This window comes from Dermacentor albipictus, chromosome 3 (genome assembly GCF_038994185.2).
Source record: "Dermacentor albipictus isolate Rhodes 1998 colony chromosome 3, USDA_Dalb.pri_finalv2, whole genome shotgun sequence".
Taxonomy (NCBI): Eukaryota; Metazoa; Arthropoda; class Arachnida; order Ixodida; family Ixodidae; genus Dermacentor; species Dermacentor albipictus.
Window position 1 is genome coordinate 109,442,629 of NC_091823.1, and position 144,179 is coordinate 109,586,807.

The 144,179-nt window shown below is 45.2% G+C and overlaps 3 protein-coding genes and 1 long non-coding RNA gene across 7 annotated transcripts in view; 2 read left to right on the forward strand and 2 right to left on the reverse strand.

Annotated features, from left to right (window-relative positions):
• Positions 1-14,232: 14,232 nt before the first annotated feature.
• LOC135907560 (DNA damage-regulated autophagy modulator protein 1-like) lies at positions 14,233-34,698 on the reverse strand. 2 transcript variants are annotated; one of them, XM_065439239.1, is made up of 7 exons: positions 34,343-34,698; positions 29,041-29,108; positions 19,996-20,138; positions 19,386-19,563; positions 19,123-19,208; positions 14,937-15,089; positions 14,233-14,575 (listed from the first exon to the last, which is right to left on the reverse strand). In XM_065439239.1, the coding sequence occupies exons 1-7, from the start codon at positions 34,477-34,479 to the stop codon at positions 14,552-14,554; spliced, it is 789 nt and encodes a 262-aa protein (XP_065295311.1). In that variant the 5' UTR covers positions 34,480-34,698; the 3' UTR covers positions 14,233-14,551. The 2 variants fall into 2 exon arrangements, with proteins under 2 accessions (XP_065295311.1, XP_065295310.1); XM_065439238.1 differs by lacking the exon at positions 14,233-14,575 and having other exon boundaries at positions 14,669-15,089; positions 34,343-34,695.
• Positions 34,699-52,193: 17,495 nt separating this feature from the next.
• Positions 52,194-71,498, reverse strand: LOC135908498 (uncharacterized). The gene is made up of 5 exons (XR_010566348.2): positions 71,360-71,498; positions 60,002-60,079; positions 57,582-57,718; positions 55,605-55,767; positions 52,194-52,254 (listed from the first exon to the last, which is right to left on the reverse strand). It is a non-coding gene; the product is annotated as an uncharacterized lncRNA (long non-coding RNA).
• Positions 71,499-72,232: 734 nt separating this feature from the next.
• Positions 72,233-98,388, forward strand: SkpA (SKP1-related A). 3 transcript variants are annotated; one of them, XM_065440221.2, is made up of 6 exons: positions 72,233-72,392; positions 73,209-73,305; positions 80,561-80,775; positions 89,162-89,302; positions 96,021-96,075; positions 97,851-98,388. In XM_065440221.2, the coding sequence occupies exons 2-6, from the start codon at positions 73,209-73,211 to the stop codon at positions 97,874-97,876; spliced, it is 534 nt and encodes a 177-aa protein (XP_065296293.1). In that variant the 5' UTR covers positions 72,233-72,392; the 3' UTR covers positions 97,877-98,388. The 3 variants fall into 3 exon arrangements, with proteins under 3 accessions (XP_065296293.1, XP_065296294.1, XP_065296295.1); XM_065440222.2 differs by lacking the exon at positions 96,021-96,075; XM_065440223.1 differs by lacking the exons at positions 96,021-96,075; positions 97,851-98,388 and adding an exon at positions 91,032-91,161.
• A 28,596-nt stretch (positions 98,389-126,984) lies between these two features.
• Positions 126,985-144,179, forward strand: part of LOC135908458 (CD151 antigen-like) — a 138,361-nt gene continuing 121,166 nt past the window's right edge. The window contains exon 1 of the mRNA XM_065440225.2: positions 126,985-127,430. The gene's annotated coding sequence lies outside the window, so the exon portion shown is untranslated. The remainder of the gene's footprint in view (positions 127,431-144,179) is intronic.

Below are 144,179 nucleotides of genomic sequence, written 5' to 3' on the forward strand. Positions count from 1 at the left end.
TATCAAACACTTGTGCACAAATTTCCGTTTACAATGTATAAGGTATACACTGTGCACACACTGTAAATGGTAATTCGTGCACAAGTGATGGATACGCGCAATTTTTCGTGCGACCGCAAGCGTGCGGTGCGGCTTGCGGCGATGGGCGGCTCCAGCGTAAATCGGCCCTTAGTGACCCAAGTTGGCGAGAGGTTCATTAAAAGCGGCACAGTGCATCCAGTGCATTTGTGGCGCAGCCCGCTAATGCGTGGGTTGCTGTCCATGAGGGATTCTTGTGATGTAGGCTCGATTCCGCTCAACATCGGATAAATTTACGGGGTATTTTTCGTCATTGTAGAGCGACACATTTCTAGTGGCACACTGAATCACCAATCGGACACTTAATCAGGTTAACCTTTCTGCCTTCCACCTTTCGTTCTCCCTCCTACTCCTCCTTCAGTGGCACACACCTAGTTACCCAAGTTGGCGTCAAATACATTTGTTTACGAGCGGCACGCACCTACTGGCACATACCCAGTGACCAAAGCAAGCGTCAAAGAGGTTCATTGAAGACCAGCACGGGCTGAGTGGCACATTCCCACTGCTCCAAGTCGGCGTCAGAGCTTCTTCGAACAGCGGTGCCTACCCAGTCCTGCTTCTACAGTAGCCCATGTCGCTGACAAAGAGGTTCGTTGAAGAGCGGCACGTATCTACACATTGTCACGCACATACACATATACCCAAGTTGGTCCGATGGTTTGTTTCGAAACCTGTTGCCTAAGCACAGCAGCCTTATGCACTAGTCATTCGACCACAGATTACCCAATGACCAAGGTAAGTGGGAAAACGGTTACATACATATGTGGAACGCGAAAGAAAGAACGACCGATACGTAAGCTGAAGAACTAATCGCTGGACCTTATGCCCCACTACCATCTTTATTTCCTTTGTTTTTCTACCTGCCGGGCCAACCCTTCCTACTCTCGAGACGCCCGGCCTGCGTCAGCGGAGGCAGAGACCATACCCATCACGTACTCAGGGATCCTTCAACATCACAGGCTGATACACAGGGTGTACGTACCCACCACCTAACCCAAAGCTCAATAAATAAGAAAGCACTACACTCAGAAAACTGCAAAGTAATACTTACATTCACGGAATCATCATGCATAGACTGTACCCAACGCTACAACGATACCACTGCCCAATGTGCGGCGTACCAGACACCTTAGCGCACCTGATCATCGAATGTCCATGGCATCTAGACAAAGACGCATTGCCTTCACCGAGAGACTGTTACAACGTCAGACAAAGCGAAGACCTCATAGAAACGTGGGAGGCCAAGGTCGTCTCCGAGGACCTGGAACAACAACGACGCGTCGTCGCCAGGGCCAAGGAGGCAGCGAAGGCCAGAAGGTTCCTGGAATGAGGAGACCTCCCACCGAGAGTAGAACCGGGGCTTACTCCGGAATACTGTTTCCAAAATAAAAGTTTATTCCTCCTCCTCCTTTCTAGCTGTGGGCAGCATGTGGCATCGTAGCAGATGCGGGTGCTACAGTGACCCGCGGCTAGACCACAAGCGGGAAATGGAAGCGAATTGACGTTGTGGAGGTTGTAAGGGAAGGTAATGGTTTGGGGAATCCGTGCTCTGGAGATGCAGGTGGGTAATTGCTGTGTCCGCGTACACCGGCTTGAAGCGGTCTGCCCAGGTCCGTGCTGCGCAATGACAAAACTATTGATGGAATGGCACAGGACCGGAAATGACCCGTCGTAGGCCAGCGTAATAGGCGTCCGGATACGGTCTCGCCTAAGAAAAACATGTGTGGCAGTCGCGAGGTCAGGGTATATTCGAATATCTGTTACGTGGCTCACCTAGGTTGGACGGGCTGGAGGTCGCGGAAGCAGTCGTGAAGGCGTTGAAGATAGAATTGAGGTTGACGAGCTGTCTTTTCTGTGGCGAGAAGGTCGCCGGGAAGACGTGCAGAGGCGCCATAAACCTGTCCGGCTGTAGAACACCGAAGGTCGCGGCGGAGGACAGCCCGGCCAAGCATCAAATGCAAGTGGTGGATCCAGTGCTCGCGATCACGGCATGCTGCAAGGGCCGTCGTGAGCTGCCGATGAAGACGCTCGGCCATGCCGTTAAGGCGGATGGATGTTAAGCAGTAGTGTGGCAGTGCTTCGCACCCACAATGCTGCGGGCTGGTGCAGCAAATAATGCATATTCAAACTGCCGTCCACGGTCAGTCGTTACAATGGAGGGACAGCCGAAGCGCGAAACCCAAGAAGCAACGAAAGCGCGTGCCACTATTTCTGCGGTGATGTCGACGATAGGGGCCGCCTTGGGCCACCGCGTGTGAAAAGGTCCACTATAGTCAAAATGTGACGGTAGCTGCGCGAAAGAGAAAACGAACCAGCGATGTTGATATTGACATGGTCGAAGCGCTAGTCGGGAGGCAGGAACCGCTGGTGTGCCGCAATAGTGTGACGGATCACCTTGGTTGCTTGACACGCATTACAGGAACGGGACCATGCGCGAACATCTGCATTGACAGGAAGCCAGACGTAGCGCTGCGTGACGAGGTGTGGAGTGTCCCGATCACCCTGTAATACTGCGCCGTCTGCGAAGTGATCCGGTGCAGGTGGAATTGCGCTTCGGCCTGTAGAAACCACACCTGGAGATTCTGCGTCCAATGGGATAGCAGCTGAAATCGCACCTCGGCGATATCGGGGAGGTGAGGGCTTGACTCGGTTGAATGGCTTGACGCAGCGAGGGTTTGATGTGCAGCATTGTTGCTAGATTCGGTCATGTTTCAGCCTTAGGTCAACACTGTGGAGCGTGAAAGAAAGAAAGAACGACCGACGCGTAAACCAAAGAGCTGATCACCGGAGCCACGTCCCCACTATCATCTTTACTTCCTTCGTTGTTTTAGCTGTGGGCGCCACCTGGCATCGTAGCAGATGCGGACGCTATACATACATACATACATACATACATACATACATACATACATACATACATACATACATACATACATACATACATACATACATACATACATACATACATACATACATACATACATACATACATACATACATACATACATACATACATACATACATACATACATACATACATACATACATACATACATACATACATACATACATACATACATACATACATACATACATAGCGTCCGGAAAGAGCCTGAAGTACCCTAAGAATGCTGACGTATTAAAAACTACAAACAATTTCGCCTATGCTTTGCGTGGCTTCATTATGTTTACTTCATATGCTTGTGGTTAACAAAAATCATACTTCTCAGTTCCCCTTCTTCTCGTTCTTTGTATGGGCACATTGGACCATAGCGTGGAGATCTTCAACTTACATACCCCGTGGATCTGTCGTGAAGCACCTATGCTCACCCTCTGTGGCATAACACCGATCGATACTCAGTGTAAGTTGTGAATATCTGGTGGAGCCGTGATAATCCCTTTATATAGTAGCTCTGTGGCGGCAAAGTGATAACGTGGATCTTTAGCAGATCAGGCTATGAATAAATGTTAAAACAATGGCACTCGCAGCGTGATACAAGAACAATATCCCTGTTTGCATTTCTCAAGCGTCCTGTACGTTTTTTTTTCTTCATTTTATTACACAAGTAAATTATGAATCGTGACACTGGCGACCAGTTAGCCTATAGCTATCTCGCTTATTTATGCTGCACTTAGCTTGTCGAAAACATATGAAGTCCATCGTGCACCGAGAAAAGGCTGAACGTTGCCATAGTTCCAAAACTAAAACGCATTTCTAAGCCACGTGCGCTATCATACAAGAACGACAACTCAACAACGATGTGCTAATATCGTGGCTCAGGATGGCACGATACATAGCTAGAGTGTAGGAATACTTTAACGTGAAAGCGTCAGCTAATAAGTTTGCAGGTTGGTCGACTCTGAGTATCCGCCGACACGCCACTTACTTAAGTCGCGCAGTGGACGGTGAGGGAAAACGGACGCAGAAAATCTACTGAGCCCGGAAAGGAGAAAGCGATCAGTGAAAAAATATCAGTAGGATTATGCAAAATTCCAGTGCAGATACGTACCTTACTTTCACATGTTTTCACATAATCTGAGGAGAATAGGCCAGCGTCTAAATGTTTCGTGAACGTGGCCATTCCTTTGACATGTGGAAAAGTGTATGGTCGGTCAAGCAGGCTGATGTTTAAACGAGAGTCATCGCGAACACCATTACAAGGGGATCAAAGCAGTGAGTGGCCAAGTGGGTGCGTATCTTGTGAGCAGTGTGGTTGGCAGCCTGAATTTTACAAGTGGCAAGTGTCTACAAAAAAAGCAGAAAAAGAACAGCGACTGTGTATACATGCGACCGACCCCCGTCTCTCGGGCTCCAAGTTTTTAAATGTCTATATCATTTTTACGATGCGTTCCACCATGTTCAAATGTTGTTCTGTCGCAATAACAAATCAGTTGCCTATGAGCGCGACATGTCGCTTTCTACGTGCCTTAACCTTTGTCCGTGCACATAGCCCTATTCCGAAGGCTGTGTAGGAATCTTGCCAACGATCGGCCGGTATCTTCTCCGAAGCAGCCACTGCTGTGCCGTAAGAGACAGAGCTGCTCCGCACGCCTGATCGATAACGTCGGCTGCAGGCACAACATGATAGAACAATGAGATAGGCATAGGGGTTACTATAGTATAACTGTGAGTCACGCAACAAAGACGTTGCGCGGCAAAAGTGGCATCTTCGTGTTCGTGTTCGTCGCGGTATACAGTTTTGCGTGGCGTACGTGGACCGAAAGCACAGCTCTCTGGAAAGTTATTGTCGCCGAGACTGGTATTTTTTATCAAAGAATGCTCAAGGCTTTCTAGTAAAATTATCTACTACGCATCACAAAATGAAAGAGCAAGAAACAACTAAAAAAGAACCTCTTGTGGTAGGCATCCTGTATACCCTCACTAAGCCTGTTTTTTTGTTGTTTTTTTAACCGGGAGATTTAGAAGAACAAGGGAAGATGAGCCCACAGGTGATGACACGATGCTATAATCATCATATATCTTCATTCTTTAGAAAAGCGACGATGTAATAAAGGCTGTCTTTTTATGAAAACGTGTACCGGCCCCACACCCCCCAGTTTCTTAGCGTCCCCGCGTCATTCTGCTGTGTCTCCGATGGCTCCAACATCGCCGTCTTATTGTTCTTTTCTACCTTTTACGCAACCGTTTGCAACCAATTCTGAGTACAGGAATAATAACCTGTAATCTGCAGACAATACCGTTTCCTGTCGCCCAGTGCTGATTATACGCTGCGAGCGCTATCGTAACTAAACGAAAAGCCTCGAAAGCTCCCCGATATCACGCGAGTGGTTCGAGCAGTCGCACTCAACCCACCCGTTGTATACCGTCACCAGCCGCGCCCCCAACGCTTCGAACCTGGAGAGCGTGTACTTATGTCAAACTAACCAAAAAACTTTAGTTTCTCCTTCGTCAGTGACAAATTCTTGCCAGATCGCAACTCTATCTACAGCATCAGAAGACTGGCGCTTGCAACTGGTCGATTGCCGTGCGGTCACTATGCAGTAAACCAGCTGCTTAGAGGATAAGTAACAAGCGAGTGTTCAAGGAAAGAAAAAGCTGTAGTGGTCCTTTATAATCCGGCACAAAATGAAGTCCCTCAAGCTTGAACTGTCGTGTCTCATTGGTACGACCTGGTCAGTGCTACGAAAATAAATATAGTTTGCGAAAGTGTGTTAAGTTTCGGGGGAAGCTCACGTATCTGTTGCAATGCTGTATTTTAATTAACTTAGCGAGAGAGAGAGAGAGAGAGAGAGATAAAGACGAAAGGCAGGGAGGTTAACCAGATATCAGTGTCCGGTTTGCTACCCTACACTGGGGATGGGAGATAGGGGTTAGAAAGACGACAGGGAAGAAAACGTTAAAAAGAAAACACGCACACACGGACGCACACACACACAACAGGCGTTCCAGTTAAAGACGTTCACAAAGGCCGGTAGACCGCAAAAAGCGCAATAGTGCTTGCACGCCCTTATAAAAATGAACGTTAACATTCTTTAGAACTCCTACCAACTTTCTATTTACTTTATTGACAGTCTATTTACATTTACATTCTAGTAACATTTGTTCATACACAGTCAAAAGACATCCTTCTTACTTTTGTATAAAGAATATTTTCAATACACTGTTAACAGACTTCCTTCTTACTTTTGTATAAAGAATATTTTCAATACACCGTTAACAGACTTTCTTCTTACTTTTGTATAAAGAATATTTTCAATACACTGTACACAGACTTTCTTCTTACTTTTGTATAAAGAATGTTTTAAATACACCATTAAAAGGCTTCCTTCTTACTTTTGTATAAATAATATTTTCAATAGACTGTTAACAGATTTCTTCTTACATTTGTATAAAGAATGTTTTAAATACACCGTTAAAAGACTTCCTTCTTACTTTTGTATAAAGAATATTTTCAATACACTGTTAACAGACTTTCTTCTTACTTTTGTATAGAGAAGGTTTTAAATACACCGTTAATAGACTTCCTTCTTATTTTTCTATAAAGAATATTTCTAATACACCGTAAAAGACTTCCTTCTTACTTTTGCACATAGAATATTTTAAGGTCCCCATCAACATGTATTTTTCTAGCTTTTGTCTCTATAACCACTTTAGTAGTGCGTCACAAGGCTCGTTACTTTTGTGTAATGAATGTTTTACTATACGTCATCGAACTATATTTTTTGTTTGAAGGACATGTATCCTCAGTAGGTCCACAGCTCGTACTGTTTGCCGAAAAATATTTAGAATGCGAAGTAACTTGAGAGTTTTTGATAAATTTTTCTAACACACATTAATGCCTACATATGACATACTCAGGAGTCAAGCTCTTTGTTTTAAATCATAGTCCCAATCCAAGTCGGTAGCGAATTGTTGACGGAGTGCTACTAAAATGTTTAAAGAAATATCTTCGTAAACTGTTAGAACTAATCTTTCTATACGTTCTACTGGACTACGTGAGCGTGCGGTGACGTCAGCAGACTCCGAGAAAATTTGCTTGCGCTACACCACCTGACCGGTGTGATAGCGGACTACTGTGCAGGCCGCGCACCAGTTGCAGAGCTTTATCCCGACCTTCGGGCTGGTTAAATAAAGGCCGATTTACGCTTGAGCCGTGACACGTGCGGTCGTGCAGAAAAGTGTACATTTCGCCCACTGGTTCACAAATTTTGGCATACACTGGGCTCGCACATGCAGTGTAAACCGAAATGTCTGTACCAGTCTACGAAATGTGAAAATTTTCACCCGACCACACGCGTGCGGGCAGGCGGGTGGTGTGGCGTGGGGCTGGAGCGCAAATTTGCCCTTACCACACACTGCTATTGCAACGCCACCAATTAGCTTTGCAACGAGATAATCTGGTCAGTGCATTCTGCGATATAAATAGTACGCCCTAAGCTCGAACGTGTAAGCATAGTAGTGTCAAGATATTAGTTAAAAAGAATAAAAAGAGCCGAAACTCAGGGTAACACGGCGCTGGAACGTTGCCGCTCAAATGTCCAAAAGGCTGCAAAATACAGCTGCTGCTGAGTGAGAGCGAGTATTGACCTGAGAAGCGCACAGTTCGAATAGAAAGAAAAGCTGAACTCTGTGCAAGTAACACCTTTCTGTGAAAAAGTAATTAAATTACCCTTACTGTATAAAAAATGTAGCTTTCTACGCGTTGCTATTCGCACGCTTTCGTCCCTGCCTCCTACTGACGGCTGCTGCACATTAAAGGAAATGGACATTGCATCAAAGTGAAGGCAAAGTAACTATGTCAACTGATGTGCTTTATGGCGATGGTAGCTTGCTGTGTATGAAAACAGATAGAAAAGAAATAATTATGCTCCACAACACGGCGACAAAATTTTGAGTTCCGACAACGGGTCATCATAACATCCGTAATAATGGCATTCCTTATACCAAGAGCCAGAATATCAAAGGCCATGCTTTTGCCGTGCTTCGGGCGTCTGAAAACTGCTAACGTCATAGCCGCCACGCTTTGGACATGTATTTGACTACAAAAATAGTACTACAATGTGCTTCACCACTGGGCGCTAGGGAGCAAAGCTTTCTCTTTGAAAGCAGCAAGTGCTAAAGGATGCTCTTGCGCAAAATAGAATAACCACATAATTTACCGAATATGATATTTTTTATGTTTATTACATTTCGAGAAAAAAGTCGGTTTTCAGAACAATAATTGTCTAGAAAGATAAAACTATACAGCCTCTAAATGCCCAACAAATTGAGCCGGCAGTTTTTTTTTTCTTTGTCAACGCCGCGTTGGCCATGAGGTACATTCCTCCCTCTAAGTGCAGTTCCGAGAAAGGGGTGCGTACAAAAGGCCGGCCACAACTTTCACTGAGAGGCGACGAATGTCTAGGTGTGAGTCAACCATCGCAAAGTAGTGGGGAAGGGGTGGGGGGGGCATGTTTCGGCTTAAAGAGGGGCTTTAGTTCCGCGGCGGTCAAGGCGAAGCAGGTGGGTGGAAAGAATGTAGCATGCCTCTCCCGCGCATGCGCAAAAATTTGACAGTTGGCCGAGTCGAGGCAAAGAGGGTGACTATCGCAATCGCCATCAGTTCTTTTGCGACGCCGGCATGGTACGGTCGAGCGACGTAGGTGTTTCGTGGCGTATTGTAGCAGCAATCTAGCTGTTTTTGCTGCTTTTTATTCTTATGATGTGTTGTGGCTAATTCATCAATGCAAGCCAACCAGCAAGGTGTTTGCGAAGCCCACGGTGCTTTCTTCGTTCCGTGATGTGAGCGTTTCTGGAACTTCTCTGCCAGCTGCGATGCAGTGTCGTGTGAAGTGATTCAATATTGGCACTGTCCATGTTTTAAACTGCACAAGTAGCGAATAGCTGTTCCTCAAGACTGCTATGCGCCGAAGTTTTCTCTATCTCCAAACTATAATAAAAGGTACGTTCTTTTCCATCATTTTTCATAAACATTTTATTTTGATGTTATTTTATTTCTTCCTACGCCGCATTCTGGCAGGTTATTATAGCGCGAACTGTAACGACGTGAAATGTTTTAAGAATGATTGTCTTACATTTGTGAGCTGCCCCGCGTCATGCGGTTCGCTTGAAGTTGCTATAAACAAGAAGCGCACAAATACTTCGTTTTCACAGTGTTCGCATTGACTTAATGTGTGTTAAATATTGTCTGATCATGAAATCATTCTTTGCTCTTTCGTACTCTGGCTGCACAGGATGAGAGATAGCAAAATATTGAGCGTATAGTTTCATGGTTCACAATTACATATGTTTCAGCGAAACGGTTCACAATGACGTAGGTTGCACTGGTTAGACAAGTGCGAATGTGAAAGAAAATCATTCGCGCTTGTTAACCATTGCAACCAATGTCATTGTGAACCGGTATATTTTGACACTGATATTTTGTTTTCGAGTAAAAATAAACCATTACGTCAAATTACAGAAGCGTTCCATATAATAAGACGTGCTTAAAAATGCGTCAGTCAGCCATTGGTTGCTATCACTGACAAAGCATTTGTATTCTTGAATACTGCTTGAAGCTCTGTAATCTGTTTATATAAAAATGGATGACACGTTTTGCACATGCTCGGTGCAGCTAGCTGGCGCTGTTACGTTCAGTCCTTCCAAAAATAACCAGCTGTGAGTAAGCGCTCGCGTGTCCACCGTCTCTGCGTCCGTGTCTATTGTGCGCGCTACAAGTTTCACCATGAATAAACCATTTAATTACCTTTTTGAGTGAGTAACTCATTTATACAGATAATTGGTAGAGAAAGCATTCTGGACACTTTCCTAATTTTAATAACATGTAGTAAATACAACGCAGCAAATGATATGCATTGCAAAATGTTCCCAATCCTTGCCAACTCCTCTGCAAGTAAACAGAGATGACGGTTACAATTTTAGGATTCATCTGAACCTTGTTAAAAAGCTGTTCTGTGTATGTGATATGCTAACCTGAACATGATGTTAACACTGACCATCTTGTTTCTGTGCAGGGTTGGTTCATTCTGCAAACATTCTGGACATCAGCTCTGAATGTAAAGAATACATTATAATCGATGCTTCCTAGAGATTATGCGACAGCTGCCATGCCGTAATCAACTAAGTCATCATTAATTTAATATTTTTATTGATTTCTCTACTACTTCTTTCACAATTCTGTGTGAATATTTTTTGTGTGAATAAACTTCTTTCAGTGCAAACTTGCATTTGTTTTCCATGTACATGCACCTTCTGGGTTTCATACTGCCTTTTACCAACATGTTCACGCATACTGACACATTTTTACACTATGCTACTAGGTCGTATGTGGGACAAATGTTACTAGGGGGATAGTAAGACGTCAGTAGCAAGTACATAAGCACATGGAAGTAAAATACTGCCAGAGTGTTACTAAAGAGCCAAAAGACTTGTGTTGGTTGGCGGTTAGTAGAATGTTTACAGACCATCTATGAACATGCTTCAATTGAAGTACGGTAGCCAATTCTTGATAGGGTCCAATTCTTGATAGAATCCAATTCTTGATAAGATGTTACTAGGGTGTATAAAGACATGTTAATAGGTGATTGGTAGGAAGTTGGCAGAACGTTTACAAACATTGTTCAATTGGAAGAATGTTAATACGGCGTATAAAGAAAGCTTGCTAATAGGGGATCGGTAGGAAGTCAACAGAAAATATATGAACATTTTTCTTTTGAAAGAATGTTAATATGGTGTATAAAGAAAGTTTCTTAATAGGGGTTTGGTAGGAAGTTAACAGAAAATGTATTAACATTTTTCTTTTGAAAGAATGTTAATATGGTGTATAAAGAAAGTTTGTTAATAGGGGATTGGTAGGAATTTAACAGAAAATATATGAACATTTCTCTTTTGAAAGAATGTTACTAGGGTGTATAAAGACAAATGTTCATAGGAAATTGGTAGGAAGTTTAAAGACATCCTATGAACATGTTTCTATTGGGAGTTGGTGGCCAATTGTTTCTAGGATGTTACTAGAGGGTTGGTAGGATTGTATAAAGACATTTAGTAGAATTTCAATTGACTGTTGGTAGGTTCTAGTAACAAAAGTCTATTGACTGTCTAAAAAATGTTGCTAGAAATTTTTATAAGGGCGCGGCGGTTGCATGTGACGGTACGTCCTTTAGATGGTGTAAAATTCTTTTTTCCGATAGCGGTTGGTCGTCCAGTTGGTCAAGTGCGTGGCGAAGGCATTCCCTCTGTGAACTGTTCTGCGGGCAGGCGCACAAAATATGTTTAATCGATTCTTCATGGCCGCAGTGGTCACAGGTTGCGGTGTCGGTCATCCCTATGCGGAATGCATAGGCTTTGGTAAAGGCAACGCCCAACCACAGTCGATATAAAAGCATGGCGTCTCTACGGCGAAGCTGTGATGGCACTCGAAGACAGTGTGGGATCAAGTCAGTACAGTCACGTATTTCTTAAATGTGGCTCATTCCACTGCGACGCGGTGCACTGCCGAGCAAGTAGGCGGAGCTTCCGTGCTGCGTCAGTTCTAGAAAGTAGAATTTGGACGTGGTGCTCTTCAGTATATGGGCTGAGCGGGCAGCTTGATCCGCCCGTTTATCGCCGATAATCCCGCAGTGACTTGGAAGCCACTGGAAGGTTATTTCATGGCCTGCATCACTTATATGGTGTAACGTCTCTGTAATATGAAATATTAGTTGTTCGTGCGGTCCGCGTCGTAAAGGTGACAGTAGAGACTGCAGTGGCCGCCTTCGAATCGCAGAACACCGTCCACTTGTGTGGCGGTTCATCACCAATGTGATGAAGGGCAGTAAAGAGCGCTGCGAGCTCTGCTGCCGTCGATGTTGTCACGTGGGTCGTCTTAAAGTTGATTTTTGTAGCTTTCGCTTGTATGACGATTGCCGCCGCGGAGCTATTTGGAAGGACAGATCCATCAGTGCAAATATGCGTTGAGTCACGGTAGTTCTCGTACAAATATAGTAGCGTGAGCTGTTTAAGGGCTGGTGATGATAGATCAGCTTTTTTTCGAGATGCCAGGTATTGTGAGGTTGATTTTTGGATGAGCGAGGCACCGTGGAGGAATCGAAGGTCTCGCAGCCGGAGTAAAACATAACTTAGAATTTTTACAACCCATTCCCCTCGGCCGTTAAACCAGAACAGAGGCGCAAATAACAATCAATCAATTGTATGTTTATTATAATTTCCAGGAACACCTACGGAGCCTTCGTACTGGTGCACTTCTGAAGTAATACGCGAAACAAAACGTACAGAGAAGACAAATGTGGTATAGACAAAACAATGTGATACAGAGAAACAAATAGGGGAAACAGAAAACGAGGAGGCGGGCGTAAAGGCTAGTTAATCTTGCTGGGTTTGTCAGCCCCGGACGCTCCTAAAACGTACGTAGTACGGAGCCTCATAATTCTACCGCTGTGTGGTTACAGTACAGACCACCAGTGAGTGCCCCGTACTGCGGTTATAAAGGCAACGGGAGAAAAAAAAAAGGTATCGAATCCACGCTGTGAAGGCGGTTGGAGAGCAAAGCTGTAAACGACAACTAGAACGATTACCCATTGCAACGTAGCTTGAAATTATTCACATGACGACGTTCACATCCACTTTACCTAATCATTGGCCTAAGACGCTTCAACGGCCTGCGACTTGGCTTGCGGCGCTACTTCGTGCATCTACAAAGAGTGGACCAGAGACAAAGTGAAATGCACTTAACCACACTTTCGCCGAGCCTCACACGCACGCTGCTCTTCATTAGTCCTCACTATGCGTGGCCTTCACATAGCACTGTCACAACACAGACCAGCTGCTAGGCGGGTTCTATGTTCTATGTTCTATGTTCTACCGCTCTGTAGTGTACGCGCTTTGTTCGTGCTTGTCTCTCTTTCCTTCTATCTCCCCCTTCCACTCTGTTTCTCTTTTTATCCCCCTTAACCCTTCCCCCTGCGCATGGTAGCCAACCGGCACTACCTCTGGTTAATCTCCCTGCCTTTCTCTGCATTATCTTATATATATATATATATATATATATATATATATATATATATATATATATATATATATATATATATATATATATATATATATATATATATATATATATATATAAGCCCCAAAGGGTGGGAACATTTTTGAAGCGTGTTACAACAGTTGCACCCTTCGGGGTGTATATTTGTCCCACAACAACAATCGTCGTCTGCCTTGCTTGAGTTTCCTTTCTTGAAAACGGTGCGCTCGCTACTTTCCTGCCGAGAATGCTATGTCACGCTGACAACGCGCATGCCGTTCGTGACTTGGAAGTACCGCGGATTCGCAGCGTTAAGTAAAGGAAACGCAGGCAATACAGATGACGATTATCATTGTGGGACAAGATACTGCCCAAAGAATGCAAACTTTTTAAAGAGTGTAGGTGACGCGGCATTTACTCACATCTGGGATTATTTCTGTTTAGCGTGTACGTGCATTTTATAACGCATGAATATGGGGTCCAAATTCAGTAATTATTTCCAGGGTCGCTAACTAACCTACACATTTTTCCTACGTAACCCCTAAAATAGTCCCCTTTGCTCCAAATTTAATAACGCTACCACTTTTGGTACTCCCATGGTAGCAGGGAAGCTTTGTAAGCGTTTTATGTAACGCCTCATAACAGGCAGAGAGAGAAAGAGAAAGAGAGAAATAGCGTGCACAGGCACACAGCTGAGCTAGCGATCCCATAGAGGCCATAGTTATACGAACGACTTCAGTGTAAAAAATTGCGGTGGACATCGTATGAGCGTCAGAACCGGCGTCACAGTCCTAGCAACGCTTGGCGTTGCGCTGCTAAGTCCGATGGCGCGGGATCGAATCCCGGCCACGGCGCTCACCTTTCGATGTGGGCGAGGTTCAAAAACGTCCGTGTATACCACGTGCATTGCGTGCCCGTTGAAGAAGCCCAGGTGGTCAAAATTAATCCAGAGTCTCTCAACACGCCGTGCCTCATAATCATATGTATGGTGGTTCTGACACGTAAAATCCCAGAATAAAAATGTTTAAAGGCATGCACGCTGAGTGGACGTCAGGTGGGCAACGTCATCGTGTCCGTGTCAGGGGGCCCGGGACGCTATCTTCAAACGTGTGGTGCATCTTTTTATTTCCTCTAAGCCTGCTTATAAATGCGAAGAGAACACATCCGCAAGAAAAGTGATAAAAATGGTTTATTATTATCTCAGCGCATGTGTAGACGTCGCCGATGCCATTGTCAACCGCTACCGTGAACGAAGTAATGGTATGCGTATGTCAAAGGGTAGTCAGGGTGGGGCAACCTTCGTCTCGGTGAAGAGATAAGCGCCTCTTCTTCTAAGAGCCACTTGCCGCTGTTGAGGCGAACTACCGCGCCGTTCGTATGCCGTAAATTTCGAGCGCACGCCGACGTATAGCATATACAACGAGAGTTTGAAGGTGCTATAAGTTACAGGCGACGAGATTCACGGCTTCAAGTCGGCGCCGCCAGATTCGTCAACATCTTTCTTTGCTCGAGCCCTAGAAAAGAAGAGACGAGAAAGACTTATGGATCGAAAGCATATTTAGCGCCAGCAAGCAAGGACGGAAGGGAGACGACAACACAATGCGCGAGATGACAGATGTCGTCTCCCTTCCGTCCTTGTTTGCTGGCGCTAAATATGCTTTCAGTTTACCAACGCGCCCAACAAATGGCAATGCTACAACTTATGGATCACCGCATATATCACGACTCCGAAGGCGTTACCGCGCTGTTCCATAAGAATCAGCGCTGGCCCCGTCACTCTCTTTGTACATAGTCCTTGAGTGCGCGCACGTGGAAAAGTCACAGGGAGGCCGAAGAAAACAACGAGTAGGAGTCGTGCGGACGAAGCCGGGTCACCTCGATGTGTTCGTCCATGTGGCACACCAGGGGAAACAGATCCACGGTGACAATCACGCGCCGGAACTCGTAGGCAAACGTCAGGAAGAATGCGAGGAACACGGTCACCAAGAACCACTCCCCCATAGCGCTGATCAGCAACTCCCGGAAGCCCTGCAGCGAGAAGAAGAGCGAAACAAAAAAGAAGTGGATTGTGAGACTTTTTATTGAAGTTCACTACAGTTCTTATAGATAGCGCAGGAGGAGGACAGTCAGATCCGTCAGAAGAATGAGGATATGGTACATGGCAGTAAACAATCCTCAGGATTGTAAGTAGTTGCGAATCTATTGGTCATCCTGGTTCCGCAATATCGTTCCCCTATCTGAGCCCTGAAGCAAGGAGTTCTGTAGAAGCTGCAGTTTCTCCGCCTCCTCTACTCTACGACGTCCAAAAAAATAAAGGTACGATTTACGTATTCGCTCTCGAAAAAGTTGTTTGACTATCACGTAGCTTAGGGCGCTCTTAACTAAGCACGATAACTAAGGGCAATTTAATCTATAACGAAACTCCTAAATTGAGAGTAAGCGCAACGTACCAGGCGTTGATATCATGTCGTTTCCTCTGCTTCGTTATTTTCATAGATAGGATCATTTCGCCTTAGCATACCGTTATTGCACACATTGTCACTCACGATCCGCGAGGCTGGGTGCGAAAAGTCAGGGCACAAGTTCAGAGTTTATGTCCGCGACTGTCAGCCTATGTAATAGCGCACGAAAGAAATTCTGTTCGCGTCATGAAGACTTTTGCCAGACCGCATGCGCGGTGCATTTCGCAATACCAGAGACATGGACACGTGTACAGCAGCAGCACAGCTGCAGCGCTAGTAGCGACATGTTGTGGCGGCTTGCTCAACCACAAAGCGTCCAAACCTACTTTCTTTCTCTTTTCCATGTTCTTGTTGAGGAAGGAAAATAAAAGCTACGACATTCATGATTATGATGTTACCGACGATTTCACATCATCAAGCAAGCAGAGTCACTTGATGATGTAATAGCCATTCATTTAAACAATATTTTCCACAGTCTGGTCGAACTAAGCCTCACGAGATGTCAATACCAGCCCTGCTGCTCAAGTCTACGTCTTCGATGCTCCTATTACTGTACTCTAGTGTGTTCCGTAAATGGCAGAACGTACACACACAAGCTGGAAACTCTCCGTGATGACACGAATGCTAAATTTTTACAGAGGGAAGAAGTATCGTCCATTTCGAGAAAAGTGCAGGCCACACAACCCTGGAAAGCCAAGTGCAAGGCCTCGTCGCCAAGGCTGTAGGTGCAGGTGCTCACCTATGCTTAGAAAAGTTAGGTAATTTTATGTAGTGTCAAAGCTTGTCCTCCAAGACCCGGTTGCATAGTCAAAGCCACAGTTTCGGATTCCAGCGCTAATTTCAATGAACACCAGTAAGGGGTGGGAGGACCGCGATGGGAGAAAGCGGCTGCGACCCCACTCTCACAAAACGTTTTCGATTGCGTCATGTCGCGGTCGCTATGCGAACAAAGGGGCGCAAGAAGTTCGACGCTTTTGGAGAAAATTAGGTGCACAAGTGCATATGGGCGATCGAAATATTTGCGGCGTGAGCTCGGCGATAGTTTTGGCGGACATATACCATTCATGATGCCGGTGGTGGACGACGACTGGCGTGGAGATTTACGGCCATCAAAGGTTCCTGCGTCACTTGTGTTGGTCGCTACGGACAGTTTCCTGCTCTATTAGTAACGCTATGCTAAGCTCTTCCATCACCCAGCCAAACTGATGAATGGTGACAACTTCTTTTCTACAAGTTAGCGTCTGAGAGTACTTTCGTGGGAAAATAGTTTTCTCGTGCAAGCACAAAATATTTTTGGAAGTGGTCCACTGAGTTGCATGAATACTGGGAAGGCAAAAAAAAAATAGTAAACGCTGCTGCGGCAGTGCACCCCCAACCGAGTGGCGGTTAGCCGCTGCGGCAGTCTATTGTAGACATGAAAGTATCGCTTCGCCTTGATTGAGTGCACTACTCCCGAAGCCCAATTAGCCAGATGAACACGAGTGCAAAACGAGCAGCCCCGGGAGTCCGGATAACACCGGCTGCCTCGTGAGCACGTGGCTGAAGCTGCCGCTCTCATTGGTCTTTTCTGTCTGCGGCGCGGCATGCGGCGAAAAATAAGCTCCGCGACCCATCCCTCGTGTGGAATGAATCTGCCGCGCGGCAGCTTCCACGGCGTGCGTTTTTCCTCAAGTACGGCCAAGCCTTTACAAGACACGTCCAGTATACTGAGCGGCAGAAGTTCGGAAGCAGCTTTCAGGAGACAGAAAACTTTCATATCTCTCGGAGCTGCGAGCGCTTATGCACCTGCGAACTACGGAGGCGAGCACGATAACGCCGTCGGATGACGTAGTTTTCGCAGAGGCGTCTTTTAGCATAGAAAGTAACCCTTCTTGGGTTCGCCGGCGCCATCGGTTCTCGAGTATGATCGGTTAACAATAGGTGTCACTTGGTGTCTACAGAGAGTACTGACCGACCACAAAGCCGTGATTTAGAGTTCCATTCAATCACCTCTTGAGTGAATAAAGATGCCAAGTCGATCAGCGGCTCATCGAAGGGTAGTGAAATTTGCCATTTATTATACTATCGAAGTTATGGTGCAAAGTTTCACTACAGTATATTAAATTGAAAAGTAACATATAGCGTGTGCTCGACGCTCAGGAAGCGCGACTGACTAATTATGCGAGGGATACGAATGATCGGAGCTACAATGGCTTAAGTTGTTCACAATGGGTTCGTAAAGCCGCGGCTTATTTGAATGCGTCAAGTTGTAAATAATGTTCTGTCATCTTTCTTTCTTTCTTTCTTTTTGCTGAAGAAAGAATTTTCGCTTTCTCTGCCCCCACACAGTCACCCCCTCCCATCAAAAAAATTTAAAAAGCTGCCTGGGATCGCCAGCGCGTCCTTCTATTCTTTCTTTCTTTCGCCTTCTTATTTATCCAAAGAAAAAAATTACCGACGATTACGTTACTTCCTAATGCGAAATTTGAGCGCAGCAAATAAGCTGTTTCACCTTTTCGGTAGATTGAGCCAAAGAAATCGAGCAACACATGTATGCGCTATCACAGAATTTTTTTTATTTTTCACACGTATTCCTTTAACAAAGACTCCACTAACAGTTCTTGACAGTCATGAAGGAAGCTTTGTGGTCGGAGAAATAGACTGATATATGTTCGACTTGGTACACCAATGCTTGATTCTCAAAGACGAGATCTATACAAGTGCCTCGCGAGGTTGTCAAAGCCGTGGGACGCGTTACGAGCGAGAGGAACGGGATGTTCTCCCGCATAAGTGTTAGGAAATTGCTGTTTTGTCTTTATGTCAACATTAAAGTCCCCCACTACTAACATCGGTGTGGATCGATGGACGGTTAATGCGAGTTGCAGGAAGTGCACGACGTCTTTCGTGAGTGCGGTAGGGGCGAAGTAGGCAGCTACTACCAGCAAGCCGTTGGGCAACTTTGCGGCGCACAGTTCGCCAACTTCAAAGTTCGAGCCGGCGCTTTGACAACCGGAGACTCGCAGGAAGAGGTGGGAGGGGGGCGGCGTGTACACCCAGCGGCAAACGATGGGGGCAGAAGCGCGTGCAGCAAGCGGACAACACGATAAAGGGAGGAGGGAAGAGATAGCAGCGACTGACTGATGCCGCTGACGCCGATAGTGAGTCAACCCCAGCTGCGGAGTTGGTTTCAGGGACAACGCCGCCGATGCCGACACAAACAATATGATACCCTCGCTTCCGCAGCGCTAAGAACCAGGGGGGGGGGGGGACCCTTTCCTCCTCTTTCTGCATGGCGGCGACGGTGTTCTATGCAGTCACGTTATCTTGACTCTCTAGCGGCGTCAGCGGCATCCAGCGGTATCAGTCGGTCGCTGCTAGCGCTGGGGGGATGAAAGGGGGGCGGAGCTGGTTACGAGGCCGACGACGACGCGAAACCCAGGAACGGACGCCAAAGAGCTGCGCTCTAAAATTGCAGCTTCTCTTCGCCCGGTTATGTTGCTCTCGCAAACCATTCCCCTCCTCCCCCCCAAAAAAAAGAAAAGGATGCTTTCTCTGGCACCGCCACTGCGGCATACTAAACGTTTTTGAGACAAACGGTACACAGAAGGTACACAACATACCGGGTCTCCGGGCTCCCGTAAATGTTTCGGCTTGTCACTAAGTCCTTCAGACCATAGATTGTCCCCGACGTACTGGTAACATGCAGCTGGAGTGGGAAAAGAAACGCTGCTAAGGAATATGCGTCCTCCATGTTGTTAGAACATCTATAGCTTTATCGTCCCTTCTCCGGCAATGCACAAGCGCAGTTACTGCAAAAGGAGGAGGGAACGAAAATGTGGGAGACCAGAAGCGTACGCCGGACTCAATCTATCAAAAAGGATACTGAATATAACGCCGACGACAGACATCGCGGTGAGCGAGAACCTCAGCCACACCATTCTCTTGGCGTAGTACTCTGGACAGAGGCAGCAGGTGAGTCCGGTTTCCAGCGTCATGTAGAGCACAGCCGCAAGAAACATGGTGTACGCGCCAGCGTTGTGGATCGCCCGGCTAGTCAAGACCTGCGTTAAAAATAAAACAAAAAAAAGAAAAGCGCCAAGTGATACGGCTTCCTTGTGCGGCACCACAAACACATTCACGACAAATATCTCTTACGACGTTCAACTCGTTAACGCCATAGGATTTAGAGAGAGAGAGAGAGAGAGAGAGAGAGAGAGAGATGCAAATGAGAGATAGACAGGGAGGTTAAACAGAGTTAAAACCTCCGGTTTGCTACCCTGCACTAGGGGAAGAGAAAGGTGAAGTAAAGACGGAAAGAAGAGCGTGACAAAAATGAAGGCGTGAGAAAAGAAAAGTATGAAAAGGGACGGAATGGGGTCATTATAGTCTTTCTAATTTAGAAAGTATAGTACCATAGTAACTAGCATTACAGTACACTACGCTGCAGACACACTACGATAAACCGTCGTGATGATGCAAGTCAACGTCCTTACGGGATATGCCGACACGATGAGGTTCCCGAAGACCGCTACGAGTCCCACCGTGAGCGAGGCCACGTTGAGAACGTCGACCATTCTCTGACAGCAACGGTTCAGGTTGCGGACGACCACGTACCGGACCAGCATTGTCGCACATGCTGAAGGAAATGTCGGGAGAGAGATTAGTGTCGGCTCCTCGATCGTGCTCATTCGTTGGGCGCAAAACGAAGGTCTTGAGGATAAAAAAAAATGTTCTGGCGTTTTACGTGCCAAATCCACTATCTCTTTATGAAGTACGCCCCAGTGGTGTTTCATAACGAGATCATGGATTTGATGAAGGTCTAAGGAGAATTACGATGAGTATAACGAGAAGTCGAATTAGTTCATGTTCGTTCATTTTCTATAATGCGCAGAGTACAACTGAGTACAATAACCAAATTACAGGACCCACCAAGCAACGACCTCGTCCTCGTCGGTGTCCTTATCGTGGTTACTAGTAACAGTCAGTTATACTGCACGAATTGTACCTTCATCCTTGTTGGCGTGTTCTGTCGTGGTTATTAGTCATACTCAGTCGTACTTGGTGCATAACATGATAGAGGCGACGATAAGCAAGGTTTCCGCCACAAATATGCCCGCCGCGACATAGGGGTGGTGGTTGACGGTGTGCTTTGGCGAGGCTTTCTTATCTGATAACCGGTGAAATCATGTATGTATGACCCTTTTTCTTTCTTTTCTTTATCGATGGTTACACGTAGCAGGCGACTATATTCTTGCGGCACACGTGCCACTTTTACGAATGCAGTCGCAACGTTTCTACACGGAGCATTGTTTCTCCTGCGTTCACGCTGTCCGCAAACGGGCGACATGATGCCCAAAGAATAGACGTACTGCGGTAGTTCAGAGCGGCATGACGTTGAACACTGAATACTGCTGTCAAACAGTATCCTTTTTCTTTTCTGTGCTCAATATAGGCAGACCTCGCTGCCTCAGAGAACATGTGCACATGTCGGACGGGTGCCATATTATCACTAATTCCTGCCATCTTTCCTATGGAATTATGTCAAAGTATAACCTATAGTTCGCTACTGTGTCAACCTGCATTGTGCGTTTTGGCATTAGCTGATTAATTTTCTGGTAGAGTGAAGGGAGAGAGGGTGGGCCGGTGACGTATTTGACAGCGCGCTCTTTTCTTTATTTTAACCTCGCTCCTGACGTACAATAACCTGCGCCTTCATGACACGTCAGTTTTTTTCAACGGAAAGAAAAAAAAACGTTCGCACCTAAATACAAATCTATGAATTTGCAACTTTAATGAAGTTACTTACCATGGTTGCCTTATCAGACTGAGTGCCACTCATGATTGTTGTTCAGTCTAGTAAGAGATAACAAGCACCCAATCTGGCAACGTGGTAGTGTTGCCAACCCTCTGGGGGCGTATTTTTGTCACACAGCGATAACCTTTCTTTAAAGGGACCCTGAAACGCTTTTGACGATTTTCTACAAACGTACTGAGTCGTTAGAGTAGGTCCTTCTGATCATTAATTGACACATCTAAGTGCTCTGCGTAAAGCGCGTAATTTATTATAATGTTTTAAAAATGCACATCGCTGCCGATCGCAGCGCACTGCTCGGCGGAATTTTAAGCCGCCCCTACCCATAAGACCGAAATCACCCATATGACGTCAGTGGGGCGAGCTATCCGATTGGCTGACCAGGGCGCGTGATCGATAATTTTTCCAACTTTATGGTAAACAAATGATCTTCGTAATAGTTGGAATGTTAGTTAATTTGTTTTTATAAAAAGAAAGTAGCATAAAGAGAATGCACAAGAACAATTTTTCAGTACACTTAAGCACTTCCGGCACACAGCAAGTGTCGTCTGCTTGTGTTACAACGTACTCCATTTTGACGAGAGCTCCGCGGTCAGAGTTGGTCTCAGTCTTTTCGCGAGCACTATGATTCGAATTTGTTGCCTTGTGGACTGCAAACGTAGCGACTGGCAATATGTCAAGCTGCGACATCGTGTCCCTCTGCAAGGCAGCGTACGAGCGAACTGGCTGCTGCGCATCGGACTGCCGCTATCCGATCGGCGCCAGGATTTGCGCGTTTGTGGCCGTCACTTTACACCGGAAGATTACTAACGCAATAGCGTTTCGCGAGTCCCCTCCCCTATTAGAGCAAACGTAAGCGCAAGGGGACAGGGTCTGGCCGCTTGACAGTGCCGTAACGGGACGAGCCGAGATGAGCAGAAGGGCAAATGTGAATGGTCTGCACGGTGCAGCCACCTGGTGGCATAGAGCTCAACCATACACAGTAGCAGCAACGAAGCGTATTCTTCCTTGCTGCTGGTGCGTATTTTTCGCAGGAGTGTAATCATCAACATGTTGTTTTTATAAATGTTTAAAATGTTTTACACTTAGTTAGAGCAATAGTAGCGCTTTGTTTGGCTGGTAAAGCGCTGCGCCAACAAGTGTCTGGACCGTGCAGACCGATCAGGCCGCTCACGTACGTCTACGCCAAAGTTCCTTCATCAGCTTGAGTTTATGCCTCCAGTCATTTGCCGAAATGACCAGCTTGCCTGTGGTTAACGGAATACCAGACACGTTCGGTGCTACGACAGAATGCTCGCAACGCACGCTGCTTCGATAGCTCTCGCTTGGGGTCGACAGCCAAGCGGCTAGCGGAGAGGTTTCGCGCGGGCGGGGGTGGGCTCCAAAACCACCGGAAGTGGACGATGTGACGTCGCATCGTGACGCAGGACCAGTGAAGGCGGAGCTTAGCCCCGCTGGCTCGGCGAACGAGTTGAGGAGGAAAAGCATGGCTGGGGAGGAGGGTAAAGTCTAATCGCTTGTAGCTCCATTAATACGTAACGCTTCACTTAAATTGTGGTGCAAATGTTCTACTTAAGCTGTACCCTACGCGTCTACAAAATTTGTCCGAACCGTTTCAGGGGCCCTTTAACGCTGCGCGCCCGGTAGACTGCGCCTCAGGAACGGCACGCGTGTTATCAACGTGACATGGCGTTCTTGACCAGAAAGTAGAAAGCGGCAGTGTTTTTTTTTTCAGGAAATGAAATGAAATTAAGACAGATGACGATTACTGTAGCGTGCCAAGAATACGCGACGAAGGGTGGGAAACTATTTTAGAGTGAGCGGCGTACGCAAGCCCTATACAGTGGTTGAACTCTAACAGATTAACCTTAAATATTAAAAAAACTAAATATATTATTTTTAAACCTCTCAACAAACAAAGCGATTCCGAACTCACCCTAAACTTTCAAGGAATGGCCCTACAACGCGTTGCATCTGAAAAGTTTTTGGGGGTTTGGTTCGAAGAAACAATGTCTTGGAACATGCACGTTACTAAGCTCACGAGTGAATTAGGCAAAGCAGTTGGTTGCCTCTACAGACTGAGGGAACTAATTCCAATTAGACTAAAGAATGCAATATATTATGCTAATTTTTACTCACGTCTTTCATATTGCACTTTAGTTTGGGGCACTACAACAACCACCAACTATAACAAATTGGAGCGGCTCCAAAAGAAGGTATTAAGAATCTTTGAGAACTTTAATGAACACCCCAGCCTATTACCCACTGATCCCCTGTTCATTAAACACAATATGCTTAAAGCGTCTAAGTTATATGACTATAAACTATCTCTCTATATGTATAAAAATAAACTCCCACACTATACAGAACATTCCCCGTATGACTACAGCATACGTAACAGGCTAATACCAGTGCCGCGTACACGTACAAATTACGGTAGATCTAGGCTGGATTACTGCATACCAGCACTATACAACCTCTTAAAAAATCACATTAATTTCAGTGCCCCATTCGACACATTTAAAGCGGAGGTGCGCGATTACCTGATGAAGCAATGAACTTTTTCTCTTTTCCCCTGGCTGCTACATTTCCTGCACTGTTTATGCATTGTGTGATGGTGTTCACCTTGTATGCTGCATCTGTATTAAATAAGTTCATTTCTTCTTCTTCATAATGTCTGTATCTGTATGCTGCATCTGTATGCTGCAATGTCATAATCTGTATTCTGCATCTGTATGAAACAAGTTTATTTCTTCTTCATAATGTCTGTATGTATTTACAATTGTTAGAATTTGTGAAATCCACTGCCTGCTGCTCTCTGTAGGCCCCCAGGTCCCGTCAAGCTGTCTGCGACAGCTTTTTGCCTGGGGGCCCCCAACTAGTGTGTTGGAAATAAAGTGGATTCTGATTCTGATTCTGATTCTGATATCCCCCACAGATGTTCAGGGTAACAAGCCGGAAACTCGCCTCTGGTTAGCCTCTCTCTCTCTCTCTCTCTCTCTCTCTCTCTCTCTCTCTCTCTCTCTCTCAGAGCGAGAGAGAGAGAGAGACTATTTACTAATAGAGAGAAATTTACTATTGCCTGGCTGCCAGGCCAGGCAATAGTAAATTTATAGTATAGTATAGTAAATTAGTATAGTATAGTATAGTGTAGTATAGTAAATTTATAGTATAGTATAGTAAATAAATAGTAGTAAAATAGTTTAAACCCGGTCACTGGTCACAGGACTATTCAGCGAGGCGAACGCAGAAGGAATCAAGAGAGAAATAGCATAGTTAGTAAGGTCAACCAGCCGCTCGTTCAATCTGGTATCTTGCGCAGGATGAAGGAGCGAGGATAATGAAAGGATATTAAAAAAATAACGGCTACCCATGCCTCCCGTCCAAGTGTCACGTACCGAGCTTTGCCGAACTGAAGCTCGGGAATGTTCGTGCATCTAATCTCGATCGCAAGCATGCAGAGTCAGGCTTGGCCTCACGCTTGGGCATTTTCACATCTCGGACACCCTTGCCTCGTCCCTGCCGTTTTTCCTTCCACCGCTCGCTAAGCCGTGCGTTTTGACGGTGCTACCATATATATAGGAAACTTCAACGCAAGATGCTTGCAGTTGCAAGCATCTTACTTACTTACATCGTGCTTACTGCAAGATGCTTGCAGTACGCACTGAGTGCGTGCGGGAGGGACACTATATACAGGGACACTATAAACGGTCTCTTAAGCTGGTGCACTAGTGCACGAAATTTTCTATGTGACCTGGTAAGGGGCCCTTTATATGAGACTCTACCCGTCACTGAAAGCGGATGTAGTCGCTGTGGCGGGGTCTGGTGGTTGAAAGCCAACGACCGTAGCCCTGAAACCTGCCAAATAGCGCTTTTTCTTGGGTGCCCTCAAACGGGTTGTAGAACTTAGCGTCTTTCCTTCCCCTTACGATCACCATACATTTTCTTGGGAACGCAGGCGTGGGTTGGGGGTAAGGGGGTTGGGCCCTCTCTCCTCGTGTTCAGTCGAGTTCTGAATGGAGTCAACTCTTGGCAGCACGACCATATAATGTGTGTGTACGCATCAGTAGTATCGGGTACCACGAGACGACCACAACAGCTAGTTTCGCTGGTCAGATTGACTGGTCTCTTTTTGCCACGTCCTAAACCGCGCTGCGCTTGGCACGCATATTGAACTGGTCGCATTAATAGACAACGTATTTAATTATTTGTTGCGCTCTTGGGGAGTTGAGTCTGTACAGCGCAATAGCTGGGTCGGCGAGTATCAAATAAAGTAATAAAAGCAAGACAAAAGATGTTTTGTTAGTACCCTGAAGTCTCGAGAGTGCTACATGCACAGCAGTAAATGGATAAATGCTGCTTGCTCGACTCCCCCCCCCCCCCCCCTCCCGTACAATTTCCTGCAAAAATTACTAGAGGGTACTCTGAAACTACAAGCATGGCAGTTCCGCAAGCATCGGAATGATAGACAGTACACATGAATTTGTTTAAAGTTCGTCCTTTTCGCTTCAAACAGTTTTGCAACTTAATCCTTTTCAACAAGGTATTGCATTATAAATGTCACAATACGCCATGATTACGCATGTGGACAGGGACTGAATCTCTTGCCGTGTGCGAAAAAACAACTACGAGTGCTTGGAAATTTAGACAGATAAGCTTCCTGATTGCCTGTCCAAGTTGGATCCCTGTACAGCCCTTAAAGAATTTTAAAATAACAAACTCAACAAAGGTCTGGCAGATCACATGTAATTTGTGCTCTTCGTGTATTTGTGGATAGCAAAAGTGAGGTTGTGTTTGTTGTAACGTCGAGATCCGGGAAATAAAGAGAAAGATGAGATAACCAAAAATAAAGCGTAACGAATAACGCCACACCGAACGACCGAAGCCACACCCACGAAGATTAGACAAATTTATATTTTCCATATTAGCCGAAGGATCGCGGTGCCAGGGTTTTTTCTAGTATCTTTTGTAAGAAACTCTGTGGTCCCCCTTACGTAGAGACAACAGCCAACGATCCTTTATGCCCCGTTTTTAGCCTTCGTATCTTCAGCAAACACTTACGCCCGTCAGTAGCAGCGCCAAGCAAGCCTTGAGAAGAAGGGCGACTGTGAGACAGGGCATGAAGGTCAAATGTAATTGAGCTTTCAGTTAAGTTTCGCTGCATGCGTTGTTGCAACAAACAAGCCGTGAACCAACTTATCGGTAGTGTTGTTGACGACCGCCTTCTAGTTGTTATATCACACGTCGTCAAGCTTTCACTGTGCGTGCTTTGTACATTGCGTTCAGGCTAAGTAACACTCAAAAGAAAAATGTACCTTCAGCTGTATTAGTAAAGTACCATTTCACAATGCCCCAAAAAGCCAATCTTAGCCTTCTCACAAGCCAGAGAAGACGCAAGAGACAGATGGCGGCGACGCCGTCTCGAAGCTTCCGCACCAGTTCGCGGTGACGTCACGAATTTTGACGGTGTCTGCTCTCCTTCTTTTACTCTTTCTATTCCCCCTTTACCTTACCCCCATCACAGTCTAGGGTAGCAAACCGGGCGCTCGTCTAGTTCACCTCCCTGCCTTTCCCCCCCCCCCTCCTCTCTCTCTTTGTTGACGGCGTCTGCTCGGCCTTCGTTAACTTATTATCGAGATGGACTTCATTGTATTCTAATAGAACCAAAGCCTGAACTTAGCGTGTCTCGAGAACTATGAATGGGTAACAATGGCTCAAATACAAGAATATACCTTAAACTCCGTGACGTCACATTGACGTGCCGACGCTCTGCTATCGGCGCGAAGTTTAAAAAAGAAGAATGCGAATTTGGCTTCCATTTTCTCTAGTTAGCGATTTCCCCAAAAAAAAACGAAGTTAACGGAAATATAGTTTTGGAGGAATGCCTGATTAGCTTTAATGTCCCTTTCAGAACTTATCCATGTTATAACGCCCAAAATTCGATATCTTCTCCGCGTTATCGGCGTTGAAATAGGAAGAAAATGATACGGAGTCCGCACGGTTTCCGTACCAATGAAACTGAAAACACGGCGAATTACGAGATTGCAAGCATAGAATGTTTCTGCAGAGATCAATAATGATTTAGAAGCCTGAATTCCAAAATGTTATATAGGGATCAAGTGCGGCTTACTTATCCCTGTTATATATATATATATATATATATATATATATATATATATATATATATATATATATGTAATATATATATATATATATATATATATATATATATATATTACATATATATATATATATATATATATATATATATATATATATATATATATATATATATATATATAGGAGGAAGCCTATATATATATAGGCTGGAGGAAGTCATGCTTCTAAGAGTGTCCTCAAAGGCTTTGACATGACATTGATGGCACCCGTGCAAGCGCACCTGGCAGTCACAAGCAATCACCACAAGCCGAATAACCGCACGGTGGCTATGGCATTTTTCTAACGAAAACAATGTCGTGGGTTCAGTCCCCAAAACACCGCGGTCGCCATCAGATGGCAGCGCAATTTAAAACCAATGGTGTGCACCACATTGGGTGCACATTAGGGAATTCCGGGGAGCCACAATTAATCCGGGCAACACACAACAATTATGAAATTAACGTTACAGCGCAAACACCTAAGACGAACCACAAAAAGAAAGACACGACACACACTGGCGCTGACTAACAACTTTTTTATTTCTTCGTCGTCGATGCATATATATACCGCGCAGGCGCAGAGAATACATTACTGACATCTGCCAACTTATCGCATACGCAAACGTAGGAATTCAAATTCTGATGGGTGCAGGGACAAAAGTGTATCACTGATGCAATTATTGCCTTGTCTTTTAATGTGGTAGGCCTCTAAGGCAGTGTGTGTCGTGTCTTCCTTTCGTGGTTCGTCTTAGGTGTTTGCGCTGTAACGTTAAGTTCAGAATTATGTACCAACTAGGCCCAACTTAGGTTTTACTGAACACACAACAAGCTTTCGCACTTTTCATGCATTACAGCGAACTGTCAAGCGCTGAGCAGAAATGGCACGCGGATGACTGGAAGCAATGACCGCACGTTTAGCGTCATAACATAAGCAGCCTATTGTGTTAGAAAATGAGGTCGACTAGTGCTCTGCTCCAGCATTGCCAAAGACAACAGCGTTTATCATCACAAAGACAAGGAGACCTACTAGTGTGTTAGTAAACGGGCCAAACCTTCACTGTCGTTCTCGTCCATAATGTACGTAAATGTATTTATACCTCCCTATATCAACTGGTTTACAAATACCTTTTTTTAAAGACCATAACACATTCACTGATTATGTGTTACTGCATTCACAAACGAACAACAAGAAAACTGCAGTAAAACATAATTGAAATATGACAAAAGAAGACTGATACGTAGCCGTTTCCTTCCTATCTATCTATCTATCTATCTATCTATCTATCTATCTATCTATCTATCTATCTATCTATCTATCTATCTATCTATCTATCTATCTATCTATCTATCTATCTATCTATCTATCTATCTATCTATCCTTCTTTCTTTTTTCCTGGAGAATGAATTGCTTTGTAACGCTTCTTGACATTTGTTTACACATGATTGCTGCTCGTTGTTGAGCGCGTTGCATTATTTACTCAACATGGTTGCACTAAACGAACTTGCGCCAGAAGCGTGCGTGATAAGCCATTTGTCGAAGCTTTGTGAAGATGTGAATATATACGTACCCAAGAGAGATCCGAAGTAAAGGAGCAAGCTGAACACGCCGCTTTGTGGCGGTGAGGCACCGGCTTCGCTGAAACAAACCCGAACAGGTCTTACACACACCGCGGAAACAGCACCTGTGTCCACAATGCCACGGAAGCGTTGCAAAAATCTTTCATCATGGCTGAATCCCTGTTGACGATGCGCTTCTCAAAGCATCAAGTGGCCAAAAAAGTAGTAATAATAATAATAATAATAATAATAATAATAATAATAATAATAATAATAATAATAATAATAAAAGAATCTTGCTACACCTCCATATGCCTTGCGCAGCAAGAAAATATTGTTGTTACACTTGAGTTAATCATCCTAATACATTTCTGAAAGCCACGTGACTATTCAGCGATCCGCCTAAATAGGTTCGGGTGCCTTTAACCCCAAAAAGCAACTTATCCACACTTATTTCTGGCCATCGAGAATACATTCGTAGAATAACAATACAAATAATAATTCAGTCAAATCTACTTAGTGTGATAATTAATCAATTAGTAAGTGGTTTACTCAACTATCCACAACTGAAAACTCGCACCTTCGTATCAACAATGCTGATATGGGGATTGCGTCAAGTTTAGAACGCTCAAATCTAGAGTTTTGAGGTATCAGGTTCAGCGTATTGGAAATGATACGTTGGGCTATGTAGATTTTATATCACCATCATCAGCAAGCGGTCGCTACTGGTTCGAAAAGTTAAAAGTTAAAACGAAAGAATACGCGCGAAATATTTGGAACTCTGTCTTGCTTCGATGTCAGAAAGGGAAAGCAATGAAACTGGAAATGAAAATAATAGTCCGCTCTGCACGAGCAAAATTAATATGAAATGTTGCATTTAAAATAAAATATTTCGTTGAAGAGAAAGAGAGAGAGAGAGAGATAAAAGAGATGGGAAAGACAAGGAAGGTAACCGGAAAATAGATATCCAGTTTGCTAAATGATAAAGGCCACAAGGCCGTTCGAATGCATAAGGACGAAGTCATAAGACATATCCATGTACTGTCCACCATTATCATGGTTATGTCATGGTGGTTGAACCGTCATGATTACAGCTCTCGTAGACACTAGTGCCTCTGGTCATTTTTGTAGGAAACGCTATGGTTAGATCTCAGAGGTCATGTTTCGATGACAACGCAAGGTCGTTGATCCTATATTTGTAGAACCCTAACTGAAGTCCTTCATGTATGCGAACTTGATGATGTTTATGTGACGATGACCCTTCAAGACACGATGCGTACTCACAGTGCGCGACGAACCAGGAATCTGGGCGTTTGAGCATGCTGATAATTACAGAAACGAATTGATAACTGGAAAAGTTAAAATATGGGAACAAATGACTATTTCCTGGAAAATTTGGACCAGATGAATATATGATTTCATTTGAAGAAGAAGAAGTTAGACTGGAAGGAAATTAGGATACCGCGAAGTTTGGGGACCGTTAACATCATCGTCTTCGTGTCGTTTATACACTAATTAATTGTTTTGCTACGTCATCAGTTAAGAAACGCCATTTGCTGAGTCTGCCTGTCTTTACAATTACATCGTCATAATCAGGACACCTCCTTATCCTCAGGTTGACACTCACAATACGGTAAAAAAGAAAACCTTGCGTCTATCACTACCTCTGGGGATCGAACAGATGTCCTTGAGGAAGGGTACTGTCTGCAGCCGGATCCGCTGAGCACTAAGCTATCGCGCAGCCTTCGCGATTGGCAGTTTGTGCGGAGTTGTGTGCGCCGTGAATACGCCTTGATTGATGGTGTCTGCGCGTATTTCGTAGGCCGCAGCAGGAAATACTGTAGCTGACGATGACGACTTTGTGCGCGTTGTAAATGAGTTATTTCTGAGAATATATATGACAGTAGTGTTCTCTGTGAAAGCACTCCGCCATCGTAAAGTAAGCGAGTTCGGATGTGGAGGAATAATTGAATCCTGCTTATTTCTTTTTGCAAGATACGCCTTGTGACTGGTCCACCATCGTGCACGTGTGGTTAGGCAGATGAAGATAATAGCTAAGTGTTGGTCCGTTCAGCTAACGCCCACAATAGGCAGCAGACACGCGACAAAGCGAGACTTCTTGGCCACTACCATTTGTCTTTTCGTGCTATACAATTCATTCATTCATTCATTGGGTTTAACATCTCCAAGCAACACTGCGGTTATGCGAGACACCGTAGTGGAGGACTCTGGATCAATTTTGACCACCTGGGTCTCTTCAACGTGCGTCTAAATCGAAGCACACGAGTGCTTTTGGCATTTCGCCATATGACTTTCTTTCTTTCTTTCTTTCTTTCTTTCTTTCTTTCTTTCTTTCTTTCTTTCTTTCTTTCTTTCCGTCCGTCCGTCCGTCCGTCCGTCCGTCCGTCCGTCCGTCCGTCCGTCCGTCCGTCCGTCCGTCCGTCCGTCCGTCCGTCCGTCCGTCCGTCCGTCCGTCCGTCCGTCCGTCCGTCCGTCCGTCCGTCCGTCCGTCCGTCCGTCCGTCCGTCCGTCCGTCCGTCCGTCCGTCCGTCCGTCCGTCTGTCTGTCTGTCTGTCTGTCTGTCTGTCTGTCTGTCTGTCTGTCTGTCTGTCTGTCTGTCTGTCTGTCTGTCTGTCTGTCTGTCTGTCTGTCTGTCTGTCTGTCTGTCTGTCTGTCTGTCTGTCTGTCTGTCTGTCTGTCTGTCTGTCTGTCTGTCTGTCTGTCTGTCTGTCTGTCTGTCTGTCTGTCTGTCTGTCTGTCTGTCTGTCTGTCTGTCTGTCTGTCTGTCTGTCTGTCTGTCTGTCTGTCTGTCTGTCTGTCTGTCTGTCTGTCTGTCTGTCTATCTATCTATCTATCTATCTATCTATCTATCTATCTATCTATCTATCTATCTATCTATCTATCTATCTATCTATCTATGTCTCCCTCTCTCGCCCCCATCAAAATGAAGCCACCGCGACCTCGTGCACAAGCTATACACTACGGCGGCGAGTTTTCATACCATATTTGTATCGTGTCCTCTTTCAGGTTGGAAAAGCCGTTCTTAAAACAGTCAAATATATGTGTATGACGAAGAGCTGGCGAGGTTGTAAAAAAAAAAAAACATTACGCATGAACAGCTTAGAAGCAGATGTAAGTTTTCTCGTTGTCAACTGCCGTAGCATTAAGAACAATATATATAGAACATTTCCACAGCCTACTATGCAAGACCAAACCAAGCGTTGTGCTTCGGGCGAAATCGTAGGTCGATGGCGATATAGCAGATTACGAGGCTTTTCCGAATAATTTCACATGCTTCAGAAAAAATAGAAACTGCCATGGAGTAGGGGTCTTAATAGTTGTCGACAGACAGCCTGCTTGTTCAACCCTTGAAATCGGTTAAAGGAACTTGCGAGGACATATGCTGCGAAATTAGGCTGCCAAATGAACAAATAATATCAGTATGTTCATTTTACAAGCCCCCTACGAGCTCTATCACTGTTATGGCTTATTTTGCAAAGACAAGCGAGACAGTTAACACGGATTATCTTGTTATAGGCGGTGATTTTAACATCCCAGGGCTTCCTTGGAATCAGCAACCTTCTCATACTAGTGCTAGTCTGCAGCAGCAAAATACGTAAATTTTAAGCATCATGAACAATTTTGCCCTAACTCAGATGGTGACAAAGGACACGCCACAAAATAACGTCATAGGTGTATTTTTAACTAATCAGTCAAATAGCGTTAGGTCGATTTTAGTAGTGACTAGTATTTACGGCCATGAAGGCGTGTCTATGAAATGAAATTGACGTACGAAAACACGCAAAGCTCGACGGCCAGAAATATGTATAATTACATCCACGCGAACACGAATCAAATCGGCCTTGCATTACAAGAGCTTTTAACAGAATTCGAACTTCTTTCCGAAACAAGCAGCATTTGTGATTCATGGTTTCAGTTCAAAACGATAACGCTTGAGCTTCAAGAAGCAACATGTGCCTTCATGGGTGCAGACCATCCGACGTTCTAAATCTAAGCAATGACTTAATGATGAGTTACGGCGCCTTACAAGTAAAAGAAAAACAGGATATGAAGTAAATTAAAAAAATCCCCAGCCCCCGAAATTCGCGAGCAGCTGGTAGCCATAACCCAAATTTTGCAAGCAAAAATTGGTGACAAAAAAAAAGGCATTCTTTAGCTTTCTTTCTTCTCGGTTAGGACAACACAGAATCTATTCTGTAAGTTTAATAAATGGAGCAAAAAAGAGAGGGTATGTGTTCCTTCACTTCAGCATAACGAAGAGGAAATAGAAAATACCTTAGATAAAGCGAACTGCTTGAACAAGTATTTTGCCTCCATTTTCACATCAAATAAGTCTAGCGAAATTCCGCCTCTGCAACCCAACGGCAGTTTCGACGACATACAAGATATAATTATTGATGAGACTGGTATCAAGTCTTTTAAGAGTTTAGAGCCCAGTAAAGTTGGAGGGCCGGATGGATTTACAGGTGGTTTTCTTAAATTATGCGCACCATTCATACCACCTTTAGTCAACTGTACTCGAAGTCATGGAGCACGGGGAGGCTTCCAAACGGATGGGACATGGCATACGTTGTACCAGTGCACAAGTCAGGACCCCAGAAACTAGACGGAAATTACAGACCGGTATCTTTAACAATTCTTGTCTACAAAATATTAGAGCACGTTTCGTATCGCAACATTCTGGCACACATTATTATTTAAAACCTCCTTAATGCAAAACAGCACGGTTTCAACAAGGAGTTTCCTGTACAACCCAATTGACAGAGTTCATTAAGTTTGTAATACACTGGACAGGGGTTCTTGCGTTGACTCAGTGTTCGTAGATTTCAGAAAGGCGTTTGTCGTAGTAGATCACAAGTTGCTCATACGCAAACTACATTGGTTCAATACCTGCGAACAAGTAATCACGTCGATTTGGGAATACCTTCACTTCTGGTCTGTGTTGAGGTAAATGCTGCAAAAGCTGATGTCGTTCACGTAACGTCCGGGGTCGCTCAGGGTTCGGCATTAATTAGGCCCGTTGCTTTCTTTATTAGTTATAAATAACCCTTCAGATAGCGTCACTTCTTGCACGATGTTGTTTGCTGGTGATCCAACAAAATATGTATATATATAGAAGGTACCACCTAGCTATATCAATACAGTTACCTCACAATATGATTGCATACGTGTCACCGGTCTTTCCACTGTGACTGATAGGTTTCAGTGTCTGGCCTTTCACATCTTTCACCGCAACAGTTCACCGGTTGCGCGCCATTGCAAGCGCGGTTCACCTGACCAAACGCGGCTCACCTGATGTACGGCGCGTACACGGTCACTGCTCCCGTGAGCGCCGCCCAGACGTACGCGATCAAGGCGGCACCGATCAGGCTGACCGCCACCATCGACGGCACCCAGCCGACGCCCGCACAGATCACCGTCACCTCCATATTGACCGCCGCCGCCGCCGGGCCCAGCCAGACTCGCTAAGCCTAACGGTTGAATCAGCCAGGCGCCGCCGCTGGAGCCGTTCAACAAACGCGCTTTCTCCCGGCGCCCGACGTGGAGTTAGGCGACCATGTACAGCGGCAGCTTTCTCTCGACGCTTCGACGGGAAATGAGCCCAAGCGTAGTCGGGGTGCTCATCGGAGGTGCGCCGCCGCTATCTCCTCACCGAACGCGCCACAGAGAGAGCGAGAGCATAATCGAAAGGGCAGATGTGCGAGTAGAGATATGGGGCCGCCAACCGGAGCGGATCACCTTTACACGCATGTATCTATGGGTAGATTACGCGTAGCGCTCCGTTTTCCATTGTCCGGCGGCACTAGTCAGCCTGTAACTACGTTTGAGTGGACGGATTAGACATAGAATCTTCAAATGACGGTTGAGTTAAGCCTAAACTAGTTTAACCGTCTAGCTCGCTCTATACCTTGCCCGTCGTGAGAAGAGACGCCGATAGTTCCCGAGATTTACGTTACGTCAACGCAAACGTATTATACTTTCAGATCCAACTTGATTTGATTGTCGTATGTGCGACGGTGAATTCGCCAAGCAGGATATTTTACTTCAGTGTTGATGCCAATCCTTGTTGGTGCCAATCCCTCAGAGCGGGTATGTGCCACTAACGTCTAGGCTCTGCATGTACAGCTGCAGCCACGAAGGCCGATAGAACTAGCCGATAGCGAGCTTCGTGGAACGAATCCCCGAGAGTACTACCCAGGTGAACCCATGGGCAGCCTAGTGACGGGTCGCAAGCTATCGAGCCAAGGTCCTGCCCGTGTCCTGTGCCTGGCCGGTTCCTGAGCTCTTCGTGCTCCTGCGCTCTTCGAGTTCCGGCACTACCAGGGACCCTGAGCCACCACCCAAGCGGCTTGCTGCCGCGTCACCGCCGCTGCTTATACCCAAGACGCTTCCGCCGCGTACGGCGTGCCTACGAAGGTTGCTACCACACGTCAGCGAACTCAGTTAGGCCGTATGCCACCACGCCCGGACCTCGCACGTCAGTGGGCGAGTGACTGGAGCTGTGCAGTGTGCCGCGTCATAAGATCTCGGACAATAGAAGATAGTCCTAATTTGCGCTAGGGAACCTTGTTCGCGGCTGTGTAAGAGTGCAGTTGTAATTATACGTCCGCCTATGCAACCTGTCCGATTATCGCCTTCGAGTCTTTCCTCACCACACCGCTCGTCAACAACATTGCCTAAACGTGAAAGTGCTGGAGCATAGCCAGAAAGTGTAAAAATGGAGAGAGGCTTTTCTTATAATACATTGGCCCCGGGTGCCAGGTGGGGGGGGAGGGGGGGGTCATATGTGTCTGAAGAACCCCCTCTTTCCGCCGGCTTGAGTGGGGGTAAATGATAAAGAATGCTCCCCTAACCAGCAGCTCAAGCTCATGTACCCGATGTACCAGATGTGCAGTGCCGCAGAATTGTCGGCTGCAGCTTTATCAACATCCTACGCAATGATCGCACGAATGTGCGCGCTGAAAAACTTTATTCGCCAAGTGGTCACTAAACTATTCGCCTTAGCGGAACATTTCATGAGCGCTGTACATGTGCTGTGCGCTCATGTCCCACCATGGTTCGTGTGTCGTCAGTATGTACAGAATGTTCCATTTATCAGTTTTGTATCAGTTTCGCGGTGTTGAATAAAAACACTGTTTCCGAGTCATAGCTAACTGTCTGTTTGTCATTTTGTTGTTGTCACGGTGGCCCCACAGGGCGGGGTATTGCCTCAGTGACCAATTATAGACGTGAAGCTATGAACAACCACACATATTCACAATAATAGTACCTTCTTCACTCTCTCCCCTTTCTTTTTTTCCCTTAAACCCCTTCCCTTGTGTAAGGTAGCAAACTGGACGTGCGTCTGGTTGACCTTGCTAGCATTCCTTCCTTATTTTCCCCCTTCCCCTCCTCATCCTCATGTTGTTCTTCTGTGACTTCATGTCACAAACACAGTGTCTTGTTTCAGCTGTACGAAATATAATAAAAAAGTTAATTTTGTAAGGATATTTCCCGATATTCTATCAGGTTATGTGTCATTGTGACCGCTATAGGGACTCGGTATCGTGCAAATATGGCAGATAATTAATAAGGATATCTTAAATAACTGCTTAATTAGCAATTATAGAGGAAACATTGTAGTTCGGGAATTCAGGACCCAAAGTCATATTATTAACTCAACAAAATCGCCTTGGGTGCTATAGAGCCTGCAGTACTTTGGCACTGCGGGCGGCTCAGTATGGCAGTACCGAAAGAAAAAGTACCGAAGATTTTGCTCAGATTGTTTAAACACTTGGAATTGGCACCCCTGGTAACGACGTTATCTTGCTTGAATGGCTTATAACCTTGACGAACTTGAAGACTTATATCGTAAGCAAGATCATTTTTCACTTTTGCACTGTAACTTATGCAGTATTGGAAAAAATTTTGAAAGCCTATCAGCATACTTATCACAGCATACATTCACTTATGCCATTATAGCTATAACAGAAACATGGCTATAAACAGGTGAAGCACAGCTGCCGGAATATGTTACAGTGTCGCAACCACGACTGGGGACAACCCGAGATGGAGGAGTGGCACTATTTATTAAAAGCGATATTAAGTATGGTACTCTTCCTGAAAGCTCAATCTTTCACTCACATGCTGAAATTTTATTTGTTCATTGAAATGCGGTGTCACAGTAGGAGTCGTGTACCGGCCTCTTTCTTCAAACATGAACGATTTTATTGCAAGCATGGAAAAAATAATCGTACTCCTTATTTTCTCAGAGACTATAGTCGTTTGCGGAGATTTCAATAATGAACTTTTGAAACAGAATTGTCATGATTACGCGTTCTTACTTGAATCACTCAATTTGAAAAATGTCATTTCTTCTCTGACGCGTATTACAAACCACCCCGAAACTCTTTTGACCACATCTTGTGTAATTCTGAATTTCATGTGTTTACGATGTCACCATTGCAGATCACAACCCTACGTTTCCCATCTTACCTCGTAAATACATGTCCTCCTTGTGTAATACACGCGATAGAAGACGTGCTTGTATAAATCATGCAGAAGTACGACGATTGCTACAAGACGTAGACTTTAAGAAAGTACTTGATTTGTGTGATGTTCATACTAAATGTGAAACACTTATTGAATGTATCTGCAATGCCATTAAGCGATCTACAGGGTATATGTGCGCCACAATTAGGAGCGACCAGTGTGTTCTTGGATAACCAATACTATACTTGGAACATTAAAACAGAAAAACTCTTTTTACCGTAAATGGAAACGCAATAAATCAGATTCATATTACAGGGAGAGCTTTAAATACTTTAGAAATAGCTCAGTTAGCTTGATTAGAAAATAGAAATAGCGATACTATACTAACCTTATTAAAAATGAGGGCGGTAATTACGAAAAGGATATGGGAAATCATAAAAGAAGTTATAGGCAAAAGCAAAATACAGCGCTTTCAACCTGATCAACCATCGACAAAAGTAGCTAATAATTTTGATTATTATTTTGCTAACATAGGAACGACTTTGGCTAACCAGATTTTATCCTGTAAGCCCGCACTTGCCCTACCTAGAATAGTTGACAACGACTTTCACTTAGAAGAAGTAACTCATGACGAACTTATATCAACGGTAAATCAAATGCCGCTAAAGAAAGCGACTGGTCATGATGCTATACGCACTACGATTTTAAAAGACAATATAGACATTCTGTGCAGTCCCCACTGCAATGTATTCTATGTAGCGTTTGCTTCCAGCTCGTATCCACATATATTAAAAATAGTTAAAGTCGTTCCCGTATACAAGTCCGGAGATTCGAACCAACCAGAGAATTACAGGCCAATTGCTGTTCTGAGTGTCATAAACACAGTTTTTGAAAAAGTAATTTCCAAGAGATTGAAGCGATTTCTAAACGAAAACAACGTAATTTTTCCGCAGCAGCATGGTTTTATTCTTTCCAGATCGACATCAACTGTACTAACACTTTCGCACTGAGTAAATTATGCTCTTCATCATAATAAACTAACTATAGGAATATATTTGGATATATAGAAGGCATTTGATATCGTTTCTCACTCTATACTATTGCAAAAAAACTTGAAAGTTGTGGTGTTACAAAGGACTCCCTAGAACTTTTTCCAGCTGTTTATCCTAACGGAAACAAATGGTAGTAATGGGTGATTATTACTCTACATACAGCCCAGTCACCAGCGGAGTCCCATAAGGTTCTGTGCTCGGTCCCGTGTTATTCTCACTGTACATTAATGACCTCCCAGATGCTCTTCAGAACTCAAACGTTCTAATATATGCAGATGACACAGCTTTATTATTCACAGGAGACTCACACTCTGCAATGCAAACACATTTGATGGCCGAGTTATCAAGAATTTCCTCATGGTTTTTAGAAAACAAATTAACTTTAAATAGCAATAAGACACAATGGATAGTTTTTAGATCGAGGAGAAAAGATGTTGAGAGAGAGAGAGAGAAATGGTTATTGTGGGAAAGGAGGAAAGGATGGCACTATCTTCTGCAACCCATGCGGGAGCACGGCTCAGCGCCAGCAGGGTGAGGGAGATGGGATTAAAAGAAAGAGAGGGTAGGAGGGAGAAAGGTAGAGGGTCGTCCCAGCAGCATCAGAGCAGCCCGGCCGTGCGGGCCCAGTGGCTTCGACCGGAGGAGTAGAGTGAAGTAGTGGCGGATCAGGAAGCCCGAGGTGGTGGGTTAGGCCATCCGTCTTTGTAGAAATTTCCCATATTCTCGCCGAGAGCCCCGACGAGTCGAGGTACTGGACGACACTTAGGAAGGCTGGTAGCTGATTACGACAGGGGAAGAGGATATATCTTCCTCTCGTGAACATGGGAGCCCCAGGCGGTGGAACTCCTGCAGAAGTCGGCCGCGGTGCTGCAGGTGAGCAGGGCAGGCGAGCAGGAGGTGCTCCAGAGTCTCTGGTTCACCACAAGAGGCACATGCTGGCGAGGTGGCTTTCCCAAGGCGGTGCCGGCGGGCTGCCGTCCAGTGGCAGCCAATTCGCAGTCGGAGCAGCAACGAGGCATCCCTTCGTAGGAGGCGGTGTTGTGAAAGAGGCCGTTGACTGGTTCACACCAGTCAAATAAATATTACGTTAATAAAAGCCCCATCCAAGAAGTTCATTCGTTTAAATATCTGGGCGTCATATTTGACCAGCATATACATTGGTAAACACATATTCATAATGTATGCAAGAAGGTCGCATGCGGCTGCTACTCCCTAATTAAGTCAAAGCAATATTTCCCTTGCGAAGTACTCAAATCCCTTTATTATGCCTTTTGCCATAGCCATATTAGTTATTGTTTAGAATCATAGGGCGTGACTTACATGACATACCCGCCGTGGTTGCTCAGTGGCTATGGTGTTGGGCTGCTGAGCACGAGGTCGCAGGATCGAATCCCGACCGCGGCGGCCGCATTTCGATGGGGGCGAAATGCGAAAACACCCGTGTGCTTAGATTTAGGTGCACGTTAAAGAACCCCAGGTGGTCGAAATTTCCGGAGTCCTCCACTACGGCGTGCCTCATAATCAGAAAGTGGTTTTGGCACGTTAAACCCCATAATTTAATTTTGACTTACATGACATACTTACAACCTTTACAAAAACTACAGGGAAGGGCCCTGAAAATAATTACCGCTTCAAATTATAACAGTTATACATTTAATGATATTTTCCAAACACAACAGGTGTTATCGTTTAATGCACTATGTAATCATAAGATCTCAGTTTCAGCTAATAATATTTTGTGCACTAACTTTCCTATTCCTCGAAACCCCTTTTCTTTTCCCACTCGCAGTACTACACATGCTTTAAAAGGTAACTTCAACTTACCAAAGTGTTACAATGTATACGGCGAAAGGTTAATCGAATTCAGTGGCACAAAAAATCTGGAATATTTTACCCTTAAACGTTAAAAACGCACGTAATTTCAAGCCCTGTAGCAAATTATTTTTCTTGATAACCAGAATCTCTAACTTACTTGAATTGATTATATAGGAGTAATTTCAGAATGTCGGCTGTTATAACTGATGACGTGTTCTGGAATACTCTGCTGTGAAGGGGAAGCTTAAGTTCGGGCCCAGTTTCGATGCGGTCTATTGAAATACATGTAAAACGCAAAAAAAGGTTTTCTGAGATAACCCCTGGACTGATTTTAGTGAAATGTGTTGCATTTGAAAGAGAAAGTCACCAGAGAGAACTCTAGTGACTGTTGGAAGCGGAATTTCGATTCAGGTTCTGAATTTTGTGAAAAGGATTTTCAAAAATTCAAAAGTTCGAAGAAAATAGGCACACGAAGTTTATAAATTAATAGCTCTTCATCAAAAACAGATATTTAGGTTCTGTAAACAGCACCCATTAGATCGTTCAAAGCGGACAAATTCGATATGTCAATTTATATATTACGTGAATTTGTTACGTTGTGTGCAAGGGTTCTGCAAAAGCTGTATTTCCGTATTACTGAATTTTTTTTTTAGATTCATGTGTCACATATCAGTTTTGCCCGCTTTAGATGTACTATTAGATGCAATTCACAGAACTGTGATATCATTATTCCCTGCTGCGTGAGAGAGTTGTAATGTTGATAGTTTCGTTTTCATAAAATTTTCGATTTTTGTCCATTCTTATTAAGAAATTGACGATCTAAATCAAGAAGTGGAAACCAACAGTCACTACATTTTAAGTTTTTTCTTTTAAATGCAACAAACCTAGTCAAATTTGGTGCAGTGGTTGCTGAGATAAACGAGTTCTCCTTTTACATGTGTTCAGATAGGTGCACCCGAGCTAAAGCTTCCTCTTAAAATCTGTCCCTGACCTGTCTGTTAAAATTTGACACTGGACCGTATACTAGCCTTCCCTGCCTATCCGTCCAGATATCTGTATAACCTTGATTATATGAAAAAAATATAAACACTTGCACTTGCAAAAAAAAAAAAGCACGCACTCAGACGCTCGCCCGCGCGTGCTGCTCGGCCATTGTCGTGAAGCTTCGATCTATGAACTTGTTGATGCTAGATGCTGGCAAGTTCACCGGAACGAAAAGAGAATGGTAAGAAGCACATTAAAACAAAAGGCATGGCATATGTTCAGGTTTGTGTTAGCACCAAACAATCAATATACTGGATTAAGAAAAAGAATCAGCGGGAAATTGCTCGCTGAGAAGGCCGATAAACATGCAGTGCAACTTGAGCAACTTGATGGAAGTTGAGAAATAATATTGCAACGTCCAAGAATGCAGAAAAAATTACCGACGATTACGTTACTTCCTAATGCGAAATTTGAGCGCAGCAAATAAGCACGGCACGTATCCGGAAGCGGTTTCACGTCATTTTGGAACCAGAGCCGATCACACACTGAACACACACTTCCAAACGGATTGTCTGTAAACTGTCGCCGGAAAGCATTTGTTGCACCCTGACTGTTTGCGAGCCTTTGTTTGCGTTTGGCCTCGGCCTCGGCCGCGCGAACGGTAGAGTCTTCTCTGCGACGGCGATGAGCTTCTGCTTCAGCCTCGCTTACTGCTGGTTGCTCTCGACGGCGGCGATGAGCCTCCGCTTCGGCGGCGCGAACGGCAGGGTCTTCTCGGCGGCGGCGATGAGCTTCTGCGTCAGCCTCGCTTACTGCTGGTTGCTCTCGACGGCGGCGATGAGCCTCCGCTTCGGCGGCGCGAACGGCAGGGTCTTCTCGGCGGCGGCGCTTAGCCTCTGCTTCGGCGACGCGTACTCCTGGATCATCTCGACGGCGGCGACGGTAAGCTTCTGCTTCGGCGGCACGCACCTCTGGATTCTGACGGCGACGGCGCTGGGCCTCTGCTCTGGCAGCTCGTTTAGCAGCAGCAGCAGCAGTAGCAGCAGCAGACGGAGGACTTCCATCGGTCGTCTCGCTCATGGCTCAGAAAGAACTGGCAGATAATTTCGCAGTGGCGAACGGCAGCGGCAATTTCGGCTCGGGCGGTGCACATATACAGATCCGCCGCCACTGATCTGGCTCTCTGATTGTCACCGCACAGGGCGAACGGCAGCGGCAATTTCGGCTCGGGCGGTGCACATATACAGATCCGCCGCCACCGATCTGGCTCTCTGATTGCCACCGCACAGGGGTTGCATTGGAGGAGGAGCGAAGAAAGGAATTAAGTTCGAGCCGGCGCTTTGACAACCGGAGACTCGCAGGAAGAGGGGGAGGGGGGCGGCGTGTACACCCAGCGGCAAACGATGGGGGCAGAAGCGCGCGCAGCAAGCGGACAACACGATAAAGGGAGGAGGGAAGAGATAGCAGCGACTGACTGATGCCGCTGACGCCGATAGTGAGTCAACCCCAGCTGCGGAGTTGGTTTCAGGGACAACGCCGCCGATGCCGACACAAACAATATGATACCCTCGCTTCCGCAGCGCTAAGAACCAGGTCTAGCCGTGGGAAGGTGGTCACGTATTCGTCGACGTGCCGGGGCCTACGTGAAATAACCGGCGCGTCGGCAACTAATGAGCACCCTATCCGCCACACAAGAACAGGGGGGGGGGGGGACCCTTTCCTCCTCTTTCTGCATGGCGGCGACGGTGTTCTATGCAGTCACGTTATCTTGACTCTCTAGCGGCGTCAGCGGCATCCAGCGGTATCAGTCGGTCGCTGCTGGCGGTGGGGGGATGAAAGGGGGGCGGAGCTGGTTACGAGGCCGACGACGCGAAACCCAGGAACGGACGCCAAAGAACTGCGCTCTAAAAAAGGTTGAATAGTCCCCACGGCATATCAAAAGTCGCCGTAGGCGTCGAAGTCCCTAGTTATAAGGAAATTATTTTTGAACAGCTCTGATAGCGTTCCCGCAACAGTGATTGCTTGTGTACGGTAAAATGCTCATATGCTGCGGCGTGAAGCTCACAGCACGGTGCGAAAGCCTGCTTTCAGCGAAAGCAAAACATTGTGCGCGGACATGCATGCAGACGTGCAGTGAACTGCCACAAACCCGTGCGATCGCTGCATTGAGGTTTCACATATTCTGTTATGCTCCGTTTTGTGACACAGACAGCCCACTACAAGAACATATTTCACATAGTTTGCTCTCAGCCGATTGCCTACCTTTCCCGCAATAAATCGGTTCGGGGAACTCCATCGCGGCGACCGCGCGCAGCGGGCATTCACCGTGTACCTATTCGGGAAAGATATAGCGTTTGTAAACCATTCTCTGCTTTCTGTTTGCCCAAGATTATTATTTTGACAGTAAAAACTTCTGTCGTTTAGAGAATACTTACAGAAATGTCCAAGAGAGCTCCCGCGTGGTGTTTTTATTGAGTGCCAACAGCCAAACCTATGAGGAGCACGTCGCGTTATCCCTCATACTACACAAGCGAGGCGCTTCCGACATATGGCGACTCCGTAAACCCTCGCCGAGATATAAGAAGGAAGTAAAGCGAGATATAAGAAGAAAGAAGGAGCATGTGCTTGCTGCGGTAAGGCTAGGGTAACGATGGAGCATATGTTGTATTAGAATGTGAAGATATCTGCCCGGCGGTCGATTTAGGCATCTCTGGCCTCCTTGAAACCCTTGAGTTCAGCGAGAGCAGTGTAAAAGTAAACATGCCCGCAGTGGAGGTTAGTAAGCGGCGATTGGAAGATTGGTGGAAGTAGGTAAATGACAAATAATGGAGGCGTGCAATAACACAGTTCACAATAGGGGTTCAAACAGTTTTGTTATGGGAATTCATCGCAGGGTTGTTTTTTTTTCCTCCTTCTCACTTTTTTTTTTGAGATGGTAAGACATTAGGCAATATAATAACAAGAGCTTGGTGGGGCAACCCACCGCCCTGTTCCAAAGAGGACGCTCATAGCATCCATCCATCCATCCAGCCACCAATTCTACACCATGTACAGCCGTCGTTAAACTTGTTCGTGCGTTTTACGAAACACATATTTATGCCCTTTGTATTTTACCTGCTCATTCCTTCTCTGCACGGTGGTGCAAATCTTACCTAGCTTCTTGGCAGCCGTAAAAACATTGCATCTACTTGTCACTTCTTTAACCTGTGCGTTACATGGCGTGGCATATAATTGTCCTCTCAGCTGTGGCCATTTCTACGTAGAGCAGGCGAGCTGTTGTGTTAATCATGCAGAGATTAATAGAGCATAAAAGGTTGTTAACCACAGGATCGCCATCTAATCTTTCTTTGCAATGTCAAGATTGTAAATGCATGCCAAAATTCGATTAATGCAGTTTTATATATGCACAAGAATGAAGAAACACATCTAGTGGTCAAGGCCTGGCATATCAATAGTAGTAGAAGCGCATGTGTGAGCCAGCCTTCGATTAACTTGCATACAGAAGAAATGAAATGCCTAAATGGTTATGTCTTGCATAGCCCCCATGGCACTACCTGATTGACAGGTGGCGCTACCTTACCTGAGCATGTGCAGATAAGTTCTGAATCTACTTTCTTTTCTGCCCTGGTGCACCCTTCCATAGAGTTTTCTACAATATACTAGAGGGAAATTGGACGCTGCAATTGTTGAGACACCATGGAAATGATGGGAAGTACATGGATTTGTCTGATCTTCGTGCTTGTGGGTTCTGACGTTCTTGTGAATTCATTTATTACACTTTGTGTGCCTTCCCTGTCGTAAATTTCAGGGCAACCTACACACTTCTAAGTGTGGAAGACGCTGCGAACACGCACAGTCGCTACTAATTGCAACGATGGAGCTTGTCGAGGTGGTCAAATCGAAACGTGCCAAGTGTCTCAAGGCATGGCTTGCCCGCGTTAAATTCATAAGGACATTATATGTCGCTTGTTGATGCATGTGTCCGTGGGGTAATGATTTATATGGGGTGTCTGTGCTAGATGACCCGTGTTCGAATCCTACCACGGCACAATTTCAGTAATGTTTATTTCACTACTTATTACACAGTACATTGTTGAAAATGACAAGTTTACAAAGTCACAAGGCTGTTTGAAGCCAGGACGAAGTTTCGGCAAATCCATGTAGTACTTATCTCATAATTCCCACACTGGCTAAACCGCTGTTATTGCAGCTCCTGTAGACACTAGCACCATAGTTCTCTCTAGTAATTATTGTATGAAACTCTATGCGCCCTTCAGTTGATAGCATTTGTGCTGTCTGGTTCTCTCCTCCTGTGTCCCTGTCTGCACACCTTGCCTTCTCTCACAATGAATCCATACCAACTAGCTCAACTTTCTTTAGTTCTAAGCTTGTAATTATATACTGTATTTATATTTGCTTTCTTGTTCGCAACTCCTGCCATTGTACTTGCCCTTCTCGTTATAACCCCATGACGGATTGACAGTGTGCAAAATAAATTGTCATTAGTGCAGCAACATACTAATTTGGGGGATGCTGAAGAGAAACATTCAACCTATTTATAGACCAATAAAGTATTCGTTCAAAACTGTGTTTTTCTAATTTTACACTAACAGGTTGATTAATAGAAGAGAAAATGAAAGCCACACACAAATTTTATGCAAGAACCCCAGTGCTGGTGTACATGAATGCGACACCACAGATTTCAAAGTATTTTCTCGTATTATGGCCACTGTGGCAAAGTAATCCTCTCAAAGTTTGTGAGCTTAGGTCTTGGACTCTTTTCGAATGCATTATAATACATCTTTACCAAGGAAGAAATGACTAGAGCTGAGCAGATGTTGACAAAATCGATGGCATCATGGCAAGCTGGTGTTCAAGCATCGAAGAGGCATTGCCACACATCTTTCATTCTTGCATTTTTTTCTGCATTATACCTTCTATCAAGGTAAGAGTTGATTTTTTTTAGTATTCTACAAAAGTAATTTACTAACATGTACTTTTTACTAACTTTTTTTCTGTGTTTTTTAGTGTCCAATATCCTTTGCCATTCTTGGCAAACATCGTTGAAATCTTTAAGTTGCCAGTTAAGGTTATTATTCCACAGAAAAGAAAGGTGCATGTGCTCCCACCTGGCGACTTTGATGACAAAAGAGAGAATACGGTCGAAGCATGTCATCCGCGGCACATTTAGAGCATGTCAATTATACATGTAGTGCTTTGGAAACAAATAGGACATCAGGTGGACATCCAAGTTTAGATATACCTCATACCATTTTCAGCCCACTTGTGTGAATTGTTGTCCTTGAAGAAGCTGTCTTTCAGTTTCCTTGTGACAGAATGACATTTTCTCGTGGGATGAAATTACAAGTTGAGGCTAGATGTATACAGACCACGTGTACATCATGCTTTGTGCATTTTCTTCAGTATAGTTTCATATACCATTTGGGCCTGACGGGCAGCCTAGAAGAATGAGGAGTATACTGTGCTTCAGCATGTGAGCATGTATGCATACGTGTACATGTGATATATCTGATCTTGCTCTGTGAGCATTCTGCCTATTGCATCTGTCACATACAGCACCTACTGCAAACGGAATATTCATTATTGCAAACACTGTGCAAAAATCCCCGTGCAATGTCCCCATGATGTCCATCGAGTACATGCAAGGGATGTCTATGAGACGCAGAAAGTGCGACCAAACGGTCATGTGTAGGATGTTCAGTGGATGTATTTGATACAACCCTGGGATATCCTTGTCCTCTCAGTGGATGTCCATAAGAAATCCATTGCATGTCATTGCAGTCACTGGGAAGTGGTCCTCTAGGTTGTGCGTAGGCAAAGTAGGACACACAAAGCAACATGGTAGAGCAAACAAAATTTAACTGCATAACAGTCTAATTGAAAGTTGGGAGGCTACTTGAAAGAGTGTTAGCGACAAGGCATGCCCTCTCGGAAAACATGGTTTATGTACATGGCAAACAAAATAGCTAACACAGGATATGAAGGCATTGCTGTTAGAAGCCACAGAGAAGTAAGGCTAGTCTTTGACTACGGTAATTACTAAATAAAATTACTTGCATATCATGAGCCTATGAGATGCAGTCAGCTGTCAATGACCTGATGCTGGTAAATCTTCTAAGTAATGCTAACCTTTGTACAGTGCTATAGAAAAGTGTTTGCATACATAGACAGAAGGTTTTCATTTTTCTGGGGGGAAGGACCAGTTTTCCGAATCCCATAATATATATATAACATTTTAAAATAACATTTACCAGTTGCACTCGAGACTTTGCGTGACATCAAAGAATTGTTCACTCAAGTAGTGGCCTTATAGGAGTATTTAGAAGACCTCGTAGGAGAAGACAGTTCAATTTCCCAGCCCGAGTCCTCTCGCACCACCAAGGATCTGGAGTCTCTCAGAGGTGTAATCTTCCTTTGTGTAATTGTTGTAGACTTCGCTATCACTAATAGTGCTTCGCCTTTCCAGAGAAACTGCAGGTTCTCTCTCTTTCTCTCCTCCCCCTCTTTTCTTTTTCTGTGAGTCAGAGTATAAGCACTACTGCGCATGACTGCCGTTTTGATTCTGATTTCGAGTGAATCAGGCTTGGCCTCATTTCGGTTAAATGGTGTCCCAACGATCATGCAACAAGCCTTCTAAAGAAAGAGCAATTGCGTTACTCAAAGAAAACCTAGTGCATACTGTTTTCAGAACAGTGGAGTAGCTGCCATTAATTATTTCTTTACTAAGATTTAATTAGGTAATTGCAATTAGTTATCTAAATCAAGAAGTAATGTCGTTATTATCACAGTGTCAATGACAGATTTGTAGACGCCCCCTAATGACATCTAACTGCGGTGCTTTCAGCGACGTATTAATTGTGTACAATCTTTTCTGACTGGTAAAGAAACCCCACGAAATATGAAAAACACCACATGACTGGGCTCCCACCCGCATCATAAAGCAATACCCTCAAATAAACTGATTGAAAGTAACTGCTTTGCCTGTCACAAAGCCGAAGAGACAGCGCATCACGTTGATAATGGTATGGAAGGAGCACCAACAGCAGATTTCATGGGTTCGAAGCTATTCCTTCCTCTCATTTCTACGTCACACTTATTATCCGTCGCTCAAGAACAACTGATCCCATTGATAACAAACGCCCCTTGATAATGTGGCTGAAGCACAACTCTGACCACGCACGAAACACGAAAAGCAATGCAATAAGACAGAATGTTTCAAAATCCCGGCTATCCTCGCACCGCATAAGCTATATGGCTATATATCGTGCCAGAAACTTGCTTCGGACCGCAGCCAAATTACAGTGGCTGTTTTATTTTTCATAAGAGTGTATACCTGCTGCGAAAACAGGTTCGTGGCAAAAAAAATAAAACCGAAATAAACAAACCAGGAAGCGACACACGTGTACAGAATAAGGAAAATCGATGCATTCAAGAAAGTAAACGTACCACTTCTATATGAGCCGAATTGGCAATTGAGTCGTCTGCATGAAAAAAAAAGTAATAAGAAAGAAACATCAGTTTGGTATGCCCTTATTATTTATGAATTTGTAAGCGCCGTTATACACCAGCTGCTGCCTCGAAAACTTGTTTGAATAGGTCCCCTTCTGTAACTACACAGTACCGAGTCCACTTGATCACATCTTTAGTGGCTTTCTTGATGACCGACGCTGGAATTCTATGGCAGACATCCATTATCCTTGCCTCAAGCTCATCTAACGTCATCTCGATCATATAAACACGATCATTCATATAACCCAAAATAAAGAAACCTAGTGGATAGAGGTCAGGTGACCTAGCCGGCCAATTTAAAGGCCCGTGCATTCAAATCAATTTTGCATAAAAAGTCGCATCCAGCCGCAGTTTCATGTTCGGCTGCTACTGTGTGCTAGTGCCCCATCTTGCTGATACCACGGAACTAGAAGAGGTGACAGTGAGACTTCGCTGAGAAGCTTGCCCACCTCGCCTTTAAGGATTTCATCCACGTAGCGCTGTCCAGTCAGTGTGTGATCGAAGATGGACCAATTATAGCATGGTGTAAATTCTGCACAACACATTGAACGACCACTGGTAGTGATGCTGATTGCGCTTTATCCAGTGCAGATTGGAGCTCCTCCAATAGTGTACATTATGCAAATTTACCTAGGTGTTTCTGCAAAAATTGGCCTCCTCTGTTCACATGATGTTGCTAAAAAAGTCTGGTGACTCATCGGCTCTTATGAGTGCCCAATCAGAGAAATCTAGACGATTCTGCAGATCCCCATCTTCCAAGCATTGGTAATGGTTAAAGCAGTACGGGTGAAAGGCCAAGTCATTTAGAATCCTCCAAACTGGCGACTTGGAAATTGGGACCTGGGCGTCCCAGTCCCGCACGCTAGCATGAGGGTTTGAGGCCATAAATGCGAGAACCTTCATGTGTAGGCTAGGACTGAAAAACAGAGTCCTCCGTCTATGTTCCTTGAAGCTGCCGGTTTGTCTCCAGTTTTCATAATTTCTGATTATAGTCAATACGTTTGGTCTACTGCAACACTTTCACGACCGATATGTATTTGCTCATTAGAGAAAGACATTGCGACTGGGAGGAAACACAATACACCTTCAAACCTTTGCACTGATGTTATCAGTACACTTTTGTGGTGATAGGCTTTGTGGCATAAAAAAAGAAAAGGAAAAAATACGTCCGTGCACTTTATCTACGCTAAGACAACAACTATCACAGCATGTTTCTAACTAACACTAATCACGACATGTTACTTCAGCCGAAGCGTGGCAGGTAAGGGAGTACTAGCTCGATCATTATGTTGTTTTTTTTTTCTTTCCTTTATTTCGTTCTGGCTAACTCAGAGGGAGCCCATTTGAGGGCGCTGCTTTGTGATGTGCTTGGGAGTGCAGTCACGTGGCATTTTTCATATTTCACAGCGTTTATTTATGTCAGAAACAAATTAGTACATAGATGTTCCTTGGCTGTGCCTACAAGTGCCTCGTTGACACTTTGGTAATTAGGAGAGGACGTCTCGAGTTGCCCAATTAAATCTCAGTAACGAAAAAATTACTGGCGACTGCTTCACTGTCCTGGAAACAATATGCACTAGGTTTTCTTCAAGAAACGCAATTGCTCTTTATTTAAAACTGAGTGCATAATAGCTAATTGGGACACCCTGTACATATTTATGAGCTCTGCATGCAAGTCGTGATGTTTCCATCCCTAATAAATGTTGTACATTATTAGATATTTTTTTCATTAGTTGTTAGCATGGCTTACTGAAAAGAGAAGCGATATTAAGACACATATCATTCACGTGCATTTCACATGCGGTTGATAAAAGCTGCTCTGCTGAAAGGATCACTGAAATCTGCAGGTTTTTTTTTCTCAGGGTCAAAAAAGCATGCAATGCAACTTGAAGCGATGTGAACATACAGCAACATATTCATTCTCTAGGCATAGGCTGCCCATACCTTTAGAAGTAATTGTTAATTGGCTACCTCCTTCTCATTCAAATATATAATAAACTTTCTCCTATGTATACATCTAAATATATTTTATATGTGCATGGTGTTTACAGTGGAAATTTAAAACAATGTTGAATTGAGAAAATACAGATGAGGCAGCCACCACTGGTGCCTTTAATGCGCTTGTCCTCCTATTGTCAAGATTTGCAGAAATGAAGCCAAATTATGAGTTAAATGCTGTGCAGGTCCGCACCAACAATGATGCAGTAAGCTATTAGCCACAATAAAATTTTAGGTTATAAGGTCGAGGCAAGCCAAAAGAAACCTCAAATGATGTGGGTGACAAAGCTCTGGTAATTATGCTTTAGGTGTTTGTGGGGCGGGGTGAGGGGGTTAGCCTTCAGTGGAGCCTCAAGCCCCAGAGCCCCCCGTAGTCGGCACTTATGTTTGCATATTTGCATAATGCAAGCTTAAACGAGAAGTGAGTAGGCACACAGGCCATCAACAACATATATGCTGAAAGCGGTGTTGGTCTGGTGGGACATTTTTTCCCCAACTCATTCCACATAAAGTAGTTGCCGCCCTCCACACAGGCACCCAAAGTCCTCATCCCAAGATCCACAGATGAAACTCAACCATGGTGAGCTCAGCTTAGGTCACTCAATGGCTGCAGCCCTATAGTTAGGGCTGGATGACTGATGGATTGACCTACCGATAGTTGCACTTTAATTGCAATTAGTCTTTTCATTACGAATGATCGGTTGAGGTCACATTAGTAATTACGGAAACTGCAACACCAACATCCATGCTTTAATTGCTCAACCACGAGGCAGGAGGGACCTTATACTGAGTTACAACGTTCCAACTGGGACAGATGCTTGCATGCATGTCTCTGCTGGAGTCAGAACAAAAGCCACACACAGCCTGTACTTAAGCCCGTGCGAAATAGTCAAGGGAATAATTTCCAGCAGCATGCTGGGCTTATGATTTCAATGATTACATCTGAGTAAGTTTGATATGCTTGATATGTGTCCACTCAAGCATGGTTTCACTGGCATGCACATTAAAGGTGATGCTCCATTCAAATAGCGTGATTTGTTTTTGACCTGAAGATTGTGCCCAAAAATTTTTGGTCAAGTTTTTTTTAGCTAACATGAATAACTCCACAATTGAATAATTAAGCCATGAAAACGTGTAATTATTCAGCTTTATATATTTAATCAATGTGCCGTGCCTACAATGTCAACAAATGTGGATAACAAAGTACTCAAAACTCTCGCAAAGCTTCTGGCTGCCAGGCTGCAAAGTGTCATTGTGCAGGCACGGTTGTCTGCATTGAACTTTTGGAATCAAAGGCAGAAGTACATTTACAAACACAGGTGCAGAAAAGAGTACCCTGGAATGCGTCATGATCTGTAAAGAGGACAAATGACGCTGCAAGATAGTTTTCCCGAGGCCTTTGACATAATAGGTCCCAAAATACTTTAATAAACCACATATTGGCAAGCATTTCCTTATTTTAGATGGCACTGCACAAGCAAATGCGATATGCGTAAGAAGACTTGTCAGTGGACAGAACCAAGACCTGTCAATGGAGAACTGATGGAGACACACTGATGTTTGTTTTATCTGCAAGGAGCGCTTGTGTTATTTAGTCACTGTTGCTTGCATTGTTCTTTGAATCATTTTGCAGGAAAATAACAGTGATAGAAAATGGCCAAATCAATGGTGTTGCAATCCTGTAAGATCAAAGTACTTGTCTACAGTGATTGTGTCATAATCATCTGTAGAGCTGGAAAAAGCATGACAGTGCCATTTCACTTTGCACAGATCTCTTGTGACTAAACCGGTTGCTAAGCTGGTGGGGTGTTCAAATAGTAATATTTCTTAATCAAATTTAATGCAAATATTTGGGAAAAGTTACTTTTGAATATTACATTAAATATCAAAAGTTTTCTCATTTTTAAACAAATTGAAATATCTGCACGGAGAATGCTTATTTTGCATCATTTGATGCATGCATGTAATGCCCTTCCCAATTGGATGTCTATTCTACTGAAGAGCTCATTAATGACAAACTGCATGCTTTCTCGGTTATCTGGTAGACCACATATTAGAAAAAATAACATAATAAGGGGACATCACCTCCCCATATGCATGCAGAGTGCTGCAATTAAACCAATGTATGGTGCTGTAATACTACAGCCCCTCACATTGATTTAAATGGACGCAAACATGGAGACACTGGACAAAAATAATTTGCTTTGCCCAAATTTAGACCACAAGTTCATAGGTAACCTAAAATCATGGCATTCTAATTAGCATGACTTCAATTTATTCAGGAGTTAAACGCCTCATGCATTTGCTCAGGACCTGGCACCCCTGTGCAATATGCACAGCTCTAATAAAGGGAAAATGACACATCCTCCCAATCGTAGAAATTGCTACAAAGGAAACCTCGAAAAGAAAGCCTAGCAGTTGAAGAAAAATTCGTCCTGGTCCGGAACTCGAACCCGGGACCACCGCCTTTCCGGGGCAGCCGCTTTGCCATCTGAGCTCTTGCTGTCAAACTCTTGCCTTTGCTTCACGTAGTCTATAAATTCGACTTCGCCCTGCCATCTGCTAGCTACCTGGTTAGCTCAGATAGTAGAGTGGCTGCTCCGGAAAGGCGGTGGTCCCGGGTTCGAGTCCTGGAGCAGGATGAATTTTTCTTTAGCTGTGAGGCTTTCCTTTCGAGGAACCCACATGGGTTTCCTTTGTAGCAAGTGCTACGATTGGGTGGATGTCTCATTTTCCCTTCATTAGTTACTTCCCTCCACCTTGTGGGTTTCCGCAGAACTATTACGTCAAAGTCATGCACAGCTCTACTACAGTAGAATAATTTGGAATAGAGCCCTACTTGCAATAATCTTTCTCCCCCGAGGCTTCCAATTGGTGCACTTTTACGTTCAAACAAACACGAATATTTGACAATTTCGAACAGTGAATTCGCTAATTGTTATGAATCAAATAATCCAAGACTGTTCAGGTCATATTCAAGATATTGAAGATAGTCGAACTTTGTTACGATGAAGCGGCATCTGACACGAAAATACCTTCATTATATCCAATATTCTTTATAAGCATGTATCCGTTACATGCTGACTTACATTTTAAAACATTTGAGACTTAATTGGCTATATCTGATAGACGTATATCCCTGTTCATGATTTCAAGGTTCAACTACTTACACAGCCCTACGTAATGGAAATAAGAGCCAGGGTTCATGGCACATGGCTCACAGCAGCAGCTGCCAAGTGTATGAGAATGTTCAGTGAAGTACGGTGCCCAAGACTTGGACATGCCATTTGGTAACAGAGAATGCAAAGGTTTTTGTGTAGAGAATGAGTGAAATGTGCATGAATAGTGGCTGCTGAGCAGGACGGCACTTGTCGATATATTGGTCAAGTTAGCATAGCATGTAGCATTGTATTGGTATCTCAAATATATCTTTCAAGGATAGCGTAGCACATGATATGATATCTCACAAGCTGAGCATTTCTTTGAACGACAGAAAGCTGAGCTAGTTGGTAAGTATTCATTATGCAAAATAGAAGTGAGGCGTCTGCACGCCTCACTTCTATTTTGCATAATGAGCATTTCTTCATTCATAAACATTTGTGCATGTTTGCGTGATAAGCTGGGAACGCATGGCTTTAGCCAGTATATGAATTAGCTATGTCCATTCAGCAAATGCTGAAGTAAATTGAGAAGCTTGTCACAGCTCTGTCAACATATACAGCACGGAAAATATATACATACTATACCATGCTCTAAATTCACCCAGATTCAGGAATCACTTTCTTGCTTGGTCCTATTTCTGTTCATTATAAGTCAGGGCGTGCTTATATCATCAAGTGAGATGACAACACTTTGCCGTTGCTACACATTGCATTTGTGCTGGTGCCATGCACATGAGCAGTGCCCCAGCATTGAAATGAGATCCGCAAAAGCATTGTATAAATTCAAAAGGTTACATTCCAGACTGAAAACAGCACACAAGACATGGATGAGCAACGAGACAGCGCACTTGTGTCATCATCTCTGCCATACTGAATGTTATAATCAATACGCCTACTGCTGCAGTCAACAACACCACATGGGCAGATGGGAGCGTGCTTGTGTTGTGTGCCGTTTCTGTATCCATTTCTGTAATGTTCTTTTCTCCGACACATCTACTTCCTGGTGCACGTCATGTTAATTACTGCATTAATTCTATGCTGTTTCTAATGAATGTTGGTGTATTTACTGCCCCTCCTTCATTGGGACATTTCTAGGGCCTCCAGTGTGTTGCAAAGTTCAATTTAAAAACAAAAAAACTTGCCCAGACACATTGTGTGGTACATGCAGCAACAGAGTAAGAGTTTGTAAGTTGTAGACACAACCAGGCAGCCAGGGATAAGCGAGCCAACATGTCTGTCATTATGGCTGTATGTCTAGCTAAAAATTATAGGGTTGCATGTTGCAGTCAAAATTGTCAAAAGGAACGTGTATTGCTTCAAACACAAGAGACTGTCGGCTCTGACACATTGCAGTCAATGTTGTAGTTAATGAGGGACAGCATTTGCTGATAAGCATGCACGTAAGAGCTTGGAATTGTGAGATGGGCTGGCGGTAAGAGCTCGAACAACCTTTAAATCTGCTGCGGCAGTGAGCCAATCAGCTTCTGCAGGTCAGCTGCACATCATATACAAAAGTCAATGCACTAAAATCACGGTACGTACATGAAGCTGGAAGCTTTTCAGACATCTGGAATAAGGCTTGCTGGTTCTCGTAGACTTAGTATAGAGCACTGAAGAAAGGATAGAATATGAGAGAGAAGACCCATAGTCTCTGCAGAAACATCCACAATGGTTGAACTCGTTTTGTGGATTGACATGGGGCCACCTATATGTCATGAGAAAAAAAGCAGAAAAGCTAGCCCACACAGGGAATGCATCAGTACTCCTTCTGCTTTGCGAGAGCTCCACACAGACCACAGTCTCATGAGCATGCACCCAGATGCCATGAAAATAAACCCAACTTGTTTTCCGTCCGTGGGAATAAGCAGTGTCCATCACGCGGGGAAAGTCAGATGCGTAAAGTATTTGTTGCATATTCCAAACTAAAGCTGCTTGAAGTCGGTTCTGTCCCTTATTTGTTTTGTTTGTTTGTCCCAGCAGCTGTGAGAGTTTAAATGAAGCTGACAGCAGAGTACCAAAGTCCCTCAAGAGATTGACAGTGGGGCCCTAAGTAGACAGATATGGAGCGTTCATCACAAACATGCGACTGAAGCTAGCACTCACATTACTTCCCTCGATTAAAAGAAAGAAAAAGCTAGCAATAATGATAAAAATTTTATATATCTATGTTTCAGTTACATTTGCTTTTTTTTTTCTTTTCTAGCAGTGACATGCGCATGAAATCTTGTGTTCAATGCACCTGTTCAATCAAGCAAAATGACTGTCGTCTGCTGTTAGTACTTGTAAATAAGAATGCTGCAAAAGAATGAGGCACAAGGCAGTGTGTAATGAAGAAGAGAAGAAGGTGATGGTCTAAACTGCTCGTCTTTCTGCTTGAAGGTCTTCATCCACCCCAAAGGCAGAGCCTGCTCCACTTCGACTAAGGGCGCCTGCTTTTCCAGCACCAGCATGGGGTTGGTCCTCTCAGCACCATGTAAACTTGCCATTTAGTGCAATCGTACGGCTCCCAATGTAAACAGTCACAGCAACACATGGCAGGAAATATATCACTATGTTCACAGACTGAGTAATTTCCTGTTTGCCACATTATGTTATCACAAAATTGAGCCAATATTGGTTGAATATGTTGTGGCATGAATAAGAAACGATATGAACATCAAAAGCAATTTCCAGCAGGTGCGGGTGACAAACTGTTATCAAAATGCGTTGAGTGTAGATGTACACCTCACTTAATGGGCGTTCTGGTATATAAGAAAGAAAACTCAATTGAAAATATTTATGAAGCATTTTATGCCAACAAAATAGACATACATTTGTAGCAGTAAATTAGAGTACAGTTCTTATGCTTAAGTTGCTGTCGTAGCTATAATCCGATTATGATATGCAGGAAAAAGATTGTGCATTGGTATAGTACATTAACTAAAAACGATTAATACATTTTATAAGCAAAAAAATCTCATTTTTTGACAGCATCTGATGCGATTTCACCTATCATTTTTTTATTCCATAAGATTCTTAGCTCTCAGCATATGTATGCACTTCGGCGTTTATTGCTTTCCTTCTGCTCTATGAATCAACTGCATTTGCTAGCCTAGGACTAGTCCTATCAACTTCTTTTCTATGTTTTCACAATGTCTCCTGCCCTGGTTCTTTTTCCTAATTAGCATGCCAGATTTACAGAGCTTGAAAGATTGCTGTGAGCACTACCGTATGGACAGAAAGATTCATAAACCTTGAATGTACGAACCCTCCCACTATAATAAATGCCAACACAGTGTTTAATCATGATGTCTCAAGCTCGCCAATAAACGTGAAGCAAGCTTGTACCAGCAAGCTGGGTCCACTTTAAAAGGGGGATAACCGAAAAGTGCATGTGTGCTTAGTTTTAGGTGCATGTTAGAGAACACCAGGTGGTCAAAATTATTCCGGAACCTTGCACTATGGTGTCTTTCATAACCCACTGTAAAGTTTCAGAATGCTAAAAAGCACAACTAAATTTTGTTTCTTTCCATTTCTCACCCTTTAAAAACTTCAAATAGATGGACCTTGCCCGGATCTGCGTCCTGTTCCTAACAATATTTTTTATCACGGATGTCGGGGTAGCACCAGCAGTGGCCACAGCTGTTGGATCTTTGCGTCCTGCATTTGTTTCCCTCCTGGAAAGAGAAGTTATAAACATAATGTCACATGTTTGGAAACACACACTGAATCTTGCGCCTCACTCCATGCCTCCCAATACATTCCGAACACTGCATCTTTTTCATATATCTAAAACGAACAGCCTTAAGATTGTTCCACTGCTCAGCAAAAAAGCACTTGACAGAGTACTGTATTTTCAGACATTACAAAATGTTGCCAGTAATGCCACATACTAAGAAAATATTGTATAGAATAAAATGCAAACAATGAGATTAGGCCTCTATCCCATTTATAGACACAGTGGGCACAAACATGTCAACACATACTGTTCAGTGCAAAGATGTGTGACACACTTCAAATACTGTAAGCACCAACGTGAACACAGCAGGATGTGCACGTGTTCTCGTTTCATTTTATCTTCAGTACCCTTCACTGCTTCCTCCACATTATGCTAGAAAGGATGGCACCAAAGGTTCCCAGTTCACCAGTTTCTAATCTTATTGCTACTACTACTACTCACACTGTAATTACAGTGGATGAGAATATACAATCTATGCAATTGATGCAGTGTTTTTTTTTTTTTTTTAATGCAAGGCACAAGTAGTATACTGTCATGTCGTAGTGACAGTGAGGAACACAGTAGCAAAGCTGTGAGTCACAAAACTAACTCTTTATTGAGTCACCTTATGTCCAGAAAAAAACAAGTCACACTCAAAGCACAAATGATATGGCAAGCACAGTCGGCGATCGTCAAACTGATCTGCAGGTCAGGGTCAGGATTGAACCACGAAGAGAATCTTGTATCAATAAAGTTTCTACTACTACTACTACTACTACTACTACTACTACATGCCTGACTCATGGAAGGTTCCAGCACAACCGCTGGTGCATGCACAAATTCACGAATGCACAACCCCCTTCGCATCATGTATGCAATCCGACCACAAAAGGCTCAGCGACAACCAAGACAAAAGATAGAACCAGCTACAGGAATCGAGAATGTTCCGATATGTGCAGGCACATAGTGCACCGAACAACAACACTTAATTTACACCTGTTAGCGAGTTAAAAGCAGTCACCGGAAAAGGATAAGCAAGTACATGTGCCAATACACAAGAAAGAATTGCATTCACTTAACTGTAGCACAGTGCAACAAAGCAACTGCTGTGGTCTGCGCCTCAAAAGCAAACCTCATAGTTCGACGAAAATTTATCCAGGAAAAAGGAACAAGCATGGGAAAACCCCATACACCTAGCCATAATTATTATCTTTATGGCTGTACACAAAAATACAGCATATTATAACCTGCCACAATCATCTCCATTTACCATGTGTAATACACATTTTACCTTTTGAATTGTTGATATCACTGCCACCTTTTTTGTGACCTCTATGTTCAATAAAAAAATTTAATGTTTAGAGACGCATCACACTTTCCAATGTGCATATACTCCAAAGGAAGGACTCTCAAAGATGGTTCTGCATAAAGAGACTTGCCAATGGGATGCATTAAAAGGCACGATACCAAAGACATCTACAGAAACATAGACCTGCTAGAGTTGTCACAGCTGCACGTAAGTACCTTGCCATTCAATCTTATGCACCTTAATAATGTTGACATCAGCTTAGGTCCATATAATACGTTCGCATTCTACAACATACTATATATCAGCAGGTCACGTTCATGGTGGCTACAGGCAACAAGCAGCATAAGAACCACAAACAACCTGTGCGTGCAGTGGTGGCCCCGCAGCAACTACGTTGGCAAGCACATCGCGCACTGCTCACAAATTTTTTACAGCCACTGAACACCACTACCAACATCTGGCCTTGACAGCACTGGCATCATGTCTGCCCCATCCACATAATGAACATGCACCAGCCATACTGTTGCGTAGGAAGACGCACACGAAGAGCTATATACAAGTATATTTAGAAAGAAATACGCCGCACTTGGCCAAGAGGCAACAGCCCACACTAGCCTCTAATCATCGTCGTCTTCCCACTGCTCGCCTCTTCGTCATCGCAAATACAGTTCCGTAGCAATATGAAGAGGTTATTTATGTTATTTATTACTAGGAAAAAAAAGATAGGAAGGAATGCCTTTTGAAGAGGTTCTTCATCCCACTTTTGTTCTTTGTACTGTCATCATTACCATTTACAATTGATATAGTTGGTTGCCTAGCAACTACTCCTCAGTGCCAGGACTTCTTCCTGATGTATGCAACGCATTTCATTAGAACACTTGTTGATGCTGACCTGCTTGTAGCCTAGTTAGTAGAGTAATGACAGGACTTTACCTCTAAGCACAGGTAGATGTCCCATACTTGACAGAACCAGCTATTGCAGTTACACCATGGTGAGCTTGCACTCACAATCTGCACAGAGGTTAGAAAATTTTAGGTAAACTCCATTGCCACGATGATGAGCTCCTCATTTGAATCTTAATACCCATCCACAGCTACACTTCTGAAGTTAAAAAGCTGAGGGGGCATGTCGAGCATAACCACAGAATATGCCCAGCAAAATCCTGCCATCTATGCAACAAACTTTTCTCTAATGCCTACCACATAGTTCCTAACTATTATGATTTAATCGAAAAATGCCAAATTTTTACAGTTTGTTTACGACTGTCATATAGACACCAATGATTTTACTATTTATTTTTTATTTACAATACTGTTGGCCATAAGGCCATTACAAAGTGGGTTTTAAAGCATCGCAAATACAAAACTGGGTGTTACAACAATAATAGGTTTTCAAAATTACAAACTACATGTTACAACAGTAAATTACATCGATGATGTGTCAGTCATAGAAAACAGGTAGGCTAATAATTTGTACAGTAGTAGAACACTTTGGCAATTAACTTCTAAGTTATATCAATAAGGTGACAGTCATAGAAAACAGGTAAACTAATCATTTTAAAAGTAGTACAATACTTTCGCAATCAATTTTCTAACTTCTAATTCATGAAAAACACCCAAATTCACAAAACATACGATATTTGGTATATGGCACTAGTTGAGAAAAAATATAAACGTATACCTAATACATACAAGAATGGAAACAAACAAACATTCAGGTTGGTAATGACGGCGTTATGCATTTTTCAAAGGTTTCAGCTGAGGTGCACTGCATAAATGATGATGGCAGGGCATTCCAGTCACTTACAGTTTGAGGTAGGAATGAATTTGCTTATGTGTCGATATGTATCTCTGACACTACGAACATTGAGCGTTGCCTTTTCCTGAGAGTTCACTTTTTGGGAGGAGCTAAGTAAGCTGCAATGTCGACGTTAAAATAGTGCTTACAAAGCAAAAATAGGAATTTCAGACTTGCCACTAAGCACCGCTGCGATAGAGGTGGTAGCTGAAGCAGGTTTAACATCTCTGTTACCAAGTTGGCAGAGGAATACTTGGACAAAATACCCTTCTCTGTACCCTTTTGTGTTTGTTTATTAGACCTACTTGGAACAGATCCTATATATTGCTTGCGTACTCTAACTTCAGCCTCACATAGGTTAGAAACGCAGCTAGTTTGCCAGATTGAGGCGCGAGCTACAACTTTCCGTGCAGAAACAAGTTCTTTTTTTCAGCAGTGCCCATGATATTCATGACCTGTGTTTTCCAATATAGGTTCTTGGTGATAGTTATCCCTAGCTATTTGAGTGTACCAACTGTAGCTAGTATTCTGGAGTTCACAAAGTATGTGTGATCCGAGGCATCCTTTATCTTGTTCAATACCCTAAAGATCTGTTCTTTGTTTGTTTATCTTCATTTTGCAGTTTTCACACCCCATTTCAATGGCAGCAAGGGCATCACTGAGCAATTCTTGATCATTGATTTCATTAATTTCCAAGGGCATTTTTGATCATGATGTCATTTACCTGGTGCCACGCCGTCTCCGCACGTGCACTCTTTGCACCTGCGGCAGATTACTTCTGTAGCAGGGTGCGTGGCTGCGCATGCGCTCAGCCATGCTTACATCCATGCAAATGAAGTGCCCACACTCTTTATTTACATGCAGTTTATGGTAAAACCTATTTCAAAAAATGTAAACATGGTCGCCAACAAATTTTCAGAGCTGGCTAGATATTTTGGACTTGCCGCATTCAGATGCACACCCGAAGCAATGCCACCTACTCAACTGAACCAGTATGTAAGGGAAACAAACTTTTTGGCTGCAATGATAAAAATATTTCACAAATAAATACCTCGTGAATATTTTCTTTTGTATCATTCCAGCTGCGACTATAAGGGAGGGCCTGTTCCCACTATCCCTGCAGAACAAAGCCTGTAAACTATATTAATAGATGATAAACATCTTCAGTATTAAAACAACTTTTAGTGTATTAATTAAACAAAAATTTTGTATTTTTGGGCGTTGACTAATATTTTCAAACATTCAGGTTGGCAGGTCTCAGCTTAGAGGAATGTTCTTGTGACAAGAACATATATGATGCTGACAAGCAAAAGCATTTTCAGAACATGGCCTGCCAGTCACTGATGTGGACATGCTGTATTTTTGATGTACCACAAGCATGGCCATATGACATTGCCTCTTTGGATCCAACTACTCCAATGGCAGCTTATGTAGACCCAGCATGGCCTTTCTACAGTGTTATGCAACAGCATATATGAAAGGCATCCCAGTACAGTACTTACTGCCAATGGTTCATCCCATTTCCACATTCTTGCACCATAATGGTCGCTGAATTAACACTCGTCTACATCCTGTTACCTTTTTCCTTATCACAAGCACCTCTTAATTGTACTGCTGCAGCGTCCCTCACACCAGTGCAATTACATGTAATACAAGGCAAAATTTTATTCCCCATCTGAGAGCAGCACAAAGCTACAAAGGAAATTCATGTGGGTTTCTCAGAAAGAAAGCTTAGCAATGAGAGAAAAATTCAGCATCGGGTACCGAACCCTTGACCAGCACCCTCTTTAGACGTTCGTTCTACGATCTGAGCTAAGGAGGCTAGGAGATGGCAGCGCGAGGCCAAAGTAGCCAATAACTTGAGGTGTAGGAACAATGAATATGACAAAACATCTTGTTTTTCATGAAAAAATTTACAGAACCCATTTGCTCTTCTGTCCATAGAGCTCCCAGTACATATGTCACTGAATTTTGATCCATGCAATGCTTTTTTAACGGACACAGAACATTGGACAGAGTGCAAAACAACTGTGGAGATTGCACTTAACCCACTTTTCCATATTTATTTTTGTGCAAATTCACGTTTCTGTTCATATGATGCCATCTTTCATGTAGCACCAAAGTTATGCGTACAGATAAATTGAATGATCCTAGCCAAATGTGGAACTTGCATCTTGGAGTTTGTATTTTTCCATAAAGAGACCAATCTCTAAACTGCTCAATTAAGAAATGCTGTAGACAGGGAAACGGTGCCCGCCGGCTGTCTCTTTACATGAAACCATCTAAGACTCTGGCCTTTCACCCACATTACCTCAATCTTGCCACTTTTCAACAGCGTTGTTTTCATGTGCGACAACTGAGGCTTTGCAGTGTTTAACACATGCCACAGTGCCGCTATGCTTCAGAAATTGCAGCACTCATAGTTAGCCAGTGTTTGAATATGCTATCTTGCTACTTTTGGTGGTGCATAGAGAAGCATGTTTCAATCTGAAGCCATTTTCATTATGACACATTAGGGGCCTCAGAGGGGTCCTGTTGCAATCGTTGACTTTGGGACCGTCGTCTACATACTCTCTGTACATAATCATTGTTTGTTAAATGGATAACAAACTGAAACAGTAAAACGTAAACTGTGGGGCTCATGCCGCCATCTTCAGTGTTATCCGTCATTAATTTACCTTGGCCACAAAGATGTTAGAGTTCTTTGAATTATTTGGTGCTTTCTTCTGCCAGGCAATGTGAGGTGGCCGTAAGTACTTGACTTTCAGCGATCTCCAAAGCCCAGTTGACTGTCCGCAGCTGGACTGCAGGATCCAAGCTGGATACCACTAGCTCCCAGTCTGAAGGGTTATTAAGTTAGAGTTCCCCCCCTAAGCTTTAGCCCGGGGCAGTTGCTCAACACACGTGTCAGGTCCCCCTTATGGGCATTGCAGTTTTTGCATTTAGGTGAGAAGCAGCCCAGATATATTAGTGAATACTTGTAAGAGTTGGTAAATGAGCCAGTCTGCAAATGTCTCCAGGCATCCTGTTGCAGTTTATCCAGTGATTTATGAGGAGCAAAGTATTTTTGTCTATGTTCGTGGTCGTGCATAGTAATTTCATGGGACGTCACCATGCAATCCCTCACTGTATGCAGGTCAAGGCCTCCCAATGCCCGGCTGACAAAACCTCAGGCGTAATTGTGGGAAGCCTCATTTTCCTGGGTGTGAGGAATGTGCCGGGACCCAGACTATTTGAATCTGGCAATCAGATGGTGGATATTTGTTTAGAATTTGCAGGGCTGGTTTGTGGATTTTGCCAGTGGCAAAATTTCTAACTGCAGTTTTAGAATCGCTAAAAATTATTTTCGTAGTGGTGCCATTTATAGCCAGAGCTATAGCTGTCTCTTCTGCTTCCTACGCATGCAAGCAACCAACTGTTGCTGCGGAATGAGTCTGGCCTTGAATGTTGACTACACCTATAGAGAAAGCATCTTGGCTTGGGTATTCCAATGTTGACGTGGACTATATCCTGCAGGCCCAAGTAGTGCTTATGTAGAGCTTTAGCTCTTGCTCACCTTCAGTCCTTATGATGCTCAGGATGCATGTTTTTTTGGGGTTGGGTCAATCCTTAAATTTCTGTGGTATATGTATTAGTGGGAGTTTACATATTGAGGTGTGTGTGTGGATCCATGTCGGATCCCCTCTCCAGTTTGGCTATTTTGTGCGCCACGGCCAGCTTCTCTAGGGCATTGTGGATTCCCAATTCTAGGAGCTTCCCATTAGCCGTGTATCTAGGGGGGTGATGGCCTTATTTGTACGACTGTCTAATTAGGCAAACAATTTTCTTCTTTTCAGCTGGGTAGGGGTGTAGGTGAGGAGGGGAATATAGCATCCGGCTCAGGATGAAGGCTTGGACAAGCTGCCCGAGATCCACTTCCTTGATGCCTTTACATTTGTTTGCTACTCACTTAATTAGCCTGCCTGTTAGGCTAATGCACCCTATGATTTTGGTTAGGGAAACTGCATTCTTTCTGTTGTTTGTGTGTGTATCCCCAGAATTCTAAGCGCCTGCACTTCTTGTACGTATGTGCCATCTACCATCAGCTTGATATCTGGGTGAGACGTTTTTGCTTGTGGTTGAGCCCTTATAATCAGAAGTTCTGACTTTTGGGGGGAGCATGAGAGACCTATTTGATTTGCATGATATGACACTCGATCTGCTCCTGCTTGTAGTGTTTCCCCTATGTCACTATCACTTCTGGTATCAGCCCAGAGGGTGATATCGCCAGTGCATAGTGGGTGTCTTAAACTAGAGATTGTGCTAAGTGCAGAAGCTAGCGGTACAAGAGAGATGATAAATAGGAAAGGGGATAGTACTGATCCCTGTGGGGTTCCTTTGCTGCCAAGTTGCAATGTGGAAGATAAGACGGAGCCTAGTCAGAATTTGGCAGTCCTGTCAGAGAGGAAGGCATTGATATAGTTGCAAGTTTCATGCCGAACATTGTCTTTATCCAATGCAAGCATGATTGCTTCATGCTTAACATTATCAAAGGCTTCTGTTATATCTAGGGCTAGGACAGCTCTAGTTCTCTTCCAGTGAATAGGATGTACAACCTCTTCTGAGAGATTTAGCATGATGTCTTGGGTTGACAGATTTGCTCTAAAGCCTATCAAGGTGTGCGGGAAGTAATTCCTATAATCCATGTGGCTCTGAAGCCTGCTTAGAATTACATGCTCTAGTACTTTGCCTAAGCAGGAGGTGTCAGATATGGGCCTGAAGTTCTGCAAGGCAAGCTTCTTTCCCGATTTTGGGATGAAGATCTTTGCATGCTTTCAGGATGAGGGATGTTCCCCTCCTTTCGAACATTCATTAAAGTATTTAGTAATTGCTTCAATCGAGGCATCATCTAAATTTCTTAGTGATTTGTTTGTAATCCCATGCATGCTTGGAGCCAAGGAGGCCTGGAGTCTTTGAAGCGCAGCTCGCACTTCAGACTCATAGATCTCCTTATCCAGTTTGTGGTTCCGGGGTTCCAAAGTAGCTCGGCAGAGAGACTTTGACGTTTCTACGTACCTCAGTCCGAGTTCCTCAACGAGTTCTTTATCTGTGAATGCTTGGGTATGCACTAATCTAATGATGTTTTTACTGTGTGCTGTTTTGCTGTTCTCCGGACCCAGCAGGTGTCTGAGGAGGTGCCAAGCATCCTTGAGTCCAAGTTTGGCACTCATTTGGTTGCAAACTTGGCCCCATTTTGGCCTGGCAAGCTGTTGTGCATAATCTTCTATCTCTTTGGATAGCTTTGCAATATCAATGCACAGTGGCCGATTGAGTTTCTGCGTCTGCCACCTTTTCTGCAGACTGTCATATGCTTTCCACATATGCAGCAGCCGACTGTCCACAGATTGTGGTACCTCTGAGGATGGGATTGAATCGGTTACTGGTTTAACATAAATGATAAGATCTTTGACCCATTCATCTAGGTTGGTTATCTGATGCCCTGCTTTTTGATCCCCGAGTTGTCTGTCTAAATTTGTCCCAGTCCGTAATGTGGACCGGTTCCCTGGCGCTACCTCTGAGGTTTTTGGCAGTTATAGTAGTTGCCACTATGTAGTGGTCACTACCTAGATTAGTCATGGTGTTCTGCCATGTCACTTGCATTACATACTTTGTGAGCGTCAGGTCCAGAGATGTGTTAACCTGTGTGCTCCTGCCAATTCTAGTAGGGGTGACTTGGTCTTCATGTACGTTAAGGCTTGCATCCTGGATTTAATTCCAGAGATCCGTGCCTTTCTTATTGGCTCTGTATCCCCAGGTCATGTTTTGTGCATTAAACTCCCCCACTGTGACTAGTGGATTATGTTTAAAAAGTTTGAGTGTCCCGCTTATTGCTTCAATAATGGTAGGGTGTCTTCCCTTTGGGTTGCTGTATGCATACAGCATATGGTAAACGAACGTAGGATGAAGACTGCCTGGGACTGGAATGACCTTTTCACTGACGTCATGCACCACTCTCATCTACATCATTTCAAGGCTGCCATAGAATCGCACTTCACTCAAGTAACCACCCATCCCTCATGCAATACCCCATACCCCGTACCTTTGAGGTACTATTAAATACATAAACAAATAAATAAATATGTATTTAGCCTGGCGCCTGATGCAGGTTTGAGACGCGTTATATGTTACTGGACATATAATTTTTCAGTGTAGTCCACATGCCCCTGCTCAGATTTTGTTGGAATAGTCAGGTACAAGGACTGCTGCGGTCTGAACACAGCGCCCACATGTCCTTGCTGATCTTTGTTGAGGTGGAGCTCACTGTACTTTAGTCATTCTTTGAAGTGTCAGTCACAGCATTCTAATCTCAGCTGATAAGATCTTTCATCTTTTCATCTCAGCCAAGAACATCCACAGCAGTTGCCCGGCAGTGCCAACCACCATCTCTGGACAACTGCCATGGTGGGCTGCCATTGTTTGTAATCGCACCGTTCTCAAAATTCTTCAACATAAACCTGCAGAGCTAGTTTTGCTCGGGAAAATATTTCCCCATCACTGGCATATAAACATATAGGAGCAGCGTTTGCCACTTCAGCTGTTCCATGGGATCGATTGGCTAGCTTGATCCAATCCATTGCCGAGTTATCTAGCACATAGTCCAATTAACATCGAACGTAATTTTTTATGGATGATTTTGCATGCAGTCTCTGCAAGTTTGCCATGTTGTGACTGGTGGAGTCATTCTCATCACTATATACCATTGTTGCAGCCAATCACTGCTCTGGCATCTCGCCAGTCTAGTTATCACAATCTGCAACATGGCACAGTCATGCCTAGCTTTCCTGCGGTATTATCACACACACAGCACATTGTTTTGCTTTTTGGCAGCAACCATTTTTTACCAAGTTATGACTTAACAATTTATCATTCAGCATAAGGCGCACATATGCCATATTCAAGATTTCTTTAACGTTGCCAATTCTATGCTGAAACAGACTTGTCTAACCGGATTGTGAGTGTGATGTGAATAGTGCTGCAGACTTTTTTATGTACACGAGCATCAGCGAATGCTCTGCAATGTACAGCGATACACATACAAGTAGCAGACGGATTTGACCCACGAGTTGAGATGTGATGACTGTGCTTGCTAGTATCATTATGATTTTAGGGTTGCTTGCTTTTCTGGGCACAAGTTCACTCAATAAAACGTTTGATATTTAGCTCACAGTATTAGCATAACACCATTTTCTTCTAGACCGTCACTATGTAAAAGTATGTAGAGTCATACCTGCCAACCTGTGAACTTTACAACTCATAAATATTGACGGACACGACGACGAAAGGGGGAGGAGAGAAATAGCATGCATTTTCTTTTTTAATGTTTACCCTGAGAACACATGTGTTGTGAGATACATATGCATGTTATTAACAATGAGTTACCGTTAAATGTAGTGCACAGGCAGCAGTGAACTTGGAGCAGGAGACACTGAATAACACTGTAGATAGTTTTTATATCGCAACAAGTTTCTCAGCGATTCTATTATTGCTGAGTTCACCTGAATCCGGAACACACATGAATAAACTTGCAAGGCAGTACCCCTGTAATTACCTTTCAACGACTTCAATAGATATGGTCAGGCACCGGCAAGCGAAGATTTTTCGCAAGAATTTATTGTCCATAAAATCATAAAGCAGGCCCAAATTTACAAATGTTACAGGAAATTCGGGAGAATTGGCAGGTATGTACCATAGTTAGGATTGTGGAAACACAGCACCACGGAGATATGAAGAGAGTAAGCTGCTCTTACCCATAATTTGAGCTCTCCCATGAGAACATAATGCTGCCATGGGCCTGCATGTTAGGATGTAATAGTGGGCAATCACATTATGCACTAATTACCACTTTTCCATCTTCCTCTTTCTCAATATGTGCCCATATCATTCCTTATACCCTGTCGAGAGGCAGCCAGCATTGTATTGATAGTGTTGCTGTGTGCATTTTACATTCAGCTTTTCTTCTAATATATCATCTCCTTCCACTCTTGCACAGTAGCACAACTAGTGTTATCTCTTATTACAGATGGTCGTCTTTACCTTTTTCTCTAACACACGCAATTAAGCATGAATTGAATTTCAAAATTGTACGGGAAATAAGCTGTACGTAAGAGTCAATCACCACAAGTGGTGCTAAAGCTACCTTGCTAAAGTAACAACATGCATTATTTCAGTGCATGCTCACGTCAAACGCATTGCTGAATATCGGCAGTTTGCGCTCGATTGCTAACGAAAGTGCCCCATGTGCAACGCTACTGTCCGCAAATGCCAAGCTGTGGCTTCGATCGCGCCATCCCGAGTAAGTGAGGTTAATTGTCATGTGACTTCCGCAGCTGCACTAGACCCTAATAAAGTTGTACTCACTCACTCATTGTCACCTGATAGTTAGTCAAGTATCTGGTCAGTTTAAACACACCAAGAACAATACCCAAGACATCACGTGTGCATGTGGTCTGGAGCAAGAAGAGCCAGTACAAAGAAATCTGGTCCTATTCAGTGCACAGAGTTGAATTCGCGACAATGTTTAATCTAAAACAATGCTGAAGACAGTTCGAGTGTTACACAAGTCACACGGATAGCGCAAGTTCTGAACAGTTGAAGCTGTTGAAGGAGCATTCTAAACACAGAGATTGCAAACAAACATGCATTTCACAGAGCACAATGTGATGACTCCATTAAACGACTGCTGCATCACTATGTCAATGCCATGGTGTACCAGGGTGTACTCGAATGTTTCCAGTAGCCAGTGCATCATATCAACTCAAAGTCGCTGTGAGGATTATTGGCTTTGTGTCTCGCCCATGCTAAGTTACGTAAGCTTAGGTTTAGGTTACCTTAGGTTAGCATAAGAGGCATTAGGGTAGCGCGACGTATTCTCATAGTGGTTACAGGGGCGTCGAGCATCACCGGCGGCCTTTCAGTCACTTGCATTCAAACGCAAATGCTAAGGCACTGTGACTTCTTTGTTTTCAATATATGCGGCCCGGCCTTTACTACAGTCCCTACTGCTCCCGTGGAAACATCTGTGATGTTATTTTCAACGTACATCGCTGTAAGGTGCGACAAAGCTATGATCCTGCACGAATGACTTAGCATGAGCGCCGCAGGGGCGGGACAGTCTGTTTAACACAGTGGTCGCCAAATGGGGCAATAGAATAAAGAACCATGGGGCATCAGTACCTATTTCACCATGCCAGCAGCCAGCATCCCAGCGAAAACTCAACCCTACTCCACAATGGCGGCACGCCTAGGGACAAACGCATACAAGGGCTAAGAAACCTCCCCCTAGTGCCTAGGTAGAGTCATACATTCAAGGAGCAAAAGCCCCCAGATTTTAAAGCGAAGCTTTCTTTGCCTTTTTTTTTTTCGACTTTCCCACTGCTGCTGCTGCTGGGGGCTGCTGTTGCGCAAACCGCGTCGTGGAGTGGTTCAGAGCGTGTATATAGATGACAGGCGCGAGTAACAGAGGAAAGGCGACGGGAGAAACTCGTTTTCACCCCACCGCTGCATGGATGGATGTTATGAGCGTCGTAATACCACGTCGAATGTGCACAATGCCCTCTGGAGCTCCCTGGCCGTCGCGACATTAACCGCTTGACAGCTGTAAATATAAGTGACTCCCCTCAAAAGCATTGCGGAAATTGCAGCGCTTCCCTTTCTACTAACGTGCGACGCTAGAGGGGACGCAGATAGAACTGTATGCAAAGAGGAGAAGGAACGGGAATAGAAGAAGCAGTTCCCATGTAAGAGAAGGGGGGGGGGGGGGGTGACGCGAGAAGGCAAGGAAACGCCACTACTATACGGCAGCGGTTGGGGGGAAACAGGATAAGCTTAAGTTAAATTTAGTTAGTTAGTTAAATGGGGTTTAATAGCGCAAAAGCGGCTGAGGCTATGCTGCGCCACTTAAGTTAAAGGTACGGTACGGTACAGTACGTTGCTGCTATTTCTGAAAAATAAACGCCATGCAAGTATGTCACGCGGGCAACTTACGCAGTGCGTGCAGAAGCAGAGCCGCATTAATTAAAGCGCACCGCAGGGTACACTACGGAAGCGGTCGACCGCCAAACCGACACTTCTGTGCCCGCCGCGTTAGCTTTGCGGCTATGGCATTGCTAGAGGTCGTGGATTTGATCCCAATTGCGGCAGCCGCATTTCGACGGGGGCTAAATAGAAAACGCACGTGCACTTAGATTTTGGGAGACGTTAACGAACATCATGGTGTCAAAATTAATCCGGAGTCCGCCACTACGGCGTACAGTACCTCATAATCCGGGTGTGGTTTTGGCACGTACAGCCCCATAATCCTATTCAATTTAATACTTCTGCCACAATGCGATGTGAGGAAATGACAACGCTGGCGCACAACGACGCCTCCAGCAAACACCTCTTCCTGTATGTTCTGTGTACTAGGCAGACAAACAGCAGTGGTGCACGCAAGGTAACGTTTGACATCAACTCACCACTCTCGTGTTAGCCTAAACGCTGAAGAAACTAAGCTTTAGCCGTCAACATCACCGCTGATTATCGTCAATCAAAGCATCCAACACAGAAAGCTTCGCTTACATCGATTCCCACAGTGCCTAGGATAATCTTTTCTTTCTCGCGCCCGCTTTAAGCGCGCCTGCGCACAAACGTCAGGCGATCCCTCAAATGACCGTCTCGTAAAGTACCGGGCTCGCAGCATACTCGCAGCTTTGAAGAACGAAAATGAGGTCAAAACCGATGAAGATTATCGTCGTTGTAGGACAAGACAAGCCCCAAATGGTGTATTTATTATTATATATATATATTTTTGTAGTTCACTATAATATGTATGATCAACATCAGCGCTATTTTGGCTTGTACTAAAAGCGTTATTTTATATAATTTGCATTTCAATTTCACGAATGTATTTTTGAAATAGCAGTTGATTATCTTAAAATTGTTAACCGACGACGACAATGCAGAAGGTGACTCGAACGATGCTCGAGCGCGACGTGCCAAACATCTGACGGCATGAGGGCCCACCCTCTTATATACTTGCACTGCCTACCCAGTCGCTCCTAATCCAATGCCTAAATTACCGCGCCTGGTAATCCACCACGGCGGCGCCACATTTACAGGATAAATGATTTTGTTGGTGTTGTTAGAACATAAATAACTTTCATTGTGCACTGCTACTTTTCACAAAGCTTCACTGTATGACATGCGCTGAAATAAATTGGACGTTATCCAAACAAAGATTACTAAATTTTCCAAAAGCTGGGAAAGTAGCGCTCTCACATTATTTGCTCATTCCTCGAATACAGAACACCTCCGGTTTTGGCGCCATTGGGCAGGCATTGTGGGTATAGAGGGGTCGTGAAGGGGAAGTGTGATTTTCGAACCAGCAGAGGGCGGCTGCGCTGTGGATATTGCTTCATAAGCCTCTCGAAATCGCCGTGCGTTTGCAGTGCCGAGATTGTGCTCCGTCGATTTGATCGGGCGACTTGAGTAGCTGGACGTTCACTCAACGTAAGTATCGAATTTAACCCGTGCAACATCATTTGTTGACCTTAGGTAGTACGTTTCCCGAAGTCACCCGTAAACGCACTCTGGCTGCGTTTGTTCGTTTTTTATTCTTTTAAGCCTAACTTGCTGATTTGGACCACCATTGGTACCATGGTTTGTTTTCTTTGTGTTGAGTCGTGTGTGTTATGCTTTTAATATGTGGCCTGGTATTATTGCCATTATTCCCGGGCTTCCAGTCGGCACTGTTCGTGAGCAGTTTTGGCGATTATATATGTTAAGCGCTGCTGCTGGACATAACTTGTTCTCGGCTTTGTCATGAATGCGCTACTAATTGTTCCTTGTAAATAGGTTGCGCAACATTTTTTTTTTCCTGTCTATTTATCGGCGCTCCGCCTACTTCTGTTTTATTTCCGTTGTTTTCTTTTTCTTTGGCATGTCTTCCAGACTTCGTTGCATTTATGCTCGAACGTTGATAGTGCTTCAATGTGCTGTCATGGCCGTAGCTCTGCGGCGTGTTATTCTCTTCGGTATCTGCAACACTCGGTGTAAATGTAGCTGCGTTTGAATTCTTTTCTAGCGCCAGTGACACTGGTAGTGTGTGCCATTGTCTGCGCTAGTGTTGCCTCATGGCGGCGTTGACTAGTGAACTGCTCCACGTGGTTAGCGTTGCTTCTATTCTCACGTGTCAACTGTAACATTGCAGTTAGCGCAGGGAAAGAGAAAAAAAAACTGCGCTTTACCGGCTGGGCCATTTACTAGCCAGTAGCTACTTGTAACGGAGTTTTTCGCTGACATCTTTGTTTGATGCTTTGTTTTCAGATGCCGGTCATCAAGCTACAGAGCTCCGATGGGGAAGTCTTCGAAATCGACGTCGAAATAGCAAAGGCGTCAGTCACAATCAAGACTATGCTGGAAGGTAAGCGTATTCGTAGCTCGATTCTTGCATTTTTTGTGCACAGCTTCTGTGCTTTGTGATGTGATAGTCGTCGGTGCTGTTGGCGATAAGCTGCCGAATCAGCGGACCCCGCATTCGCTGTCTGCCGTAGCGGACTACCATGGTGCAAACCGTAGGGGGCGTTTTTATTTACTTATTTGTTCGCGACGTCGTTCTTGCTTCGCAGCAGGCCATTCCTTTGCTATATGACTTCAACAGCACTCGTTTTAAGGCCTTACGAGTGGCGTGGTGTTCGCAGGTATTGGCACACTCAGGAACACTTAATGCAAACAAAACAGTCCCGCTTTATTCATTTGTTTATTTAAGGAACGCGCAGCGCCAAGGCATTGCAGTGGGTTGGGAGGGGGTACAAGTACATGACACTTCTGCTCCTAGGCAATTAAGTGCAAAGCCCTCCCCCCCTCCCTTGCAAAACAAAAGGCAAAGCCCTTCGCAATGTACATCTACGGCATCAAAAAGAAAGCATCATTTGATTCATCTCGCAACATTACCTGGCACTCTATTATTTCTATTATATATTTCTCTGTTAACACTGGTAAAGGCAGAGTTGCTAGCTTATGGTAAAGATTCGTTGGCTTAGGCAATCTTTCTCTCACATGTGCAGCAAATTTTTTTGCAAATTGCCTGTACCTCGTCACTACAGACTAACCTTTGTATTCATAACTGCACCTCGGAAGTGTTCTTGACTTGGTCAGAATAACGCCTAACGTTCCGAAGGAACTACAATGTCTTGTGCACGTTCCTGGCATGTCATCCAAGAGATCGGGTCAAAGTGCGAGCTTCAAGTTGAGCCACATTTCTGAATGCGGGGAGGAGTAAAATTGGCAAGATTAGTTCATACTGGCCTTGTCCTACCTGCGGCTTTGTATGTTTTTGCCAATTTGTAGATTAATTTCACTGTTAAGCCTACGAGGCCATGGATATGAGAGCAGAGTGCTGCAAGATTGATACTGCATTTAAACACCTGCGCAAGCTGCAAATGTATTACATGATCTGAATTGTATTATCAACTATTCTCTATAACTGGGTTAGAAAAATTTATGGTGTATCCATCCTTTGGAGATTCCTGGCAACTCTACTGCTTTAGCAATCATTCATTGGCGATGACGTGTATCTTTATCGTCAAAGGCGGCACATACCCAGTGATCCACGTTGGCTGGAAAAAAGCATCGTTCAAGAGTACCACATACCCGTAGTTCTATAACCAGTGAACCAAGGTTCTCTCGTGTTTGTTTTTAAACACACTCCCCCAGCACAGCAGCCTGGTGCTATGCCAATTTGACAAGGTTTGCGGGAAAGAGGTTAGGCACAGGCATGCGTACATACTGCAAACTAGGTAAAGTTTCCCGAGAATGCTGGCACCATTAAGAAGCTGAACTTGTAACCCTATTTCTTGCCCCAGGCATGTCCGAATGGTTTTGCTGTCCTAAACTTTGTTGACACCGAAGGAAAGTATTGATACATGATGCAATTTCATGTCTCCATCCATTGTACCCTTCACTGCATTGTTTTTGGAAAGCATTTGGGCCCCATGAAAAAAACTGCAGTGTCACTGTTATAAGGTTGCTGCTTCACATAGCAGACGATTCCACTGAATGCATTTTACCTCGCAATGTGCACTCTACTAGTAGTTCACTTACATGGCCACTACAGCATTCTGTACTTCCTCCTCCACGAAATCGAGCCATGCACTCTTTGCAGCAATGTTGTCGATGCATCGGACAATAGGCACATGACATACTCGCCGACAAACTTTCAATATGTAGAAGATAGAGGACCGAGGGCTAGGAGTAGTGCTGCAATTTTGTTCACCTAACATAATGGTTTATTTTTCACAGCACGCACTTTAACACTTTCACCAGTAAGCTACTGATATTTTATTGTACATTTTAGTTGGCTTTTAGTTTTCATGCACACAAGAGTTTGGCACCATAGTTTCCTACAATCATCGCTAGGGAATTCTGGCGCTGCAATTCAACCAACGTGGGAATGGTGGGAAGTACACTTCATGTGCCTTTGTTGTCGTAAATTTTAAAGCAATGTGCACTTTTCTAGGTGCAGAAGACAAAGCGAATATGCACAATGACTGATAATTACAATAATTCAGCTTGGCAAAGTGGCCAAATCAAAATGTAGTAGCGAGTCTCAAGGCGCTGGCTTGCACACACCAAATTCACTAGGGCATTTTATGTCTTGTCTATGCATGTGTGCAGGGCATAATGGTTTTAATATCGAGCTGCTGTGCTAGAGGTTGTGCTTATTAAGTACTTTGTTAAAAATGATGAATTTACAAATTTCCTAGCCCGTTAGAAGCCAGAATGAAGTTCAAGCAAGTCTGTGTACTTCCTTTGCTGGCTGCCTACTGCACCTCCTGTAAATGCCAGCACTCGAATTCAGTCTAGTACCATATTTACTCAATTGTAGTGAGTTTTTTTCGTGATTTTCGTTGGCTGAACTTGACCTTTGCATTACATTTGATTAATGGCATAATTTACCGTTTTGACGCCAACATTCTAAATTCAGTTGCTTTACACATTAAGCTTGCAACCTGCATCTTTACGTCTAGATTCATTCAATACACAGGCCGACCCAAGTCAACTTCCTTTTTACTGGAATCGGCGCTATTTTCGCTGTGCTTGTGACTGGTGTTAGGGTTGCGGTGCTGCATTACCCAGCAGCCTTTAGCGCTTCTATATGTTCATTAGCAATATTATGGTGACAGCGCATTTGGTATGACGGTCCCTTCGAGCTGCTAGTAATTTTGACGGCAGAGGAGCTGGGAAACTGTGCCACAGCTTGGCGTCGAATGTAAATGGGCTTTCAAATATCCTTTTAAAAAATGTTTGTTTGCATAACAAAATTCTTGGAGCCGTTAAAACCAAACTTTTTCAACTGAGAAGCAACATCTTGGGCGAGAAATTGCAAAATATACAAATTGCTTAATTGGCAACATTTATTTCATCACCAGATCAAGTACTCGCAGTTAAATTGCATGATGTACAGCAACATATTCGAGTACTTGGTTGGTCCTACCTATAATTTCTTTTTTAATTTGTAGTATGTTACAGCACTCTTCAATGAAGCACACTAAGAAACTGGTTTATTGTGGGCGAACTTGTGACCGGAAACAAAATACTAAAGCATTCACACAATTTACAGAACTTAAACGGGATCCTAGTCAACAGTCGACCGCGTCTCCACACCGAATACTTTCACTCCCCCCCCCCCCCCCCCCCCGGAAGGCTAGGAGCCACGCCGTGACTTCTCATTGGATGGGAGACTAGGGCGCTACTGTGTGCACGTGCACTGGAGACGCGCACTGTATCGCCATGCGCAAGGTGTTTCTGGCTCGCCTCTAATGGCGATGCTTTAAGTAATGCCTATGGCTTTAGCGGTGAGGCACTTGGAATGGTACTTCACGAGAGTGCTTGTATCTGGCATGTCGAGAGCTCTCTGCGGCAATGTACCCAAACGCAAGTACTCGATGCACATTTCAAAGGCACATTTTGAAAAGGAAATGGTAATTACAAAATGCGTATTACAAGTAACTAACATAACTAAATTCATGACAGACTTCATAATCATGAACTTGTATCTTCGGGGAAATTTCTTAATAGCTTATGAGATGCAAAACATTTAACATTTCATAACACAATTACAAACACCTGTCTTAGCTCCATAACTTTTGGAGCCATGAATTTTTCATTCACACATTGGCGTGCCAGTCTCTGAAAATGTTTTGTGCAGTACAAATGCATGTTGCATGTGCAACAGACCATTAGTCTTGCATTCAACTTTTCTTTCGAGCAGTTCCAGCAGATGTCCTTTCTCTCGGGCTTGTGTTTTTCCACCGTGGGTGGTGCAGCTAGGGAGGGAAGGACAGGACCTGGTCCTGTGTCTTCTAGTTTCAAGATCGGTCCAGTAAGCTGTCTTGAATGCCAGCTGGTCACATCGAGAAGGCCTAGGAAACTCGGGTGATTGTGTATCCCGAGTGCGATTTGCTTGGACAATAACTCTTCACAGCTGCAATGTCGATGTAGCGCAAGACATCCTTCTACCAGTGGATGCATTGCCTCGCAACATTGTACGAGCCAATTGGGGGTTAGGTTTATCGCCTCCAATCATTCCAGTGTTATATTCGTTGGTGAGCTGTGGTATTATTGTGATTTGCTGGCACTTCCAGTCCTTTACTCTTTGTATGCCAAGCACGTGCATGTTGGCGATGTCTGCAGTGTTCACCATATACACATCATGTCGATCGTTCCATTTAAGATGTGCCGACTGCCATATCTCGCACCCAGCGGGTGTCTCCTTTTTTGCTCTCGTCTCCCAGGTGACACCTTTAGTTCTGCAAGGAATCCCCCAGTGATCTTTGTGTTGCTCCACTCTAGTGTCTTGCATTCCAAGAGGTGGACAAGATACAAGTGTAGAAATTGTCCATGTAAATGTACCACAGTCAGGGGACTTGTTGAAAAACTTGGTCACCTCATCAAAGGCTAGCCCATTGGCACTAGGTTTTTCGTGCTTCCCTGTATACATTATGAGCTGGGTGGTGTAGCCGGGGGTTTTGGGACGGCAAGAACCCATAATTTATAACCCCATTGTGAAACTTTGTCTCGAATATATTGTCAAATTCCAGGCTGCGCTTTTGCTTTAACAATTCTTCCATCCACTGAAATTTCAAGATGTGCTGTGAAAACTTGCAGAGCAGTCGTTGGTGTGCTGAAGAAGCCAGGACACCTTATCCAGTTCTGTGCGGCAGCTCCGTTGGTGGATTTTAACTGAAACGTGCAGCATGGCCAGGAGCACGTTTAAGCATCGCCTTGCTTTACCATGTTTGGTGGGAGAAGTCCAGCAAACAATGTTTCTCACATACAAATGTAGCCACTGCAGTGCTAGCATTCTCGCGGAGAGCAAGTGGGCGATACTTATTTTTCCGCTGGTGTCGCTTCCTTCCGCAAGCCATTGTTCTCGCTGTAGCTTGGTTTGTCAATGATGTGCATCCATGCAACTTTGTTTGTTGAAAGCGAAACTGCTTTCCTTCGAGCGTATGCACGTTTTGGTTGTGGATGCCATGATCTATACCCAGTGGCGTGGCAAGGAAAGTGTTAGTGCCTTCATTACAAAGCACTCTGTTCCCTCCTTACAGCCTTTTTAGCTAAGCCAATGTAGGTCTGTTGATTGTGTAGGTTAAGTGTGTACAAGCATGCTGATAGTTAATCGTGCACCAACTAGCCCGAAAGTCTGTTCCGTAAATATAACCTTTCTTGACATCTTCCATAGGCGTCGCTAGACGTTCGCAACTTGTTGCAGTTATTCATGCAGTCAGGAGGTAAGTATTGCACCAAACCTTAAATAGATGGCAAGTGCTGACACCATAGACAAGCAAAACCCTTTTTATACAGGTAAAATTTGATTCAAATTGCCATTGCGTGTGGTTCTGTGTGGCATGGTCCAGGCAATGGGGCAGTTGGTTTAGAGCCTTTCAGTTTCTCATGGTCATTGTGCAAACAGCTGCGGGCTTCAGCAATTGCAGTGTTGACTCCAGCATCACCTAAAAATTCCATTGATCATTTGTAGTCTGAAGGTGTTCGTTTCTGTGTGCTATAATCTTGATATGTGCCTTAAACTGCCACAAAGTGCATAGAAGTATGCATAGACCTACGACTGTGTTTTGTAGTGAGGTTTCATTTCTTCCGTTGCTTTAAATCTTGCCATTACTGGTGTGAATTGGCTGCCCTATGCTATAGATGAGGCAACAATTTTAAGTAAAAAGAATTCATACGAGGGTGGCTGTGGGGGTAGGACACCAGTCTCTGAGGCAGGGTGTACCTGGTTCGATACTTGTCTCCAGACACTGACCAGCTTTAAGACGAGTGCAAGCAGTCCCTTCGCCAGGTGTCTGAACTCCTAAGGGTGTCTTGCTTAAGAGATTCATATAGAAAACCTCCCAAGTTTGTCAACCTACTTGCACATCCACAGCACTGGCATACTGTTGTGCAGAGTTTAATTTTCACTTATTTGGCCCCTTCTTGTGGAGGCCAATTTTGCCAACATTGGTAGGTTGTTTGGCTAACATAGAATTTTACTCTTCGTTCCCGTAATCATTTCCTTAGCCCCTATCTAATGCTGCCTAATGTCATTGTGGGACGTTGGTATACATACTTCAAGCTTTCATTCTCCTTTCTTCTTGTGCTTCATCAGTGATTTGAACAGCAGTCTCCTATGTTATCACTAGGATCGGCCTTTTAAGAGCATTGATCACAAGACTCTAATAGAATCTCGAATGGAAGCCTTCCATTCTACTGGCCCCTTCTGCTAAATCTCCCTAAGCACCATATTTGCACTCGCATCTTCACCGCTGCGGTGCTTATGTACTCGCTGGATTACTTTAATGAACCATTGCTGTGCCCTACTGGTTGGCCACTGCTCTATGCAATGTTCTGCAGTGTGTTGTGCATAGTTTGCTGACTTCGTTGCCTAGTGTGCATTGCATTTCTGCTGACATAGTATTTCTCTCTTTGCTGTATCCTTAACGACATCCAGATTTTCCTATTAAATTATGGCCAAAATTTCAGACTTGCACAATTCTTCAGCTTTAGTCCCTCCTCATTCTTATTGGCCACTTCGGATCACTGCTTAAGGAACCGCAGGAGGTGCTGCGACTGTTTCAGCAAGCAACTAAAAAGCCTGAGAGATCTTTTAAGGGAGGTTCCCCAAAAATGACATGGCGTGCTGTGAAACACATGCCTATATTGGCGTTTCTTTAAGCCTGATGCATGCTAACAGGGCCACATTCATGGGTAGGCATACGCAGAAAACGCATGCACTTCAGTGCTCTACCACACCGATGACTAAATCCAAACCTGGATATAACGGATTGTGTATAACAGCTCTAAATTTACTTTCATAATTTTTGTATGAAATCTTTATATACAATTATTCATACAGTGAACTATTTTGCAATCCTTTTGGAGTTCTCTTTATCCAGATTCAACTCTAGTTGAGTAGGTAGCCGAAAATCTTGTCTCAACAGGAGCAATCAATTAGCTTGCATGAAATTGTGCCTTGTGCTACCAAAAACTGCTTCCTCTGCCCACTAGGCTCTCCATAAAGGCACCACTGGTTGCTCTAGACAAGAAATTGTCAGATCTTTTTTCTTGCCCTGACATCACCTTACCACACTGCTATGCACTCTTGCAACTTCTGCATACAGACCTGGGCATGGACGATGACGAAGACGAGGTGGTCCCATTGCCAAATGTCAACTCTGCCATCCTGAAGAAAGTCATCCACTGGGCCACATACCACAAGGATGACCCACCCCCACCCGAGGACGACGAAAACAAGGAAAAGCGCACAGACGACATTTCATCCTGGGATGCAGACTTCCTCAAGGTGGACCAGGGCACCCTGTTCGAACTTATCTTGGTCAGTACAGCATTTTTGATATCTGCAGTAGTGGAGTCTTCTCTATTGAGGCTTCTTGACAGGCTGCCTTATTGTCTATCCATTAGTTTTGTGATGGGTCCTAAATTACAGTGGTTAATGAATACTGCAGGCCCTATTTGGGCCTGCAGTGGTTCCATCATTGGTAATAGACGAGCTAGAAGTAAACTAGCAAAATAAAAAAGATACAGGGACCTCAACATTTGCGATGTAGAATTATCAACAATAGACATGCAGTAGCAACAATGGTTACTGCACAACTCAAACAAAGCAGTGATATGCCATGCACACAAAACTTGAGTGCATTGAGCATTTTACCTAATATTCATCGAATGCAGATGCAAGAATTGATTCCTTTCCTTCATTGTGTAGTAGAGTATAATGAATAAAGAAATTACAAGATCAAAGAACAATTGTATCATATTAGTGTTTGGTAATTCTATAATGGAATAGCATGGAGAAACGGGGCATATTGGTATATGTTAAGGTAACCAAATGGTTGCCTAACTTTTCTGTTCTGGTGTGCAGTCAGAGTGCATGGACGGCTTCATTATGTGACATCCCCATGGTATTTCAGTTACCATGCTAAGGATGTTGCATAAGCTTTAGCCTGGACACTACTCTACGATCGCGTTCATTCCCCTTTTGCAAAAGACAGATCGTCTCGAGAAACGCAAATACGTAGAAAAACCTCAAGGCTCAGTTCTGCACCCTTTCTATTTTTATAATTCAATATTGTTAGCGACTCCAGGCTAGGTCTGTATACTCTAACTTCGGCCTGGTGAGGGCTTTGTATGCTGTTAACTTTACAGTAGGTGGCGCATGCCGTAGTTTGTTTTAAAAATGCCAGTTTTTCGGTGCGTTACTACAAACATTACTATCTATATGCCGTTCCCAACTTGTGTTTAACACCCAAATATTTGCAGAGTTACTTTTTTTTTTCGGCATTTTTAATCGTGTAAGCAACTTCTAGAGACGCTCCTTTAGCGACACAAGCGTCGAGTCTCTCGTTTCTGCGCAGCATTTCCACTTCGCCTCCTGAGACTACCAGGGACAAAATTCAGTATCGGGAAAGCAATAGAAAAAAATAGTACAATGCAAACTTTATGTGTTTCACTATGGATGTGAAATTGCTCCCCCTCTCGCTTCTCTCCCAGCGCTCAACTGCTAGCTCGCTGGCAACAGCTGGGTCCATGCTTGTTACATATTCTAACGTCGGCATTGAAGAGCAACGTTACTAAATTATTTTCAGTTGTCAAACTCCGCCGCGGTACCTGGCCCCTTTCTGTCCCGCCCGCGACACTGTCGGCGGGAAGGCGGGCGGTGCAAGCGTTTGTGCGGGCAGACAGAGACGCCGATGCGTGCAGCAGCATGCCACATTTTGCTCGTGTTTCTTATTTGTGTGCCAGGAATATGCTGCCTGCCTGTGAGCAAACATGTCTGCAATGAAAGAACGAAACGGCAATGAAACGAGAAAAACCACTAGAAAGAGACAAAGGGATAGCTAGGGAGGGTGCAGGTGCCCTTCCCATCACTTTGTCTGTTTTTACTCCTGCTTTTTTGTTCGTGTTAATAACACTTTGCGAGTATTCTACGAGGAAATAGTGTACCAGACCACCGCCTTTGAACTTTGTGCACATTTCCTAAGGGCTATGAACTTGTTACACTATGGTTCGCGTCGTTGAAGATTTTTTTTTGTAACTGCTAAACTTGATAGAACAGAATGCAATTCAAAAGAACCTGAAGCTTTTTGCATCACAACAAACGACAGTCGCTGCAAGTAACTCTGATGTCGACTTTAAACATTGTCAATAATCTGCTGCGTCAAGATTCGCTCTGTTTTGACAGCCAAGTTAAATCAAGATCCATCGGAAGTGAGGTTTTTTTCAGCGACACTTTAGACTAGTGCGTTTTTTGGTGGAGACGAGTCCCATTCAGCTATAATGAACTTCACGCAGATATTCCGCCTTCTAAGCCTGTATACACCTGTTAAGACAGCGCTACGTGGGAGGTGTGCCAGGCCCGTGCTCGTCGGCGTCAACGACACATTCACACAGACAAGAGAAGCCTGCAAGTCAAAACAGTCTTTGCAGTCCCATTGAGGCGACGTTGATAAATTGCGTGGATCCAAGCTGCTCGCCAGAATGTGCTTGCAATGAGCACACTTATGCTCAAGGAAACATAGACAATATGTTGGCTATTATCTGTGTGAATGTCATTCATAAAGTCGGAAAGGGTGCACCATGTGATCTATGCTTAGAGCACCTAAGCTCTGAAATCACAGCAGTTGGCTGCGACAGTTACATAATTGAGTATAGAAGTCTCAAGCAAGGTTCCTTAAAGCACCCAACGCCGAAGATGCTGTGCTTTGTGAAGACTGCGAACAATAGTGTCAGCTTCCCTGGATGAAGCAGGCCTTTACTGAGGGATATTTTGGAAGGTTTTAGATCATCTAGAGGGGTGGTGCCTCCCTCTTGGTTGTTTACAGCATATGTTGGCATTCACGTGAGCAATACTGAATTTCTTCATTGTATACCTGGAGTAAAAATTCATCCGCATAACAAACTGTCAACTAGAAAGCAGTCGCAAGGCAGCTGTAGCAACCAAGAAAGCTAGTCTTTTGTGAATATCAATGCAGCATGCTTAGATTCATCAATCCAGCGTTGTACCGGTCCTATTCTTTTTTTTTTAATTTTTTTTTTTCATGTATACATAAAACAACTTCCCAGAAACTAAAAGCTTCACTCTCCTCTTCAATCACGTATTAGCTGATTTTTAGAGTGCACGATGTAAAAGTTATTCTTTGAACATTTAGTGCCACGAAAAGCAGCAAAAGGAAAAAAACTGGTGGTCGGCGGCAGCGCCACCTCGCGAGAGGACACGGCAGAGGGTCACGTTCTCGTGCCGCTCCCAGGCGGAGTTTTACAACTGAAAAGTATCTAGTAGCGATGCTGGAGAGGGTGCATATGGTGCACTTTGGCACCACTCATTGGGTGTTATGCCCCGCCAGGTGGCGGGCTCTGTGCTTCCTCCTTTGCTCCTTGCCCGCACATCATGCCAAGGGAAAGACATTCGCTTGCTTAACCTAAAGAACACAAACGCTGAGGTGGGAGTGCCACTAAGAGACGCCCAAGTCGGATTACGATCTCGTACCATTTTTTTTGTTCCTAAATATTAAGCTTGCCCCCTTTTTGAACTATTGAACTTCAAGCCCCATTTGTCGCACCATGCACTGCCTGAATGAAAGGAATCGATTAGTCAGACTTTATCAGTGCTTTATGCTGGCATAAACAATACAATCATCTGCAAAAAGTATACTCTTCACTGGTGGTCGCACTGATAAATCTATTCTTAACATAAACCAAATACAGTGGACCAAGCATCGACCTTTGTACTCCTCGGTGCACATCTGTTTCATCAGATGGTCAGATCTTTAGCCTTGGAAGTCGCTCCCCGCCTTATATGTGAGGCAGATGGGGGTGCACGCGGTGGCATTGCTTTGTGGGGCGAAACAAAGGCATCTGTCGTGTATGTAGTTGCTACCAATGTATAGTGAAGCACTGTGTGGGCTTGTGTTGCAGCTTTGCAATGTCTCCCACTAACTTGCTTTCTTTGTCGCTGGCATATATATAAATGTTATCAACATGGCTGTGCTTTCGTGACCAGCTAGAGCAGTGTGTGCTACACGAAGTGCATGCTTGTTGACATAGCACCTGCATGCACATGCTTTAAGTGGGGACGCGGCGATCAGATCGCGAAAATCTCAAAAAAAGACCGATTTTTGGCAACAACGCGTTTTGGTATCTGCAATGCCTGATCTACATTGTATGAAAATGGCTTGACTGAAAACTCGCTAAAAGTGCCAGAAAAGAAATTAATTTATCAGTGCGTAGGGTGAGAAAACAGCTTTAAATCGCGTAAAATCACTGCACTTCACGGAGCCCTCGCTCGTCATGCTCGCCACTGAACGCCGCCATCTTGGTATCATTTGAAAGCTCGAGAAGTTTCGCCATTCCGTTTCTGTATTCTTCGGTTGTCGCCATCTTGTAACAAACACACAAGCACAAAAGAAGCGCGGGTCTGCTAGAGGCGGTCACACGGGCCCTGCGATGAAAGCGGGCCTCCGATTGGTCGCCGTACTGAAAGGAGTCTCGCCATTGGTTGCTGCTGCAGCAGCGGGCAAGCTGGCAACCACAGTGGACCGCAGTTGTCTGCTCTGAAAACCACACCAGCGTCTTTCTTCGTTTGACACTCGCAGAATTTCGATTTATGAAAGCTCCCAGGTCAGTGATAGATGGTCGCTCATTCGAAAATAATTTTTAAATGAAGCATGCCTTCGGGAAACGGAAGCACAAGCCTCCTACGGCGAGAAAAAGACGGCGGCCAGCGGGAGAAGCGGAGAACCCGACTGAACACGCGGATAACGTGCCGCGTTATCTTGCACCGTGCGATTCCAGCAGCGAAGCCGACAACCGCCCTGTGACATCGACACTGATAACCAAGCCACCAGAAGACGTGCCCACGGAGGCTCTCGCACCTGTGCATACGGCTGCGCGAGTCTGCAACCGAGATCGCGTTGTTGGAGGCGACGCGAGTCAAAGGTCTCCATCGCTGGCAGAGAGGGTGTGCGTTTCCAATGCATCGTGCGACAGGGACACGCAGCCTGCGAGTGAGCCCCAACCGTGGACGAGCTACATGCTGTATGGTGACTCAAGGCTCACCAGACGAATCGTCGCACGATTCAGAAGCGCAGGCATGCAGTGTTCGCGACTCCCTTCGCGCGGTGTCCTCCGCGACTGAGCGGAAGCAGCAATGCGAAGAACAAATTTCGGCCCTTTGTGACTGAGTTCATTATTATGCCCATTTCCGCGATGAACTCTTTGATCGCTAAAACTCTGTGCCCAAGATGCCAACAGCGTTCTGTGGGTGTACGCTGCGATACCAGGCTCGGTCTGGCAGTGAAAATGGTGGTCATGCACTACTCCAGAAGGCGCAAGAAAAGGATAAAGAACTCCTGAAGAAGGCATCCAAAGCCCACCAAACAAAGAGGCAAAGGTGTAAGATGCCCGACAGCAGCGATTTAAAATATTAGAGCCCTGGTGCCTTTTAATAAATTTGCCATGCTTTTAAAACTTTGCAGCCAGTTTTCTCAATTGCTTTTTTTTTTTTTTTTTTTTTCAATCGCCTCGCTCGTTGAAAGCGTAGCACAACAATGGCTGGACCGATCTTGGTCCAGTTTGTTTTGCTGTGATCCACAAGCTGCGCTGCACTTAAAGACGGTCTTGAAATGTTTCTTTGTCTTTCCATCATTTAATTATTTCACAATTACTGCATGGCTCCATGCAGTGAAGCACACTCATGTGCATGTTATGTTGAGCAAAAAATTATTGGCGCACTAAAACGTATATCTAACGCTGTCTTGATGTACATTAGACATCTGGGCAAACATGCAAAGTATTCCCAGCTCCCTATCATGTTTCGTTACTGTGCCAGGCTTTCCACAAGCAAGGAACTTATAAGTTCTTATAAAACAAAGATATCCTAATGCAATAGACAAATCTAAAATTTCAATGTGCAGTATGTGTGCCAAGTTTCAGCCCTTTCTGTCAAGAAACAAAAAAGTTAATTATGATCCCCTCCTCCCCCCTTAAGAAGGGACCCTTCTCTTTGGAGCCAGAAATTGGCCCCGATATCTTTTTGCATTCCTTTGCTCCAGATTGGTACAGAGCATTTATTTTTATCATGCTTTCTATTACATATGCAACCCAAGCCAATTTTTGCCATCGGCATTGCTATGCGGTTTCGTATACAAGTACATGTATGCTGTATGATGTGTACAGTTGAAACCACTCGCAACAATAGCGGTTTTCACAATATTGGTTACGAGAAGCTGCTGTACCATTAACTTTTGTTTTTCATGCTGAAATAACTCTCTTACAATGCACCGATGCCGCATTATTGGTTGCAACGATGAAGCTGACTGCTGGCTATCCGCGCCAAAAAGTAGTGAAATAAGGCAACCTAGAAAATAAAATGAGAAATTGGAGCCGCTGCACCATGGCCCCTACAGCACCCATGCACTCATTTTCCAGCCTTCTCCGTGCACCTCTCTCCCGTTGCCCTTTCACCCCTCCGAAACGCAAATGGACTGTGTCATCTGCGCTGCTCCCAGATTGCTCGCTGTCTCCTCATTCAGTGCAGTTGTGCAAACAGCTTAATCGCTAGTTTTTGTTGGTTGCATCAAAATCATTCCTGGCCATGTGGTTTCTCAGCCTCGTTTGACTGCACCAAAACGGGAAGATGTCTGACCACCCACTGATCATCGGCAGTGCACGACGTTGTCGGTGAAAAGAAATGGCACTGCTATAGGTTTGGAAACCAAGTGCTTTAACAGATGAGGCAATCATCGCGAATGTGCCTGCATCGGATAGTGACGGCGACAAGTGATGATGCAGTAGGGCAAGCTGCCTCAATGTTGTCACAGGAGGCCGGCAGATAATTCAGTCCCTCCGGGGCTTCATTTTCCCGAGGAACCTTCTGCTGCACTACATAGAGCACCTGAACGCCTTGAAGAAAGACGTCGGCAAACTTCATGTAATGCATGGAAGGCCGACGGACACGGGGTTTTCTCTTGCAAGCCAGGGCGCAGCATGTGGAGAGATGCTTCTGGCGATCTCGCCCTGGTGTTTTATCTGGATTTCTCGAAGCTGACGGACTGCTGCGGCAACTTTCTAGCATTTTTTTCTAAATGCCCCTTTGGGGCCACCAAAGCAACGCCTCTGTAAAGGTCGCATATCGCTTGCCGCCCGTGACTCCTCTTTGCACTTGCTGTAGCACTACCATTGTAATGCTGACAGCTGCGGCCTGTTACATGCAATCGGAGCGCCCAGGAAGCAGTTAAAGCCAGATGTAGGAAGGTGGTGGGGAGGGGTGCTGGCCTCTCCACCATTAGTCTTCTTGTACAGCTCTGCCGTCCCCTTGATATTTTTTTTTTTCGTGCAACCTAGTTATAACACTTATTGATTATAACAGTAGAATTTTCGTGGCACTTCAAATATTACAAGTGGGTTTAACTGTATGCATGTGTGCGTTATATTGCCATACCATTCTGTTGCCAAAGTTGTTTGTACCAGGTCTTGCGTTAAGAATTCCTCTGAATGTTCAGAATGGCAACCCACAAGTAAATGTCGGGGGGGAAAAAACGCAGTGCGTGCCTTTTATCATTCTTCTTGGACTTAAATTAAACCTGTGAAACAATAAGAGTGAAAACCTGAATGATGCGATATTCTTTGCGTGGCTGCGCACTACCTCTGCGATTCGCCAGAAAAGTTTGAAACATGCAGTTTTCAAGAAAGTAATGGTTGAGACATTGACTTCAATGAATAAATCTAAATTGTCTGACGGCAGGATTTAGATGGAAGACCTCTAGCACAACAGCTTGTTTTTACTTGGTCAGCTTGTGTTCATGCTGCCACTACAGCTATGAGTCTTGCACTTCATGTAATATTGTAACATGTTGCTGCCTCATTCATCGCTTCACCCTTCGGGCAAAACTTTTTTTTTTTTCTTCGGACTTCTGTGTTAGCCTTAATTGATTAAGAGACCTAGGTGGGTTATTTGGTTGCTGACTTGATGGAACATTGTTTTCATGGAACCAGGTTTTATTTTTGTATGAAAGCTTGATATGTGGTACTGTAAGTACTTTCGTCACGGCAAATGGGTGCATGGTAGAATCGAGTAAGTGCAGTAGGTACTTGTGCGATGGCATGACAATAGTTCAAATACAGTGGCTTTCACGTGTACCCTTCTGCACACAGCATTGCATGCAGCTTTTCTGACCACCTGTGAAATACGATTTTTTTGCTTTGGTTATTGTCGAACTCTCTAATGCTGAATAATTCCCCAGTTATTGTGTATCGTCTCGCATTAGTGTGTGCACCTTTCTTTTTGATAGGCATCCCAACTGCACACTTGCCTATAACGGTGACTGCAGTGTAATGCAATAGATAACATAGTTCCGACACAAGTAACAGGGCCCACGGCAGTGTGGCATTCATTGGTCATTTGGTACTTTCTCGTGGCTAGTTTCATAGGGCTATACTTTTCAAGCAGAGCAAGAAATTTAGCCTTGATTTATTGGCCTACACTGCAGCATTTTAATGTAGGCAAGTTGCAAAAGTGCTGCTGTGCTGCGATTTGGAGCCATGTCCAAGAGCCCCAGGTCACCGTAATTATTCCAGAATGCTCCACTAAGATGTTCTTCAACCACTGAACAGTTTCATGACCAGTGCTACGTTTTTTTAAAGTAGAAACAGTTCTACTTCTGCTCACCTTGTGTTTGTTTTGCATCTCTCGCTTTTCTTCTCAGGCTGCAAACTACTTGGACATTAAGGGCCTGCTTGATGTCACCTGCAAGACAGTTGCCAACATGATCAAGGGCAAAACACCCGAGGAGATTCGCAAACAGTTCAACATCAAGAACGACTTCACTCCTAGCGAGGAAGAACAGGTAACATTACTAAATTGTGCTCTGCTCCATAGACGTGGCTAAGCTGTTCAGGGTTGCACACACCAAGTGTGTTCATGTTGTCCAGGCCAGCTTGCATGCATTTTCAGTATGTTCGGTAAACATTGTTATGACAAAGTTGTAATGAATATTGAATGTAACACAGGCTTTAATTTCTGCTTCTGTGCTTCAGACCTATTTGTGCATTGCAAAACTTGCTTGCTAGTTTGCTGCACTGCCCACTTTGTTCGGTTCTATGTCAGAAAATTGTTTCTGGATCGACAAATGTGTTGGGCCCAGATGTTTACCTATTTAGTGCAGCGTAGCCTATCTTGCCTGGCATGTAAAATCTTCATTAGGGGGCAGATGGCAAACACCTCATTACCCTGTTCCATTTTACAGAAACCTCTTACCGATTTTTAGTGTCGCAGATTTATGACAAGGCTAATTGCTAAAATTGCCGCCAGAAACCAAGGCTGTTTAGTAGGTTGAGAAAATGTGTGCGTTTTTATTGCAGAAACTCGCGGTTTGTAACTTCGGGTTCTTAACTTGCCTCTAATTCTTCGTACAGTATTTCTGAACTGTAATCTCATCTGTACTGGTGGTACCTAGCTCTTGTAGTGCTCATTTCATTTGCATCAACAGCCAGTCGCAATTCAGTTTCTTTGGCACTGCTACTTAGGACTTAACCCTTTCAGAGTCAATTACTTATACATACGGTGCCGCAAACACGTCCAAAGTGGTTGATGCCCTATACTTACGGTGCAGTCTGTACGTCTAAAAACCATCCCAATTTCCTAGCGTTACCTTTCCTGCTACTGTATGGGAATAGTTTTTTTTTCTCCCGCCTCCCTCTCGGTTTTTGTTGCATGGTTTGTTTTAGGGGTAGTTTGTTTGCTCTGGCGTGTCTGTACTACCCCTCATGCATGGGCGGGCGGCAGTTTGGGTTTTGTTCCACGGATAGTTCTGGCTCCTTGCGCTTGCAAAACTGATGGCTGTCGTTACTTATTGCTCAAAGGGTGGCAGCCTGTTACTCGCTCGTTTCTTGCTTACAGGGGTGCGCATGCATGTTTCTTTTTTTCTCTCTATTTCTCTTTCTTTCTTTTTTTTACTCCAAAAATCTTATCGCCTCTAGTTGGCAATAAGATTAGTGGCAGTTTGTCGCCCGTTTTGCTTTTTCGGTGGGCACACAACCATACAGTTAAGTGCACTCACCTATGCAGTTCGATTACGCTATGGACGTAAATATTGGCATAAGAGTAGAAAATTTTAAGGCTCACGAGATAGTCTCGTGTGCACATTTTTGAAGCCTTCAATGATGTGTATGAGTAAGCAGTGCATCTATACCAATGCAAAATATTCTTGCTTCAGTCACCGTAGCAAAACTTCAATAATTATTTCGAAATGGGTCCCCCTGAATTTCAGTCTGCAATAAATCTAACCTGGGTGGTCGCATATGGCGCAAAAAGTCGACCCTGAAAGGGTTAACATACCCTCCTGTGTGGAGGCCATGAATTGTGCTACAAGCCTTCCTACAGCTTGTCTCCTAAATTAAGTTTAGCACAATGTAGGATTGTGATCTTTTGCGCTCAAATCCTCTTTATACCTACCGACCTTGTGCAAGTCTTCTCTATACATGTTAGAGGTAAATTTCTTTTATGCATTGTTCTTTGAGAATTGCCACTCTTAGCACTGTATTTACTCGTGTAATGAAGCTATTTTTTTTTTTCAGAAATGTTGACCTCAATTTAAAGGGAGGCTGCTTTACGCGAGAGGAAAAGCCATGTCAGATTTATATTTAAGTTGAATTTTGACATGACACATGTTCATAAGAAACTTGCTAATAAACCTTTACCTTTTTAGTCGCTTGCTGCTTCATCGTTGTCAGTGGCGTACAGGCCATCCAGGCTGTTCGAAATTTGGCTTTTTGAAGCTGTGGATAATAGTATCGCCAGGAATTACACTCCATGCCTCCCGAATCCATCCGCAGAGCATGTCGGTGGACGGCCTCCTCCTACGGTAAAAACCGGAATATAGGTCGAACTTTTTTTCAAAAAACCATCGCAAAAAGTCGACCCTCGACTTATATACCGGACATTAGCGGAAAAACTATGCAAGTCTTGCAAGAATGGGCGGATGAAGTAAACAGCCGCCATCAGCAGCAGCGCGGCGTGGCGACATTGTGGCACCGGCACTTTGCGTTTCCACTGTCGCAAAGTTATATTAATTAAAGGCTGCATTTTTGTTTCAAAATGAACGGAAGCCAACGTCAATTCACCGTCGCCTTCAAGAAAAAGGCGATTGAGTACGCGGAAGCCCACGGCAACCTGGCGGCACAGCGCGAACTTGGAGTATCCGAAAAGAGCATTCGGCAGTGGTGGAGTATCACGCGACCGTCGACCCTCGTATTTGTCAGCACCTTATCACGGCACGGAGCAGCGAAATAGCGAACGCGCGTATCTCGTTTGTTTCGCTGCTCAGCGCCGTTAATACGGTGTTGACAAGCACGCGGGTCGATGGTCGCACGATACCGCTAAAAACTTGGCCAGGTGCGCATGCGAGCAGAATTTAAATACTGTCACCATTGTGCAACCCGCTGAGTCGCATTTGTTTCTAGGTAAGGGTGTCATGTCTTTCGATACTTTTGCCATTGAAAAAGATTTCTTTCATTTTTAGAATTCGTTAGTTGGGGGATCGACCTATATTCCGGTCCGACCTATAGTCAGGTTTTTACAGTATATTTGCCTGCTGGAGTAAGGTTGTGGTTTCCCTCGGCCATCCACTTCGTGTACAGCCACCACACGTCCTTTAAAGGTTTATTGACAGATGAATCAAGGGGTTGCAGCACAGCCGTTTGGCCACATGGAACCGCAGCAATGTCTGTGTGCATTTTTCATTTCGCACCGGATACCCTCCTCCAGGTAGCTGCAGAAATTGTTGACGACAAGCAGCAATGGCACAAAGGCCCCCCTGGACGCAGTCTCAGTCTTCAACTAGTTCACCATCAGCTCCGCTGACATCCGGGCCCCCTCCTGAGCACAGACATGGATGCCAGCGGGATGACTTCCTGGGAAGTGTATTCCCAAAAAACTACAAACGGCGGCAGTTTCCTGCCATCAGCTGTCCGCAAGTCCCTGTGCACTTTTCGCTCCTTTCAGTTCCACCATGCTGCTTCATGGCAGTTTGCTGTTCAAAGCAGTCTCGGTGTTTTCAATCGGAGAACTTCTCTTCCTGCCGGATCCTAATGACAAATCCATGGGACTCTTGATTTCGCAGTCCTACCGACAATTGTTGGCATAACGTTGTATGCCTTCTAAGCTACAGCCCCTTTCAGCATATGATTCTTGTTCAACAGCTGCTGGCTTTAAAATGGCAAGCAGGAATGCCGGGATTTCTGGTTGTGGGCCTGCGTGTAGTTCTGAATCTGCTCGTGGGACCCTGCAGAGCCTTTACTACGGAGCCTCTCGCCATATTTCAGAACTTCGTTCTCCACAAGAAGAAACTTGCCTTGTTTTGGCCTTCGGAAATGTGTGGCACTCTTCTCTTGTAGCATGAAATTCTTCCTCTAGTTTTTGCCAGTAGTGCACACACTGGATCGCTGCTGAAGTGCCATCCAGCTGCAGTTACCGTGCTCCAACACATGCTCAACGATCAAACTGGCCGTACAGCTAGCATACTGGCCCATTGTAGCTTAATGCAGCAGGTGCCCAAGAAAGTTGGTTCTCTGCATCAAATGCTGGAGAATTTGTTCTTCGTTTTCTTAGCACATCACTGCACTTGCATCACTCTAAGCAACAAAGTTCAACACACACACACACACACACGCTTTCCTCTAGGACAAAAGTGCAGGTGCGTTCATTAGTGTATAAACAGTCATTTTTCAGGTAGACACGGCTGCTGAAGTGTGAATTTTTTTTCAGCAATATTAATGAAACTTTTGGCACAAAAGAACATGAGACTACGAATGTGCAATTAGTCTTACAGTAGCTCAATTGGTTCTTACAATAATAAACTTGTCACTTCTATTGTTCAAAGAGAGAAAAAAAATTGCTTGCTGTGCCGTATACATTGGGCTCCGTATTGCAAAAAACTTTAGTTCCATCTGTTCTTGGTGTTGAGATATCGAGGCCTGAATATTGCATAGAGCTCAATTTGTTTTGAAGACACAGCATGAACTCTCAATACCCACTAGTATGCCTTTGTCCTCCCACGTTACAGCAAAACCGGAATCGTGTGCTATTCCCAGATTGCACATGCAATATCTAGTGGTATCAAACTCTTGTTCATTTAGACATACTTGGCCGCACACTAGTTTGGACAAACCTTGGAGCAGCGCTAGCATCCAACTGTAGCGTCGCAGTCTGCATTGCCATTCATCAGCGTGAAAAGACAGCAATGCTGGAGCGCTTCGTCTATTTTTTTTTATAGCCCTTATTCCTACGTTTGTCGCTACACAGGGCACTGCATTGGGCACATGCCTCTGGAACTACGTATTCGCTGTCCACGATCGTATTGACAGTGACCATGGTTCCGTCTTGCAGCATCGGTTTCAGTGCGTGCTTTGGCTGCGTCCCTTTCGGAATTGCGTAACTGTCACCTGTGACCATGCCGCTCGCGATCGCAGTTTTGTCCACAGTGGATGCGGCAAACAGTAGTTTTGCTTCGGCTTGGTGCGCGTTGGCTCGGTGCCTCCAAAATTGCATAGTCTCCTTCGATGATTGAATCAATGGCTGTCGTGGTTGCAGTAAGAAAGTTTCGTTTCAACTGTGTGCGATGCTTAGATGATACTGCATGCTGGCGTCAAATCCACCAGCTGCATCATGTGACGGATTATTTGTTCTCGACTTTCCTACAATTAGTAAAGCAAACTCTGGCACTGCAGTTGTTTCAGGTGTTACAGTCTAAGCTTCCGTATAGCAATCTCGGACATAACTATTTCCGACCACATTTCGTGGCATTTAAGCTTTTCCAACCCTGCATATCTAAACGGCATCTAGATATAACAAACATTTTCAAAGGCAATGTTCAATACAACGAAGTGGTTTTCGTATGACCAACACTTCAAACCCCATCACCGTATAACAAAAGCGCATGCGAAAATGTGAAGCATGGAAGCCCAAGCACACTACGTGCAGAGCAGCGCGCACCTCGCCCCCGCTCCACAACGAAGACTTGACCACCAAGATAAGAGAGTGCCGCGTGCGGTTGCAGAAGCTAAGAGGAAAGTAGCTCTTTCAACCGTGATAGAGTAACTGTGCTGTGTCTCCAGCGTGTTTCAGTGCAAAGCAATGCAGTGTGCCGCTGCCGTGGTCTCTGATCTCGGAGGCCGCGACGGCGGCACTTGTTAAGCTGCTCGATGTGGCACCATACGCACTACGTTGTGTACTATTGCGCTTGGCATGACCTTCAATGCAAAAGCGTCAAAGGGGTTACGCATTGTTTCAGGACCAATTTGATCCAGCAGCTGCCAAAGTGTTTTGTCAATATTTGCGTGGCTCAAGTTTGCATGCGCAAGCACGACATCTTTGCTGCCACGTAAGCTTGCCGTGTTGAGGGTTGCGGTTCTATGCTTCATTTATAATCTTGCCGATAATGGCTTGCCATGGTATTCAATCTTTTGAACTTCACACTTATTCGGTCAAAGCGACATGAACACATTGCAGCTCTCTGCATGGGTTTGGTCGATACTGCAGCTATTACTGCTAGCATGCTCAGTAGTTTCCGCTTTTCCTTATCTCCACAAGTGTGCGAGTTGCATCTTGTTTTGTGGTACAGCAACTGAATCTTGCTGTTGCCACTTAGCTGCTTTTTGGGTTTTGATATGGAACCACGGGACAGCCTTTCATCTGTCAGCCCCTTGTGTAAAAAGCATGGCCTCCGCCTCTGTGCTTGGTGCAGGCTCAGCCAGAGCTACGGCTCGCACCAGAAACGCTCATCTGTGGCAAACTCGTGCTTGTGAGCCTGATCTGTCAAGCATCTATAAAATTCCAACCAGAAGACTGGGAAGAATTGCCCCAAGTGCAGTGGTGTACAGTCAAATTTGGTCATATTAAAGTAACAGTGCAATGTTGAGGCCAGTAATAAATGTGAACAGTACACGTCTACAGGAGCAGGGCCGAGTGCCGGCTTTTCAGCACCGGCTGAAAGAGTGCGCCGTTGAGGGTGATCAAACTAAAACATTGCTGCCAAGGCTCGTTCATGGCGAGGCTGTAACTTCCAACACTTAAGCCAGCTTCACAAAACACGGACTGCAACAAGAATGGTTACACTGGAAGCTGGCCATGATCTTCTAGAATTGTGGATGTACACATGTCTAGTCTCCACATGCTTCCCATTTATCGCATTTCGTAAAGGGATTGTGCACTGTTGCATGCAATTTTTGCAGTGTGGGATGTTTTCCTTTTGCACTTACTCTTTTTTTTTTTCAGTGTCTTGGGCACATGCACGCATTGCCTGCTGTAGCAAAATAGTTATGTTCAGTTGTTAGTAGCACTTGTCCAGTCTGTCTCGCTTTACTTTGTCCCATCTGTTGTGCTTCACAATAATCAAGTACCCTCTTCCAGGTTGGGGAAAGCCTGCATCGTAAAAGTCTGGTATTTTAGTAGGTAGCAGGCCTAACCACAGGTTGGGTCTGTGGAAGTTGCTCTAGATCAGTTGCCTGGCATATTTTGTATTGTCCTTCAGTGTATGCAGTCTGCCCACAGTTTGTTCTTTATTACAGGGGACGACACTAAATGACGGGACAGAAGAGGAGCATACACACACAACACTACTCGGTGTGTGTGCTCTTTGTTTGTGCCTTCCTTTAGTGTTCTCTGTAAATGTTGCCACCTTGTTCTCATGCAGCATTAGCTCATACAGCGGATAGAGGACAAGTGCAGGTTTAGGATGGTTGCTGTATTTTGCATAATGCAAAAGCGGGGTAGAGACGACAGCACAGCACAGTGCTATATGGTTTCGCACTCCATCTTCGCTTCTTAGTGGCTTGTCATTTGCTGTGATTATGATGCTTAAAGGCTAGCAGCAATGAAATTTCACTTTGGCTAAATTCCGCGTATATGTACTGTTAAAGTACGAGGCCACAATCTTCTTTTAATCGGCAGCTGTGATAGTACATTTCTGTGAAGCACATTTCGTTTAACTTGTCCCATTATCTAAATTACTAAACATAATTCGCTTTATTTGGGGGACTTGTGAAACAAGTTAATACTGCACCAACAGTGCTCCATTGCTCTTCAAATGCTGAATTGAGGAAAGCTTCTATTTGAAATTTATGTAGCTGTGTGTGATCTATGCAGTGCTGTGCATATTAAGCAAGTAATTGCTAAAAACCTAAAGAAACAAAGAAATGCCCCACTCCAATCACTTTATAACAAGGGGCTGTAATACGAATTTCCCACGAATTTTTTATCCTAGTTCATTTTGTGCATCTGAGCAGCGATTGCACAATTTCATTTCAAGATATTCAGAATAAAGATGGCGTGCTATGATGCGGACAAATATTTTATAAGGAAACGAAAAATACGTCCTTGAGGCCATTTTCAGAGTAAAAAAAAAAGTTGCACATCTAAGTATACCAACACTAGTTAACATTAGACATCAAAGAATAAGTGAAAATAACATTGATGTATGAGGAACATTGCCAGCTGGAAGTCAACTTTACTCAAGGAAATCGACATCTCAATGTGGCCTTGCACCTTAATGCGATCTTGGCAAGGTTTGGAATTGTGCAATTTTATTATTCCCTGCCTCTAAATAGCATGTCGGCAGGTTACTCTTGCATCATGCCCAATAATCGCCAGGTACAGATCCCAGCATGTCTCGGGTTTTTTTTTTTTTCCAGCATGCCATGGACTTCACCAAATCTTTTACATTGTGCCGATAAGCTGTACTAGCCCTCAATGTTCTGGGTATTGCGTGGCTTCTGCCACTTGTTTTCATATCACATGCGTCTGTTTCGGAGGTGCTTTTCAAATGTAGTTTTTGGAGACAGCTCCACAGCTACTCTCTCAAACTAGGTTTTTCTAGTCTTAAAATTTTATTTCACTTGTCAAATTCAGTTAAAAGCAAAGTTTGGTCACTTGATGTAGGGGGAACTTGACTTTTTTTTTTTTTTTTTCATGGAGAGAGAGCAGTAGAGCTTATTGGGCACTGCATGAACCTTTATTTACTAATCCCATGCTGCAGTATGTGCGCATTTGATCTCGGAAGTGTTTTGGGGATGGAGCAAGATCAACCTTAGCTTGTCCCCAAGACGCTTCTATTTGAATAACATTTCTCTTGCATTTTGCATTTCACTGATTAGTGCCACCATTTTTCCTTCTTTGCTTTCATACTGACTTCCTGCTTGCTACTACTTGCAAAATGGATAGTGTTGCGAGGTCCTCAAACGTGATGTTTGGACATAATTTGGGTTTCAGCAACATTCTAGGCTTTGAATGCCATGTTGTTATTTGGTAAATGTATATTTAGATCCTTCTAAGCGAGTGGGAGCACCATGTGTTAATGTTATTCACGCTGGTTTTCTAAGGTCCGCCCTGTTCTGTTTCAGGTTCGCAAGGAGAACGAGTGGTGTGAAGAGAAGTGAACTTATGTGTTAGTGATAGCCGAGCAGGCTTCGTTTACAAATCTGGCACTGTAGCTTCCCCTTGTCCACCCATGCCTTAAGTTCAGTTCAGTGTTTCCGGCACATTTTTTTTTTTTTTTTTTTCTTTTGAGACGGACTGTGCAATTGCTGGACAAGTCTTGAGGAAGAAAAGTTAAATTTTGGGTTTCAAGGCAACCTGTGTACAGCTCTCTTCTGAAGGTTGTTTTGCGTGGTTTTTATTCATTAAAGTGAACATGTCAACCAAGCATTACTCCATAGATGATTGCTAGTTCCCTTTTTGGTTGTTGCCATGCAGCTAGTAGCCCTCAACTACCATACTACGACGCCACCTCCCTAGCTGCTGAATGCCAGCGTAGCAGTGTATGCAGCCTGCTTTTTTTTTGTGATGTGACAGTGTTCTATGGGGTCTATCTTGCTTGTGTGCTCACGTTTTTGAGTGTTCTGTGAACGCTGGAATAAAATATATTCGCTCCGTATGTCATTCTGCCGTCTTTATCCATCAACTTGTGCAATTATAGAAGCACTGAGCAATATTGCTGTGCCACAGCAAAAGCTCTGTGCTAAAGTGTACAGTAGAATCTTGTTTGTGCAATACCGTTTCGTGTCATTTCCTGATGCAAGTTCATGGTTAAAACACTGAAAGTGACCAGATGCAGCTGAACTGCGTTACTGATTACTACGTTACTGGCACCACCGTTCACTGCATGGCTAAGCTGCACTTATACATACAAGTTTTCAGTTCTCTAGATTCCATGTGCAGTACCTACCCACCCACTTGTCACGTGAAAGTTCCAGCACACATTCCTCTTCCAACGTTGCCGTCGTAGCTGTTGTCCACTCGTTTGCCATGCACATCACCCATGTGTTCCACAGCAGCGGTGGCGTTGGAAGTGTACTTGAACACTTTAATAAGCAATAACCCAAGCACGCCACTGTTCTCTCCTGCAGAACATGCAAATTCAGTTTTCTGGCAGCATTGTGCTCCGGTGGAGCCCACCAGCTCTGTCAAGTTTTGGTTTCCCGTTGCAGTATTAAAATATTGCACAGCAGGAAAGCCACATCTCGTGCTGTAGCGACCGGCACAACCCTTCGTATTGCATAGGTGTAGACTACGTTGCAAAGGAGCACTTAAAGCAAAACAGTAAATCTGGTTAGACTGATAAAGCATTGTTTGAGAACCCAGCAGACGGTCACTTAAAACTAGGTTTATTATTAGAGAAAATTCTGAAAGCACCAGTATTCGAATTTCTCGCTGAATCCCAGTAGGTCAGGTATTCCAAAGTATGCTTTCATATTTGGGCGCTTTGGATCGGTGGAGGTTCCAGAAACTTGCAATATTTTGTTCCTTTAGAACACAATAGTCAATCCATACTGGTAATAAGTAGGCCCTAGAAAATGCCATAAAACCCACGTTAGTGACCTACATTTCGCTTGTGCGCTTCTGGCTTGCTAGGCGTCTCATGGTAGGATCAGCATTTTCGGTATTGCAGGGTACATCACCGATGCAGAAGAAATTCTACTCTTTGAGTGCCTTTAATGTCGCTTTTTTAGTGACTTCCGTTTGTACGTTTTTCTGAATACTTATGTTCACTGCGAGGACTCGGAAAGTCATCTGTCTGAAGCTTCTTACTTGCTTAGTATGAGGGATAACTGGGCGCTCCTCATAGATGTGGCCGTCGGCGCGCCTGGACAATTCTGCGAGTACTCTCTAGCCGACGGAAATTTTTTGCTGTCGAAATAATTTCCTTGCGCTAACAGAAAGCATAGAACGGTTTAGACGCTATTTACGAAACGCAGCGAACACCCAGTGCGCGTTGTCGCCGCGATGGAGTCCCCAGAACCGGACTCTCGTAACAGGTAGGCATTCGCTGAGAGCAAACTGAAATGCCTTATACCGGGCTGTGTCGTAGTGGGCTCTGTGCAGCGATCGCACGGGTTCGCAGCGACTGACCGCGTGCGCATGCATGTTTCGCGTGCGCGCTACCGTTTCGCACCGGGCCGCGAGAATGAGGCCGCAGTTCATGAGCATTTCACAATGTGCAAGCAACCATTGTTACGTGGACGCCATAGTTGTTCAAAAATTTCGTGATATTTAGGGACTTGGCGACTTGTGCCGTCGCGAAAATTGAATATTCATTTCCTTTTAAATTATTCGACGTTTCCGCATCATTTCTCAAGTTGCATCGCGCTGTATGTTTATCAGTCCTCGGCGAGCACTCTCCCGCTGTTTATCCGGTACATTCATTGGTGCTAACAAAACCTGAGCATATGCCATGCTTCCTTTTTATGTGCTTCGTGCCGCTCCCTTTACATTCCAGTGGCCTCGTCAGTATCTACACTCTTAAACAAAATTGCGCCCTTTGGGTCGTATCTTGCCACGCAACGATAATCATCTGTCTTGACCGCATTTCCTTTAACGCTGCGAGCCCTGTACTTCGAAGTCGCGTACGGTATGCGCCTTATCAGCGTGGCGGAGAATTCTCGACGGGAAAGTAGCGAGCGCAGAGTTTTCAAGTAAGGAAACGCAAGCAAGACAGATTACGATTGTTGTGTGGTATAAATATACACCCCATAGTGTGTACATTTGTATAAGAGTGTAGCATCAAGTTCATAGATCAAAACTTAATAACAGCCGAGCAGCTCGCGCTGTTGCGACGCCTGTTTCTCGAAGCACGACTGGCGTTACTATTGGGTGGCGTTGTCGGCGGGCTGCAGGCGTCCGGTAGACCATTGTGACCAGGCAAAGACGAGACGATTTCTTGTGCGTAAACTTGCACTGTTTATTCAATGGTAGTGAAGGATAAGAAGAGAATGAATTAATTGAAAAAGTACTTGCGGGGCCCCTAAATGGGCCCACTGTAATCGTAGGCGGGATCTTGTTCACGTCAACGTCGCGTGAGGTGCACGGAGTGTGGTTGTGGATGGGCGGTTGATCCCTGCTCCCAGGTGAGTTTGCACGGGCTTGCCCCCTCTGGAGGCAACCCACAGAGTCTGGTCGGCGATAGGCGGTGGATCCCTTCTCCCAGGTGAGTTGGCACGGGCTTGCCTCCTCTGGGGGCAACCCGCGGGTCCTGCTTGGTTCGCGGAAAGCGGTCTCCCCCTGGTCGCACACACAAAGGGGCCTGTCATCAATGCGGGGCGACTGCCAGACCGGCAACCACACGACACAACCATGGCAAATTAGGAATCCATCCTCCGCTTTGATTAGGCACGGTCTTTGATCGTCCTTTTCGCCCCGGGTGTTACACGTCAACCGCAACAGCGCAGGCGAGCGTCTCGGTGCGCGCTCTCTGCTACTCGCTGAACATCGCAGCCCCGACGCAGAAATCTTCCTCGCGGAAGTGTTGGCCGCACACCTGACTTGTAGCCGATGGCTGCTTGCCGGTTTAAATTTCACGATCCAAGCTTTGGGCAGCTTCTTGGCCTGCAGGTATGTTCGTGTGAAGGCTGACACCGCGTACTGCCGCACCGATCAGTAGCCTAACCACGTTGGACGCTTTCGAAGGCAGCCACTACCTATTATCGTATTTTCGAATGATGTCATGCAGACACCCCAAACGCGAAAACCTCCCCACCGAATCGGAACCGCAGCGCAGGTGGACTTTCGTTCTTAGCTTGCTTCGGCGTTTCCGGAGCAGCCGGCGCTTCGTCAGCGTGACGTGGTTTCACGTCACGCTGACGGCGGCGCCAGCTTCCCCACTGGTGAAGCTCGCCCCAATCTCGAGCCTCTGCTGAGGTGCAAGGCCAGCGTAAGTTTAATGCCAGAACATACGTTCTGCTCGGTGTTTTGTGTATGGAGTTTCCTGCAATATTTAGTAGAAGGAACTCTGGCCCTACAAACGTTCAGTCATCATAGGAATGATGGGTAGTTCATGGATTTGTTCGATCTTCGTGCTTGTGGGTTTAGATGTTCTTGTGGCCTTGTTTATTACGCTTTATCTGCCTTCATTGTCCTAACTTTCGGAGCACGACTTCCTTAGTGCAGAAGTATCTGCGAACACGAACAATCGCTACTAATTGCAGCAGTACAGCCTGTCGAGGTGACCAAATTGCAACGCGATAGCTTGTCCGCAAGAAATTCACAAGTGTGTTCTATGGCCACTGGTCGATGCATGCGTCCGTCATACAATGGTTTCAAATCCTACCATCAGACAATTTTAATGTTTATTCTTTACACAGTACTTTGTAGAATCGGCTTACAAAGTCGCGAAACCTTTTGAAGCCAGAATGACGAATTTCAGGCAAATCCATTTACTGCCAATCATAAGCTGTGTACCTGCGGGCACAAATTAAACTCCCCAGCTAGTGTTAAACTCCTCTCCTACATATCCTTTATCCGGTATATACTTCAGTATGCGTGTATAGTCTGGGATCCTTATACTGAACTTAACGTTAAAAAGCTTGAAAGAATACAGAGAAAAGCAGTTCGATTAATATTCTAAATTTTTACAGTGTGATTCTTCCTCAGTACTCACGGTAACGAATGTTCGTACCTGTGCAAGGTCCGCAGTATTGTATAAATAAAAACAAAATCTCATACACAAGTGCCGGAGTTTCATCTAGTAATTGTATGACACTCTATGGCTTTATGTTCGCTTTGTGGGGGTGCGGGGGCAAACCTCAACAATTAAAGACGCCTAGCACGTCATTTGAGCGGTGGATGGTACAGCTGACCGGCGATACCCCGGCGGGACAAGAAGCTCTCGTCCAGCAAGTACGTCGAGCAGCCATGGCCAGTGGAGTCCTGGAATGAGGACACCACCCACTCGACCTCAAGAGCAACCACCTCGATGGTTCAAATAAATGTTTCTCTCTCTCTCTCTCTCTCTCTCTCTCTCTCTCTCTCTCTCTATCTCTCTCTCTCTCTCTCTCTCTCTCTCGCTTTGTTCTCGTACGACGGACGTGTACACGTAAGCCGCATCCCAAAGATTGACGCGTCTGTGTACATTTTGTGCTGCATTGCAGTAGAGTGCATTAGAACACTCTAATTGCAGGTATACTAGTGGAGCTTAGACTCCATCTTTACCTCCTACGAAGCCGCCGGTCGACCTTCTACCCGCAACTACTTAGGCGGGCATGCCAATACAGGGGTGCTATTCTGGACATTGTAAAATTGGATTCCGCCATGTTGTGTACAGCAGATAATGCAGTCATGTCTGTCGTTTCATCCGCGCCTTCGTGCGATAGAAGACGCGCGTAAAAAAAGAAGTTTGCACCACATCCAAAACTAATAAGAAATGAAGGCACGGACTACAGGCGATTCCAGAGCAATACCTTTACCCACGGAAGCTTACTGCATCATTTCCACCCGACGCTATACAGCTACATCTGTCCACACTGCAACGTGCCAGGCACCCTGGCGCACCTCCTCATGCAATGCAAGAACGCCCGAGCAAGCATCAAAGCGCAACTAATAGCAACAGACGCAGACCCAAACCTCCTCGCTGAAACGTGGGAGGCTGGGATCTCCAAGCCGGACCTGGTCGACCAGCGCGAACTCGTTGCCCGGGCCCAGAGGGCGATCCAAGCCAGAGGGTTTCTGGAATAAGGGACCGTCCCACCTCGACTGACAAATCACTACTTCAAATAAAGGTTCTTGGAATAAAGGCTCTTGGAATAAATAAAGGCTATTGGAAGGGTGCGCAGGTCAGTTTCATACAATCGCTGGGAGGAACTGTGGCGCTAGTTTCTACTGGAGCTGCAAGGGAAGCATGGGAATGGGCACGATGAGTAGCACATCGATTTGCCTAAACGTCGTCCTTCTGGCTTTAAATGACATCGCGAGTTTGCAAAGGGAAGTACTGCTTTACGAGTAATTCAATAAACATTAATAAATTGTCCGATGCTATAGGATTCGAACACAAGACCTCTAGCGCAGAAGCCCAATATTGAAACCATCACGCCACGGACTCCAGGACAAGTGGAGCAGCTGCAATTAGCAACGATTATGCGCGCTTGCAGAGTATTGTTACCCTTTACATTAAAGGAAGTATAGGTTGCAGTGAAATTTAGGCCCAAATAAAGCGCAACAAACAAAGCCACAAGATCGTCTGAAGCCACTAGCAAGATCAGAGTAATCCATGAACTACCCATTGTGGATTAACGATGGCAGCGCCAAAGTTTTCTCTAGTAATTGTAGGAAACTCTATGGCGCAGATGGTTTCACTTACCAAAAGAAAAAAAAAAGCGAAAGCGCACCCTCTTGAAAAATAAACCAGGCGTAAGACCACCTCTGCCCTTCCTTTGACTGATCGCGCACGAAGCGCTCCTGGCTGATCGTTGAATGCACCTAGCGTTTTCTGACCACTTGTGATGAGACTGCATTTTCCGAGCAATATGCTGATTGCTTGTTAATTGTCCTGAAGGAGCCAGACATGAGAGTACCCGAAGAAAACGTTTATATTTTGGTCGAAATGTGCCACATTCACCAGGAAGGAAAAATACATATTTTGTTAACTTCTTGTAGCTTGGTTGCCTATGGGTAACACCGGGAAGGACTAAAGCGAGCTTCGCCTCGAGCCTCGGAAGGCTTCGGGTGAAACACTGTGACGGTAAGCTCAGGCTGCGAATTTCGATGAATTCATTTCCCACGGCAGTTGCGGGGTCCCTCAAGCGAAAAGCGGTTGCAAACCACTCGAAAGTGCCAGAGGGTCCACGTAAATGACATCGGTTTTGCAGACCAGACGTGTAAAAATGTACACTAGCGCAATGCAGTAATGAAGCCAATAAAAGGCTCACGAATTAAATATTACACATCATCATCATCATGAGCCTATCTTTATTTCCACTGCAGCACCAAGGCCCCTCCCTGCGATATCCGATTACCCTTCAGGCCTTGTCTTGCACTAGGTGATTCCAAATTGCGCCTGCTAATTTCCTGATTTCATCCACCCACCTAGTTTTCTGCCGTCCTCGACTGCGATTCCCTTCCCTTGGCGCCCACTCCGTAACTCTAATATAGACCACTCCTGGCGCACGTCACACCGCGCCGGCGAAGTCGCAGCGTGACGTCCTGGGCGCACGTGCAGTGACCCTAGTCGGCAAAACACACACAGCCGCCGCCGGCTTCCAGCGTGGTGCAGTCGCGCACTGTTTGGCGTAGGAGGGCGCCACGGGAACGCGTCTCTCTCTCTCTCTCCTTTTTTTTTTACGTTAAGCTTCACAACTATGTTGCCAGTCATATTAGCAGTACTGCGTGCCGGAGAACATCGGCGTGTGGTAAAAATACGTGATGAAAATCTGGCGACCCTGGCCTTTTTTTACTTGCGAACGTGTGAACCGTGTGGTGGTCCGTGATGGATTGCGCGATGAATAATATCGACTTTTCCACTGCAGTGTGCTACGTTTCTTTTTTTTGTTAATGCGTGGTAAAGTGTGCGGCGAAAAACAGCAACGATATCGGCTCATTTTTGCGTAGGGAAACTGACAGCATTGTGTGCGTTTGTCTGTGTGTGTGTACTGCGATGAGCAATATATGTCGCTTGCGACTCTGGACACGTGTTGCGTGTAATAAGGCCAGTCGTAGTGATCAGGCGCCGATAGAACTGCAGGACCCACGAGCCTTGAACGGTGAGAATGAATGAGACGCGACGATTAGGGAGCGCATGTTTCTGGTGCCGTTTGCGCTGTGTGAAAAAAAAGGAAGAAAAAAAAGCCCTTCGTTTGAGCAAAATCTATATGCTGAAATGTATGAGTATAAATGAACTCCTTGCATGTTTTGACTACTGCTGAAGCTGCGTGTATACATTTCATCGTAGGAAATGCCCCCAAAAGGCAAAACCGCTAAAATTCATTACCCAAGCCGAACGACGTCTAATTCAGGCTTGCGTCACGCAATACAAAGCCAAAATCAAGCGACTGAAAAACGGAATATTCTCCTCGGGGCGTGCGCTTCAGAATACACTGCCAACGGGCTACTTCAAAATTTTATTGTAAGGTAACAGCGTCGCCACTGAAACACAAGAGAAAAAGACGTGACTCTGAAGAAAACATGTTCGCCTCACTTCTAGCAAGGCCAGCCGATGTACCTACAAGATGCGTGCGTGTAACCACAGGTGTCGACAACCTTTCCACGTACAAGCTGGATCCTGCTGAACAACACCTACTGAATAGAGGTCTCACCTTCAACACGGTCGCGTTGCCGAACGCAGCAAAGATCACCTGTGTCGTCGAACAAGCCGAGCGCTTGGTCGACCTCAACAAACGAGACGAAGAAAGTGGTCGGACTATTGGAGTCCTATCCGAGCTGTCTGCTTGCCAGGGCAAGCCCGCTGACGTTGCCAGAAAAAAACAGGCCACGGAACGGTTGAAAGACAGCGAAAGAATTGTTGTTCTCACAGCCGATAAAGGCAACGCTACCGTAATCCTCTACCGTATACGGAGTGCGCGTCTCAAAAATCCAGGGTCTGCTTCAGGATGTGTACATACACCAGAATAGATAGGGACCCGACCTGTAAAGTCGAATGTGAACTGCAGAAGCTACTGGCCAGAGTTTTCAAGTTTGCGGCACCTGAAAAAAAATACATTTACAAACGATTTTTATGCGATAGTGGCTCTACTCCAGCAATATGTATGTACACGGTTTACCGAAGGTGCATGAATTAGACGTGCCTTTAAGACCGACCGTAGATTTCACCCGCTCACCTCTTCACCGGCTCTCCGGTTACCTGCACAACGTGCTACGGTAGTTGGAAGAACCTCTACATTTGTGAAGGACTCGAGGCATTTAGTCGAGAAACTAAAACAGGGTGCCGCCGACGAGGACGACGCCATGCATTCATGGCCTCCTTCGACGTGAAACACGTTTACGTGCGTTCCTGTCGACTTTGCAGTTGAATGTTTCAAGGAAGCCCTGGAACAGAATCCCAATCTACCCTTTTGTACGCCTATTGACATAGATGACCTGTGCCGTCTCTTGGAGCTTTGCCTAAGAAACACGTGTCCTTCGTCTACAACAAGCATTTCTACAGGCTAGTCTTTGGAACTCCCATGGAGGCTTCCATCTCCGTCGTGTGCGCCAACCTTGAGTGAAGTTTCAGCATTGTCGTCGTTCAACCCTGTCCACAAATTGTCTATGCGATACGTTGACAAATGTTTCTGTGTAATTCGCCGCAGTGACATTACAAGCTTCTTAGGCCATCTGAATTCGTTCAAGCCGGTCATCCTGTTGGCAGTGGAACGCGAAGAGAGCGGTCCACATCGCAATCAGTAATGCTCTCGTCGAACGAACCGCCATAGGCTTTGCCACAGTGGTTTATCGCAAGCCCACACACACGGAGAAAATAACTCCATTTTCTTTCCGTACACACCAAGGACCACAAATGCTCGGTCGCCTCATCAGTGTTCGACCACGCTTTCCGTCTTTGCTCAAGCCCTACAATGCACAAAGCAGAGTTGATCTCGGTACGGAAAGACCTGACCAGTATTGGCTACCGACCCCAACTGCTGAAGGAGCAAGGACGTCGTGCCTCAGCGCCCAACCGCCCTAGTGGTGCGAAAGAAACAGCCATCGCACTGTCATTCCTTAGCAAGTGGCGTGAGCGAGGCTTTGGTCCAATGATTAAGACGTTTGGGTGGCAAATGTTCCTTCCAGCTGTTTACGTGGGCAAATGTTGCGCGTAAATGATCCCTTGGAAAGATCGAACTATTCGGGTGTCGTGTATAAAGCCCTGTGCAAGGAGTGTGATGCTGCCTATATTGGCGAATCTGGGAACTACAAAAGGCGGCGAAGGCACCGTCAGTACGACGTCGCCGAACTCAACTCTGTTTTCAACGCATTATCTGAGCACCATGAGAAGACAGGCCATTCCATTGACTAGGAGTCGGCATCCGTCATCACCACGCAGAGGCTATTACATTTGCGATTACTATCAGAATCGTTGAATATTCAGGCGACGCGCCAAGCAATAAACAGGACATGTGGTAAATTTTATACGCACGCGCACTGCGACATCTCACCCATACTTATAAACAAGAGTAATTGCGCTTGCTATCATTGTGAGTAAGAACCCGTACGGTGCCCGAAACGTCAAGTGTTTGCCTTTTTTTATTGTACTCATGAGTTCAACACGTTAAGCATAGTTAAGTAAATGCTTTAAGATTGAATGTGATTCATATAATTGTCTTTATTTCCGTCTAACGCATCGCGTAATTCACGCAATGTTTACGTTTACGAACTACTCAGGTCGCAAGTTTATTGTCATGAAGTGTTCATGCTTATGGCCCTTCACCGTTCACAAGCCGAAATGCCAACAGCCGCTCGTGTGTGCACACTGTGGGACGCCGACTCAACGATGTGACGAGGATGGCGGTCGTCGACAGAAGAATGCTAATTAGACGTGTATGCGCACAGAACGATATACGTAATTTAAGGCTTCTATATTCCATTGTGTCACCGTGACACATACCCATTCCGGATGGTTAGCCAAGAATGGATAATTCCAGCGGTATATTTCCTGCAGCCCATACTCAGTGCAGTTGCCCAAGAATCTCATAAGCAGTTGATATATATATATATATATATATATATATATATATATATATATATATATATATATATATATATATATATATATATATATATATAAGAAATTCGAAGGAACTTTTGAAGATCATGTGCTATCCCATTACCATGTCTGCGATTTCGAGATAACTATAAGTCGACCTTACAATTGCAGGTCTTATGAATAGGTGTTTATTACTCGATAACGACATATAGAGGTGCGCTCTCTGGCGTTATTTTGTTGGTCGAAAAATTCGTTTCATACAAGCTGGAGCATCCGAGGTACATACTCAGCTGCCCAAATGAGGAAAACGTCATAATACGCGGACGTCCACATTTTCTTTTAAACAAAGAAATGGCTTAATACCAAGCGCTATATTTTATTACTGAGAGGTCTGTGCGCTTTACATATATCTTAACCTTTTTTTTTCGTTAAACAGCTTGGGTAACGCTAGCTTGGACACGCGGTATGAAAAGTCGTCGTTAACATTTTGTCCCGGCAATTGTTCCAATGCCCAGCTTTTAATTGCAGAAAGTGACGTTCTCTGCCATCTAGATTAGAAGGTGCTGTTCTCAGCCATATGGCTCAGAGAGTGGGGTTCTAGGCCATCTGAACTGGAATGTGGTATTCTCGGCCATCTGAATTATAAAGTGATATTCTCAGCCATATGGCATAGAAAATGGTGCTCTAGGCCATCTGAATTAGAAAGTGCTGTTCTCAGCCATATGGCTTAGAAAGTGGTGTTCTAGGCAGTCTGAACCTGAATGTGGTATTCTCGGTCGTCTGAATTAAAAGTGCTGTTCTCAGCGATATGGATTAGAATGCGGAGTTCTCGGCCATATGGCTTAGAAGGTAGTCTTCTACGCCATCTGGACTAGAAAGTGACGTTTCTCCGCTATCTGAATTAGAAAGTGCTGTTCACAGCATTATGGCTTAGAAAGTGGTGTTCTAGGTCATCTGAACCAGAATGTGGTATTCTCGGCCACCTGAATTAAAAGTGCTGTTCTCAGCTATATGGCTTATAACGCGGAGTTCTCGGCCATACCATCCCAGGAATCATGAAGAAAGCCAACATGTCCTCGTTTGCCCTTAAACAGGCCACGTTAGAACATTTACATGAGGTGCACAGTGGCCGCGTACACGTTTACATCGACGGTTCAGTTACATCTGCAAGCGCAGCTGCCGCTGTGCTGATACCAAGAAGATCCGTCAAGATACAGCTAAAGACGTCACATGTATCATCAACGACAGCTGCTGAACTCGTAGCCCTGCGTGCGGCTCTTCATTTTATTAAGGAGGAACCATCCCAGGCATGGTCAATCTTCTGTGATTCCAAGGCAGCCCTACAGAGTGTACTCTCAGCACTGCGCCATGGATCACATGAGCAGCTCGCCGCAGAGATCAGAGAAGTCCACCATCGACTAGTTGACGAAGGACACGATATAATATATCAGTGGTTGCCTAGTCACTGTGGCATACATGGCAATGATCGAGCAGACGCAGCTGCCCGATCTGCCCATGACGGCGTCAACTGCGTTGCCATTCCTCTTTCGAGAGCCGACGCAGCGAAAAAACTTGCCACACTTGCGCGTGACCTGACACTAGCCCAGTGGATTTCATCCGATTTCACAAGTGCACGCCTCCATACTCTGGACCCTAATTTACGGCTCCATATTCCGTCCGAGCTTCCACGACGTGACTGCACCCTTCTTATCCGTGTATGGCTTGGAGTAGCATTTTCAAATGCCTACTCTTTCCCTATCGGAATGGCCAACAGCCCACTGTGTGACTTCTGCGGGTGCAACGAAACGATCGAGCATCTTCTTTGTCAGTGCTCTCGTTTTAACCTACAAAGAACTGTCCTCTCAGCCACCTTAGACAAACTGGACAAGCGCCCAATGACAGAAGACAAGATCCTTGGAACCTGGCCTACGCGAACATCAGCGCGATCCGCTATGAAGGCGCTGCTGCGATACTTGAAAGACACGGGCCTTTCTGACAAATTGTGACAGTACACTGTGTGGCGCAGGACTGTACGGTGACACTGCGTAAGACTAGGAATGCCTTTGCGGGTTGCGTGACAGTGCCCACAGAAATAGTTCGTGTGTACGTGCGTGTGTGTGCTTAGGTTTTTTTTTCTTTTTCCTTTTTTTTATCCTTCTTTCTTTCTCACCTATTGCATCCCCTTTCCCTTCCCCCAGAACAGGGTAGCCAACCGGAGATAATCTCTGGTTAACCTCCCTGTCTTTCCTTTGCCTTTCTCTCTCTCTCTCTCTCTCGGCCATACGGCTTAGAAAGTATTGTTCTACGTCATCTGGACCAGAAAGTGACGTTCTCCGATATCTGGATTAGAATGTGCTGTTCTCAGCCTTATGGCTTAGAAAGTGGAGTTCTAGAAAGTGGTACTTTAAGGCATCTGAACCAGAAAGTGCTGTTGTCGACCATCTGGATCAGAAAGTGCTTTTCTGAGCCGTATGGCTTAGGAAGCGGAGCTCACGGCCATATAGCTCAGAAAGATGCGCTCACTGGCATTATTTTGTTGGTCGAAAAATTCGTTTCATACAAACTGAAGCATCCGTGCCACGTACGTGTTCAGCTGCCAAAATGGGGAAAGTGTCATAATACGCGGACGTCCACATTTACTTTTAAATAATGAAGCGGCTCAATATCAAGTGCTATGTTTTATTACTGAGAGGTCTGTGCGTTTTACAGATAACCTTTTATGCGAAGCATATTACGAGAGCTCAACCCAGCTCCTCAGGCGCGGCGGTGTCGCCATGAAATCACGTGACACCGTGACGTCACGACAGAGGAGAAGTGGCTTTGGCTCAACTCTTGCAAGACGGGCTGGGTGGGAATCGAACCAGGGTCTGCGGAGTGTGGGACGGAGACGCTACCACTGAGCCACGAGTACGATGCTTCAAAGCGGTACAAAGCGCCTCTAGTGAATGCGGTGTTGCCTTAGAAACGAGCTGTTTCTAAGGCGTGCGTCTCTTGCTCAGGCGCACATTTCGCTGCCGCGCCGAACGCTGCTTTGCTCGACGCTCACTGCGTCCAATGCGGGGCGCGTAGTCGCTGCCCTGTAGCCCATTGTCTTACACCCCTTGGCGGGTCGACGGGAACGCTGTCGCGTTCCACTCTTGAAGGCGAAGCAGTAATGCATGAGTTGTTTCTTCGTCTAGCCGAACCAAATATAGCCAAGCAACAGCAGTTCACCAGGCTAAACAGTGGTTCAACAACTAAAATAAAGGCTAGTATGCTTCGCATCCTGGGCTTAACCTTACCTAAGCCACAGCCATTTTTTTTTTCGTTAAACAGCTTGGGTAACGCTAGCTTGGACAGGCGGTATGATAAGTCATCGTTAACATTTTGTCCCGGCCACTGTTGCAACGCCCAGGTTTTAACTTGCAGAAAGTGGCGTTCTCTGCCATCTAGATTAGAAGGTGCTGTTCTCAGCCATATATGGCTCAGAAAGTGGGGTTCTAGGCCATCTGAACCAGAATGTGGTATTCTCGGCCATCTGAATTATAAAGTGCTATTCTCAGCCATATGGCCTAGAAAGCGGAGTTCTCGGCCATATGGCTTAGAAAGCGGAGTTCTCGGCCATATGGCTTAGAAAGCGGAGTTCTCGGCCATATGGCTTAGAAAGCGGAGTTCTCGGCCATATGGCTGAGAAAGTGGTGTTCTATAGGCCATCTGAGCCAGAATGTGGTATTCTCGGCCATCTGAATTAAAAGTGCGGTTCTCAGCGATATGGCTTAGAATGCAGATTTCTCGGCCATATGACTTAGAAGGTGGTGTTCTACGTCATCTGGACCAGAAAGCGACGTTCTCCGCTATCTGAATTAGAAAGTGCTGTTCACAGCATTATGGATTAGAAAGTGGTGTTCTAGAAAGTGGTATTCTAGGACATCTGAACCAGAAAGTGCTGTTGTCGGCCATCTGGATCAGAAAGTGCTCTTCTGAGCCGTGTGGCTTAGAAAGCGGAGCTCACGGCCATATGGCTTAGAAAGTGGTGTTCGCCGCCGTATGGATTAAAAAGTAATGTTCTCGGCCATATGGCTTAGAATGTGGAGTTCTTGTCCATATGGCTTACTGCCCGGCGTACAACCGCTTCCTGAACCGAATAGATGCCGTAATCAACTATTTTGTTCCAACCCGTACTAAACATCTCCATGTCATCCTCGGAACTGCGTCGTTTTTGCGCAAGTTTGTCCCTCACCTTCCGTCAACTCTGGTGCTCCTTTGACGGACCTGCTTAAATATGGTGCTCAATTCCAATGGGGACTATCGCAAAATAGAACAGCTGACCTAAGGAACGGTTGCTGTTTCTGTTTCTGTGTTTATATATATATCAGTGGCGTAGCCAGAAATTTTGTTCGGGGGGGGCTACGCCACTGGCCCTATATATATATATATATATATATATATATATATATATACATATATATATATATATATATATATATATATATATATATATATATATATATATATATATATATATATATATATATATATATATATATATATATATATATATATATATATATATATATATATATAGCACGTTGCAGCTTAGCCTCCTCCTTAAGAGGAAGCTTTAGCTTTAGCTCGGGTGCTCCTATTTAAGTACATGTAGAAGGGGAATTCGTTTTTCCCTGCAACCACTTCACCAATTTTGAGGAGGTTTGCTGCATGTAAAAGAAAAAGTTTAATTCTAGTGACTACTGGTTTCAAATTTTTCATTTAGATGGTCAATTATTTTCAGAAAACAAAACTATCAAGTTTAAAACTCCGTGACTCAACAATGAAAAATGATATCACAATTCTGTGAATTGCATCTAATAGTACATCTACAGCGGACAAAATATATATAGATATGCTACACATGAATCTCAAAAAAATTTAGTATTGTGGAAATAGAGCTCTTGCAGAACCCTTGTACACAACGTAACCAATTCACGTAAGATACAAATTGACACAGAAAACTTGTCCGCTTTGACTGTTATAATAAATGCCGTTCACAGAACCACAATATCTGTTATTCATACATAGCTATTAGTTTGTAAACGTCGTGCTTCTATTTTTTCAAACTTTCGAATTTTTCAAAATACTTTAAACAAAATTCAGGCCCTAAATCGAAGTTCTGTTTCCAACAGACACTAGGAGTTAACTTTCTCTCTCAAATGCAACCAATTTCAATAAAAGCGATTAGCAGGATTATCTCAGAAAAGCGTTTCTGCGTTTTACAAGTATATGAATAGGCCGCGTCGGACTGGGCCCGAGCTAAAGCTTCCTCTTAAACAATTTATCAAGGGATCAAATACATGAATAATAACTGCATTGTCATTGCCAAAGATGCTGCAAACGAATTCTTGAAAGCTACGCACTGTAAATACAAGTAAAATATGTATTTTTTCATAAAATATTATACTCGTATGTGCCAAAAATTGTGCCCAACATAACTGACGTCAATGCTTCCATGTTTTTTGTCTATTTATTAAGCAAAGAAAATATCACACAAACATTAGAACTATGTCAGTTCGAAACCAGGAAAGCAGTGCATGCCGCTGATATGAAAAATTAAAAGGCAATGAACTGAACAGGTTGAGGACAAATATGTTAATGAAACTTTGTCATTCGAGAACCGTGCTTACATTCTTGTATATATGCAATGGCCAGTGAAAAATCTCAATGACGCTGTCGTTTGTTCCAGTGTATTGCGCAGGAGTAGCTGTCCCTTGTCGTGTATCGTGAGTAATTGCACCGAAGTTATAGTCGTAACAGAGAGCACGTATAAAAAGCAGGAATTCTGCAAGATATATGAGGGCAAGTCAAATGAATGAGCCAACAACGGGGTGCTTTATTTAAAAGTAGTCTTCATGAGAATTTAGACATTTGTCCTATTGACTGTTGTTGACTATTGATTGTCCCCGGTCTTGGAATCTCTTTGCAACGTCCTTTGAACCGTTTGCTCCAACGCTTCACAGTGGTCAATGAAATGAAGTGTTCAACGTACATGGCAGTCATATGGTGATTAATTTCTGTTTTGGAAACACCTTCAGCTGTCAAAAACTTCGCGACACCGAGCTGTTCAACTTTTGAAGTATCCATTACGTGACGCAACCATATTCAACCCAGTGTCTGAGATCATTAAAGAACATTTATCTTCACACTTGTGTGTCACTTTTGTAAATGAGACATGCCGTTCTCCTGCGCGCATGCCTCGCAGATAATGAACCGAACCATTATTGCGTGGTTAGGGTAGGCTCAGTTTAATTTCACTCACCCTCGAACATTAGAAATGCAAAGATACAATGGGATATACAAATGCGAAAATACGGCTTTATAAAGGACAAAAAAGTGTCACTGGAAACAAAGTTCACTGCATGCATACACAAAACCTCGCAACAAGATATTTAAGTATACGTATAAGTCTCCAATGAGTCTATGTATGTAAGAAGACGTAACTGTATATAATGCGTCAAACAAGGCAAATAAACATGCACAATCATAGATTCACAGAATCCTTGATTGCGCCCCCATTCCGTCCACTCCCGCCGATGTATTGCGCGCGACGGAAAGCGGCGCGCTTGCTCCCCGCTTTTCTCCTTTGCGCACACAAGACTGAGCCACCATCGTCGGCTCATCCATTCCACCTTCCCTCCTACGCTTTCACTCGCACATACAGCATGCAGCGCATGGTCACGATGTTATCACCCTTGGACTTTATACGAAACATGAGGGCGACGGCGACGGCAGGAATGCGCCTGGAGTGTCCATATAATTGCTTTCGCAATGATATAATAAACGTATCCGGCAACTGAAGCGTCCCGTTGCCCATTACTTTCCGCAAAAGAAGTTTCAAAATCGAACTTTCACCACGCGACAATTCGCTGCGCCGCAACAATGTATTTTTTTCTGTGAGGCGGAGGCACCGAAATGAAAAAAAAAACGCATAGGAAAGTATGTTGGCCAGAATCTAATGCCTACTTCGGGCACCTAATGGGGCTATGGAAGGAATGCCGAAGAAAACATGAGACGCTTGGTCCACTGAGAACCATGCGCATACTGCTCAGTATCCTACAGCGGCGAAACAAGGCGTCAAATGTTTATAACAACATTAAACCCACAAAGTTCCGCAATTGCAAATCTAAAGCACAACTTTGGAAATGTCAATGCACCTATCACATCAAAAGCTTATGAGATTTATACCTATAAAATTTCGTAGTTGTTATCCATGCGCTCCATAGATTCCGTGGCCTTAGTGAGATGCGCGGCGAGCACGCTCACCGTCAAAGCGCCCTTGAAACTTTGTGCTCGGATGGGACTGCTTGGCGTTATGTGACTCCCGGTGTATGGGCGTTGCCACGAAATCTAGCCCGAGTTTGCAATCTTCGCGGTTAAATGTCTTTTCGAGCGTCAAAAAGACATTCTAGACAAAATCCCTAGTGATTTCCGGCGCCGGGGGTCGCTTTTGTCGGCGGTGCATGGGCAGCACGAAAAAATTTCGGGGGGGGCTGAAGCCCCATAAGCCCCCCCCCCTGGCTACGCCCCTGATATATATATATATATATATATATATATATTAACCCGCCGTGGTTGCTCAGTGGCTATGGTGTTGGGCTGCTGAGCACGAAGTCGCGGGATCGAATCTCGGCCACGGCGGCCGCATTTCGATGGGGGCGAAATGCCAAAACACCCGTGTACTTAGATTTAGGTGCACGTTAAAGAACCCCAGGTGGCCGAAATTTCCGGAGTCCTCCACTACGGCGTGTCTCATAATCAGAAAGTGGTTTTGGCACGTAAAACCCCATAAAATTTAATATATATATATATATATATATATATATATATATATATATATATATATATATATATATATATATATATATATATATATATATATATATATATATATATATATATATATATGTATATATATATATATATATATAGAGAGAGAGAGAGAGAGAGAGATAGATAGATAGATAGATAGATAGATAGATAGATAGATAGATAGATAGATAGATAGATAGATAGATAGATAGATAGATAGATAGATAGATAGATAGAAGAGAGAGAGAGAGAGAGGAAATTTGCAGAATAATAAAAATTGTTGGAGTGTATACGGCAGGCATTCATTACCAAATCATTTCTGGGAGCTTACCACTATGTTGAAAACAGAATTGTACAATCATTGCATTTTACTGGTGCTAACGTATGTTGCAGAAACTTGGAGGTTAACAAAGGAGCTCGAGAACAAGTCAAGGACCGCGCAAAGAGAAATAAAGCGAAACATTTAGCCGCAACGTTAATAGACGGGAAGGGAGCTGTGTGGATCAGTGGGCAAATACTGATAGTCGATATTCTTGCTGTCATTAAGAGAAAAAAAAATGGAGTTGGCCAGATCATGTAGTGCCTAGGGCAGATGAGTGGTGGACCATTACAGTTTCAGAATGGGTGCCTAGGGAAGGTAAGCACATTCGAGGATTGCAGAAAATTAAGGGAGGGGGGGGGGGAATTAGGAAAATCCAGTCGCAAGTTCAAATCGGTTAGCTCAAGACAGGGGTAATTGGAGGTTGCTGGGAGAGTCCTTTGTCGTTCAGACGGTGACCTGTTTGAGCACGTGCTATAAGTGGCAGCAGAAAATAACCGCTCAAAACTGGTGTAAAACGTGACCGTTTAACGCACCTTCATGATGTCACCCTATCCTTACATAAAAAAGCGTGTGACAAAGATAGAAGTAGGTAAAAACATGCTTTGTTTTGTCCCTTTTCCGGAGTTCAAGAGAAAGAAAGGGTAAATGGCTAAACCAGTTGCACCTTTGGATGTTTGTGGGTGGCTGAGATATCTTACGTGCTTCTTGTTTATTTTTTATTGAAATAAACTCCTGAGTAGCTCTTTTCTGTTCTTCCGAGAGCTGCCTTATTTCTTTTCTCGTGCTCTTTTGAGCATTGTTCTTTTTTAACATCGGCTTAATTTCTTTTGTAGCCTTTTTTTCGTTATACGCGAAGGTTAAATCTATCTCGAGTGCCTCATGATCGAGCACGAGAAGAAAGGGGGTTAACCGAGGGACCCGATTTTTATTAATCATATCATAAGAAGCCAACAAACAATGACGCCAAGGAAAACACAGGCAAAATTACTTGTAATTACTAATTGAAGTGGGAGAAATGATGAATTAATGGCAATGAAAGTTGATGAAAAAACATCTTGCCGCAGGTGGGGAACGATCTCACATCTTCGCATTACGCGTGCGATCCTCTAACCAATTGAGCTACTGCGGCGCCGTTTCCCCATCCACTTTCTTGGGTATTTATGTGTTTCTACTAGAACTAACCTTGGGACTGTCAGCCAGCGTCACCACTCACAAACCTTGACGGCGGATGTAAAACATCCTTTCTGCAGCAGGCGTCACGAGTACGTGATCTTTCTGGGGGAAGGCAACTGGTCAATAAACCCGCAGATGCCACCTGAACGCATCAATGTCGGATTCGAGACCCTCGTTATGTAAGAACGAGAAGAAAGGGGGTTAACCCAGGGGCCCGATTTTTATTAACCATATCATGAGAATCCAACAAAGACACGAAGCAAAACACAGGGGAAATTACTTGTACTTGCTAATTGGATTAAGGAAATGATAAATTAATGTCAATGAAAGTGGATGACGAAATAACTGGCCGCAGGTGGGAATGATACGTCTTCGCATTACGCGTGCGATGCTCTGAGCAAGTTCTTTTTTCCATCCGCTTTCATTGCCGTTAATTTATCATTTCTTTAATTCAATTAGTAAGTACAAGTAATTTTCCCTGTGTTTTCCTTCGTGTCTTTGTTGGCTTTTCATGATATCACGATAGAGCACAACATTCTTGCGTCTGCAGAAGCTGACGCTTATCGCACCACGCCAGTTAGGTCGCGAAACCTCTCGAGCCATCCTACATGACGAAGTCTTGTACGAGGCGGCGATAAACGAATGCAGCCGTATATCACAAAGGTTGCTTGGAGGCGCTTGAGTAGCGGCGCGCAAACGCGCATCTATTTCATATTTTGCGTACTTTTGTTTTTTCTTGTTTTCTTTTGTTTTTCTTCAACTATTTGCATTGAAGTAGCGAAGAGTTGGATGGAAACCTGCCTGGTCTGGTCGAAGGGAGGCGTGGTAAGTAGGTGAAAATTGGATGCCGGGCACAAAAATAAAAAGTAAGAGATGGTTTGACTGGAGCTTTGCTTACAATCATCGTGGGCAAGGCTGTCATGTGGGAGCCGAAACATTTCATATTTTTTTATTCTTGTGGTTGGCGTCCAATGTTGAACGACTTACTATAATTATTTGCATTCATCTAGTCCCAGAGAAGTAGAAAGCAGCAAAATATTTGTAGTACTACTTTCTGCATTTTGTTTCAATTGTTTAGATTTTTTTTAATGTAACTTCACCACACAGGTAGAACTTTACATTTTCATTCTTTCAAGGATGTAACCACTAGCGAAGGGTACTAGAGCAAAAGCTCTACCACGCCATGTCTCCCAAGGTCATTCATTGCGTCGCAAAGACTTTGAGCCGCCGGAGCGCAAGTGTAGCAGGTGTGACATCACGCCACGTGATCCGTTGCTTAGAGGCGTCGCAGCTGCGCTCGCTCGGAGGCTCGCCGCTGCTGTACCACGTGGCTAGGCGAGGGTTAATGGCGCGCCGGCTGGGCCGTATGCGCGTGCGCTTCAGCGCAAGTGACAGGCTGAATCCAATCATCCAGTACATATACCTAGACGGCAGGCTGCGAAATGTGAAGCAAAGGCAAAATTGCCTGCTCAAACACCGGAGCAAAGGGAGGCAAGATTAGCACGCTATAGAGAAGCTTACCAAGCGCGGAAGCGTGGCAATATCGAAGCTACTGCAACCGCCACGGTCCAGCAACACGAACAGCAACAAGGAGAGGAGACGAAGCCGTGGATACAAGCAACGGCACCCACAGCGAACGTTTGACGAAACAACATCCTTCGGCTGGCTGCAAGCTCGACTGCGACAGCTAGGTTTCACCGCGACTTAACAACCACACCGTTCGGCAGTGTGTGTAACGTATGTGAAAGGCTGTGCCTTAACTTTAATGAAACATTGTGTGCATAGTCTTTTCAAGATCAAGCCAAACAGGCCTTTCGCTCGTGATAACTAAGTTTACAAGAGTTAAACCTCCGCCAATTTTATTTTCAGCGATTTCCAGTAAATATGCAGTCCTCATGAATTGTATCTAAATGAGTTTAGCCTATTTGGTTATTCAGCGACCATGTAAGCTTCACCAACCTTTGACACGACTCCGTCTTGGCAAACTTCTGAGCTGACAGATTAGAGCATCCAGTTAGCCCTTTCACATTTGTTTAGAAGAGAGCTTCCCCTTTGGTGCAACTCTTGATCTGCTTCCCCCACCCTCTATTTCTGTTATTACCACCATGGGCTTCAAGGCAGACACCCTTGGGAAGCTTTTCATGCACAAACGTAGTTCTTTCAGACTTTTTCTGACAAAGCCAGACATTGAAAGCAAGGGTGGCATAGCAGGCATGTTGGTTACAGAAGTACTCTGTTGGACTGAGCTTGGGGGGAGATATTCTCTAGGTGTCCAGCTTGTGTACATCTCCATTTCGTCTGCTGCTGAAGTGCTGACTGGCTCCTGCCTGTCTCCTTCTCACACGTGCGCAAGCTCAGTCATTCAGAATTTAAGCGTCAAATGAAATGCATATGTCCACTAGGTGGACACTTACAGAATACCCGCCCCTGTGCTATGTCTTGTCTCTCAGTCCTTCATATACTGTGCGGAGGAAGGCATATGTCGCCTTGAAAGAGAAAAGCCCACTCATCGAAACGCTGGCTCCCACCTCTACCCTGTTCCCGTTTTGCTCATGGCTCTTCTCCGTTTGTTTTGCGGAGTAAATTACTTGTTCAGTATGCTGGTCACCTTCATCAAGCTTCCGATAACTCAGCTCTGCCCTCAGTCGGATCACCTTTGTCGCACCGTGCCTTAGCCTCAGTACAACTGACAAACTCAAACTTAATACCATGATCAAGAGGGTCTATAAACAAGCCCTACATCTTCCCATTTCCACCTCTAACGAGAAACTGGAAGGTCTCAGCATTCACAACACCATACACGAGCTCATTGAAGCTCAGCTTATTAGCCAATACGAACGACTCGCCAATTCCACCATGGACAGGCATATTATAGGCACTCTAGCAGGGTGTCTACTGAGTTGACATTTCCAAATTCCCTGAGTTTTCCAGGTTTTCCCTGAGTGTCATTGCAATATTCCCTGAGTGGCACAAAACTTTGTTTTATGTCAAGACGGGCTTCCTACATCATGTCGCCCAACGGTGTCACTCTCTGTAAGTGTGTTAAAAAAACAAAACTTAATAACAGTTTGAATAGTAAGGGGTAGTGTTTATTCAAGAAGAAAACAGAAGGGAGGGATTAGTAAAATGCATAATGAATAAAATATCTTCGAAAGAAATAGTAAAACCCATTGCAAATTGAGTCGAACATTCTCAAGTACGAAGAAGAAAGAGATGCATACAAAATATTTTCGAATATGAGCTATTTCTATCAACTCATAGCAAGCTAATTGGTATGAGGCCCGAATTTTATAACAAGTGAGATTCTCTCGCAACAGCTGGTTAGTCAACCTCAACTGTCCTGACATACTCTCAGCCTGCGCACAACGCCTCAGTGTTGCGTTTCACTGTTTTTTTAAAGAGTTTTTTCTTGCTTGTATGAGGGACACCTGCATCTCGCTGTCAGGCAACGCTTTGCTTTTAGAGTGCAAGCTCCTCCAAAAAAGCGGCGGCATGCTTCCTTTCCCTCTCATTTCTGAATGCGTAGGTCTTTTGTCTTCTTGTTCTCCTTCGTCAGCGCGTGCGCCAAACGGGCTACTTGAAGCATCCTCTTGGACAGTTGTACAGTCAGCGTCCGATTTTTCGGACTCCCTAGGGACCGCGAAAACGTCCGAAAAAATGAATGCATGTCTTTTTCAACCCTTAAGGGCTCAAATCGCCACAGGCACGCCCGAAAAAGCACTGACGGCCTGCTAGTACACTTAATAGGCATATCGGTGCTCGTACTGTGACAGAAGATGGCGGGTGCACGCGTGTATAATTAAGGAATGCATACTGTGTCCCGTGACAGTTGCCCCTTCCCACACTTGTTATGCTTCACAGCGTAACAGTACTGTAATAAGGTGAAGCTAACTCTCGGGAACCGGCATTATGCAACGTGTCGTGCTTTTCGAACTTCGAAGCCAATCGCAATGACCACAAAGGCGGTGTCGGTCCCATTGCTGACAGCGGCGAATTCTTTCAATTAAAAACACGGCACAAAACGGCAAGAAGCTTAATACCAAACCTCGAAGCAGCTAGGCCTAGCATTGCCGCGGTTGTGGCTACGGCTGCCAGCGGATCTGCGTGCGAGTGTGCCAGTGCGATGCGGCGAGGTTATCAAAATGGCGGCGGTTGTGGCTTTTATTAATGCCGTTTCGGACCTGCGGTCACGGCAAAAGGTGCGGAAAATTGGACGGAGAAGGGTTCTTGCGTCCGAAATGTCTTATACATTGTCCCTATGCGGTACGTAGTGGTCCCGCGAAGCCGTGCGAATTATCTGGCGTCCGGAAAGTCGCTCGTTGACTGTACTCTGGCAACTACTCCAGCCGACGACGCGGCGTCAAAGGCCATTCGCTACGATTCCTCTCTGTTACTCGGGACAGCATTACCGCGACTTCCGTTCCCTTTCAATAAAATTACAGATGATTTTCTTTGATAGAAGCGCAAATCTTTGAGTTTTCCCTGAGTTTTTCCAGATTACTCAATATCCCTGAGAATTCCCGGTTTTCCCAGTTGGTAGACACCCTGCCTAGGCTTAACCTACACCGCCCAATTCGGACCAAAAGTATACGTCCCTGCAAACGTTCGCGTTCAGCTAGTTATCCCGCACATACCTTGCAATACGCACCCTGAACACAATCAGGAGCGACGTGCAGACAGAGCTAAATGACTACAAAAGCACTGCGACCAAGCCGCAGACGTAGCCTACGTGGACACAGCGGAATAGCCCGACGAGAACGCCATGGCGGTCGTCGTAGCCGCGGGCTCGCAGTAACGCCTCGCCGCGAGTGCATCAATTCTCACCAGTCAACCCGAAGAAGGAGAAAAAATGGTCATCTCTTTGGCTTACGCCTCTGCATCATCGGCGATACGAAATGGTCATCCGCAACTACACAAGAGGGTTGATAGCACCAAAACCGCAGATGATACTCTCCGGCACTCCTTCCTCGAAGCAATGCCGCGTCCAGATCATCGGGGCCCCTGGTCACTCGGGTCTGGCTGGAAACGAAGCCGTTCGTGATGCGGCGTGAGTTCTCGCACAGCGGGTACATCATCAACCTGCTGCGTCTTCCGATCCTGACCAACCCTCTGTTCTGGATCGCGGTCACGCGCGGGACCGAATGCTTACGTTCAGAGAAACCTCTTCCACTACCGTAGAGAGCGGTTACGCTACCCCCAGCGCACAAAACACTGAATAAATCTCAATCCACCGCTTGGCGACTACATCAGACGCGAACATTCCCATGACATGACAAAAACTTTATTGAAGTCCTGAAGAGCTCACGTCCGGGAGCACGCGGGAGAATCCGATGACTTCACTCATGACGGTACTGGCAGGCCGAGACCCACCGCAACATCATGGACGGCCTGGAGTTGTAAATGTTCTGGACACGTGAGGACTGATTCCCAGGAGTCCTTGGTTTAAACTGGAGACGCCTCTAAGGCGGGGCGCAGCCAGAGCATGTGTTCGAAATTACAACATTCGTATCCGCAATTGTGGCCTTCCTGTGAGTTTTCCTCGTCGAGTAAGTATATTAAGCGAGGAGTAGGGTAAGATCTAGTCTGTAGCATTCGAAGCGTAGAGGCCTGGGTCCTGTCAAGCTTGGGGTGTGGGAGGGGGAAGGTTCTACGGCTAAGCTTATAATGAGTGGTAATCTCATGATATGTACGGAGCAAGTCTTTTCCTTGGTCTATGTGAATCAATGAGGCCGCAGGTTCGGCTGCGCGGTTCGTGAGGTCACGCGCAAACCTGTGGACAACCTCATTTGGGTTAATCCCATTCGGTCCAGTGATGCCCCTTAAGTGGACAGGGAACCAAGAAATGTGGTGATATCTCTACTCTTCAGTTCTGATAGCGACTTCCTGATCCCGAAGGATCTTACTTGGTTTTTCCGCCACCAATCCGGATGAGAAGGAGCGGATGGCCGAGCGTGAGTCCGAGTATATAAAGGCTGGCTTCTTACGACTATCAATAGCTAAAGCGACAGCAGCCTCCTCTGCCACATGGGACGTCTTGACCCTTGCAGAAGCTGCGTTAATGATTTTTCCCCCTACGTCCACCACTGTCATGGAGAACCTTTCCCCTGTGGGATACTGTGCTGCGTCGACAAAAAGCCCATCTAGCTTGTGTTGATGTAAATATTGTAGATTGCCCTTGCTCATGCGTTCCTGTGGCCCACATTAAACGCAAAATAACAGACCGTGTACGGGGTACACGGTCTGTTACTAAGTGAGACTTGGTGTCCTTGCTGAAAGATTTAGTGGGTTCGGGGCTATACTGGGGTCCAATGCCGGCCTCTTCCAGGATTTTAAGGCCAGGTTTAGTGGCAGTGAGCCGAGTGATTTGAGCTATGCAATGTGCTTCAATAATCTCATCAATAGTATTGTGGATTTCCGGGGCCAGCAGCTTTTCCGTGCTAGCAGACTACGATTAAGCTTTGCGTCTTCCATCTAGGAATTATGCTATGCTTAACCTCAAACACGTGCACCATTCTGGCATTCATTATAGGGGCTTTGAAGTCGGTAGTTATTGTCTTCGTGGCCTCGTTTACCGCCTTTTTCAGATTATCTAAGAGTTCCTGGTATGTCTCTCCTTCCGGAGTCTGCTCTTCTCCGATTTTCCTAAAGAGGTCTCAGTCTGTTGTGAATTCGAATGTTCTGAGGGGTTTGGTTATAGTTCGAAGAGTGAGTTCTACAATCTAGTGGTCGCTGCCCAGACTCTCCTGAAGGTTGTCCCAGTCCCCATCTACTCCGTGTACGAAAGTTAGATCCAGGGCAGTGTCCCTGCAAACCGAGTTTTCTGTTTTGGTAGGAAATCTTGGGTCAGTGACAAGGATCAAGCCGAGCTCTGTGGCACATGTGGTAAGCTCCGTGCCTTTGACGCTACCATAACCGTAGCTCCATTCCTGGTTCGGGGCTTTAAAATCCCTTGCCACTATTAATGGGGCTTTCCCGGCTAGCTTGACTGCTGAGGTTAGTGCGTGCCTGAAATTTCTCCTTTCGTCTAAGGGTGAACTGTATACATTGAGGATGAAAACACTCACATCCTGGGCCCTAATAGGGATTACCTCCGTGAGCTGGATCTCAAACCCAGTCATGTTTCGAAACCTGATGTTTAATAAAGGGCATAGGGTTGATGATCAATGTAGCAATACCCCGTCCTTTCTCATTTCTGGATGCCACAGTGCAATAACCTGGTGGTGAGACCTGGGAATCCAACACTGTTTCCTGAAGAATTATGACCTGTGATTTGAGCTTCACCGACCTCGCAAGGAGTGCCTGCGTTTCGGGAAGCTCGCAAAGTTCCGTTGCCAAATTTTCAAAGATTCTTTAGTGAACCCAGCCATTTTTATTACTAGTTTATGGGTTTGGCACCCATACTGCCATCACGCGGGACCGTCCCTTTATGAGCCTGTGAAGCCTTAGCTAGGGATGCTTTGTTTAGTCTTTCCAAGTGAGTAATTCTAGAGTCTATCCTTGAAAATGTACCAATCCCAAACCCCGTGCTATACAACCGCATGTACCCCGATGCATACTCCCCACTCTGCAAAGCTTACGAGGCCCGCGCTCACCTCGATCACATTATCTGGCGATGCCCGAAAAAGCTTCACCCACGAACACCCACTGCACTAACACTACACACATCATAACTACGGCCAAGCAGTGGGATACTTTGTTGCTCAGCTTGGACTAAGATGAGCAGCTCTGGGCCGTACGGATGGCCGAAGACGCCGCCAGAAAGCAACGACTGGCCGCCGTCTGAGGAACGAGGGACTGGAAGTTAGTCCCCCAACCCCCTACACCCCTGGACCCCATCAAGGACACAACAAAATTTTATCTCTCTCTCTCCAGCAGGTCGAGGTCATACTGGGTGACAATCCCGAAGAGCCAATGATGGCCATTGCCAAGCAGTTTCGAATGGTAGAATCAACAGCCAAGCTTTCTGTGAAAGATGTGCCTAGGCGCCACTTCTAAACAATGGATTTGCTTGCTCCCATAGCTCCTGTGCGACTCAAGAGTGGCTGGCTGTGAACTTCTGTGGGCACCTAAATATGGCGTTCCCAGTTCCCCGCTAAAGTAAACCTGCCGCCCTGCTATGTTTGGCTAGCGCCACTGCGTGGTAGACTAACAAGCAGTCATGTAATGCTAAAAGTAAAAACTCGCCAAGCCCTGCTATTGTGAAGGCACTGCGCGACTTGAACACGTGCTTTCTGATCCGAGCATTATCCGAGCCGTTATCAGCGCTGAATTCAGTCGATAGTTGAGCTGAAGATGGTTTTGTTCAACAGACTTACGAGAGAGGGAGAGACAGTTTTTAAATAAATAAATAAATAAATAATGAACGGCAACCCCTGTGGTATTTCCAGCGAGGTGCCCGCATTTAGTGGATTAGTTTGGTTATGGGAACTATTATTACCAATAAAACCAGCAATGGGCACATTTGAACCACAGTTCCATTTCAGAAAAAGTGCTGGTTTTCGTTTACGTGTTCTTTTTCAGGGGATTGGTACACTTGATCAACCGACTTTGAAAACAGCAGTGAAATAAACAATTTCCAAATGCTTGATACAAATATATCGTTGTTGTTCGTGAAGTCATCGTTATCTTTTAAAAAAACCTCGTGTACTAGTATCACTTTCTAAGCAGCCTATATGGCTTTGGTGCGCCTCGATACCAGCGCCGCCGTAAGCATGATCACTATGATATCAGCATCCATATTGAAACGGGATGGTGGTCATGGTGGTGGCGCATGCCACCAAGCTCGTTCACCTAACATTTCTGGCGTACCTTACTATTAAAATACCTTTATACAGCGAGCTACGTTATTCAAAACAGGAAGTTTGCTTCGTTGCATGTTTTCCGCTCTTTTTCGCCCCCATGTGGCCAATCATCCCCCATCAAACGATTATTCTACGATTATTTTTTTCACCGGCGGATTCTTTTTAACGGTTTCCTTACTGTCCTCAAAACGTAGCGCTTTGAACACACTTTAAACTTTAGCGCCACCTTTCGAAAGCTTCGCGCACCGCCGCGCTCCTTTTAAAGGCCTCCTAGATGAAAGGCGCTACGCGCGGTTTTCGTAGGTCATCTCCGAGGCCCCGTTTCGTACGACGACGGGGGAAGAGAAGGGCGCGACGCAGTGGAGAGAGAGCGACGATGCGCCGCGCCTGCCGCCTGGCCCTGGCCGACGCGTCGGGCGCGCCGCAGCCGCGCTTGCTGCAAACACGACGCCAGTGGCGTGTGCGGCGGCCGAAAGCGCGCGCTCCTGGTCGCTTCCAAGACGACGAGAAAGGAGGCGTGTCCCGTTGGTGCCGGCGCCTTTCCTTACGTGCGCGCGCGGGCGCGCGACCCGCAGTCGTCGACGTGTTGGTTCGCCGTGTGGTGTCTGCGCAACGTCGTGCTGAGAAAGTGAAAGCTCTCGCGCCAAGCGAGCAACGGAATTTTTGTTGCGGCGCAGTTTTCTTTCTCTTTTTTTTTTCTCTCGTTCCCCGCGTACGCATCGACGCGCCGTGATCTGCGGCGGCTTTCCCGTGTCGCGTAAACAGCTGGCGCCCGTTTCTTCTCGCTGAAGCGTACCGCCCTCGCCCTGTTCTCTGCGAGAGGATCGTACTACCTGCGTCTGCGACGGTAGCGGCACCACTCCGTCAGGCATTCAACCAAACGGTAAGCGTTACTCCCCCTTTTAAATTTTCGATAAAATTGGTTTAAGGCACTAAACCTTCAAATAAAAGTGTTACTCGAAGTAATGCGTGCCACCCGCCTTGCGATGTTCGCGATTTTAATGCGGTAGGCGGAAATCCGCCCGTCACCTACGTAGCCTCGTGTTGCACCCAGCGTCTTGCAATATCTGCAATTTTAGTACAGTCAACGGGAGTCTGCACGTTAGCTACGTGCGAGAGTCAACCACCTGTTGCTGTCCTAATCCGGATCAGACGCTTGTTTTCCCACCAGTGGATTATTCTCCATCATGCGACGGCATTTAATTTATTATTGGCTTGTAATCGTGCTTTCTTGGCCTTAGCTTACACCAAAAACACGCACTTAAAAGGTCAGCTTCATGTCCATCGCCGTTGCTGAGCCAGAAGGCAAGAAAATAACGTTACTAAACATCGTTCGGCGTTCCTTCGGCAGCGGGATTCGAACCGGCGACCGGGCTGCCGCCCGACGTGCCAAGCGTCCTATGTGCTTATCGCTTTCCCACTGCGCGAGGAAACGCTGCGATACAACAGTGACACATATATAGACATGTAAAACAAAAAAAATCGTTGCCCTGCTATGGCGTATAAGTGACTTAAGATTCTGAGCGTAGCAAGAACTGTCGCTCTTCGCATGACGAAATAGCATTCATCACAAGCGCAGTGACTCCCTTCCGATGTGAATACAATCTGGCACAGCTATGGTAAACACCGTCTCGAGTAAACACCGTATTGCGACGAGACTACGGCAGTAGCAAAGCCCCAACAAGATCACAAGTCATATCGCTTGCGATGCGTTCCTCTTCGCGGGTCCGCGCTGCCACTTGGCGCTTCTTGAAGGAGCATCCACGTGGGTCAAACAACTATGATAATTAACCGGAGGCTGTGGTGAGCGATTCAGTATAGGGACCGGCTAAGTAGCTCGTCCCGAACTGTTTGAGGGGCTTGCAGACGCTTTTGTGACATTGGCTGCGCGCGCGGGAAATTACACGTTTCCTTCCACGAGCCTCATTTCAGCGTGACCTTTCCTCGCGCTATTGTTACCTAAAGAGCGGTTGACGAATGTGGACTCAGCTGTCTGGTAGTTCTTTTTTATGTGGCAGCTTTGTGCAGCTGGCGGGAAACAGCTGCCAGAGAGAGAGAGAGAGAGAGAGAGATGGCGATATATTGTTTCCGTTTTCTCATTTAACCCATCCTACGCGTTGACCGCCGATAAGCTTCGTGTATATGGCTTGCCGCTTCGCTTCGTAACTTAATGCGTCTTCGTTCATTTAATGCGCAAACGTCCTTTCTTTTTGTTATTCCCTTTTGCTGCGTCTCCGCCAGCTTCCTTGCAAAACTTGTAACGGAACTTACATCGTACCTGGGTAGACAGTTTAATCAGTTGTGAAGATATGAAGCGAAGGCTGTTTCTCGATTGCGTGCACCCAATTAGCCAGACGCAATTAGCCAGTAAAATTATGCCAAGCACACGTCCCTTGTGTATGCTAGCTCCTCCACCGCTTCGCCTCACGACTCACACGCTCTTCGTCTCAGTGGATGTATGTCTGGTTTCGTGCTCGGCATTTCCAAAGCAGAAACGATTACATTTTTTTTTCGTACTATATATAGGGGTCTTCCCACAACGTATTGAAATATGCAGTGGAAAGTTGGTCAGTGCTGGCACGCATTTGAATCCTCGATCTTTATTTCGGGAGTGTGAACGGTACAGTCCTTAGGAGTTATACATTGTTCGCTTTGTGGTTCGCAATCATCGCAGCGCATGTTTGTTTAGAGGAGTCTGCGATCAAAACCACCTTGTTTTATCGTGGTCGCTAAACTACTAGTTCCAGGTGTCTACTCACATTGCGAGTGTCTCTTTATGAGTATTTAACCCGACCCTGTAACCTAAGCATCTGTTTGCGACAGCAGACTCGTTAGAGCTTGATACTCCTTAGCATTGATACTTCAGGCTTCCCCGTGAATGCTCGGCATGAGCGCAGCATCTGCGTTCGCACACTTTGGTCGTGAAATCGATTATTCCTACGCCTTCTATTAAATATGCCTTCATTCGTCTCTCAGTGGCTTCAACGCTCTTATGAAATCCTCCTCGCGTCCCTGCGTGGCGAGTTCAAAGCCAACACGTGGCCTCTGCCGTAGTGCAATAAAAAGACAGTAACTTTTGCATAAAGTGAAGTTCTTGACGTTTCATAGGCAACGGTACCCTTAACCTGGAAGAATGATTAACAAACTGCGTGGGCGCGCATGTGGAAAATGCAAGCCGGACTTCTCGTGAATTGGGCGCCGGAAAGCCAGTGCCTGCAGTATGACGTCACGGATTTCAAAGCATTCTCTCATATTTCAGCCGTTTTGGCGCATGAAAAGCCCTCTAAATTTTTGGAGGTTGAATCTTAGATTACTTTAGAATCCAGTGTGTAACTCCTGTTTACCGGCAGACCCGGTAGACAACTTAGGCTCGAGCTGAAGCTGTCGAAATGCATGACCACACGACGCGAGCGTGCATAAACTTCAGAACGGCGTCGCTGCCTTTCTTTTGTTGTGCATTTCTCGTTGCCTTGCCAAGTCTCCTCTCACGATTACGGTGACCATATGTTGCTGTCGCGGAACCGTAATTAACTAACGCAGCATTTTTGGATGTTTCTCTTTAGTGTTCGTTTAGCCCCCCTGTAATATGCCACCTTTATAAAAGTTGTTGTGTCTACAGACCATAATTTACACGGCTTGCACCCATATCTTTCCGGGTACTGCGGGAACCTACCGAACGAACGGCCGGCATAGCGCTCAGCCTGTTCCTCTCGCATACCTGTCGCAGTGCGAGCTCGCGCGTAATAACTTTTAATCGTCGTCAGCTGTCCCATTCACCAAACCCGCAGTTCCCTGCGCGGCCCGCGCCAACAGATGGCGACTGGGGTCAAGACTTATTACGTCTGCTCTAATCGCTGGTGCGACAGTAAGTAAATACACTTAAGAAATCTGGTTCGCGGAAACCTCTTACGCTACAAGAGTGAGCGAGAGAATTTTTCAGTCAATCCTGATGCTGGACATATCATTAGCGAAAGCGTCCAGTCAACGGTAAATAGCTCTACACCAACGAAACGCTTTGTGAATTAGGCCCCTGGCATATAGAGTATAGAGTAACTTGCTGGATACATAAGGCTGTCAAGTTTCAACGTGGGGCAACTAAAGGAAACACTATTGTGCGGGCAGCGAGGCCGAGAAACGCGAAGTACCCGAGAGAGGGAACGTAACAACGTGGGCCTTGCCAAATGAGTCCGTAATCGTTGCAGTCACGACTCGATCGTGTACGGAAACTGCGTCGGAATGAGCAGCTACCTTCTTTAGCTTGTTTTGCTTGGTTATTTGCTGTTTTTTTTCTAAACGTGCTTTCGTGAAGGTCGCCCGCAACAGTTGTTCAACCCTTTTCTGCGAGTTAGGCGTAAACAGCTGGAGGGAATTCTTGACGTTGAAAATCGCTTTTTCTCCTTTATTTTCCTTCTTCTTTTTTCCTTCACTCTCTCTCTCCCTCTCTTTCATGTGCGCGTGTTGGAGGCACGAAGGCTACACTACGGTTTTCACTACTTCGCCAGAATTCCCTCCCTCTTACCTTTCATTATGATTTCTTTAAACGTTACTTGTGTGGTTTTTGTCGTATCGCGGTGGTTGACACACGTTATAAATGTGGTCCCACCTGGAGTCGTTATATAAGGATGTTTCTTTTTTTTAAGCAACCAGAGCTTTAAGCTTGTTTAGTTGAATGCCTCGGGAAATGGCTGGCTAAATGACTGATACATAACGCCGGCGAATTTTTTAAAAAACTTAGAAGCCACTCTACCTTTCCTTGATACTGCGCGTCCCAGGAGAACGTGGCCTTCTGTTTGCTTGTTTATTTATTTGTTCGTTTATTCGTTCGTTTGACTGTCGTTTTTTGTTTGTTTGTTTGTTTGTTTGTTTGTTTGTTTGTTTTTCCCCCGCGGCAACAGGAGTATCGAAACCATTGTTCTTACAAACACCCCTCGTTGCAAGATATAAGAAATGCTGTTGTGTCTAAGAGAAAAATTTAGGAAGAGAGATGGGTTGGAAGTGGAGAGAGAAACACAATGGCGACGTGTGCATGTCGAAGTTCGACGTGACGCTTGCAGGCGTCGTGCAAGCGTCTTTTCATGTCCTGCGCTACATGCAAAGCGAAGCCACTTTTCTTGGCGTCGACTGGAGTGACCTTCGCAAGCCGGGTTATTATTACTAAGAGCCGTATACCATGAGGCGTGGCGAAAACTTCCGGTAAGAGAATGGTTCGAGTAGTGGAGGCTTCGGCGCCTCGCAAGGGAATATAATAATAATAATAATAATAATAATAATAATAATAATAATAATAATAATAATAATAATAATAATAATAATAATAATTGTTGCCATCTTACAATCTTTGTACAGAAGGCAGGCCCATCAAAGCCAAGAAAGAGACTTGCGTGACTAGGCCCGGCACGTCGGCAAGAAAAAAACAAAATGGAAACATGTGCAGCAATGAAATGCTGGTGAAGCTCATCACAACAACAAAATGAAGTTTAAATAACGCAGAAATAATTTAGCTGAAATCAGTGGCGACAGAAAAACGAGAAAGAAGACAACAATATTTAGTATTATACATAGCTTATAGTTCCTTCAACAAATTTTCTCAAGTTTTCTTTCGTGGTTGCCGTAAATATATGATCGGGTACGTGATTGAATATTCTTGGGACATTAAAGTTTGTCCAATCCAATCCAATATGCGTACCTACTCCCTATACCAAAATCTTGTTTTGCAGTAGGCTACTAGAAAACGAAATGTTTTCCGTAGCGCACGGGGAGCAATATGTTCCTGTTTGAAATCGGGGTTCCAAAATATGTCTTACCAAACTCGTTTGAGTGAACAATGTTTTGTATGTCATAAGACCCAGACGTATAAGCAAGTTCATATTGTCAGCCGAGGAAGAGTTATATACGCAATGGACTTCAACATACTTTTTAGAAGCCTGTCAATTCGACACTGCCATCGAGAAGAGCAAGAAACGAACAACGCAATGCCATATTGATTATTATTATTATTATTATTATTATTATTATTATTATTATTATTATTATTATTATTATTATTATTATTATTATTATTATTATTATTATTATTATTATTATATAAAGCGCCTCCTCTTGTACTTGAATGACGCATGTCTTTACAGCTTTTGGCGACATGCATTAAAGTTACATTGCCCGTAGCTTTAATTATTATAATATCCGCGGTCACTGGCTGCTGCAGTCAGCCCGCTGCCTGCTAATTATAACGGCCAATCGCCGTGCGGCCCTTTGCGACAACTACGTGATCGAAAATAACGTTTCCCGCGGCGGCGCAATTGCTTCCTAACGTTTGGCGATGTTATATAGGATGAGTCAGAGGCACACAAGCGAACCGGATTGACCTCGGCGGGGTCTATAGGAAGGCAGGGATTAGAGAGAACGAGGGGGGCGGTGCTCTTCGGGTAGGAAGGTTGCGGTGAAGTGGTTATTACGCCCGAGCACTCCGACACACCTGCCCGCGTGCTACGAGAACCTCGCTTAACCAACCTCACCATATGACAGATACATATATATGGGCGTGGCTGCTGCACTGTCGTTCGTAAAAGATTTCCCTTCGCTCGAAGGGCTGCATCATGCCACGTGGCTACGGATTAAATTCTACCACCTGGTATTCTCCAACATACGCCTACAGTTAATTGCTGGAACACTTTTTGTGTGTGTGTGTGTGTGTGTGTATCAGTGTACAGCCTGGTGCAAATACTGCGGGAACACCGTACGACCACGACCTCAAACAACGAATAGCTCGCCGAGTCAAGTTACAAACCTTATAAGTCAATATCTATCCACTATACAGTGGCTACCGTGACCACAGTGGCCTGTTTAATCGTCGAACAACTTCGCGCTCTACGTGCATGCAAAGTCACTTTTGCCTGCTTTTTTTTTTAACTGGAAACTGCAAACGCTTCCCGCGAAGTTGCGTGGCACGGCGCCAAGCGCGGTTGTCAGCCGAGCCGCCACATCCGGCACGCGAAACCGTGTCTCCCTGTCATACTACTTTGTCGGGTCATATACGTGAGTATACCTGAAGCCAAAAAACGATGAAGGCGACATTTTTTAAAAATTTTATTGCGACAGCAATTTTACGGACTCTCTAGACTCATTCTCGCCGGCGTCGTCGTGCTGTTCCGCTTTCAACGGCGCATGCGCGCGCCTCGCACGAAGAGAGTCTCCAGAGACGTGGACCCCAGATGGATTGTCATCATCGGTATGGTGCGGTCTCCGATAAAGTAGCGCAGAAAAATAACAGTGCTCCGAGTAAAAAAAAAAAAAGAATAATGAACTCGTAATAGTCCTGGCCAAAGTGCATGAGTCCTTACGCCGCGTAGGGTTAACGACTCCACGTAACAATACCTCACGCGTAGTGATCTTGCTATGCAGATTACGCAGCGCGTTACGTACAGTGACAACATAAAGAATCAAATGATACACGCTCGTCGCAAACTCCCAATTTTATTGCGAGTACTCGTGTACATATGTATACATTTCAAGGCAGACTATACTCTCAGGTCGTGAGTTTAAAAAATAAAATTGTTGCGAGATAGCACCGCGTAGGTATCATTATAGGTTTGCTTCTTTCTGACGTCCCTGTCCGTAACGCGCTATCCTATATAGGAAGAGGCCCAAGTAGCAACATTGCTCTTAGCGATTTGGCGCGAGACTTCAGACGTTGCGGCAATTCGCAATTGTTTTCCGGAAAACGAAACTTTAGACTGCGAAATGCCCGGATACTTCTCTCTCTCAAAAAAAAAAAGAAAGAAGAAGGAAAGAAATCCCTTGCATGCCTGTTTCCACTACGGGGGACAATTGATCCTTCTCGCTGGTGGCATGCGTCGTCTCGTCAGACAAGCGACGCTCAGCGCACGCGGAAGCTTTGTCGCTTCTACAAGGAAGCGATCGCGTTTACGTCATGCTTGCGTGGGCGGACACGCACGCGCTTGCCAAAGCGCATCTCGGGCACGCTTCTTTGCCTTCTGTTTCACGCTCACTTATCCGCAAGGGCCGTGCAGAAACGTTAACCGAAACGCTTACGGGCTACTGTGAAAACATGGCTATAATTAACGAACTTACTGCCGTTCAGATGAGCTCTGAACATACGCCGACTGGATTGTTTCTCTCGTACTTTTTTTGTTTTCTCTAAAGAATAACTTGCTGATCACGTGCGGCACAAACCACCGCTTCGCTTTCATAGCTGCGTTTGTATACGGTGAGGAGGACCCAACTCGGCTGGGGAGCTACAAATGTCGGGTGGTTGGCGAACGAAATTTATCAGCTCACATTTACAATCAGACTAATTAAGACGTACTTTATCTATGGGCTGCGCGCCATCCTCGACGACCATGGTTCCCATTTTATTTAATGCTTCTTAATTATTAATTAGCAATGAAGTAATTAATCACAGTTCAGTACGCGTTAAACCTTTAACATCTAAGCATGTGAGTAATGTAAGTAATCTTATAGGAAACTTCACGGTATCTTTCCGGTATCGACATGTGTACGGATTTAACCATTTTCTTTTAACGTCAACTTGGGGCGCTATAACGTAAAACTATTCCAAACTTTTCTATTCCAATGCTGCTATCAGCCCTCCGCGATTGGTCAAAAACTTTTTTCGACCACCCCCCATTTCACCTGTCTGTCACGCGACGTTACAAAAACCGCAATACCTCCCCATCTGATATGATGCATGCACACTGATTATGCATGATTTGACAGAAAAAAGAAAAACAGTTATTTCTGATTCGACCCCTTTTCGCCATTAGCCCTCGGCTATTGGTAAAAAGTTTTCGGGCTGCACCCACTTCACCTGCCTGTCACGCGACGTCACAAAACCGCATGAACTCACCGCGTCAAAGTGACGTGTACGCGATAAAGATGCATTAATATGCCGAACAAAACTGAATTTTTTTAGGAATAGCCGCAGGCTGCCCCGTTCCGAAAGGAATAAAAGATAGCTGCCGCCGATCGCTGAGACGCTGGCTACTCGCACCTGCCGGAGAGCATGGGTGTATTTGCGTATAATAAAACTTCTTGCGTGACCGTGTAACGTTTTTAAGCACTTTCGACACGTTTACTACCTCATTCTGCCAACTCTTCTTTGCTTAGGGTCAATTTTAGCGTCATTCTTAAGCTTCCGTTGCATGCCGCCGCGATTTTCGACCAGCCACCACAAGCTAAGTAAGGGAAAGCCGACCAATCGCAGACGCCGGCACCACCCTCTTCATCCGGTTATCGGTTTTCAATGCACTGGCTCTGCCCTAGTGAATCCCTCTCCACTTGAGCGTTCTCCTCGCCTCTTGTCAGCCAATTAGATACAACAAGCCGCTCAGTGTAGGCAATGTTATTCGTTTTTCAAGCAAACAAAAGGGACCTCCTATGAACGAGGAGAGCGTTTGATTGGTCTGTTCAGACAACCCTATGGGTGACCGCCCTGTGCTTGCGTCGGTGGTTACGCAAAGTTGACGTCAGGAAATTGGAATAGAAACATATTGGAATAGTTTTACGTTATAGGGCCCTTGGGTCCCCGTTTATGCGCCACCGGTTATGTACCATTGGTCATGTGCCGCTCTTCATAATAATCATCATAACATATCAAACATATCATCACCAATTACACACCCACGATAATGTACGTTGCTAATCGCAATAACGTCGCCAGTCGTCTCCGTACGATGGATGTACCGCCCTTTCTTTTTCGTGTCATTCTTGTCGCGCGATTGCGCGTGAGGACATCCGCTGTTCGCACTTTGAATGAAGCCATCACGGGTGTTCGGAAGGAGCCGACCTCGCGATGTCTGTCTTCGGTTTGTTCGATTCGCGGTCTATAGCTGTTGCCGAAGTCGGCACACCGATAATGCGCAATCAGCGCTGGAATCGACATATTTCGTAATGTGGGCGTTACCATATCGCAAAAATATGCGGTGCGTTTCGACGTGTATACACGGTGCGTCCCGTGCGGCATTAAAGAAACGAAGGAGATGGAGTGCTGTCTTCCGTATATCCATACCGCGGGTGGCTCATTGACTGCGGCGATATACGAGTAACGAACGTCGAGGGTTCGATGTCTCGTCATGGCAGCAACGTTAACGCTGTTCGAGGTGGAATGCAAGAACCACCGCGTACTGACGTTTTGTTGCGCGTTGAAGAACCTTACAGATCGATATTCAACGCTAACCCGAATCTCTCAACAAGTGTGAGCGTCTCTAACAACCCGGATGTGGCGTTGGGAAGTAGTAAAAGGCGGTCAACTAATGAGCACGTTTGACAAAGTGTAATCTCGGTGCACAATTTCGCTATGTGGTGAAACATTCCTGCCGGAATGTTATTTCATCGCTATTTCGTTTTGCAGCAGAGCATGCAGGTCGCGGGTTCAATCCCCAGCTCGCGCGGCCACGTTCCGACGGGGCGGCACCAAAAAAATGAAAAGGCGCTTGTGCTACGAGCGTCGCATGCACGTAGAAGAAAGCACTTTATAACGGCACTCTTAAGCAAAATTACACCCTTTTGCCACACAACAATAATGGTCATCCGTCTTGTCCACATTTCCTTTCTTTAACGTGGCGCGCCCGGTACTTTCCAGTAACGAACGGCATGCGCTTCATCAGCATGACATAGCATTCCCGACAGGAATGTAGTGGGTGCGGCGCTTTCAAGGAAGGAAGCGCAAGCAAGGCAGTTGACGATTATTGTCGTGTGGCAGAAATACACCCCAAAGGGTGTAACTTTGCCTGAGAGTGCGGTGAAAAATAACCCGTTTACCGCCACCTTCGCCGTCTCTCACCTCCACATCGCGACCTTGGAACGCAGAACCCCGTATTTCAAGTAATGAGCACACAACCGGCAAACTGAGTACTGCCTGCGATCTCTTCTGCTTTCTTTTGTAAACGGCGCTCACGCACGCTATCTGGCAGCCCCGCCCTTCAATGCGAAAATCTCTGTCCCTGTGTAAGGGAATTAGAGAAATAGAACGTGCGATGGGGGGTGGGACTAGCATCGAAGCATCGTCTCTGGCGTTCCGGCGTATACGCGCTGCTGCGCTCATTTCCGCAAGCGCTGCTGTACGAGAGATCACCGCTGTGGCTCGATGCTACACGTCACGAGGGCGCAGACGCGAGAGCGCAGCTGTGCGCGCGTGACCAGAGGTGGGAGGGAAGCGACACGGGAGACGCGCGGAGAGCACGCGCAAGTGCGCGATCCTCCGCGAGCGATGCTGCTGCGACGGTCTGTGCGGGGGGGACAGCTGCGTGCCTGCGTGTGCTCTGCGTGCGTATACTACGTACGTACGTACGTACGTCGTCGCACGTGGTCGTTCGCGGTGCGAGGCTCGCGCAGGTGGACGGGGGGGGATGCCCGTGTTTGAAATGTAACCGCGAGAAAGCGTGAGTGGAACGACAGCCACGTGAGCTGTCAGGATTGGGGGCTCAATCCCATCGTCCGTGGTCCTTTGCCAAGATTGGAGTACGGCATGAATTCGGAGGTAGCTGGCCCATGCCGTCGTCCAACTTATTTCCGCTGAGATCGTTGATGAAGTGAAGAACTGCTTCTCATCGAGAACGAGGAAAAAGGGGTTTATTTACAGAAATTAACTCAGTCTAACATGACTGCTTGAGAAAAACAGTATCACTCCAACATGACTGCATGAGAGAAGTGACTCAGTCTAACATGACTGCTCAAGAGAAGTGTCCTCAGCATTCGCACAACCACAGTTTTTATACACTCGATCCGCCGGTCCTACGACGCGGCGACTGTTCGTTTACTCATCACCAACTCGCCGCTGCTCTGCAGATCAGTTTACAGACACAAAGGCAACCGCGCTCTGATGCCCGACGACGGCGTTGGCGGGGTGCCGTTCCGGGAACTATCGGCGCCGATCGAGGGTCGCTCGTTGTTCCGTGCCAGGCCGAAGCGTGAGACGCACCAAAATACGTCGTCCCCACGGCAGCTTGTCCATGCGTGTCAAATCAGCTCCGCGTTGGGGAACTCCGGAATCATTGTTCACACACGCCGAACTAGTCCCGTCACAATGTCGATGGGGCGGGTGGAAGGCGGCGGATTCCAGCGCAAAGGCCGCTTCTTTGAACGCCTCCCAGCTGCGGCGACGGAGAGGGAGAGGTGCGCGTCGTGTCGCCCTGTCGTAACTGTGTGGCAATCTTGTTTCGCAGCTCGCCATTCTTGACAGAGCCGAGAGGTTGTCGGGAGTGCTGAGAAAGAATAAGAAAGACAGTAGCAAAGGCGCACTAGGTTAATGCTAGATGTTTTGATGTTATCTGATCTCACATTAAGGCGTACACTATGTCACGTTATGCGCACGCCGTTTGTTTACGGTATGTAGATGCTATGTTGATGTCGTGCGTGCGAAGGCGTTGCTCGAAGCAATACGGGAGAAGGAAGTAAATTTGCGTATTTGTTCCTTGAAGGGAATGATCCTCGCATTCATTCTTCAATTTTTTTTTTCCACACAAGCAAACATCGCAGGCTTAAACTGAAGGGGATGTTATTGCCAAATGGCCCACATCCTAAACGTATACCGGTGTTGGTGGTGGTGATGGTGGTGATGTTGAAGCAGGCGGGGTTAGCCTGTCATACAAAGCCGGCAATTGTTCCGCCTGATCCTCCTTCGAGTTGAGATCAGTGGGGTGTCACCAGATGTCGATGAGCCCCGTGTCTCGCAGGAAGGCTATCAGCAGTCGTTGCGCTCTCTTCCTGGATGCCGCGGGCCCTCCGGAGAAAACAACGTCTTCAAAGGTCCTGTGCGTGAGACCGCTTTTTTGTAGGTTATCGACCATCGCTTTTCTTTCTGTGTCAAACTGCAGGCATAGCCAAATGAAATGTTCGATGTCGCCAATGTCACCACAGAAAACACAGAGTGGGGAAGCGTATACCCTCCTATAACATTCACAAAGGGTTATACAGTCGCTGGCATTCTGCAAAAAAAAAAGGGGGGGGGGGAGGGGTGAAGTTTTGCCTTGACTTTATTTCTTGAATGGTCACCAATGAAGTAAATAATCACAGTTCAGTACACGTTAAACCTTTAACGTCTAGACAAACCCGAAACTTATGACCACATGCTCTTTGGTCCCGTATTTTGCACGCACAGAGGTGTTTCAGCAGTTTATTTTCCGCGTTACCTGAATTACGGGCATTCGCCGCATTCATTTGATCATGTTGCACAACATGCATATGAATGTTTTGTTTACGTTCCACTGCGTGGTTCGCAGTGTACTATACATAAAACAAACGACATAAAAAAATCACGCTATCGCGAACCAACGGTAACTGTATTTGTGCGAAGATCGTCATAAACCACGACAAACTGTACGCTTACATCAAAACAAGGACCACTGCGACTATAACAACTATACATGTAAGGTTCGTACATGAAACCATGGATCATAAGACCATTCTGTCATTTGCCTCTCATGGTTCTTATTATCCTTCTCCCACTTCGCAGTCTACAGCGCAGCGACTCTAATTAACCATAAAATTAATTAGAGTCGTTGCAAAGTAGATGATGGACTTTCCAGTAAACCCCGGTATCTCATGTCAAGAACGCCCCGGAATCAGAAGATACCGGGCTGTAGGGGCTTAATAAAGATGTTTATTTTATCTCTATGTAGCCGCCTTGTCCTCGACACTTCACTCTATACATCTACATCAGTGACTATGACAGGGACAACGCCAAATAATCTAATTTACAACAGCAAGGCGAACAGCAGCATCTGCGTTTACTAAGCAACAGATGCGCTTGCACAGAGACTTGGGGAATGTCAGTGCATGCAATGTCTGAATTATACAGGGTTCTTTTTCTGGGCTTCTTCAGATACAGTTTGCTCCTACTGACCAACAGTTGCAGGGCAAATCTTCGTGCCATTGCACGTTATTCAAGCTCGGGCTATAAGGGCACATTCACACCGGCGACTTGAGGAGGTCGCGCGACCAAGTTGGTCGCTTTGCGACCAGTCGCAAATGGTCGCAAACGGTCGCCTTTCTCGAAAAGCGATCATTTTGGGCGAGTCGCTCTCTGCGCGATTTTTCAGTCGCGCGACCGTAGTCGCAAAACTGATAAACCAATCAGCGGCGCACCGGAAGTGATCTTTCGTGTGTCTACATCCGGCCTCCTCCGGCGTCGCATTCAAATTCCGCGTAGATTCCGAGAGTTCTCGCTGAGAACGATAATCTCCGGGATTGCGACTTGAGGGTCGCGCTCAGCCGGGCTTGCCGGTGTGAACATCAGTCGCCTTCGGTCGCTTTTTGATTGCGAGTCGCAAACGGTCGCGCGACCTCCTCAAGTCGCTGGTGTGAATGTGCCCTAAGAGTTTGTCTTGGTTTGCTTAAATGCGCATCAACTGCGGCGACTATTGCTATCGCCCGAGACCAACCAATACAAACAAACATTGCTGTGGAAGTGCTAAGAATGCAGATTGGGCACTTTGCCGAGCCCGTTCCCATTATCTTGCAACACTATACCGCCATTAAGGCCGCAGGCATAATATTGTGTTACGATTTCGGATTAGTGCACTCGCCTTTCGCCAAGCTTCACTCTCGCAACTAAGGCATCGATTCCTCCACGGTGTTTGGCTTGACCTGCAGTGCACCTCACCGTAACCAGGAATCAGAAAAAAAGTTGCGCTGTCATCACCTGCTCTTAAACAACTAACTCTGCTCCTTTCACACGAGAGGTATGCCGACCACGTACATATCTGTATAGATGGTTCAGCAACTCTCCAGTGTTCCTCTGGAGTCGTGGTTTTCCCAGCTATAGAGCCACCACCACCAGATTCAAGACGTGTCACCCAACCACATCGACGCTGCGGTACTTGCAGGTCTTCGCGCTGCACTTCGTCTCGTCAGCCAAGAAAAACCTAGAAGATAGTTCATATTCAGTGGCTCCAAGGCAGCACTGCAGCCTTTACTATCAGCCCTGCGGCTCGAACTACACGAACAACTGGTATTCTAGATTAGAGAACTAATCCACACCTTGGCTGAGAAAGGACACCGCGTGACATTTCAGCGGCTTCGAAGTCACTCCGGTGTCACAGGCGGCAAACACGCCGATAACGCTGCTTGGTCGGCTCTTCAAGGCGACAAAGAGGAGTCGATGCCGTTATCAAGGACAGACGCCGCTAGAAGACTTAGAATGCTCACCAGGGTTATCACGTTCTCCACATGAAACGCACGAGGTTTACAAAGGAACCGGCTGCACCACCTAGAACTTTTCTCTGCCTTTGTGTTCCAGCTGGACTGTGCCGACGGAAAGCTAGGCTGCTTTGTCGAACATTGCTAGTAGTGGCCTTTACAAAGTCTTTTATTTGCCGGATCGGATGGGCCGACGACGTCTCGTGTGATGACTGCATGTGGTAGCGAGGAGACTCTGCAACACCTTCTCTGTGACTGTTCTCGCTACAATTTACAGATGCGATCACTCGCAATCGCGGTAGCGCGCTTGGACGTAAGACGTGTAACAGAGGAAATCATTTTATAATGCCGACATCACAAGACATAGCAGCGGAAGGTGACGAGGGCTCTCTTGCACTCTTCAAGGACAACAGACTAGGACAAGCGTCTGTAGCTTGGAGTGATGTTTACAATGTTACAAGTGCTACTATGCTGTGCGGTGATTCTATGTGGTGACAGTGACCGACTGTGATTGTGTGCCTGTGCTCCCTTTCTCTACTTTCCTGTCGCTTTACATCCCTATCCCCTCTCTCCCCAGCGTAGGGTAGCAAACCGGAACTTCCCCTCTGGTTAACCTCCCCGCATTTCCCCTTTCTTCTGCCCCTTTCTCTCTTGCACAAACACGCATTTAAAATTAACTGGACTAAATACCGAATCTACTGCCGTAACCACGGGCGGAACGAACAACGACAACAAACTGCGCTCACATCAATGACGAGAACCGTAACTGCATTGACATCATCAACGACAAGAGAGCAACAGAGTGTAACAGCGACACGATTAGCAACAATAAAAATAGCGACGGCGATATGAACAACGACAACGACAGAAACCGCAACGGATTGTTATATATGGCATTCCGTAAAGTGGTTGCTGCGTTATATAGAATTAAAAAAAGACAAAGAAAGAAAGCACATTCCAGCGATAATAATTGCAACAGCAGTGGTCTATAACGGCTATAAGCCTACTAGAGGATTAAATATTGTTTTCTGAGTACTTCCCCGTATAGAATAACGAAGGAGCGAGGAAAGTCGGGATGCCGCAGGGCGGAACATCACCATCGCCTGTGCATGCTGCGCGGGCTATTTTCTGCGCTTTCTCGCGGGCGGCGGTGACCTTCACCGACGCACTCTGAGGCAATGAGGGAAAGAACGCTTTCGTGTCTCCTTGGCGTGCGCGCGTTTTGCGGACACGCCCAAACCGCGGTGTCGCAGTTGTTGGTTGCGGCAACTTTCTCTTGCACCGCCTGGTGGCACAGCAGTGAAGCAGGCTACGCGAATGGGCGCGGATGTGTGGTTTTTATCTTTCAGTTTAGGGATCACAAAAATGCTTCTGAGCGGCCAACAGTCAAAAACATGCGAACAGCCAGTGTATCCATCTGCTTTGCTTTCATTGAGTACACCTGTTCTACGTCACACTAGGCTTTTTTTTAAAGCTCCGTGCGCCGCAGTGGCGCCTGCTGCTTATTAAATTCATTTTCTTGTTAGCATACGGGAATCTGCTTGGTTAAAAGTATTGAGGAGTATTGAAGAGAGCAGCTCTCACAGGTGGAAGCCGAAATGATCGCTACACGAGAGAGAGAGAGAGAGATAGAGAGAGAGAGAGAGAGAGAGAGAGAGAGAGAGAGAGAAACGATGATACATTTATACTGATAGGTAGCGAAATTAAACGCGCCACTCACCTCCTGAGGCTTTGAAGTGTGAGAATAGGAAAATATAAAGAACAAATCCTTGCCCCGCTACACAAGGAAACAGGCCGACGACCCCACCGGAGTAATCGACCATTGTTTCACTACCGAACGCAGGTGCAGTGTCCGCTGAGCGGTGGACCGTAAATAATTTCGAACTTATTTTTGCCTGTCACTTGTCTCAGCAGCGCGTAGGAGAATCGCCTGCGCAGCCCAGCTTCTTCGCGGCGGGGTCACGGTAATAGCTTTACCCGATTTCATTTTTGTGGCATCGAATACCTCTGCTCCACAGTCGTGTGTACGTACGCAAGTTCACTTTGAAAAGAAGCTTTTTATCGCTTGGAGTAAGCTATTTCTTTTTTTATTATTATTATTATAGGGAGGTTTGCGTTATTCCCGGCTTTAAAGGAGTATTTCGGTCTCTGCCACTCATTTTCTGGCGGATCGGAAAAGCACCAAGCCTCATTTAGCGACAACAATAACAACAACAACAACTGCGACAACAAACAACTACAGCAGAAGGCCTCTTAACGACAAGCACTCTCCTCTGCAAGAGTGTAAATGGGGTGGAGCAAAGGGGGGCTTCACAAGTCGCCGTACGCGTAATTATCGGTGTGCTTTGAAGTCGAGTGAGAAGTTTGAAAGAGCGCTATTTTTCCTTTGTGGAGCTCCCCGCTTACCCTTGGTGAATTCCGGCAGCCACCGTGGCACACTCAATGACGCCGCCCCGTGTTCGGCATAGCGCTTTGG

What these genes read in the sequence shown, in the direction of transcription:
- LOC135907560 (XM_065439238.1), bottom strand. Translation starts at nt 34,479, where the DNA reads ATGGAGGTGACGGTGATCTGTGCGGGCGTCGGCTGGGTGCCGTCGATG. An exon ending in GTGTACGCGCCGTACATCAG is followed by an intron (nt 29,109 to 34,342) that starts GTGAGCCGCGTT and finishes GGTTTGTTTCAG; the next exon opens with CGAAGCCGGTGCCTCACCGC. An exon ending in TGTCGTCGGCGTTATATTCA is followed by an intron (nt 19,209 to 19,385) that starts GTATCCTTTTTG and finishes TTCCCACTCCAG; the next exon opens with CTGCATGTTACCAGTACGTC.
- SkpA (XM_065440221.2), top strand. Translation starts at nt 73,209, where the DNA reads ATGCCGGTCATCAAGCTACAGAGCTCCGATGGGGAAGTCTTCGAAATC. An exon ending in AATCAAGACTATGCTGGAAG is followed by an intron (nt 73,306 to 80,560) that starts GTAAGCGTATTC and finishes TTCTGCATACAG; the next exon opens with ACCTGGGCATGGACGATGAC. An exon ending in CCCTGTTCGAACTTATCTTG is followed by an intron (nt 80,776 to 89,161) that starts GTCAGTACAGCA and finishes TTTTCTTCTCAG; the next exon opens with GCTGCAAACTACTTGGACAT.